The following is a 144,179-nucleotide window of genomic DNA, read 5'->3' on the forward strand; positions in this document are numbered from 1 at the left end:
GTTGTTGGAGGGGGAGAGGGGGGGTGGGGGGGTGGGGTTGAATGGGACCTCACATATATATTTTTAATGTAATATTATTACAAAGTCAATAAAAAATAAATAAATAAATTTCTTAAAAGCTATTTCTCCTCAGACTACAATAGGTAGTATTATCTTTATTTACATAGAAGAAAAACAGGGTAAGGAGAGTATAAAATTTGCCTGAGGTCACAGGGTTAATTAAAAAAAAGTTGCAGAAGAGATACTAGAATTTCCTAGATACTGCACCGAGGATCATAGTGTTCTAATGGTTATTTGCAATTCACTCAGGCGGTTAAAAAATATAGACAATGGGTAAATAGGTGATAGCAGTGATTAAAGATATCAGTAAATGGCCTGAATGGATGATGACATTTTCAAGGTTCTTATAATTGTCTCTTCTCAATAACTTCTAACTTACAGTTAGAATTTTTATTTTTCCTGAATTTTCTTTGTTTTTAATCTCGAAATACTTTCAAAGGTCTGAGAAGGGCATAACAAAAGCAATTCATCATGTTGGTCAGAAGAGACCCATAATTCCCTGAGGCAAAGCAGTGAACCTTTGGATTTCAAACAGCTTGGAATTTGAGTCCAAACATTCAGATTTCAAACATAAAACGAAAGGGAACTAATAATCTTTGGAAAATGCACTCTCAACCTTAATTTTATCTCACATTTTCTCAGCAAGAAAGATATGGTATAATAACATACATAAGAACAGATCTGCTCTCTCACCTGCCCTGGAACCAGGAGAACACAGTAGGATTGATTGACCAACTAAAGCAATATAATCCTTATGATGAAGGAAGAGAAGACTGTGTGTTTAGCAAAGGCCATCTCTAATGTGCATCTGGAAGCTGTGCCAGCTCTTTAATGGATACCTTGGCTGCATGAAAACAGCAGGAAACTATATTGCACTCCAGATGCTACCATTAAGATGGCTCCCTGCCACTAGTTCTGCTGATAAGTCAGTTGTACACTAGAGGCATGGGATATTTTTCAGGGAGCTCTGGCTTCCGCTAGCATAGCAAAATTTTAAAAGCTAATGCTCTGATTAAGAAAGAGCTGAGGCCCTGCTAAGAAAACATTTAGCTTGCTATATAAGTAACATATCTGTCTGCCTTCCAAGAAGTTTTCTTGTGTTTGGTTTGCAGCCAGCTCAACGACTGAGCAATTAAAGACCAGACTGTGTTTTCAGGGTCGAAAGAAGGAGAAAATACCTAGTATGCCCAATTGAAGACATATTTTATTGTAATTTCCTGACACATACACTCATTCAGTTACATAAGTATTCATCTAGGCACTTGAACACATCCTGAATATTTTTCATATTTTTTTCCTCTGTTTCTCTCTGAAGAATTTGGATGGTTTCCTCAGATTTACCTTCCTATTCACTAATACTCTCTTCAACTGTGATTATTCTGCTTCTAAACTTATTCACTGATTTTTTAAGTTTTAATTTTTTGTAATTTTAGAACTTCTGTTTGGTACCTTTTCAAATCTGTGTAGTCATTCTTCATAGTTTCTTATTAACAGAACATATTTTGAGATATTTCTAAAATACTGTTTGAGTGTAGAAAATATGTTTATCTGGGAGTCTATCTCCAATAATTCCATTATCCAAAGTCCCGGTGTGTCTATTTGGTCTGTTATATCTTGCAGTTTTTGCTTGTGGTGCCTTATTTCCCTGTGTGTTCGATTACTTTTGTATATGAGCTGATCAGTTTCCTTAGATTTTTAATTCTGGAAATTCTATGAAATCTGGGACAGAAGTGTGGTCTTCCAGTGAAGATTTACATTTACTTCTGTGAGTCTGCAAGCTCTCTAACTTATATTCTTAGTTTGAGGTTTTCCAGACTACAGACAGTGTTAAACTGGCCTGTAAACCTGCATGAGAGTCATTTTGTGGTTCCAAAATTTGAATTGCCATTTTTAAACCAAAGTCCTCTAAGCAATTTCAACATTTTAGAGTTATTTTATTAATCTCATTTTCAGCAAAGTGGGATATGTCTGGCTCATCCTTTCCCTGAAGGTATAACCCTTTGGGATTTCAGCTTTAAGAAAGGAAACTTCTTGCTTTGGCAGACCCTGGACTTAGGTCCCTAGTTTCCATATGCTATGAGACTACAAAAAAAGTTTAACTTCACTTTTTAAAGTGAATACTTTTAGAATAAATGTTAACTATAGTCTTCCGCAGATCTCTTTGGGTTCCTCCATTTACTAAATCTTTCCAAGAGGTCTCTGCCCACTTGCTGGTGTTTTATATAAGCTGAGAACTGAAAGCAGAAAAATGCAGAAAGTACATTTTATCCTGCTTTGTGAAAGAAGACTCCAGGATCTCTTAAAACTGCAGAAAAAAACAGAGAAACCCTGAGAGACTGAGAGAGAAGAGTAGCTCAGGAAAAGATGAGCCATTGTGCTTGATCATCTACAGCTAAACTCAGGGAGAAAGTGACCCTGGGAAGGAAGCAGAGAGACCCGAAGACCTGTAATTTTGCTTTGTCATGTGGCAGGAGTCAGATTACCCTCATTCACAATTCATTGAGACAGGATCTCTTATGCCTTGATTTGGACACTTTTGTGGCCTCAGAACAGTGAGCTTTTTCCCTAACCCCTATTGTAAAAGCCAACCCATTTCTGGTATTTTGCAAACTAAAACACTCTCTGGAAAAAAGGTTTAGACTTGTGAACAGTTCTTCTTATAATTTATGATTTTGCTAGGGTAGTATCTCTTTTTTCTTTTTCCCATGTAATATCCTCTTCGTTATATATGTTTCTTGGGATGGAAATCTATGAACCATTCACTAATTAAAAGCACACACAGACTATCTGTACTTTGGCAGGAATGTGAATTGGTTGTCATTCAACTCTTGTCAAATATATGGCTAAGATAATGGGTAACAGAGATAGACAGATGGACTGACTGACTCGCTAAGGACCAATCCAACCACCTACTGCTCTAGGTTTTATATGCTCTATATTAGTTTAGACCATTAGAAAGCAGCATATCTAGAATATATTAGTTTAATTGCTATACATATTACCCTAGTTTCTACAGAGCAATGTTTTAAGAAAGTTCTATAGAGAAAGTACAATAAAATATTGTACTTACAAATAAAATCTCAAATCCTTATGTGGCTGGAAAGTTCTGCATTATTGACACCTACCAAGCTTTCCTAATCTGTCTCGTGCCAGCTTTTCCCTAGTTCACAATGCTTCAGTCACACTGGACTTCTTTCAGTTCCCACACCTTCTGCTTGGAATATTCTTCCCTCTTCCTCTACTGAAAATCTACAGTTATTTTCTGGTGTTACCCTAAATATGTTTACCCCAGAGAGTATTTCCCTATCCCCAGATATAAAATATCTTTTCTGTTTGTCCCTTTTCTTTTTTTGAGGTCCAACACAGTCCTGCTGGGAAACTTATTGAAAATACATTGACTCTATAGAAAATATCATGCACATTCTTTTGTTTGGATTTCTTTTTGTCAAGATAGTGAACTGAGCTTGTTTTCATTACAAAGTAACACTGTTCCTAATGTGAATTTTTTCATTAAATTTATTTTATCTGGTATTATTATCACATCAGCTTTATTTTATCTGCTGTTTTCTTGATTTTTCTTTCTACTCTTTGACTTTTTTTTCCCTTTCATGTTAGAGAAGTTGTGGTTTTATAGAATAGTCATGCATAAAATACAGAATTCCCATATATCACCATACCAGCTTCCTGGAGTCATTCTATAAACCCTGGAGTCCACCTACCCACATACCCTTGCTCCCATGCTGAGACCTCCTCTCCCTTCCAATGGCCCTGGGATACTGCCGCCCTACCTCATCCAATTAAAAAGCAGCTTCTTATCCCAGCAAGCATGGTGATCTTTTTTTCTGTATTTTCCCACAGAGAGAAATTCAGTACTTTGGATTGGTGGTTGGGGGGAGGGGAAGCTATGCTGTATTCCCAGAGCTCATTAAATAGTGTCCCTTTAAAAAAAACTTACAACACTTTTTATATTTTTATACAAATTATAACATATTGTAGTTATATAAAACTGGTTATTTAATGAAGTGCTTCTCACACTGTAACATCACAAAGGCAGAGAATGTGTCTGTTTTATGAACCTGCTTCAGGAAATATTCAAATTCACAAATAACAGTGTAGATAAAATCTTCTAAGTTTCCTCTACTCTAAAGTGAAGATAATTAACTTCCACTTTTGCTAATAGAAGTTAAAAGAGAATAAAGGGTTTTATTTTATTGAAGAATAAACTTGAACTGATAACAGAGAAATGAGTTTCAAGAGTGAAGAGTATCAGTGGCCTGGTTTTAACATAAGGAACACCTCAAAGTGCTTAAGAACAGATGCTGGGAAAGAATATTCGTGAAGTGACAGGAGAAAAGAACATCACATTTCGTGGACAAGAGGAGTAGGGTGAGCATTCTAGAAACTGAAAGAACAAGTAAATGGGATGCAGAAAGTGAACATGAGATTTATGCAAGGTATTGCTGATTAAGTGGTTAAGTTGTTGATGAAAGCCTTATAGTTCAAAACAAAGATGTTAGTCTTTAGCCTAAGAACAAAGAGAAATTATTTAATGGTGCTATTCCCTTACCTAAAACAATTATCTGATTCTTTTGGTAACCATTATCTGATTCTTTTGGTAAATATTTGTACTTCTCTTTGTTTAGGTGTTCTTTGAATCCTTTCAGCATTGTTCTGTAGCTTTCTTTGTACAAGTACTTTACATACTTGGTTAGATTTAGTGATTGATAATTGATTCTTTTAGTTGCTATTGTTAATGAATTCTTTTGTTAATTTCCTCTTCAGATTGTTCATTAATAGTGGGTAGAAAACCTGTGTTGATCTTGTAGCCTGCTACTTTGCTGAATTTGTCTATTAGCTCTGGTAGCTTTGTTGTGGATTTTTCAAGATTTGCTATCTGTAAGAATGGGGTGGTAAAGAGAAGAAATGAAAGTGCCTTGCAAGGGAATTGCCCTAGGACATTCCCTTGCAGTTGCATCTGGCGAGAATTGATTACTTTCTACAGGTGGGTGTTGGATGGAAGACTCCTCAGGGCAGGGTGGAGATTGGGTGACTTTTTTCCTCAAGGCAGGCAGGAGGGCAGGACTCCTTGGGGAAGGCTGAAGTTTTGGTGATGCAAGCTTTACACTGAGTGGTACCCTCCTCAAGGCACATCATTACAGGGTTATTTGGCAACGTCTCAGCAGAATTAAGGGTTTCGTTGTCCTCCCTGCCATCATCACCAATCCATGCCTCCATCCTAATCCTCAGGTTTCTACTTCTTTCCAATCAATGCCCTCACTTTAACAGCAGAAACCCTGCAAGTTTGAGATTTTAGTTTCCATTGCAACTCTGCTACTCATACAATGATACTCTGGATTTGGTTTTCAGAGATATCAAATCTGTGTCTGCATGAAACAAGATTTTCTTTCAGAGCACACATAGAAACTTTCATATCATCCATGTGGAACTTTAGTTGCCAGTTTGAAGCCTTCAGTTCATTCCTTTCTTCTGTAACTATATCCAGCATATATCCTTGTAACTTAACTCCACAAAATTCTTTTAAGGTATTAAAAACACTCTCAACCTGGATCTTTGCCTCTTATAAGCATGGAAATAGTCATAAGCAGTGGTTATATTGTGTGTATCTCTATTGCCAGTTCATGTCATGGACTGCCAGTGGCCTTTTGATTATTGGAAAGAGAGTCATCAGTGTCCTTGAAACTAATCAAAATAGAGGACCAATTGCAAAATTCCCAGAACCAATTCAGAAATCCCATTTTTAAGATTGTTTCTCAAGAATCACTCCTGGTACCAAGCTGTTTTAGTCAAGCTTCTGTTGGGAAACAGAACCAACAGGAGATATGTGTAAATAGTATGAGATTTTATAAAATTATCTCACACAACCATAGGAATGCATGAGTCCAAATTCTGCAGGGCAGGCTACAAACCAGGGGTTCCAGTGAAGGCTCCTTGATGAGTTCCCAGGAGATGCTGTCTCTCTGAAGTAGAGATGGGAATTCTCTCTCTGAATACTGAAATCATCCCCTTTTAAGGCTTTCAGTTGATTGAATGAGACATCACTCAGTGTTGCCAGCAATCCTCTTAGTTGATTGTAGATGTAACCAACCATCTATGCAATCAACTCACTGATGATTAAAGTCTATGAAATGTCCTTGTATTACAATTAGCCCAGTGCTTGTTGGACCAGAAAACTGGGCTCCATTACCTGGCCAAGTTGACACATTAGCTTAACCATCACACTAGTATTCTTTTTGAGCATTTTGCATCTTTATTCATAAGACATATTGGTCTGTAGTATCTTTCCTTGCAGTATCTTCATCCAACTTTGGTCTGAAAGTAGTCCTGAATGAGTTAGGAAGTGTTTCCTCCTCTTTACTTCTTTGGAAGTGTTTTAGCAGAAATAGAGTTAAGTATTTTTGGAATGTTTGATAGAATTTGCCTGTGAGCCCGTCTGGTCCTTGGATTTTCTTTGTTGGGAGGTTTTTGTTTACTGATTCAATCTGTTTACTAACATGGCCTGTGCATGAATTCAAACTTATCTTATTCTATGTCCAAGTATGACTAGTTCCCAGAAAGCCAATTAAGTGATATAAGCGCTATAGGCTTTGGATATTCAGGGAGGATGCAGACTGCATGTGTGTTCGAGCTTACATCCAGATAGAATGTGGGGGATATATTAATTCAACCTTACCTGGAATGTGGGGAATATGTTAATTCAAAACCTTCTGGTACTCAGACAAACAATTAAAACTCTAAGAAACCAACAAAGAAAGTCCTTTTTGCGTAAAAGCACCATTTGACTCCCTGCTCCTATATCCTCTGTATAAAAGGGATGCAGAAATCCTATTCCAGGCTCAGTTTTTTTAGACAGAAGTCCACCAGGCCTGGCCAGCTGTTAATAAATCTTCTTTCTTAGAGATTTCTCGTGTCCTGGACTTCAATACTATGATCACCCTAATTCTCTCTGCTGTAACATATTAGCAATTGGTTTGTTGTTGAGATCTTCTATTTTTGCTTGAGTTAATGTAGGTAGTTTGTGTGTTTCTAAGAATATGTTCATTTTATCTTGGTTATCCAATTTATTGGCATACAGTTTTTCATAGTCTCCTCTTATAATCTTTTCTATTTCAGCATGATCATTAGAAATGTCCCCCTTTTCATTTCTGATTTTCATTATTTGTATCCTCTCTCTTTTTTCTTTGTCAGTCTAGTTAATGGTTTATCAGTTTTATTGATGTTCTCAAAGAACTTTAGGTTTTGTTGGTTCTTTCTGTTTTTAACTTGGTTCATTTATCTCTGCTCTAATCTTTTTTGTTTCCTTCCTTTTGCTTGCTTTGGGTTTAGTTTGCTTTTCTTTTTTCTAGTTCTCCCAGATGTGAGATTAGATATCTGATTTGATGCCTTCTTTTTTTAATTTAAGCATTTCGACCATAAATTTCCCTCTCAACACTGCCTTCAATGCATCTCATAAGATTTGGTATGTTGCATTTTCATTTTCATTCACCTCCAAATATTTTCTAATTTTACTTCTGATTTCCTCTTTAACCCCTTGGTTATTTAAGATTATATTTAGTTTCCACGTATTTGTGAATTTTTCATTTCTTCCTCACTAATTTCTAGATTCATTCTGTCATTGTCAGAGAATATACATTTTATGATTTCAATATTTTTTATTTTATCAAGACTTATTTTGTGGCCCAACATATGTTCTATCCTGGAAAATGATCCATGTGCACTCTAGAAAAATGTGTATTCTATTTTCATTGGTTTCAATGTTCTATTTGTGCCTGTTAGGTCTAGTTGGTTTTGTGTATTATTGAAGTCCTGTACTTCCTTATTGTTCTTCTGACTTGATGTACTATCCATTATTCAAAATGGTGTGTTAAAGCCACCTATTATTAATGTAGAAGTATCAATTTCTTCCTTCAAGTCTGTCAATATTTTCATCATATATTTTGGGACTTTTCTGTTAGTGTCTATATAGGTATAATTGCTACATCTTCCTGTTAAGTTGTCCCCTTTGACAATATATAATGACCATCTTTGTCCCTTATAAATGCTTTTGACTTAAAGTCTATATAATCTGTTATTTCCATAGCCAACCCAGTTATCTTTTGGTTACTACTTGCATGGTAAATATTTTCCATCCTTTCAACCAGTCACAAACTACTTGGATCTCTGACTTTAAAGTGAGTCTCTTGGGAAGCAGACTTTGCTCAATGGATAGAGTATCTGCCTACCACATGGGATGTTCAGGGTTCAAACCCAGGGCCTCCTGACCAGTGTGGTGAGCTGGCCCATGTGCAGTGCTGATGCTCACATGGAGTGCCATGCCACACAGGGGTGTCCCCTGTGGAGGGAAGCTCCATGCAGAAGGAGTGCACCCCTCAAGGAGAGCTGCCCCACATGAAATAAAGTCCACCCTGCCCAGGAGTGGCACCACACACATGGAGAGTTGATGCAGCAAAATGATACAACAACAAGAGACACAGATTCCAGGTGCCACTGACAAGAATACAAATGGACAGAAAAGAACACACAGCAAATGGACAGAGAGCAAACAACTGGGGTGGGGGGAAGGGGAGAGAAATAAATAAAAATAAATCTTTACAAAAAATAAATAAATAAAGTGAGTCTCTAGCAGGCAGCATAGAGTTGATAATTCTTTTCTTATCTGTTCTGCCAGTGTCTAAATTTTGACTGGAGAGTTTACCCTATTTGCATTTAAAGTAACTACTGATAATACAGGGATTTCTTGCCATTGTACTATTTAGCCTTTGTAAATCATATACTATTTTTGTCCCTCACTTCCATCGAAGCCTACTTTATATTTATTTGCTTTTTTTTTTTTTTTGGCATAGTACCATAATGAGTTGCCTTCTCATTTCTATCTGGATATTATTTTCATCTATTTTCCTTGTGGTAACCATGGGGTTAAAATTTAGCAGCCTAAGTATATAACAACCATATTTGGTTTGTGTGACAGTTTGAAGATCACTTATGAATCTCCAAAACTGAAAGACTATGTTTTGAACTAATCCCATTCCTTTGAGTATGAGACCCTTTGGACTGGTCTGTGTCAGTAAGGCAAGACTCAGCTTGGGTTTTCACCGTCTTGCTGTGTCTGATATAAACAGAGACACAGAGAAAAAGGGAGCTGCCATATCATTTTGATCCTGCCATTTGAGAGAGAAGACTGCCGGAAAACAGAAGCTCAAGAGAAGCCAAGACCCAGGCAGCAATGAGCCATATGCTTGGTAACTCACAACTGAACTTGGGAAGAAAGCACAGAAGCCAAGACTGATAGAGGAGGCCTGGAAAGAGACAAGCACTATGCCTGGTTGCCCACTGCTAAACTCTTGGAGACAGTAATTTCCAGAAGGGAAGGCAGAAATTGGTGGCCATCATCACCTCAGGGCAGGATCAACAGTAGCTGACATTGGTGAGAAAGCATCTCTAATGGTGCCTTGATATGGACATGTCATGGCCTCGGAACTATAAGCTTTTGCACTAAATAAAATCTGTGTTACCTTGATTGGTCACTTGCCCAGGTACTTCAACCTGTTAACTTCTTCTGGAGTTTTGAGGATAATTACTCTATCAATATTTGCTAGTAGTTCCAAGATTCTGTGGGGGATTGGTTCCTTATAACGTCTTACATTGCTATCTTTGTCTCTCCTTGAATACACTGAAATATTCGTGTGTGTGTTATGTGTATGTGTCTTGCCCTTTTTTTATTTTTTATTTTTATTTTTAGAGAAACTTTCAACTACTATATGTTACATAAAAATGTAGGGTATTCTATATACTCTACCCACACCTGATCCCAAACTTTCCCACATTAAAACATCCTTCATTAGTGTGATACATTTGTTACAATGGATGAACACATATTGAAACATTGCTAATAATGGTTGACTATAGTTTACATTATAGTTCACACTCTATCCTGCACAGTTTTGTAGCTTATGACAAAATACATAATGGTCTGTATCCACCATTGCAATATCATGCAGAATAATTCTGAAGTCCTAAATATCCCCCATATTATACCTTTTCTTCCCTTTCCCTACCCTCAGAACCTCTTGTGCCCATTACCTTTATATCAATGATAAAAGTTCTTCCATTGCTAGAATAATAATGTTTTAATAGAATAATAATAAGTTTATTTTAGTTCACTGTTCATTTTCTAATGTTGAGGATTTGGGGATGGTGATGCCCACTCTGTTTCTAATTGAGAGCAGGCTTATGTCCTACGTGGCAGATTGCTAAAACTAATCTTCTTGCACTTGCAGACACCCTCTGTTCCTTGGGATGGGCATTGTCCATTTCATGTCCTTTTTACTTGTCCTGGGTGAGTCCAATGAACTGGAGAGTAAGTGTTGCAACTCTGATGAGTTTTAGAGCTTAACTGGCATATGAACAGACCAAAGATTTAAGTCTATGGGACATATATTTAACAAGTATAGTGTTAATTATAGGTTTAAATAAAAGGGGCAGAAAAGCCATGTTTAAAGAAACTTTCAATGAGTCTAACTCTCTTATGCTGGTGAGCATAAATTCCACAGTAAGGCCCACTGAAAGAGTGCTGAATTCATGAGTTTGTTCTGCTCATAGAGTCTGCATGTCTTTAGAGCCTTCAGGAGTCCTGCTGTTTGAGGCACTGTTTACTGTGACAGTCAATGAGATCCTGCTGATATGTGCATAAGCATAACCTCTGGAATGACCTCCCAACTCACTTTTGAAATCTCTTAGCCATAAAAACTCATTTGTATTTAATAATTTCCCCCTTTTTCAATGTCTTTTTCCAAGCATTGCTACTTAGTGTTTGGCAATAATCCCTTGGTGCCAGGGAGGTTTATCCCTGGGAGCCATGTCCCATGTCAGGTACTGGAGGTAGTGCATTCGTAGGCTGAGTTGGCTTAGAACAATGCCACATTTGAGAAACAAGGAGGCTTTCAGGAGGTAACTCTTAGGCAACATATAATACTAGCTAAGTTTCCATTTCACACAAAAAAGTTCATAAGTACAATCATCAATATCAAGGGTCTGGCATAATGATCTGCCTTCCTTCACTAGGCACTGCCCTTGTACCCAGGAAATTCTAGCTGTTCTATTGAAGAATGTAGCAGGTATCCCAAGGATGGGAATTCAGTATTCTTTTGGCTATTGTGTGGGTATCCACCCACCAAGATCATGCCCCATGAACACTTTAACATATTCATATGACTTAGAGGCATGCCCCAGCTTGCACCCCTCCCCACACATTTCCCCTTCACTAACACCCCATAGCAGGGATCCTCCCCTGCCTTGTGAAAACAACATAATAGAGGATTTTGAGTGTGAATATGATATAGTCATAGTTTTCCTTTTAGAAGGTCACTTTAGGAACATCTTTTCCAATAGATGCTGCAACATCATGAACTCTGAATTAAATTCAGAAAATCATATCACCTTGGATATTAGTAATTCTAAACACAATTAGATTCTATCCTAACTCTGATTGATTTGTGTCTATCCAGTCTCATCTCATAAATTGCCTACATTTGTTCTCAAAGAAATCTCTCAGTCTTACTTGCAATTTTTCATACTAACATTAAAAACAAATTTTTTTGTGATTATGATATGATGTTCAATCAAAGTGAAAATGTGTATAATAGCACTGGCAGAAAACCAGAAGGAGCTTTATTCCAATATAAAGCTTCTGTGCTACCATTACGTATGCTGTTGTTATAAATTTCACATTAAAGGAGCTTCTCTTGTTTTATATATGATTGGATTTGAAGGTTACCTTGAAATGGAAAGTGTTTGAAAAACCAAATTTTACCCTTGAAAGTTAGAGAAAAGCTTGTAGTAAACTTTTTCACCTCTTTTCCTCTTCATATGGGAACCTATTTGAGGACATAGCTAATTTTTTAATTATTCCATGAAGCTTTTCATGGTCTCTTCAAATGAGAAAGTGGCCTCTTATTTTTGGTGGCATAGTATTCTAAACATGTCTCGTATAATCCTTTTCATGTTGATTGAAACTTCATTTACCTGTATGTATTTCCTGCTAACCGGGTATTCCTGGAAAGAATGGACCATTCTTATCCTTTTTTGTAATGACTCCAAAGTTTAACAGGTTGCACTCACATAATTGGAGCTCACTTGAAGCATCTTTAAGCAACAAAATAATCATACTGCTATTTAGTGTTTCCAGAGGATCTCCTCATGATGTAAAAGCTAAAAGGGCAATGCTCAGTTCTTGAAATAAGTTGTAGAAGAAAAAGTGTGCCTGCTTTCATCCTCATACATCCCCAGTTGTCCCTCACACTATTTCTTCTCTAGGGAAGGACAATACATTTATTTATACCAGTTGATACAGAAACAAAATGTTAGAAGTGGAAGAAACTATAGAAAATATGGCTCACTGGTCCCTGTCACTTAATGAATGAACTTCTCTGCCTGCACCACCATTAACAGTGGACCTATAACTGGATCAAATTTGTCTTTCAGTGGAGTGGAAATCTCCTTTTTGGACTTATTAAATATTGGTTTCACTATCGTCTGGTAAAAGCACTTTATTGCTCTTAGGAAGCCCCCCCCCACACACCCACTCTTAATGTCCTGGTTTTAGAGATGAGCAAAGAATTAAGGTCTGACCAAGCATATCTTACAGGCCCCTTCTTCAGTACTTGCTTCAGTGATGGGCACATAATCTAAGCCAAATCATGTAGATACACAATTCTGGAACACTTGCTCAGAATGTTGGGAGAAAGAGGATCTCTTTTGAACTGAGCTTGCTTTTGGGTAGGGGGTAAGCCAGAACTCCTTAAATCCACTTTGCGCCCAGAAGTGGAGAGTCCACTAAGGAATGGCCTTATTCAAGTCCTGCTTCTTATCAGAGCATTCTTCTGACTCACAGCAGAAATGCCTTTTTTCTCTCACTTTTTTCTATATTTAGATCTTTGTGCCTCTTTCATAATTAGCATTAGAAAAATACATGTATGAGTTTGTCTCACCGCCCCCACCCCCAATTAGAATATTAACCCAGGAAGGTAATAGCTGGGCCTATGTATTTACTACCTGCTACCCACTCTCCTGTTCCTACCACCATTGTTCCTCAGTATAAATTCATCACATCAAGTCATGCATGGCCAATGACCAAAAGATTACTGCAAACATTGAAGAGTAATTTAAAGTGATCTCCAGGTTTTTCAGATCTGATGACTTGGGTTTGATGAATGTGATAAAGTGCATTATCCATATAAAGAAGCCAACTCCCATCATAGCAATGGTGCTTAGCTGTATAAATCATATATGCTGTATAAAAATTATGGCCTATTTTTATAGAAATCTTATTTTTCCAATTAATAAATGCTCAAATGGTTTAACTATGCTAATTTAGTTTAAGAATAACATTTTAGTTTATGAAATTTTAGAACTTTACTAGATTAAAGAAAGCGAAACTGAATTTAGTAATCTCTGAGACTAGAAATCTAGTTGGAAATCTTAGGATTTCAAAACAAAAATCTTTGATCTGAATTTCTGTTGCATGTTTTTAGATGGGCAACCTCTTTCAGACCTACTTCCTTCTGTAGCACCCTTCCCTCAGGAACTTAAAATAATATAAAAATAAGTTTCAGCTTACTAAGTTGAGAACCCTGACCCCAAGGTTTGGCAAACTACACGGCTTCTGTTTCTTCTGAGGCATTTACAAGGGGGAAAAACATCAGCTTACTGAATTAGCCCTTCTAGCTAAAGTCTCCCTCACTTCTAAATAATGAATCCTAAATTGAAAAAAAAGGTAAATTGCAAACATCTTGTTACAACTTTTAAAAAGTTTCCAAATGTTTATTACAGTAAAAAGAAAAACATATACTGAAAGAGCTCAGGCTGGTTAAAGCAATTTGCAAGGCCATCACAGTTAATACTTCAGGGCTGTGAAGTACTCTTCTCATCAAATAGAATTTCTCTACAGTGATCCATAAGTTGCCCAGGTGATGGCAATGACAAAAGCCTTATTCACAAAACTTTAACTTAGAAATATAGTTTGAACAGAGTTTAGGAGAGCAGACATAGTCCAAGTTGGAAATTAAAAATTTGGAGATTTCAGAAACAAAAGATTACTTTGCATCACTAAATATTCCAATCTGAACTTAAAATTTGATCAGTGTTCACTTTTGGAGTAGACACTACTGACCTGAGTCTGGTTAGCAGTTGAAAACACTGTTTATGAAAATGGAAACTCTTATTAACAATATTTTTTTATTAAAATGTCTTTGCTATCTACAAATGAAATACTTTAATGCCTACCTTTACCTAAATGCGTGAGTGGCATATGTAGATTAAAAGCAAGAGTGGCTTGTACATTTTCATTTCCAGTTTTAAATGCAAGTTTCAATTATGCAATGACAGGTCACTGCTGAAGCTGTAAGGCCACTGCAGTATCAAACGGTCTTTCTATTCATAGAACATTTAATGAATAAAGGTGGATATAGAGAGGAGAGAAGCACCTACACAAATATTAAAACTGTAGAAGTTAGAATTACATAATAAAGGCTGGAGTTAATTGCTCCTGTGAGTGTTATTAAGACAACCTGGACTCACCATGCACCCTATACTCCTTAAGTCATATGTTAAAGGTCCCCCCAAGAAATGATTTAGTTTGCGAAATACCTTTTGGAACCATTAAACCATTGGAAATGAGTACAGTGAAGTCACAGGACTGAGAAGACAGAAACATCCTTTGGCAATCCCTAGTGTTTTCTGAAAAAACACTAATATGGACATAGGCTCCTGGGGGGAAATACATGCTGTGTTCAGCTAAGTTTGGAAAGCACCATATGCAAAGTAGCCCCCTAACCAACTCTGTTGCCTCTAGTCTTACATGCCTGCAAATCCTTCTTATGCCAAAGTAATATTTAAACTGTACACTTGATCTCTAACTCAAATTCTTTTTTTTTAAAGATTTATTTTATTTTATTTAATTCCTCCCCTCCCCTGGTTGTCTGTTCTCTGGGTCTATTTGCTGTGTCTTGTTTCTTTGTCCGCTTCTGTTGTCGTCAGCGGCACAGGAAGTGTGTGCGGCACCATTCCTGGGCAGGCTGCACTTTCTTTCGCACTGGGCGGCTCTCCTTATGGGGCGCACTCCTTGAGCGTGGGGTTCCCCTACGCGGGGGATACCCCTGCATGGCAGGGCACTCCTTGTGCACATCAGCACTGCGCATGGGCCAGCTCCACATGGGTCAAGGAGGCCCGGGGTTTGAACTGCGGACCTCCCATGTGGTAGACGGATGCCCTAACCACTGGGCCAAGTCCGTTTCCCTCAAATTCTTTATGTCGAATTCAATTTCCATAGAATTTTTAAAAATAAGTCTTTTATGGTTTCTGGAATTCATCATAACCGTGGACTCTTGATTTTCCCAGATTTTTTCACAGAAATACTATGTATCACCCAGTTTTTTGTGTTTTTTACTTTGCTGGCTCCAGCAAAATAGACTCTTCTGGCAGGTTCTGACTATACAAAAGTCTCTGAGCAAAGCAGTGCATTCAATGTACTTTTCAAGAGATACCACAGCAGCACAATCTATAATATCAGTACAGTGCCTAAAAGAACAAGATTACCTGCTTCTGATGTATGAAATAGGTTTTAATGTGAAAACAATATGCACATCCACTCTGAGGAAATGTGTTGGGTCTATTAAAGTTTAATAGCAAACACAATAAGAATTTTTGTACAATCATGCCCCTGACTTGCAATGTGACACTGAGAAAATCCTTTAACCTCTGTTAATGTTTTGTTATCTCTTACACTTAATTACCAGAACGGAAAAATGAGTATAATTTAAAGCACACTCTGACTAGAGAAAATACTGTGGGTAACTTAATGAGAGTACCATATTAGTATGATCAAGTTCATAAAAAATGGTCTGAATGAATGCTGTGATTATTCCCAGGATGGACATTATTGAATAATTCAGATTCTATATGGAAGGGGAACGCCAGTCATCCAGTCATTTGGGCTTTGACTGTGAGAAAATGTGACAGAGAGAACATACCTCATAATCTTTCACTTTTAGGCAATATTTGCCATTTGAGGACATCTACTCACAAATTATTTGTCCATGCTGTTATTTATCCCTCCTGGCATGACAATTCAGTGCTGTAATCTGCCTTTCTATTTATTTGTTCAGGTAGCATCCACTTATGTAACTTTTCAGGCTTAATAAAGTGACATAATATACAGCCTTAAGCAAATGCCTGCACCAGCCATCAATTCAGTGACTCAGGAGATGATGCAATTACATATGAAATAGAACTGTTGTTCAGCATTTTCCCCAGCAGCATTGCTTCTTGCCGGGTTCCCATATTTCCTGTTATGAAAAGGTTGAAAGCTTAAGTAATCGTGATAGGAGACACTTTGCACTGTGTACACTTAATCCCTCCTTGAGCATCCTAATCTTTTGAGAAATACATAAATGAACTGAAGACTCTGCAGGGTTTGTGCATTTTCATTTCAAGAATATTGCCTTTTTATTTTTCTTATTTTGCGTTGATATTCTGAAGCTGTAAAAAAAGAAGAGTACAAATAAAAGCAAGAGGAAATGAAGGTGTTACAATTGAGTAATGTTGTCCAGGAGCCTTAGATTTGAAAGCATATTGTTCATTTTACAGCAAAACACCAGTATTACTAGTGCTTTTAATGCTTTTAAATGATGCCAAATGTTTCCGTTGACTAACATATTCCTCCTGGAGTACCTGTAACTCTTTTGGGTCACTCAGATACTGCTTCCTAAATTACCATGGTAGGGAATTCAATTACTACTGTACTCTTCAGTGGCCTGAAAGAATAAATGGTCTTCCTAAAATATTTTTCTCCTTGGGAAGGCCTAAAGGGTTGAAGCTGGATAGGACCCTAGAGATTATCTGATCCAGTGTTCCATAAACATGTCTGATGATAAGATTCTCCAGGGTACTTGCTTAAACAAAATACATTTTCAGGCTCCTCCTCTGGAAACTGTTACATTAAGTTAGAGATGGATCCCAGGAATCTACATTTTCAACAAATATTCCAGATGACTCTTAAGATCAAGCAGATTTGGAAATCAGCAAAATTAGTTTGACTTTTTATTTTATAGATTTGGAAGCAGCTGTCCTGATAGATTAAGTGATTCACCTAAATTGTTTTAAGTGAACAAGTGAGGCATGTTTTTAAAATTGGAATCAATTCAGGAAAAAAAAATAGTTGATGTCCACCTTTATATATCCTGTTGTAGGGTATGGGAGAATGTATTTTCTTAGAACTTAAATTGCCTAGTGTAATGAATAGAACAATGTCATTTAGAAGGTTGTGGGATTGTGGGAGAAGTGATGAAAGACACCTTTGTGCCATATGCATTTAGTGCATTGAGGCAGGAATGTTTCATAGGATCAAAGCACAGGCTAGTCCTCCATAACAAATAATTATTCAGACCAAAATGTCAATAATGCCCAGGTTGAGAAACCCAAGTAGTGGATTTAATTGAGTCCCCCCATTTGGACACATTCTTTGTCATGGTCCACATTCTGTTGGGTGTGAACCCATTGTAAATACGATTTCTTCAGGATGTTACTTCAGTTAGTAAAGGTCTGAATCAGACTGGGCTTTAATTCAGATTACCAAAGTTCTTTATAAGCAGAGAGAGAGAGAAGCAATGGGAAGACAGAAGTCCAGAAGTCAATGGAACCCTGAGGAGAAAGGAAAAGTTATCACCATGGGTGTTGCCATATGACAGAAAAGCCAAAGAACCCTGAAGATTGCTGGCCAGCCAGAAGATACTGACCCCAGGAAGAAGCAAACCTTCAAGCTTCTGAAACCTTGAGTCAATAAATTCCCGTTGGTAAGCCAACCTATTGTATGGTACTTATTTTAGCAGCTAGGAAACTAAAACACCCAGTGTACAATAATCCCATACTGAGCAACATCTCCCTCTGAGACACTTAACTGTAATATCTGGGTTCATTTGAGAAGTAGCACACTGTTTTCCTATTGTCTTCTTGAAAGTAGTTCAAAGTTTTATATCTAAGCTAAGCAGGCCATTTATTATTAAGTGTTAGGCTAAATTTAGACCAGATTAAGTTGATTTTTTTTCTTAGGACCATAGAGTAAATCCTTTTAGAATCCCTCCTTCTTCTATTCAGACATTCCTATTCCTAGAGCACCTCAATTATGTGTCCTTTGATCTTTTTGTTTTCTGGTCCAGGTCATGCAAACTCTAATTCCCTAAGATCAGGTATAAGCTACAGTGTCAATATCTGTTGATTTCTAACAGAAATCAGGGCAGGATTTTTGGTCAAAAATCTTAACCTAGAGGCTAAGTGAATGGAATCTTAATTTACTTAGAAATTTATTTGCTAAATCTGATCTTACTTTCCTTATATTTCTCAATTCTATCTACATCTTTCCACCCCTACCAGTACACAATTCACATCTTTCATTAACTTTTGAAATAAAGACCTTACTAACATCTTAAACATTTTCCTCTTTTGCCATCTACTCACCCGTTGTACACCTACAAATCACCTTTGTAAAATTCATTTTCCCAGATTTTCCCCTACCACTCTTTTCTTGATTAAACCAATCAGTAGTTTCTCCTCAGCTACAGGAACATTTTCCAAACTAGGTTTTATATATAATCTTTTTCATGGGGAAACATATTATATCATATTACTGGCATCATCTTAAATTATTTCATTATAAAATCATTTATATAGATGTAAGGGTAAATCCAAGCTCACCCTCTTTATGTTAAAAGATTAATGCAACTTTACCAAAACATATTTTCACCTTGAAATGAGCCAATATATACAAAGAAAATTTCAAATTTACAGTATAATTATAATTAAAATGTCCTGAAATTACATAAATGCTTGCAATGACCACAGTTCTTTCATTTCCACACCCCTATGTTACATAGTAAGCTGTGGGATGACCTAATTCTTTTCTGTATTTTGTCCCTGACATGAGCATATTATTTAGATATAAAAGCTACCTTCATTCTTTTTGTATTAGCCCAGGACAAATAAAAGTTATATACCAATGCAAACCAAAATACAAAACAATGATAAACACAGACACCAGGAATTGATAAATTATACAATCTAGGACCTATATTATTTTTTTACATTTTTTTTTATATTATCATGAAAATATAATTACAGGAGTAAAATTTCTCATTGTTAACTCATAGACAAATGAGTTTTGTCTGTGAGTTTGAGAACAGTTTTCTAAACAATGAGAAATACTGATCTAGAATTGAGTTCAAATATCAAAGCAGGCATGTAAAGCCTCCCATACATTCTCCTTTCTTAATCTTTCCAGGCTCATCTGTGGGCATTTGCTTCTTCAGTACTCATTACCTAGTATTATTGAACTTACCAGATACTGCTACCCTGAACTATTTTAGGTCTCTATCTTACAGTTTTGCTACTTCTTCTACATCTTGCTTTTTTCCTATATTTTTTAATCATCCTTCAGGATATAGCTTAGCTATCACCTCTTGTAAAACCATTCCTACAACCCCAGGAAATATATCCCTTTCTTTTGGACTAGTCTATCTCCTCCCTTAGAATAAGGAATCTGTTTGTTACCCAATTTATGATAAACTTCTTAAAAATAGGTATTGTGCCCCTGGCACCTAGCACAGGCCCTGGCACACAATAGCTACTTTGTAAATATATAGTAAGTTAAAATGAACCATTTTCAATTAAAAGGCCATTTCTTGTTGCCACTCTTTTGTTTTGTTTTGTTTTGTTTTCAATACACAGCACTGAATATATCTAAGAAAGCATGGTATAGTTGAAAAATGTGCTGGATTTAGAATCAGAAGATTTGAGTTCACCTTATATCCTGTCACTTGTTTTTGGCTCCTTTTTCCTTTCGTGTAATATGATGATAAATAAACACCACCCCACACCATGTCTGCAGGTATGAAAAGCCCTGGCTTAATGTCTGGCACTTAACCATATAAATAGCAGTAAATGATAGTTTCCTTCCGACATTTTGGCTTTACTTGTTTTATGACCTTTAGTGATTTGAAATGATTATTGTTACCAGTAAAGCTTCCAATTTGTATGCTTCTTCATCACAGTTAGATTGAGGTCCTGTATTAGTCATTTTTCCTGGACTGAGCTTTAGCATTACTGTATAAAGTAGATGGCACAATCAATCTTTCCTTTTTGTCACCTAGGATACTTCACTTCTTTAACCATTTATATTTATTCTTTTATTTTGTTGCTACAGGCATGAGGGAACCTTTTCTTTGTTTTTTATTACCTGGAGAAATCTGTCTTATCCCATTTCTGTGTAGTCTATTTTCATCAGAAACCATCTACTTTGAGAAGTATTTTCTTTGCCTGCATTATATAACTGACTTTCCCTTTCTGTAACCTCTCATGTGGATATTAGAACCAATAGCTTCAGTTCTTTGGGTAGTAGGCAGTAGGACACAGTGGTAACACAACATTTATTCCAAAAGAAGTATGTCATGGGGTGTTCAGCAATATGGAAAAATCCTCTAATCATTAGGTTTCCAGTTCTTACATGTATTTTATAAACAGGTCAATATATTGTAGATCTCAGGGCAACTGACACAGAGTAGCTGATATCGATGGGGATAAAATGAACAAGATTTCTACTTGCTTATTGTAGGAAAGACTGTCAACTATAAACTACAGAAGTAGTTCCTAAAGGAAAATTCTTAGTAATGAACACATATTGGTACAAGAAAATTCAGACTAGATGGAAAGAAAAGCTTCACAGATTTGGGAATAGCCTGTGGATGAACTAAAGCCTCCAAGGGCTGCTATCAGTGCCACTAGAGACAAAGTATCTGAGTTTCAACTTAACATCATGAGGATGAGAATAATGAAATCAGTTTGTCATGAGTCGATGACCCACTAAAGATCCCTATCATCACAAATTATTTTCTGGTTATTTGAATTCCTAAGGACTGCAAGTAATGTGTGGCACAAGTGCTTTTGTATTAGATTAAGACTGCAACTTTCACACCCTGACCCATTTCACCTTCAGCCTACTCTGAATTCAATTCAAATAAAAATATTGCTGACTTTTTGGTGGAGAGAGTCATGACTAACAGGAAACAACTTGGAATATTCGGAACCTCAGTAGAAATGCAGTTCGTTCTGTTTACCCTGTTTGTCACAATCATGATGAGCACCACTTACTATCTGGTAGTAAATAAAGGGGAACCTCAGCGTTGTTGTTTTTCTAAGCTGGGAATTAGGTCTTCTGAGTTGGCAAATCTAAATAAACAGTTATAAGTTTATAAGTACTGACACCAGGCCCTTTTGTATCCATGCTGCCTCCATTTGGTCCAGTTAACATGTATAATGGCTAAAGATTTAGCACTGTTTAAGAGTTTGTATAAAAGAAGAAAAATTGGTGAAATTCTGCAATATCATTCCGCTTCTAGCCCTCTTAAGTGGCATTGCTGTTTTTAAAATAAAATGAATAAGGCTATTTAAAAATATACATCTGATTTCATGCTTTTTTGACTTATTCTTAATGTTTATTTCGCTTTCTTATGAGGACACCAGTATTTATTTATATTTCAGATTCATGCAGAAAAAAAATCCTTTCTAAATAAGTGCTTTGTATGTAAAGTTACATCCCTTGCTCTTATAAGCAGATAATGTCAATGGCATCATAAGTGCTATGAAAGAAGGGTCATAAAAAATGCGGTAGCTCAGATAAGAGGGGGCTTGCTTATCTGGCCTTGGGAACACAGGAATTACAGGTAGAAAATGGAGGAGAGAGAGGAATGAAGGAGAGGGGGGAGGTAAAGGTGGGGAGGGGAGGAAATGAATGCCATGTAATTCTGAGTGCAACCTGGAGTTTGCAATAGACATAAGACGGATCATTCAACAAGTGAGGCAAATTGGGAATGATTTTAATAACCACTTTAGTCATGCTGATGAATTTGGAGTCTATCCAGGGAGCAAGCTGTTCGATGTTTTTGGTAAGTAGAAAAGCTAAGACTTACTGCATATTTACTTCTTGTTGTTGTTATAGATTATCACATGTAATCCTAACATCACTCCTATGACGTGGGCATCATTATCTCAGTTTTGCCATTGAGGAAACTGAGGAAAAAGAACTTAAATAACTGTCCAAGTTCATATAGTTAATCAATGGTAGAGGTGAAATTCAAATCCAGACACTACAATATCAAGGCTCACATTTCTAACCACTACTCCAGGGGACAGTCTGGGCAAACCATTAAAAGAGAGAGGAACTAAATACAGATCAGATGTCATTGCCTATTTTTATTTTTCAGATCTCTTTGCAAGAAAATAAGCCAGCAGCTGCAATCAACTGCAGTCCTACCATGCCTTCAGGATGTTTCTCTTATCCAGAAATGGACTAAATAATCCCAAGATTTGAAGCCTTAAGCAAATTACATCAAAAACATTCACCAGATTTTTATGACACATATGGCAATGCTATACTAGCTTTTGGTGTTGCTGTATGGGTATTTACAACCATGCAGATTGGAATAGAATGGAACCTGTCTCCTGTTGGCAGTAACTCCAAAGAAATGGAGAGATCAGTAACCATCTAGCTGCTGTACCACTGTTCCAAATTGTTTCAAAACCAACTTGTTATCTAAGGACTCTGCTGGTCATTAAAATGTAAGATTTTTGGAGCAGGTATAGCTCAGTGGTTGAGTGTGCATATGTACAAGGTCCAGGTTCAACCCCCTATCTCCTAAAAAAGAAATATATATATATATATGATTATTAAATAAACAAGATATGCTTAAAACTTTCAAAAAAGAGGCATTGTAAATGATAATTATAGCTCCTGAAATCAAGGCAGATCACAGAAGATTTTGAATAACAAATGTTTGAAAGTAAGATTAAAAAAGCATGTATTCTTCTGGCTTAATTATTTGCTCTCTCTGTCCTTCACTCATATGTACCTTACAAATTACTTTAATTGGCTAACAAATCCTATTGAACCTATCTTTGAAATTATTCAGAATCTGACCATTTTTCACACCCTTCATCTTTCCCAACCTGGTCTGCACCACCCTACTTTCAGTGGGATTATCAGAAAATATTTCTAGCTGTTCTCCTTGCTTCTGCGCTTGCCTTTCCCCCAGGCCCCTCCACCTTCCACTGCCACACACTCAGTCTTTCTGCACTGCAGTCCAAGTGATCATTTTAAAACATTAGTCGAGATGGTCTCACCCTCATCTTCAAAGACCACTGTCTAACTAAAAATAATAAAAATTTAAACAACAACAACAATAACAACAAAGCCTCCCCATTTCATTCCAGAGTTAAAATCCTTAGAAAGTTGAACAGGCCCTCTAAATTCCACATGGATCACTTTCACTCCTGTATCAGGACTTTTCCATTTGTTCCTCTGCCTGTTTGCAATAACTTCCTTCAGATTCTGTGTGAATCACTCATACCTTTCAGGCTTTTATTCACATGTCACCTTTTCAGTGAAACCTTGTATCACGCTTTCTAAAACTGTACTCCTTATCCTGGCCTGACATTCTTTATCCTGCCTCCTTGCCTTATTTTTTCCATAACATATATTTGACTTATTTGTTTATTTATTGTCTGTACACCTATTTCCATAAAAGCATGTGATTTGGGGTGCTTTTTAAATCACAATATTCCTAGAATAAGGCCTGATATCGCAGGGCTTCAGTGATTATCTGTTGAATTAATGAATGACTTTAGGTCATTCAGTGTCCCTCTTAGTCTTAAAATAATGAATCATTTTACCCTTGTGGGCTTTAAATGATTATTAGAGGGTGTATTAGTTAGCTATTGCTATTTTACAAATTATCCCCAAACTCAATGGTTTAAAACAGCAAACATTTAGGATTTCACAGTTACTGTGGTTCAGGAATCCAAGCATGGCTTAAGTTAGTGCCACTAGATTAACATCTCACAGTTCTCCAGTCCACTTCCCCTCTATGTATCCACTTCTATTCTCATGCACATGGCTGTACTCTGCCCTCAGGTCGTTGCTTTCTGTTCAGCTGGAGACATCAGTTTCTTATCATATAGGCCTCTTCACAGGCCAGCTCACAATATGGTACCTGGCATCCCTCAGAGTGAGAGAGTGAATAAGAGGGGCCAAGATAGAAGCCACTTTTGTAACCTAATATTGCAGGTGACAGCCCATCACCTCCTATGTACTCTTTCTTTGTTCGAACTGAGTCATTAAATCAAGCCCATTCTTAAAGGGAAATTACACAGAGTCTAATTTTAGGGATTACCTGCCAAAGTTGGCAATGGGAGTTTCCTACTAATGGGTGACCAACTTCAGAGTAGATGCGCTGCTCTCAAGCTCAAATATACTATGTATTGATGTCAAAAGGGACATTGCATTCTTTTCCCCTCATCTCACAAGGAGAGTTCTACGGTTCTTTGAGGTTTTAGGGAATGCCCATTTTCAGTTTTACTGGTGTTGCTAAATTATTCTACAAATAATGGTGTTATTTGTAACACCATAAACAGTTTACAGTCTTACCAGCAATGTGTACAACTTCCTCTTGTTTGAAATCCAGACTACTCTTGGTGTTGTCAGACATTTTATTATTGGCTTCTGTGATGAATGTGAAATAGTAGCTCATGTTGTAAATTTTGTTTCACTGATTACTATTGAGGTTGAGCATCCTGTGTTAACTTTTTTATTTTTTCCTCTTGTGTGACTTATCTATTTGTGTCTTTTTGCCTTTTTTCTATTGAGTTTGTCTTACTCATTTGTAGTTCTTTGTAAATTCTGCATACTAATTGTATCAGTCAAGGTTTAATCAGAGAAGCTGAAATAGAATGAGTAGTGTAGAATATAGGATTATTTATGGGAATTATAACTAATGCAATTGGGGGGGGTGAAGAAGTCTTTAGAAGGCTGTTGCCTTCTAAACAGGTTCCCAGTAAAGGAGGAAAACTGTGTGAAATATGGGATAGCATACAAACCGGATACCAGGGGTAAAGAGGAAAAAATGAAATCATGAAGAGAAATAGGAATCTGTGGCTTTCACTTCCTCTTAACTATGGATAACATGATTTGGAATTCATGGAAATTTGGAAATTTGGTATTCTTCACTGTTGTGGCAGCTATGAACTCACCTAGTCTCAAAAAGCTGAAAGCTGAAGTAGGAAATTTGGTGGGGCTTTCAGTAGATACGGGCCCAGGTGCTGTAGCATGCCAACAAGACAAGTCACATGGCAAGCAACAATGTACACAAGTTGCCACAATGCCTGGTGCTCCACACCTACCTACCAACTGTAAAATGGTTGCTGCTTCATGTCTACCTTCTCTATCTTGTGAATTCTTCTCTTGTGTCAAACCCTAACCTAAAACTATAGAGAGAGGAACATTTTGTGGAAAGAAGTTCAAGCTTAAATCAATTGATACAGTACAAAGTCACCATAATCCACCCCTTGTCAACTTGACATGATTACATACCTCTTCCCACTAATCTTATATTTCAAACTAAGGCAGTAACACAAACATGCTTCTATCTAATATCACGCAACTTTCCCTCGTAAGACTGAAAACACACTAACTTCCCCAAAGAGGACACAAAGTCCCTTTACCTATGGCATTGTGGTACCCTAAAGCTTCAGTTTAATGTAACTGTTGCTGTGTTTCCTAGTGGAAGCATTCCTTCCTTGGGCACTAAGACTTCTAAGACCAGCAAAACTCAAAGTCATAGGAACAGGAAATGAGTATTATCTTTATCATATCACTAGGGATAACTGGAAGAAGGACCACTCTTATATCCATTCTTGATTCTCAGACCCATGAATCCTGGCCTTGGGAGAAGCAGCCCCATATATTGATTGTTTATTCAGATCATATCCAGCATCCTGGAAGATGTTACTTCATCTTTGCCAGGTGATGTTATTCTGCTGGTGCTGAAACTAACTCTCCCAAAGGCCACTATAACATTCTATCAGGCCATCCACTTCAGAGTAACAGAGTAGGGCCCATAAGCATCTTGGCCCACTTGTATGTGAAGTTTCCTATACATTAAATAATTTTTTTAGCATAATCTTGTATAATCAAGTCCATTTGTTGATGAAGTGCTGCTCTTCAGGCCCACGTTTATGGTTTTTGGCAACAGACAACACCCAGTTCATGATGAGTACCCCAGATTGCATGGTCAACCATTCTATTTCCATTATGGCCTAATAACAAATATGCCATTTCCCTCAAAAGAACAGTTGTCTGCAGAGGATGCTATAGCTGTTTTCCAAAATCTTAATAGTCTATGCTACAATTCTGGTATAGGTGTCTGCCAGAGACGTCATGTGATATCCCTGTCAGTCAAAGATACTCCAAGCACCATTGAACCATCTGGGTTATATGGCCCATGTAGCAGAACAGCTTTCATGACCTGGATTGTTGCAGAGCTGTCTCTTGTTTTAGACCTCACCCAAACCTAGCAGTGGCAGCCTTCAGGTTACTCAGATAGGTCAAAGTAGTATGCTAATATGAATTATTCATGCCTCCCAAATCCAAAGAGTCACTCAGCTTTGTGCCTTCTACTGGTAAGAAGGGCCAGATGAAGCAACTTGTTCTTCATTCTCAAATATTCATAGTGTTAACCATGTGTCATGCACTATTATGTGGGTGTTATTTGATAATCTCATTTATCACTCTAAGGCAGGTATATTTATTATTACCATCTCCATTTTACACCCTTTAAACTTTAGGTTAGAAGTGACATAAACTTTCCCAAACATAACTTTTAAACAGTAGAGTTAGGATACAAGCCCAGGTCTCTCTCATTTGGGAACTTATTATTTTACCTACAAGCTACACTATCTTCCAGTCTTTCTCCAGGTATGCAGGTTGGATGTTTTGGAGAAAGATTCAAATTGGAGCTAGAGAAGATAGTCATTATAGATTGTTAATGAAAAACCGTGGGAGCGAATAAGATCATTGAGAAAGTTTATTAACCAGGAAGTAGAGATAGGAGTGCTTGTGGCATGTAATGAGTATCATAAAATGAGAATTACTTTTCCCCTTACCTTTGCCCTGAGTATTTTCTGATGTGAAATGAGGAGTAACATCTATGTCTTTAGTTCTATATATCACTATGTATGTAAGTATGGTGTATGTATACTATGTATTTGTGTAGAAAGACAATGTATGTATGCATATACATGCTTAAAGTTATTATATTGAATATTTTTGGCCACTGATTTCTAACAATCAAGCTTAGATATTGAATATTTTACTGTCTTTAACAACATTTCTCACTGGAAATTATATTCAGACAATATGTAAAACATCAGATGCAAATCATTTTGTTGTTCTCCTTGTGTCTTTCAAGCATTTTAATCCTTTAACAACTCTAACCACAAATAGATATGTAAAAATTTTTATTATTCTCCATTTATTATTCCCGCTTACCCACAGCCCAGTTAATAACTATTAGAAATACCAGTTTTACTGACCCAAGAAAAAAATGGTATAGATATTGGTCTCAGATTTGAGAAATGGCTAAAATTATACATCTCTTTGTCAAGAGATTTTACCCAAGTCCTTAACTAATTTAACAGATGTACTGTGTGACGTCCCTAAAGATGTGATATAAGAAAAATGAATTGGAGATTGCACACTAGTTTTTGGTAACCATTGCTAAAGCATATTTCCACAATGAAATTCACCTCTTCTAATATAAGTTTCTGCTAATTTGAAAAACTGTTTAAATATATTGATAGTACCTCATTTGTTACAAGTACAGAGAACTGCATTGCTGCATGACACATCATAAAATCTTTCATGTTTTGTAGTAACAGCAGTTGCCTTTCCTGGGGGAGGGGGATGACATTAATTTGAACAGTATCATTTATTTTCCAATAACCTTTTACATTTAAAAAATCTGCAACTTCATTTTCTTCCCCTATCTGGAAACCATAGAAACCAATGTGAAATTATAGCTAAGAAGTTCGTCACTGGACTATCTCAAGCTGATCTCCATGGAAACATTTCACATTTTCCTGAAATGAAAGATCTTCCAATCAGACCCACAACCATAACTGATGGGTTTCTGACAAGTATAACAACAAGAAGAATGAAGTATCTGGATAGTTTATTAAATAATATATTTGGTAGAGTTTAATACTACTAATTCATACATAACATTTAAATGTTAAATATAATTCCTACTACAGAAATAAAGTAAAATACAGTTTTAAAAACAAAGTTTGCTATTACTCTTTAAATATTGGTCTTTCTATATTTGAGTTTTAAAGGAAGTTTCCTAAAATAGTTTGGACTTTGGATTCAGAAACACTGGATTCAGAGCCTAGCTTTACCCTTAGCTATCTGCTTCATCTCTCTAGTTTTCTTACTATAAAGTTGAGGCAGTTAATACCTACTTATATAAGTTGTTTGAAGACTCAATTAATTAGGGAAACTATCTAATACACTGTTAGTGTTTATCTTGTTAAATGAATTAGTGTGTCATATAAGTATTGATGATGATGATTTCAGCCTTTTATGCATGATTACTAAGGACTAGCTGTAGATGACAGAGAAGTACCAAGTGCCAGAGACTGAATATGAATGCCACATTCTCTAATATCGAGAGCTCAGACCATGATTTAACTTTGATAGTTAATTTGATAGTTAACTTTGATACCTAATTTTAAAAATCAAATAAATAAAGTCCAAAAATTCATTTTTACCGTGGTTGTTTGGAGCTTAGGTGACATAAATGGTTTGGGGAAAAAGCATCATATTGTAGGCCTGGACTCTAATATAAAATTCTAAGATAAAAATTATTTTCAAAATTTTCTTAAATTATAAGTAAAATTCAGCAGTTATTTTAATACGAAATTCTGCTACAAGGTATATAAAATGTATATGGTAATATACATTTGCCAAAACTTGTATATATATGCCAAATATAATTGTACAATGTACTCACACAACGTATGAGGACATGCTTATGTCATGAGAGGAAGGGGAAACCAAGAGAACACCACTCAGAAGCATAGACACTCATTAAACAGAATGATAGAATTTTCTGACCTGTATACATTTTTCTGTGTCTTTTTCTCTTATTTTCTTTCTCATTCAATATCTATGTATCAGCCTCTCATTCTTTTTCAGCTCTCTCTGTTTGCCTTTCCTCTGTCCCTTCTCTTTCTCTTTGACTCCAAGTCTACGTAGTTGAATCTGATATAGTTAAATGCATATATGGTGTTACTCCAGTATATTATCAAGGAAACTATACTAAAAATAAGCAGCTTTTAAACGTTTTCCACTGTAACACATGCTGAATGATGAATACATGACAAACTTCTATGGCTATATCCAGAATTTGAATTGAAAAATATGTAGGGAAATAAAGCTATAGAAACATATATTTTTGAGTATGTGAGCTAATAAGTCACAGGTATTCATGAAAGCATTTTAAACATATATAATTATATTAATTGTAGAATTTCCCAAACTTTCAATTTTTAAGGAAATAACTAAAAATTCATAATCTGCACAATGATTTATAATTAGCTTATGTATGTTAAATAACTTTATTTTTAAAAAATATTGTTTACCTCAGGTTTCTACATATATAAGATAGATTTGCAGTTATGTCACAATTTCAGTCACATCAGGCCCCATACCCTCTTCTCCCTCTAAAAGAAGCACATTCAAATGCTTTTATATATTAATATACAATAGCAATTAAACTTGAAGTCATTCTAATTTCTTTCTTTTTATCTATTTATTTACCTTGCCTACTGCATTAGTCCACCAAAAGGGTGGCAATACAATGTACCAGAAATTTGCTGGCTTTCATAAAGGGTATTTATTTGAGGTGAGAGCTTATAGATCCACGGCCGTGGAAAGTACAACTCAAGTTACCATAAGAGGTACTTTCTCACCAAAGTCAGGGGCTACATTTTGAAGCAAGACAGCAGGCAATCTCTGCCCAGGTGTCAGTCTTCCCTTCTGGGCTTCCTCTTCCTCTGAAGCTCCGTGAGCCCAGTTTCTTCCTGATCTCAGCTGTAGGCTCACATAGGGCTTATCTCTCAGGGCTTCCTAAATTAGTCTTTGCTCTTTTTAAGGTCAGCTGTAAGCTATCAGGTAAATGGTCCATCTTTCCCTGGGGCTCCTTTCTGCCACATGGCAGGATCAAAAATGACAGAGTTCTCTTCTTTGTGTTTTCTTATGTCTCTCTGTCCATGTGAGTGTCCTTTTATATCAGACCCACCAAGGGGGCAGGGACTCAACCTGAGTCATGCCTTACCGATATGGTCAAATCAAGAAAGCCTTAACTCAAAAAAAGTAACCCATCAAGAAACCTTAGTTGAATTTAATGCAATCAAAGGGTATCACACCTAGAGGAAGAGATCAGTTTACAAACATTATCTTTCTCTTTTTGGTGATACATAAAATAATCTCAAACTGTCACATCTACCAAATAATTTGCAAACTTGAGTTTTTAATTTTTACCACTGGAGTAAAAAGGGCACTCAAGATATACATTATTACTACATCAACTGATATTATAGGAACATTGGTTAGATTCAAAGACCACCCTGCTAAAGACTGTTTATCTCATAAGTCTCCTAAAGTGTAGTATCAAGAGAATTTTTACAGAGTTATGAGTAAGTAAGAATGACTTATTGACAACGGAATAAGACAAGATGTCTAACCCCACACCCATTTTAAAAATGGTATTCATAAGTTAATTTCTTATAAATAAGAAACTGCATACTTTCATATTAAGTGGGTGAAAAATTAATTTTTCTGTGTATTTCCAAAAATGTCATATCTAAAATGAATGTAATTTGAATGATGTACCTGATATTTTCCTAATGCAACAACATAGAGTGCATTTCATGTACCATGAAAATCATCCTATAAATTTTAAAAAATAATCATTTTACTTCATATTGATGGAACAAACAGCATTAAAATTTGCTGAACTAAAGAATCTTAACAAGAAAAAATAAAAAAGGGTTTTCTTTAATTGCTAAATATTATGTGGCTTCAAAGGATTCAATTCTTGAGTCATTAACCAAGAAATAAGAAAATTTAGGATGGTTGTTTCTGCAAATAAAACAAAAAGTCTATAAGAAACAATTTACAGCAAGTTTCCATGACAATTGTAAAAAGAAAACTGATATTGTTCAGAACTACTTTTTCTGATATATCAGGTAAAATTTTTAACCAAAATTATTCCCTTGATCTATACAAAGAGTATGGGTGTAGAAATCCTACACAATAGCATAGAGTACATATAGATAGACATATGTACACATAACTAATTGAAATGATACAAATACCATTATCTGGCCAAACTGAAATTAAAATAAAAATAATTTCAAAATCTTGAAACAGAAAGGTCTTTCTACTTGGAACTTAAAATAAACAAAAAACTACCAAACAATTATTGAGTCAAAGAGAAACACAGGTTGAAACACTGGACATTCTCGAAAGTAAAGGAACATGACAGGATGCCATGTCAGAATTTGTGGGATATATCTAAATTAGACATTAGAGGAAAATTTATAGACTAAATAACTATGGTAGAAAAATAAAAATAGATTAAACACCCAACTAATAAGGAGTAAAGAAAAGGAACTTGAGTAAGAAAAATAAAAACCAAAGAAATTAGAAAAAAAGTTGATCAACCCCAAAACTGAAATTTAACACATAAAAATCCATTTGGAAATAATCCAAAAGGGAATCCATTTATTTGAAATGATCAGCACAATAAACCCATCAGTCAACCATGTTAAAAATAAATCAAAGAACACAAATACAGAAAATTAAAAAGCATAAGATTTCAAAATTGAGGTAAAAACCTCTTACAGACTATTTTACACATCCTTATGCAAATATATTTGAAAGCCTAGATAAAATGAATAATTCCCTAGCAAAATACGTTTTGTCAAAATGAATTGATATGAAACAGTGCAAAGCCTCAACAGACAAACTAGTCTAGAACAATTAGAGAAAGTAAAGAGATCCCTAACAAAACAAAACATCCCAGAGGAAAATTTTCAAAATATTGGAAGAGAAAATTTCAAGGTTGTTTAAACTATTCTAGACTAGAGAAAAGAAAGAAAAATCCAAATTAAGGACACTGTATAATATTGATTATAAAACATGAGAAAGATTGTAACAAAATTAATTACATTCCAACCTTACTTATCGATATTGAAATATGATGACCATGTAGATTTATTCCAGGAATGGCAGGATGGTTAAATATTTACAGACACATTAATACTAGATCTACGAAAATAAAGCATATGTTCTTGTCCATAGATACAGAAAGATATGTTACAACATTTAAAATCTACTTTATTTAAACACACACATACACACACACACACACACACACCCCTTGACCCTAAAGTCAGCATTTTACCTAATAAGAAAGTACAAGAGGATTTCCCACTAAATTCACGAACAAGGCATATTTGTTCTCTATATCTATTACTATTTAAAATTTTTATGTCAGACATTAGCTTATACAACTGGTCAAGAAAAATACAATTAGAGAATTAAGACTTCAAAAGGAAGAGTTAATCTCTGTTTGCAGATGATAGGATTATATAGGTGGAAAACCAGAAGAATTGATGGAGAAATTGCAAACACTAAGAGAAGTCCATAAAGGTATCAGATTATAAAATCATAAAATAAATATTCAAAAATAAGATATAGTGGAGGCATTTCCATTTATAAAAGAAAAAAAAAGAATAAACGAACAGAATAATGATATGTAAACTTACTGCATTAGTCAGCCAAAAAGGGTGCTATTGCAAAGCACCTGAAATCTGTTGGTTTTTACACAGGGTATTTATTTGGGATAAGAGCTTACAGTCACAAGGCCCTAAAGAGTCCAACTCAAGGTACCATAAGATGTACTTTCTCACCCAAAGTCATTTGCCATGTGTTGAGGCAAGATGGCAGGTGATGTCTGTGAGGGTTCAGCTTTCCTTCTTACTCTTAAGGGTGTGTGGTCCCAGTTTCTTCTGATCTCAGCTGTAGACCAGCATAAGGCTCATCTCTCGGGGCTTCTCAGCTGCGCTGTTCTCTTCAGCTACACACTATCAGGCTCATCTTTTTTCCCAGAGCCTCTGCCATTTCTATGGAGCCGTTTCTCTTCCTGTTTATTCTTCTTCTCTCTGTATCTACTTCTGTGATCTTGATTGAGCTTCCGTTTATAAGGCCCACCAAGGAGGCAGGCATTCAACCTTCCATGCCCTAATGACGTGGTGGAATCAGGCTGAATCTTGATTTAATGAAGTAAACGCAAAGCCTTTGAATTTAACACTATCAAAGGGTATCACACCCAGAGAAAGAGACCATTTTACAAACATAATCAATATCTCTTTTTGGAATTCATAAATAATATCGAACTGCCACACTTACATTCAACAAATATATATTGAACCAATGGAAGCACATACTATGTTCTTTGATAGGAAGACTCAATGTCCTACAGAGTTCAAGCTTCCCTTAGTTGATTGATAATGTTAAAGCTTTGCAAGAAAAATGCTAACAAGTTATTTTTCTTTGGAGCTTGGCAAGTATATAAAAACTTCATTTGGAAGAGAAAACTACTTGGGACACATAAAAAGTGGAGAGGTGATCACTAACCCTGTAATATGTTAAAACATTTTCCAGAGTCTCTCTACATAAGACACTATGTTATTGTACAGGAATAGAAGACAGACCAGAAGAATAGAATAGAATAGAATAGAATAGAATAGAATAGAATAGAATAGAATAGAATAGAATAGGAATAGGAATAGAACGGAATAGACCTTATTGCATAAGGAAGGGTAACATATGATGAAGGCAGTATTTGAATGGGGGAAGGGGAGTAGATGGACATTTTACTAAGTGATATTGGGATAACTGGTTAACCAGAAGGAAAATAGTTAGAATTGGATCCACTTCTGACACAGTCTAAATTCCATCTGTTTCAGAAGTCTCAATTTTTAAAAAATAAATCACACAGTAAGAACAAAATATGAGAAAATTTTTTAATAACATGGGATTAGGGAAAGTTTCCTTATTATGATTCAAAATCCAGATGCAACAAAGAAAAAGATTGAAATATTTGACTATATTTTAAAAAAATAACTTGTATTTACAAAAAAAGGCAACATACAATTACGAAAATTAAAAAACACAAGTGACTGGAAAAGTGAAAGTTAGCAGTTATTCTTAGCTCTAATTCATAAATGCCTTCTGAAAATAGAGGGAAAAAATGATCAATAATCCATAGAAATGGGCAAAAGAGATATGAATAGACTATTCACAGAAAAAGATATGCAAACAGCTCTTAAATATATGAAAATATTCACAACTTTCTTATAGTAAGATATGTGTTAATTAAAAGTAAACTGAGCTATCATTTCTCACCAATGAGGTTGGCAAAAATCCTAAGGTTTGAAACATATGTTAGTGAGACTGAGGGAGAACAGTCCTGTCATACATTGCTGTTCGAAATGCAAAATGGTAAATCTCCCTAGAGGAGAATTTGGCAATATTCTGCATTTATCCTTTGACCCAGCAATCTTATTCTAGGATTCTATCTCAAAATTCACAGGCAGATATACTAAAAGGCATAGGTAGAATGCTATTCATCACAACACTTTTTTATAATAGCAAAAAAAAAAAAAAAAAAAAAGAAAACAGCCAATTATTAAACTCTTGTCTCTCAGCTTCAAAACCCATCCTTCTATAAATGACTGGTTTTACAAGCTGTGACCCTGCAAATCACATTTCTGTTTGCTAGCTGGCTTCTATTAATTTCTGCCTAAAGGGGGCACTTTCTCAGGCAGGAGGAGGTAGGGAGGAAAAGTAAAGGTTGCTCTCTTCCTTCTCGGCTTCCTGTTCCTATGAGTATTAAAACAGCAACATTCTTTTTCACCCTAACAGCAGGAATTTGTCCCCTGCTGATTTAAATGCTGTCTTTATCATAAATAATTTTTTTTCTGGAGCTTGACATATTGATTATACAATTCATTTGTAAGAACAATATCGAAGAATATTGGAACTTTTTAATCAGTAGTACTGGGCTAACCGGTTAAGTATAGGAAAGACAGATAAAATTGATTCCAAAATGCTGGCGCTATTAACAGGCTTAATTCCAAATTGTTCCAAAATTTAAATATTAAAAAGTGAATCACATAACAAGAAGAAAATGACAACACTTAGGTATCACACAGGCAGTAACTGCAGGAAATAACATTCATCTTAGGATCTGGGAAACAAAGGGAAAAAGTTTGAATTATTAGAACTTGCAAGCATAAAGGAGGGGTTCAACAGAGTTGGGACTCCGACTCAACCTCTATCTTGGAGGAGGGGACCTGCAGCGTTAGGATTCAGGCATCTGACCAGGAACAACCAGCTGGCTGGTGCTGGTATCTGCAATAGTATGATGGGGATCTATCTGTGACAATTAGAAAGACAGTAAACTGGAATCAACTGCTCCCCTCAGAGAATACTAGGAGATCACCTCATTATTTTGAAAATCAGAATTTACAAGAAAAGAATTGAGCATTCATCCTGCCTCTTCTATATGAATTCTAGATTAGGGAAAACAAATAACCAGTTAATAAGGGGAATTTTCTTTTCATATTGTTCTAGGTGATAAATGAAGAAAGACTGACAGAATTAGAACATCACCAGGCAATTATCACCTGATGAAATAATGGATCTCGACAATGGTAATTAGTGGCTACTAATATCACAAAAACGATATGACCAGACATTATATGCCACCTGATGGAAGTACAAACACCATCTATGAACTACTCTTGCCAAAAATTATCAAAGTTGAATCTAAATCTAACTACCAATTTATAAGGCATAGGAGGACAGGGGTATATATCGGGCTATACGATGGTGCTGCAATAAGCAAAGACTTGACTGTGGAAAACTCTTGGACAGATACTAAGATTCTACCACAAATAAATGGCAAAGAAAGAAAAAGAGGAGCAGGAAATCTATATATAAATTGATACTTAAGAGACATAAAAAAATAAATGCAATATATGAAACTTCTCTGGATTTTGTTCAAAGAAATGAAACAAATATGTGAGATAACAGAGAATTTGAACACTGGATGTGTGATGATGTTAAATAATTTTTTAGATGTTATGTTGATATTTTGGTTATGTTAACTATAAAATACTACTCGTTATTCAGAGATATATATTGAGACATTTATAAATAATACTCTGCCTAGAATTTGCTTCAAAATATTCCAGTGTGAGAAGTGGGGAAATTGGGAGGACTGCATAAATGAAACAAGAGTGACCATTTGTTGAAAATTGTTGAAGCTTAATGTTGGACTCAAGAGGGTTCATTTTCTTATTACCTCTATTTTTGCATTTATATCTTATATTTGAAATTTTTCACTCTAAAAATATATACAATAAATGCATTTATAGTATATATTATTGACATTGATAATGATTAATAATGAAAATGTGCTTTATATTGAGTATCATGATATTCTGGACCCCCTAAATGCACTTTAGATACATTTTTTTCTTTAATACTTCCTGATAACCATGTGATCTGTGTATTGTTACCCCAATTTTGTTTGATTTCAAATCACTTACTCTTTAAATGATATGACTTTCTGCCATTCCATCTCTCTGGTAGGTAGTAAAAGGTGATGTAATTTAAATTTAAATTTCCTCAGTGAATATTCTCTTTGAAATACTAATATTTAATAATTATAAAATAATAGTTAATGTTTATTATCTGTTAGACACTATTTTAAGGGCTTAGTGTGCATTTATTTAATACCCTCAATAACCCTATTGTTTTGAAATGCTCTTTAGATCCACAGGCAGGGACAGGTGACACCAGAGATGTACAAAAGAAGTTTATTAGTACTTACTGGTCTTAGAAAAGAGAGGAGTGTCAGGCCTCACAGAGTCACATGAGAATGCACTTAAGGAGCTTAGGCTCAACCAAGCAGAGCTAGAGAGAGCAAGAGGGGCACAGTGTACCATGGGGGTAGGCTTTTATAGTGTAATAGTGGTAGGACTGTAGCACCTGGTCAAGCAAAGGTAGGGATTGAGGCAGTTGTATTTGACTTCGACTTTTGCAGGAATGCAAACATAGGCAGGATGCAAAGAGAAAAGGGAGAAGCTATTTGTCTTGTACAGGCAGATGTCGCTGAGTGACTTAAGGATAGGGTCTAAGATGCTGAGGCATTGTGATAATGAAAAGTCTTTTATGTTATTGCCAACCTTAAAGATGCTGAGGGATGATGGTAGTGTTAAGAAGCCCCTTTAGTACTTTAATTCACTATGCCTATGGAGTAGAACTATTATTAGCTCATTTTTATAGATGGAGAAACTGAGGCTTGGGAAGATTAGAGAAATTGCTCAAGGTATATAACTTGTAAGTTGCTTTTAAGTGGCAGAGTTGGTATTTGATAGTCTTGTCAAGTGTCCGTGTGCTTAACTTTGCACTACTTCTTCGAATGAAGGGCAAAATAGAAAATATTAATTTATCATTTTGCCAGGCTTGGAAAGCTTGTATTAATTGTGCGTCATCTATCTATTCAGAATTTTTTAAAAATTTCTCCTATTTTCACTTTTTAAGATTTATTTGTATTTATCCCCCCCAACCCCCGGTCTTGTTTTGTGCTCTGTCTGCTTTCTGTGTCGATTCAATATGTGCTCTATGTGTCTGCTCATTTTCTCTTTAGGAGGCACTGGGAACTGAACATGGAACCTCTAGTGTTAGACATGAAGATTGCTATTTATTACTACTAGAAATAATACTGTATTGAGCAGTCTTATACACAAATTTTGGATCTATACTTTTGGTATTTTTAGATAGATTCCTAGGACAGAAATTACTAGTATAATCACTTTTAAACTTTTGTTATATATTGTCAAAATTAGTTTAGGAATAAAGTTATCAGCTTCAACCATTTGTACCTAACAGGTGCAGCATCATATGGAGTTCAGTATATGTGTTGTCACAGTTAACACTCTTTTTATCAAAGAATGCAAAATTGAGACCTAAAAACTGCCATGTCATTTTTATGCTAATTTTCATTCCCTTCATTATTAACAGTAGTGGATATTTTAATATTTGTTCACTATGTGTATGTGAATGTGTGAATATGCATGTATATATATTATCCATTATTTCCCTTCATCTGTTTTTACAACTGTCATGTTTCTATGTAGTAAAATACCAGTTATTTTGTCATTTCTGCTACAAATATTTTCTTACTTTATTGGTTACCTTTTAATTTTTTTCAGGATATTTTTGACAGGTGAATTTTCGATTTTGATGTAGTCATTTTAATCATTCATTTCCTTTGATCTTTTCGAATGAGCTTCTTTGCTTGGGTAGTCTTTTGGGACTCAATACCAGAGAAATATTCCCAGACTAGTGTATTAATTGATTTGATCTTGAGACATTGCTGTCTTCTTTATCCATTATGCTCTAGTCAACTTATTTCCCTTCATTTCCTTGAAGCTTTTTTGTCATTCGGATTTCCTCTATGAGAGTCATGTTGTAGGTGCTTACTCTCAAGGCAGTCCAAATCTGGATGAGCACAACTTGTTCAAGGCTGGTTTGTAGTCTGAATTGGTAGAGGAATCCTGGCTGCCTCAGAGCCTGGTCTCAGCAAGGCCTCTGGCACTGAGTTGAACAGCACTATTAGTCTAGTGGATGAGGAAATCAGTTTGTGAGTAGAGAACTATCTGTGTCTTAAAATATGAGCATGTGGCTATGATAAAGCTTGGGAAAGGAGTAGGAAATATAGAAAAGAAGTAAGTTTTCACTTTTCAACATCATCTTTAAAGCAGGATTTAATTTTTGTTGACACCGACTCTGTTAACAATGGCATAGGAGATAATTTAACAAAATGCTTGGAGAATTTCTTTAACATACACAGTTTATCTGAACCTCTGAAATCCTGAAATTTCTCTTCTATCTTTAAATCACATTGAGTACATATTTGACTGTAAAATTTGAATGATAACAACAAAGTAAAATATTCCTTTTATTTCTTCAGAGATGATTTTCCATTTCTGTTTATTTTTTTCAGAATTACAGTGAGGGTGAAAGTAAATGTGAATTTTGCATTCTAACTTTTGTTGGGAAATCTTGTCATTTTGAGATGGAACATTGTGAAACATGTTTTTATTGCTATTTTTAACATTATTTTAAATTTTTAAGTAATACAAGTACATGTTTTAAAAACTCAAACAGGGTAGAAAGGTTTAAAATAAAATAGCCCTCTCTGTCCCAGTTGCTTCTATCTTGTCTTTCTTTCACTAGAAATTCTCTATGGTTTTCTGATTATTTTCTGCTTTTAATTCTTCTTATATCTCAATAGCACAAACTTAAATTGATATTTCTTGATTAAACAATTTTAGCTATTATCTGTAAATGTCTTAGTAAGCAAGATGGGTATTTAACTATCCTATTATCAGAACACTTTCTTGTTTATAGGATGCAAGATATTTAAAAATATCTGGGTTAATTTATAATAATTATTATTATTCTCTCTAATTCCTTGATACCACTTTAGTAAATTTTTCATATTTTTTCATTCTGATCTTTTATATACCCCAGGTTTTTCTTCGATTTTGGCAATTCTTGATTATCCTTTCATATAATAATTGGCAATGGCTAGGCATATGGGTGTGGTTTGTCAGCTGGCATACTTCATTTTAGAGCAGGGGTTCTTAACAAGGGGTCCGTGAGCTTGAATTGAAACTCAAAAAAGCATTATTCTTGTGGGGACATGTTGGTGCATTTGTGATATGTTTATCAAATAAAACACAGTATAGTGTGGACTTAGTAAGGGGTCTGTGGTTTCCACCTGACTGGCAAAGGGATCTGTGGACCAAAAATTATGAAGAACCCTTGCTTTAGAGTGAGTGAACTGGTAACTGGCATTTTCCTGGAGAGTAAAATTTGAATAATTTTGCCTTGGAGGCAAATACCAGCTGTCCACAGAGATCCACTTGAGTTTCCTTAGAAAAAAGTCTTCTCCTTCACCTCCTTTCCCCATTCTTTGGTGCTTAGCACTTTATAGGGATAAGGATACATGGTATGGTAGATTGAAGGACCCCAAAACAGACATGTTAATCTCAATCCATATTCCTGTGGGTACAAATCCATTTGTAAATAGTATCTTTTGAAGATGCTACTATTTAAGGTGTCAAATTGAATCAGTATTACTGGAAGCCTTTCAAAGGTAGGAAATTAAGACTGTTAGTATTATAGAAACTAGAAATCTGAAGAAGCCAGAATTTGTAGAATCCAGAAAGCACAGAAAGCCACAGGAGAAGACCATTTGATGAACACAGAGATGCACAGCAAGGAACTCCAAGAATGGGGGAAATCCAACATCAGAAGACTACAGATTCTGCAAGAAAGCATGGCCTAATCTGGACCTTGCTAATGGATTTCTAGCCTTAAAAACTATGAAATAATAATGCTTATTTAAGTGAATCCATGGTGTGATATTTGTCATAGCAGCTCTGGCAAACTAAGACATATAGGGACTGTTTTCAGTCTCTTTTCTTTATTTAGCAAGAGGGGTTATATTTGTTAGGTCAGCTCCCTCTGCTGTGGTCTTCTTCCTTCTTGGATGGGTTTCCTGCTTTGTTGCTCCATCTTCATAAACCTTCTGTCTGCTGAAAGCCTTTTCTCACACTATTTATCATATTCATTTTTTTTAAAGATTTATTTTATATTTTTCTCCCCTTGCCCCCCCACCCAAGTTGTCTGTTCTCTGTGTCCATTTGCTGCATGTTCTTGCTTTTTCCTCTTCTGTTGTCAGAGGCACAGGAATCTGTGTTTCTTTTTGTTGTGTCATCTTGCTGCATCAACTCTCCATGTGTGCGGCACCATTTTTGGGCAGGCTGCGCTTTCTTTTGCGCTGGGCGGCTCTCCTTATGGGGCGCACTCCTTGCGCGTGGGGATCCCCTATGGGGGGACACCCCTGTGTGGCAGGGCACTCCTTGCGTGCATCAGCACTGCTCATGGGCCAGCTCCACATGAGTCAAGGGGGCCCGGGGCTTGAACCCCGGACCTCCCATGTGGTAGACGGATGCCCTAACCACTGGGCCAAGTCCGCTTCCCCATACTCATTTAAAATTTATATTTTTACTGTCCTTTGAAGGGGATCTTGAAGTAAGAAAAGAAAAAGAAAAAACACTTAAGTTTAGAATGCTGTTCTGAATTCAGAATCCATAAGAGTCTTTTAAAAATAAATTTTATTTTACTTTATGAACAAATATATGATCATTGCAGAAAATTTACATCCTTCATAAACATAATGAAGAAAGTAATCATCAACAATAGTGTTCTCATTGATGATAATGATGTATTGTTACATTTTTCTTCAAGGACATATGTCTTTTCTACTTCTATCCTTATACTGTTAGTATACTTGGGTATCCTACTCTGACCCTGATATTTTATGGCAAAGATTTGCCATGTCAACAATTTTAAAGGAAACATAATTCTCCATATTATGCATGACTGGGGCATAATATAATTTACTGTTCCCTCATGGTTTTGATTTAGGTGTTTTCTCCTTTATTACTATTATAAATAAAGCTGCATTGAGGATTCTTACCTAAATCTTAACCCACATCTCTGATTATTTCCTTTTTTCTTAGAGGTAAAAATTCTGGAACAAATTTTTAGAATATTAAAAGTTCACAATTAATGTCCCAAATTTCTTACAAAAATGTATAAATATACTCTTCCATCAATGGTATATGTAAGAGTGATACTACCAACAAAAACACTACAGAGCCTAATATTAACATTTTTAAAATTTCAGTTTTATAGATAGAATTTGCATTTAGTTTTTCTCTGTTTTTCTTTAGTCACTAGTGAAGTTGAAGCTTTTAATTTTTAATTGGCTATTTTTGTTTCTAATTTCATGTATTCTGATTGGGTTATTTGTTGCTTTTTTTGCAATAAGATTTAATGACTGCATTTTAGCATTTTGTAACAAACAAAATTTGCTCTCTACTGAATATATTTATAGATACCAATAGTTTTGTTTTGGAAATACTGCAGTGTATGGCTTGACTGGAATACCCAGCTTTTATTTAAGTTGTCTGTGAATATTAACGTCATCCATATATGGCTAAGCATGTTGCCAAAATTAAAAAATAAATTAATGAATTGCAAACACAATAGATTTATAAACAAAAGAAGCAGCAAAAATTGTAATGTTTGGATTCTTAGCACAGGAAAATCATCAGAAGGCAAATAGTGAAGAAGGCAAAGAATGCAGTCTGCTGGCAATGAAATCCAGTCCTTTGAGCCTATTCTCTGATTTGATAAGTGAAAAAGGCAAATCTAGAATTCTCCCTTTGTTTTAGTTTTTCTGTATCTCTGAAAATAATCATATCTACAACACCCCTTCATGGTGATTTTGTCAGGATTAATTAGCTGGTAATGTCAAAAATAGTCTAAACTATTCAGTGTAGAGTCGGACAAATATATACAGTTCTTCTCACATTATCACACAAAATGGAACGGTTATTAAATTCACATTCAAAGCTGATACACTTTCAAAAATTAGTGTCTCTTTAAATGGTAGATGGTGTGGTTGTTTCTATAGCAATATCTTCAAAGTGTTTTAAAATTATTCTCCTTTTGGCAAGAATTATCATTTTTTTCAAAAACTTTTATTTGTAAAAACAATATAAGGATCACATTGAAGATAACTTTTGGGATAAAATGGAAATGACTTAGTTGTTGGGCACAGCTTTTGTTAATTTACATTAAATTTTCTTGACTGTTAATGGATATATGTGTTTATTAGAGGTTATTGTGGACAGCTCAAAGTGGGTGGAGAGTTAGTGTTTTTTTTCAGTGAATGTGAAATAAGCATGCCAAAATTAAATCTAGAATAATAATAGTAAGATTAGGGGTATTTCATTTCAGTTGTCTATTCAGATTCTTTAAATTCATTATACGAATATTTTTGACACTGTACTAGTTCCATGCCATGGAATTTATCTATCTGTGACATTTATACCTTGTCTGTATTCTGTCTTGTGGGTGAGTTCTTCTCTTCTGTCCTTGAGTTCCTGACTATTGGGGAACGAACATTAGCTAGTCAGGCCTGTAAGAATAATTCTTACCCATGGGAACAGTAATAGCTCTAGAATCTTTTCAGGGGATTAATATGGCTATTGGTAAAAAGGGATTGTGATGGTAGAAAAGAGATTAGGTATAAGTAAACAGCAAATGTAGAGTTCCCACTGTGTTAAAACATGCATGTTGTCTGTTTAAGAATAGACAGCATCTTATTGATAACCAATGAAACCATGGAACCTGCCAAACCTGAAGCAAGAATAGCCTTATGTATTTTCTTAATAAAAGAGGTAAGATTTTCACTCTAGCATAAGTTAATTTCTGTTGGTTTTCTGTTTATTAAAGAATAGTATCCCGTTGCATTGTGTAGACACTGGATATATAGCTTCCATCTTCAAGTATCTCAAAATCTAGTATGTGAGCAAACAGAAAAACAAATCCTTGCCAGACAGTGTAAATAAGCATAGAAGGGGGGAATGAGGACAGCTAGATGGAGCAATCTGTTTAAAGCCATTGAGATAAGAGAGATACCATCATACATCATGATATATCAAGGAAAAAAATTTGGTGTCACCAGTAATGATGTATAGGAGAAAATGCAGGGAACTAAACTGAAAAGTTACACAGGGCCCTTGAATGTCAGAGTAACAAGTTCAGATTTTATCCGTAAATTAATTGGAGGTTGTTTATGCATTTAAGACAAAGCAGTGACATTAACTTGTTTGATATTTAGAAAAATCACTCTTCGAACCGTGAAGAATAGATTTGATGAGTGTGAATGGCAGAAATGAGACCAGTTACAGGACTACTGCAATCATCTAGTTTAAATCCACGAGAAAAATGAATGAAGACGTGGCAGAGAAGTAAAGGGATTCAAGTAGTATTTGGGAATTGGGGCTAATAGGACATGGTGAAGGAATGCGGGTGGGAGGTAAGGATGTAGGAAAGGTCTAGGAAGACAGACTCCCCACATTTCTAGATCATGTAGTCCGAGTCAAGTACAGACCAACATATCATAAACGTTTACATAAATAGTTATAAAGATAACAGCCTGTTACCTGAAACATATTCTATTCTCCTATATTCCAAATATAACTTCGTGTAGTGACACGTGTATAAATCTATGGTTTTTATATGACAATGTTGGCAAAATATCAGACAACTAAATTTAATTTTTATTGTATATGTCTGGGTGTTCTAATCAGAAAAGTTTGGTGACAATAAAGGCTTACAAGATTAAAAAAATAAAATGTAATTGTACTCGAAGTATATATAATTTAATATTTTTTCAATAAAGTCATACCTTTAAGTACATTTTAAATGTAAAAATATTTTTACTACTTTTATAAAAGATTTTATTTCAAAATAGTTCAAATTATATATCAAAATTAAAAGTTAAAACAAAAATTAAAATGATATCACAATTTTAAATACAATGTTAACATTCAATATCTATCTAGTTGCCAATGTAAAAAACTGATAGTTTCTTCTAGACATTTATATATACAAATTCAAGAGTAAGATGCATTGTTAATATTGCTAAATGATCTGTACTCTCTGTGAGCAGCTATTGGGAAAGTGATATTAATTTTTGAGTACTTTTTAAAATACAAATTGAAACACAGAGAGAACAAGAAAATGGATGCTTGGCACTAATGAGAAATTATATTCCATTATTTCAAGAATCCATTGTATGCACGCTATCTGAGGAAGCATTTGATAAGATCGTTATTTTGTCTTTTCTTTTTCCTAATCACTTCCACAGCTCAATTCATCATACTCCAAAGAAGGTCTTTCTCCTGAAGGCAATGGTGGCATAATCTTCATGCCTTCCTATCAATCAGACATAGTTCCATTTTGTTTCAAGAATATAGAGCAAGAGATGTCAGAATATAGAGCAAGCGATGTCATGCCTGAAGGGTGTTACTCAAGAAAGAAGCTATTAGAGGTACAGTATATCTTGTGCCAGGGCTGAGTGTCAAAACCACAGTGACAGAGGTGCCCGTACCTTCCTAAATAACATGCGTGTGTATGTGTGTGTGTGTGATATACAGGGCTCTCTAAAGTGTAGTATAGTGTAGAGGTTCCTCTTGTCTCAGTTCAAGAGTGTATTGACAACTCCAAATCCTGAAAATGTCCCCACACCATATCTCTTCTTCCCTCTCCCGACCATCAGCAGCCACCATGGCCACCCTCTCCACATCACTACTACAATTTCTTCCCTCTTACTAATCATAATAGTTCCCCAGCAGAACACCAGGAAGTCCATCTAATCCATACTCTATTCCTCCATCTTGTGGACCTGGGATGGCTATGCCCAGTCCCCCTCTACATCCTAGGTGGTGCTGCAGGAATGGATGCTGGATGTTGTGTGTCCTGTCGTGGCCCACTGGATGGACTGGGTGGACTGGGGGAGAGTGTGGACTACAATGTGGACCACTGTCCATGTGCTGCAGTGGTTCTCCAGAATGTATTCGCTGGGTACAGTGGCCATGCCAAAATGATGGAAGAGTATGTTGATGTGAGAGGGGTGGCATGGGTGGGGTGGGGGGTATATGGGGATCTCATATTTTTTGAATGTAACATTTAAAAGAAAAAAAAAAAAAAAAGACCATATAGCTAAATGGCAGAATAAAACCCTGTATTATTGGTAATTTTTAAAAAAAGAGTGTATTGAGAAAGACTGTGACTTTTTTACTTTAAGAGTTTAGGAAACAGGTGGGTAATTAACCAAGAGAAGGATTATAAAAGCAAGAAAAACAAATTTAGGAGAAAATTATAGGTTAAGTTTGGGACAAGTTAATTTTGGAATAATAGTAGGATATCCAAATTGAGATGGGTAGTTTATAGTTAGAAATAGAGGTCTGGGCCTCTTAGGACTGAGTTCACATTATAGGCTTAGTAGTCATCAGCCTGGTAGATTCTAGGGGAAGGGAAGATTTCAAGGTTCCACCGTTATGCACACTTCCTCATTTCTCTTAAAGGAGAAGGAGGGCTAATCTGTCTAATCAATATCAGATATTAATCAGGCGATATCTGCCAACGAGTGAAGTTAACCTGTGGGTTAAATGGCTAGCACCATTTGATATGGGTATATATTTAAATGACTGTATATGGATAGAAAATTTCTGGGAGAATATGTAAGGAACTACTGATACTTGTTGCCTTCTGGTTACTCGCAGGATAGAGTCATTCAACATAATTGACAAAGGATGAATTTCTTTAATATTTAAGATGTTTTTATAAATAAGAAAGATGCCAATAACACTTTTTAAAAGTGGCCAAAGTAAACCAGTAAACTTTTCACAGATAAAAAATTTAGTACGGTTGGCAAACATTATTACAAAATTCATATCAACAAAAATTCTATTCTTTACCTTTCAGAATAGCCAAATGGAAAAGTTTGGCTATGCAAAATATTAGTAGGTTTCATCATTGTTCATAATTTGGAATGCTTTATTTACAGGGATAATTGAACAGTCATCTTTGTTTTCTGTGATTCTTTTCTTTTTTTTTAGGGATGGTGATTTGCTGTAAATGCCTTTGATCTGCCATCTTTAGCAAGAAATTCTTGGCTTTCTCTTTGCTTACACCCCCATGCTAGTTACTTGTTCTGAACTTCTTTGCTCAACTCTGGTCCCCAAGAGGTTGCCCCTTAGGGACTGTATCCCCCAAACTCTTTTCTGGCTAGCTTCCAGTTATATTTCACCAAAGAGAGGCATGGAGATCTTCAGAGGAAAGCAGACAAATATTTCCTCCATGCTCCCTTGATACTATGGTCCTGTTTCTCTAGCAGTTGCTGAATCCTTGTACAATTAAAGCATCTACCTGTTGGACCTCCTCTATGACTCCAGTTCTCATTCTGCTCCAGTAACAATATTTCTTCCTCTTTCCTCTTAATAGCTTCCTCCTTTTGTGAGTCGCAGGGTGCTTTTCCCTATTTCCTTCATTTGTTACTTTAACCCTTCCAACACTCTGCAAGTAGTCTCTTCAATAAAAACTCTTCATTCAAAACTTAAGACAAGAATCACTCAAATCTGTAAAATAATAGTCACAGAGGTGAATAAAAAAAGTTTTCATAGAAGATAATATAGGAAAGAGTTTCAATTACTAAGCATTGAACAAAGTCTATAAGATGCAATGGCATTAATTAAACCTAGTGCTGAAAATTGGCATTCAATATTAGGGGACAATGGTGATTTGGTAGTCTTCAAAACTTTAAAAAAAAAATTTCTTTCCCCTTCACCCGCCCAGGTAGTCTGCTCTCTGTGCACATTCGCTGTGTGTGTGTGTGTGTGTGTGTTTCTGTGTCTACTTGTATTCTTGTCAGCAGCACTGGGAATCCGTGTTTCTTTTTTGTTGTGTCATCTTGCTGTGTCAGCTCTCCCTGTGTGGTGCTACTCCTGGGTAGGGTGTACTTTTTTTTCCACATAGGTGGCTCTCCTTACGGGATGCACTCCTTGCATGTAGGGCTTCCCTACGTGAGGGACACCCCTGCATGGAACGGCACTCCTTGTGCACATCAGCACTGAACGTGGGCCAGCTCACTCATGGGTCAGGATGCCCTGGGTTTGAACCCTGGACATCCCATATGGTAGGCAGATGCTCTATCCATTGAGTCAATTCTGCTTCCTTTCAAAGCTTTATTAAAATAAATATTTTGTTGTATTTATGTCATATAAATTGAACAATTGAGTCAACCCAATTGTGTGAATTCTGTTCAGTTCATTGTTTTTGTTTGGGAAAAATACAGTGTATTTTCGTGTCATTCTGTAATTAAGAACACAATTTAGGGGATGTGAAAGCAATAGAAGAGAGACTAGACTATTTTTCTTCAAGATTATTCCTTTTTTTTTCTTTTTAAGGGTTCTGAATTTCTGATTTATTAGACAGCAAAGAAGAAACGAGTTTAGAATATGTTACAAAAAGAGCTCCAGCTGCTCGTAAACAGCACCTAGGCTTGCTGGGGGTGGCAGGAACACACAACTCTTTAGACTACTGCACAAGAACAGACTCCTAATCCTAAACAAAACAAGCATTAAATGAACACTGATCAGTTTCTCATAAGAAAGAAAAACAGCTTAGCCCCTAAGGGATGTGTCACAGTCATTGTGGACAAGATTATCTTTAAGTTATTCAATCACCAACCTGAATCTTAAGAGAGAAGTCTTGTATAATCACTCCCTTTCTCTAAGTGAAACAGACCCTCCAAAATTTTAACACTTTCTACTGGAATTGAAGATCATTCAGTATCACCTCTCTTATTGTTAAATATTAATAACTACCTTCCTTAATTTTTAATAGAAAGATGTCAATAACTGAAAATCAAATGTCATTAGAGTTGATATATAAAATATAAATAACGAACTTAATGGAACTATCCAGTATAAAAGCCTGACCAAAAAAAAAAATAGTATTTGAAGGGAGTAATATGTATTTTGATATGTTCCTGAGAAAGAAGTTTTTGGATAACACCATAATTTGTTGAATTGCAGCTGAGTCATGCCCATTTGGCTACAGTTTTTAATATGAGATATGTTTGGAAAATGTAATATTTTCTGGAAAATCCAGGGCTGAAATGAAATTAAAATCCAGACCTTTACCCAGATCTTATGGAATGGAGACACAATCCTGGATTTTGCATTAATTTTCAGTCAAAAGTTAGAATAACTATAGACATCAAATTATATCAGACCTTTTCAAGCATTTTTAATTTCAATAAAAACCATTTCTATTTGATTTCTAAAATAAGTATTGACTTTTTATTAATAGGAAATAAAAACTATCATCAGACTTAGTTCTGTAGAAAATCTTTCATCTTCAGGAAAGAATCATTTTTCTATAATATTTAACTTGTGCACAGGATCAGAACATTGTTTATCACCACGCAAGACACAAATATCATGCCATTTTATGAAATACTTTGAAATCCACAGGTAGAATGAGAGATGTAAATGTTACTTGATTTAAATAGTACCAAGACAGTCAGGTACAAAACAGAACCATCTTTCATGAGAAAGTAAATGAAACTGAAGGAAACTTGTTTCAATGTTGAAAACAACTGGGCATGGCCAATGGTCTGGTAATTCTTCTTTGTCATAATGTGTCCACCTAATATATCTAGATTAGGTGTGACTGGCTCTTGTCAGGACAAGAAGTTTAACATTTTTGTAAGGATCAAAGATAAAAAATTTGGTGGAATTAGTTTACCTTGGCTACAGTCTGATTATTTCTCTGTCTAAGGACATGGAAAAGATGTTGCCACAGAATACAGGAGGTCTAGATGGGAGGGAACTTAAGAGCCTGCTCTGTGTTTGAGATATGGAAACTGAAACAGAGTAACTCTGAGACTCTCTCTGTCACATAATTTATTGTAACACAGAGAGAAACAAGCTGTGTTTTCTGACCTCATGTCAATGTTTCAATATCACAGGTGATATTGGTTCTGATGGTTTTGAAATATTTCAGAGAAATGTATGGTGTATTTTTCGTACTAGAGGCATCTCAAGAAAAAAATGAGACGTACTTTTTTCTCTTTGCCTCTTCCAAAGATAGCCAAGATTTTGTCTTTCTAAGATCTTTGGGAATGTATGGATGTGTGATAGTTGTTTCTCTTGTTTGGGGAACACTGTAAAATAAGTAACAATCCAGGGCATTATTGATAAGGACAGGTTCATCAGCAAATTTAGCTGAAGTTGTCCTAGAGCAGCCAGCACTATCCAGTAGAAAGATAATGTTAACCGTATATGGAATTTTAAATTATATACTCAACAAAAGAGTAAAAGAGGTGAAAATAATGTTCATATTTTTATGCAACCAAATATATCCAAATATGAACACTTCATCCTGTAACCAATATAAAAATTGCTAATGAGGTAATTTATATTCTTGTTTCCATATGAAGTCTTTAAAATGCAGTATTAGCTTTGCATTTAATTTTACACTAACATGGCCTTGCTGCATTTCATGTGTTCAATATCCTTGTGGAGTTAATGGCTACTGGATAGCAGAGATCTAGAGGATTAGAGAAGAGGGCAGGGTAACCTGATCTGGGCAAAAGATAAAATTCTCAGGCTGTGAGAATTGAGGGACAGCAAAGTTCTGATCCCTGCCTTCTTGTAAACTCTGCAATATGGCATGCATATTAAGGGATATGGCTGCAAAATACCTGTGGGAGCTGGTCTTTGGATATGATGGGTTTAGCAGCACTGGTGATGGTCCTTTATGAATAATACTGGGATTAAAGCTTAGAGGGGCATCTCTGTGGCCCACTGAGAGGAGGAGGACTCATCTAGGGTATATGAACCAATTTGGACAACTGTATATTCTAGGTCTTCTCCTATGTTCCTGGGACAAAGTAGGGATTGGAATACTTAAAAAAATCCCAAGAGGAAGAGAGGGAGCTTTCCAAATGCCTGGATAGCCTCTCATGCTACAGGTAGAGGTCTGGAAGTCAAGTTTAATTTTGTTTAATATATGACATTTACTTGCATTTGGTTATCTGGTAATAAATTAATACCTCTGGAATGAATTTTATTTCCAAAAAAGGTTTTGATTAAAGCTCCTAAATAGAGTTATGTACATAAACTCACTATCTCTACTCCAATAATCACCACTTGTGGCTCCACCTAATGTGGCCCACATCCTGCCTCTAATCTTCTGTTGAAATGATTCACACTAAGATAAGAAATAAGGAGGGCTACTTAAATGAAAGGAATGATCATCATCAGAAATTCATATGGCGACATTTTGTTAAACCATTATCATTTTCTTATATAACAAAATGAAGAAGCTGGTAGATTTAAAATAAAGTCTGAGTGCTATGTAATTTGATTTTTATATGGTGATAAAAACTTTACTAAGGAGTTACAGTGTGCTCAATATAACTATAAATCTGGGGAAAATAAGACTTAGACAAGATCAAGTATATCTAGGAGTTTTTATTTTATATGTTAACTCTGAATATTTACTGTCACCTTAAGCTCTTTGTGAATAAAGAGCTAAATTTAAAGGGCTAAGTTCCAAATCAGCCATTGTTTAGGAGGTGGACTGGATAAAATCATGTTTTCATTATGTAAATGTATAAACGTTCAGTAAATTTTTACACTGTCTGCCCCCAGAAGTCATCTTTGGAAAAGCAGACACACCCAAGAACTCTCTGCCTCACGCTAGTGTCCTGACCCCACTTGCAGTTCAAAACCCTCTGTGAAAATCAGGAAGAGTAATGGCACCAGTTAAGTGGCAATATGATGTAATGGAACGAAAAGAGGCTTTGGAATTAGAAAACTATGCACCTTGGAGAAAGTCAGTTTCCTCTTCTATGAAATGAGATAACATCTACCTAACATGAATGCTGTGAAGTACTCTTTAATATGTATAGCACTTGACATTTACTGTTCTTAATTAAGTTCACTTTGAGGCAATTAATGAGATTTTTAAGGACTAGGACCATGACATGTTTCTTTGTATACACCTGGTACAGGTAATAAATAGATGCTAAAGCAAACTGAAGACCTTTAAACTGGAACATTGTCTACTTTTACTTTTTGTGCACTTAAAAGCAGAAAGATAAATTCACTTTCTTTTTGAATGAATCATAGTATTTGCTTTATTAAAACAGGATAAGGTATTGAAAGACTCTTTTGACTTGTTTCCAACCCTTTCTTTCCATGCTACCTGGATGTGCAGGCAAAAACAATAAGATCCTGCCCATGACAGTTTTCAGCAGGGATTCATTGGTAGTTATTGTGCAGTTGTTGTAAAAACAGCTTAGTATTTTATGGCAGCTTAATCCACTTTGCCTTTCATCTGTGCATCTGTGAAAAAGTAGTGACAACATGGAAAATATTCTAAATCAAACATATGGAGTACTAGAGACAGCAGCCAAATCCTGTTCTTACCAAACTGTTATTGAGAGAAAGTAAAAATCCCAAGGCTGTTTCTGAGTACTACATGGTTGTACTGTACTCAGTCACACCTTCAAGTTGCTAATATTTAAAAAATACCCTCCAAAACAGACACAATAGTCATAAAAGCATTTTTTTCTGGTCTTGTAAAATGTTTAAAAAATAAAATAACTTTCTGTAAATCCATATATAATGAGCACACACACATAACATGTATATTTGAGAAGATATGAACACAAATTAAGGAGATCTGTGGATTTGAATTTAAAGAGGTTTACACTAAAAGTTTGAAATGAAAAGTTGATGACATGATGTAAACTCCTATTTATCACAGTATTTTTAAGGATTTGCTGCATACATACCCAGAATGGTGAAAAATAAAAATTAATTAATATTTTAATTTATTTATTATATGAGTTTCCTGACTGCTAAGACACATGTCATACAATGGGTTAGCTTAACAAGAGGAATTTCTGGTTCACAGTTTCAGAGGCTGGAAGCCTTTCTTCTTCCCAGGCCAGATAACTATCTGGCTAGCTAGCATCCTTGGGTTCTTATACTTTCCAGTCACATGGCAATGGGCATTCCTTTCTCTTCAGGGTTCCCACTGACTTCCGACTTCCTGCTTCTCTTTTTGGCTTTCTCTTATAAGTCCTCCAGTAATAGTAATATCACTCACTGAATCAGTTGGATGACAGCTTAATGAAAAATAACATCTTCTAAAGCTCCTGTTTACAGTGGCTTCACACCCACAGAAATGGGATTATGATTAAGAACATGTTGGGCTATTTTTTTCTTCCTGGGTTGCATAACTCAATCTAGCATATTTATATTGCTAGTAGATTTTTAACAAAGGAACATGTGGCTGTTAGAGATTCTTTTATGAGGCCCAAAAAGAGAAAGATTATGTTTTTAAATGAATCTATTCCTCTGGGTGTGACACCCTTTGATTTTGTTAAATTCATCTGAGGGTTCTTTGATTAGATTACTTGATAAAATCAATTTGGGGCTTTGGATTGGACTATGTCAGTGAACTGTGTCTCAGATTGAGTTTCTGCCTGCTTCCTGGGTCTGATATAAATGGAAACACAGAGATAGACTCACTCAGATGGACACAAGAAAAGGAAGACACCATGTTTGAACCTGCCATGTAAGAGAGAGGACTACAGGATTGATTGCGTCAGCACAAAACCCAAAAGGCTGGGCCCATGGAGCAGGTCAAGAGGAGACGGTGAGTTCAGAGGGGAAGGTTGAAACCTTGGCAGTGATCGGTAACCATCTTGCTTCACCACATGGCAACACACTGGGATCAACAGTAGCTGACTTTGGAGAGGAAGCATCTCTTTTTGTGCCTTGGTTTGGATTTATTGTGGTCTTGGAACTGTAAGCTTTTACCACCACCCCTCCCCCCCCCAAAAAAAAACTTCTTTATATTTCTGTTACTTTGCATTGACACTCCCTAGCAAAACTAAAACAGAAATTGGTACCAGGAGAGTGGGGTTGTGTTGTTTGCAATTACCAAAAATGCAGGAATAGTTTCATAAATGGTAAGGGGTATTTTTAAGAGGAATTTTGAGATGTTTGATAGAAAAGGTCTAGATGCTTTGAAGAAACTGCTGGTAGGAATATGGATGCTAAAGAGACTTTTTATGAAGCCTTAGAAGTAAATGATGAAAATATTTATAACAACTTGTTTTCAAAGTGCAACTAAAAGCAAGGAAAACTCTTCTTGATCACAGTCTTAAGTAAGCGTTAGTCAGAAACAGTGATATGAGAAAAAATTTTGATCTGACTGAAATTAGCTTGGGAAGGTTATTTGTTATTTTCTTGTAAACTTAAACTCAGTGCTGGATTCTATTTATAGCTGTTACTGTCATTATTGTTCCCAAATTCTGATGGTAACCATGATTTTCAGAATTACACAGTGGGAATATGAACAGTCATCAAGTAGTATGTGAAAAATAAACTTCTCATCTCTTGAGGCCTAAGACCTGTGTTCTGGCTCCATAAGAGCATAGAAACATAGATGAGATCCCCATGAAGGAGGAGATCCCCATGAGATCCCTATGAGGAGGGAATTCACAACCCTCCTCAGAGACCCTCACAAACAGGATCCTACATCAGGTCTAGTTTAGGGTCTAAAGAAGTTAGACTAGAAAACAAAGAAATTTGAGAGGACAAAGTTCCCTGGTAGAGACCCAAGTCCATTTATGCAGGCACTAAGCTGCTTTTGTTTTAACAAACCTGGGCTCTTGAAGTATTTTACCTTTGGACAATACTGTTAGGTACAGGTTGCTGCTTCTGAACAGAAGGACCTCAGTTAGTTGGCACTCTGTCAGAGCAAAGTTGTTCTCCTCAGAACTACAACTGTTTCCTGCTTTTGACTTTAGACATTATTGGGATTATGACAATTTCAGATTATTTTATGAATCCCCAAAATAGAAAGATTATGTTTGTAAACTAATCTATTCCTCTGGGTGCAATACTCTTAATTGCATTAAATTAAGTTGAGGGGACTTTGATTAGATTACTTGACAAGATTGCTTTAGGAATTTGGATCAGACTGTATTAATAAGGTGTGACTTAAATTAAATCTCCACCCCTTTCCTGGGTCTAATGTATGCAGGCAAACAGACTTAGGAAAAAGGAACCAGTGTATTTGTTTCTGCAATGTGAGAGACTGCACTGCACAAAACAGAAGCCTCCCAAGAGGCTCAAAGAGGTTGGACCCACAGAGCAGCACAAGAGGGAATGGTGAGTCTGAAGGGGAAGGCTGATACCTTGGCAGGGATGGGGAGCCATCTTGCTTTGTCACATGCCCAAGCTACAGAATTGGCAGTAGCTGACTTTGGTGAGAATGTACCTCTTGCGGTGCCCTGATGTGGACTTTTCACAGCCTTGAAACTGTAAGCTTTTACCCTAAATGAATCTTCTTTATAAAAGCCAACACATTTCTGATGCTTTACACTGACAGCCCTTTGGTAAACTAAAATAGAAGGAATCAAAACTGCTTATATATTTTGTCAATTGTAGTTTAAACAATACAAAATATAACTTTTTAGTGGTTGGTGATTGAGAGTAGTGAATCCAACTAAAGTTGGGAATGAAATTTTTTATTGAAATTTCATTAAGAAAATTTTTAAGGTATCATTAAAACAAGTGTTTTTCAACTGATCCTCAATATTGACCATAATAATAATTTGCAGTGGGCACATGCTTTTTCACCAAGTAGAATTTTTTTTCACATAACTATCCCTTTAAGAGTTAACCATTTAGTTAGACAAAGTGAATATTAAAGATCATAGATGACTTTCCATTCCTAGAAAAGCAAATTTCCTTTTTCTGTTATTTTACTTAACTAGCTCATGCATCTCTTTTTCCATAAGAAACAATAACTTCCTATAATTTAAGGCACACAATTCCTTAGTTATCTACACTTTTCTCATTCATTTGGAGAATAAAGTAGAAGAGAGAGAGTGAGAAGACAGGAAAGGTAAGGTGGGGTCAGATTTTTCAATTATCTTGTAGGCTGTCTGAAGGTTTCTGGTATTGTGTCTCTGAAAATGTATTGTGCTTCACAAACACATCTTATTTTGTTTTTGTTTTTTTTTTAATTTTAGGTGCAATGGCCTCATTCTATACATTCTATTAAAAGGGTTTTAGATGATACCTTGTAATCTGTCGGAGGAAGAATTTAGTAATACTGTTGCACTCCAGTACTTGGGAAAAAGTGAACTTTGTGGGGAGTCAATGTCACTTTGGGGCATGGAGATAATATGAGAAGATGTACTACAGAATGATCACTTTAGGAAATGATGGGTATTAGGAAATTGAAACTCAAAACTGGTAAACAAGTTAGAAGATGGATGCAAAAGGGCAAGAAAGAGTTGATGAGGTGCTAAGTCAGGACACTGCCAAAGAGAACTGGAAGTAAGAGGAAGATTCTTTGTCTCAACAAATATTTACTTAGTACATTCTATAAGACACTGTTCCAAGTATTGTGGATATAGGGAAAATAAAACAAAAAATAGTATCTTTACCGCTAGAGCAGTTATATTCTATTGGCGTGTGGCAGAAACTAAACATATTAATTAAATATTAATATAGGATATTAGTGTCACATGTTATTGGAGAAAAAATAATGAAGGGATCAGAGAATGCCCAGTAGAAGAAGAGGTTAAATAAAAGATGAATTGGGAACACTTGACTGAGAAATATTTAGATGGATTTGAAGGAGATGTGGGTTAAGACCATGCATTTATCTAGGGGAAGGCCATTGCCAGAAGAGGAAACTATCAGTGCAAATACTGAAGCATGGGATTGTACCTAGCATGTTCCAGGAACAGGAAAAAGGTTAGCATGACTTAAATGGAGGAAGCAATGAAGTGAATACTTGGGGATGAGGCCAGATGTACAATGAGATGCCAAATTATTTAGAACCTTGTAGTTTCATCTAAGAACTTTGGCTTGTACTCGGAGATGAAAAACAATTGGAAAGTTTTGAGCAGTGAAGAGACAATGTGTTTTGTGTTTGAAAAGAATCACTCTGAGTGCTGTGTTAATAGGCTGTGAAGGTAAATGGTAGAAAGAGATAGACCAATGAGATGACTATTGAAATAATTCATTTGTCAGATAGTGATGCTTTGGACCTGTATGGTAGCAGTGGGAGAAGTCAGTTTCTGGAAATATTCTGAAGATAGAAACAACAGGATTCCCTGACAATTTGATATAACATATGAGAGATAAAGATGGAGTGGCTATTAAGTGAGATGGCTTAAACTTCAGGTGAATAAAATAGGGGGAAGATTATTTGCAGTTCAAGTTTGGACATGGTTAAATTTAAAATGAGTATTAAAGCTTTCAAGTAGAGAATCTGAGTAGAAAGTTGGATATACAAGTCTAGAATTTAGGAAAGAGGTCAAGACATGAGATAGAAATTGACAGCTCTCAGCCTGTACATGAGGTCATCAAGAAAGTGCTGTTGACAATGAAGATGAACTCTTCCCTAAGGTGGAATGCTGGAGAATTCTGACATAATGAAAATGAGCAGAAACATATAAAAGAAATGGAGAGGAAGCAGTCAAAGCAGTAGGAGGAAACTAAGAATTTCTGGTGTCTTAGAAGGCAGCAGCAAAAGATGTTTCAAGATGAAAAGTGGAAACAATGAAGACAAATGCTGCTTTTTTTTGTCTTTAATTATTTTTTTAATGTTACATTCAAACAATATGAGGTCACCATATATCCCCCACCCCCCTCACCCCACTCCTCCCCCCATAACAACAACCTCCTCCATCATCATGAGGCATTCATTGCACTTGCTGAATACATCTCTGAGCACCCCTGCACCTCATGGTCAATGGTCCACATCATAGCCCACACTCTCCCATGGTCCACCCAGTGGCCATGGGAGGACATACAATGTCCGGTAACTGTCCCTGCAGCACCACCCAAGACAACTCCAAGTCCCCAAAACACCCCCACATCACATCTCTTCCTCCCACTCCCTACCCCCAGCAGCCACCGTGGCCACTTTCTCCACACCAATGCCACATTTTCTTCAATTACTAATCACAATAGTTCATGAATAGAATATCAGTAAGTCCACTCTAATCCATACTCTATTCCTCCATCCTGTGGACCTTAGAATGGCTGTGTCCACTACACATCTATATCAAGAGGGGGGGCCTGTGCACCTGAAATAAGAACAAGGCCTAGAGCTGCAGGGTGCCTAAGAGTTACCTCCTGAGAGCCTCCGAGTTGCTCAAATGTGGCCAGTCTCAAAACCAAATTCAACATGTAAATGTGTTGCCTTCCCCCCAGCATGGGACATGATTCCCAAGAATGAGCCTCCCTGGTGCAATGGGATTACTACCAAGTACCAGCTGATGATGTAACTAGAAAATGACCTTGAATAAAAGGAACAAATGTTGCTTTGAACTCAAGCAAGAAGTCTGAGAATGACCTTTGGATTAAACAATGTGGAGATCTTTGTTGACTTTGGGAAGAAGATATTTCATGGGGAAATGAGGGTGAAACCTGGCTGAATTATATTCAAGAGAAAATGGGACATAGAAATTGAGCATTGAAGAATTATGACTTAAAAAAGCTGTATTAGTCAGCAAAGGGGTACTGATGCAAAATATCAGAAATTGGTTGGTTTTTATAAATGGTATTTATTTGGGGTAGGAGCTTACAGTTACCAGGCTATAAAGCATAAGTTACTTCACTCACCAAAGTCTATTTCCACATGTTGGAGACCTCTGTGAGAGTTCAGGCTTCCTGGGTCCCTCTGGGCTCAGCTCCTGTTTTCTCCACAATGTCAGCTGTAGACTCTTGGGTGAACAGCTCTCTCTCTCTCTGCCTGGGGTTTCTGCCATGTCTCAGGAGCAGTCTGTATTCCTCTGTGTTCTCCTGCCTCAGGTCCTCTCTTCTTGGGGCTTGCTTCTCTTTCCTCTACATGCTGACTTCCTGGGGCTCCAGCTTAAGACTTCAGCATTAAACTCCAACATCAAAATGCCAACATCAGAAACCCTCAACTTTGTTCTTTACCATGTCTTTTAATTGTGAGTACCCACCCACCAAGGGGGGGAGGCACTGAATGCCCTAATGACATGGCCCAATCAAAACCCTTATCATAACTCAGTCATGCCAAGTACAGACCAGATTACAAACATAATCCAATATCTATTTTTGGAATTCATAACCATATTAAACTGCTATACTCCACCCTCAATTCCAAAAAGACATTACAATATTCAAAAACACCTTAAATCAGTAACAATGCAATTACTAAATCATATCAGAATCAATTTAAAGAAATATAGTTTGTCTTGGGGCAAAGTCCTATCTGCTACAGACCTCTTAAACTAACAAACAATTTATCTTTTTTCAATACACAAATGGACTGACAAAGGATAAATGTTTTCAATACAATAAGGAGAAATTGGGAGGGAAACATGAGTCATGGGTACTCTACAGTTCAGTAAACCTGCAGGTCATCCTCCATTCGATGTCTAAGAGTCATTCTTAAGATGATGGTTTCTTCTCCTTGGTGCCTTATGGGAACCCACCCTTTCCACCTGCTTGCCCAACAGTCATTTTCTTGGTTCCACACTCATCAAGCATCTGGGTGTCAACCAAGTTCCAGATCTCTCCCTCCAAGAGTGTTGGGATAATTGCCACAACTTACCCAATCTTTGGGTTAGAGTCTTAACCCCCCTAGTACAGTGATGTGAAGACAATATTCCCCCTCCTCTTTGGCATACAGGCTCAACCCTCTCAGAGCAACAAGTTGACCACTTGGTCTTCCCTAACCTTTGGCATGCAGGCTCAACCTTCTCAGAGTAACGAGTCGACCACCTGGCCTTCCCTAATCCATGGGGGATATGTTCACCCCTCTCAGACCTGTGGGGTGCTGACCTTAACTGCCCTAATCCTTGAGGAATGTGCTCCACCCTCACTGTATCCTGGGGTGGCAAAATTCTCCCTGAACATTGGGTGTGAACATCCACCCTCTTCAACTGCTAGAGCAAACCCACCCTCTCTGTACACATGGGTGGGGGTCCTCTCTTGGTCCATGGTGATGTCTTAATTCCAGATCTCAGCTTCTAGATGTCAGCTATTTCTCCTTTAATCTCTCCTTTCCATGTCCCTTTTAGTACAAGTTGACAGTGGTTTGTTCATAAAGTTCTCTCAAAAACCCTGTAGGTTTAGCATGCAAAAAACAGGGGTCCAAAACATCAGACAGTAAGACTTTTCACAAGTCTTTCCAAGATAACTGCATCTTCAATCCTGATTGACAAGTTCCAAGTTTAGTTAAGTCCTCCAATGGGGCACTTTCATCTGGGAGTTTGATTTCCAGAGGCTTGGAATTTCTGGAATTAGTTCCTGTTTTCTTTGTGCCTAACAGTTACATCCTCAGTATATCTCTCATGTCTAGCATTTTCCTATAAGCTGCAAGCAGAAGCCAAGCCACATTCTCCAGGTTTACTTTGGAAATTTCTTCAGCTAAATGCCCAGGCTCGCCATTTTCAAATTCTGCCTTCCATAAAACGCCAGGAGTTAATCGTGCTAAGTTCTCTGCAACTTTAAAACATGGATCTCCTTTCTGCCAGTTTCCAATAATAGTTTCATCATTTACTTCAAAGCATCAAAAAAAGTCTCTTAGCGTACATATTGCTAAGAACCATCTCTTCAAAGTGATCTAGATCTTTTCCATTAAGCATCTCTCAATTCCTCCAAAAAATTACCCTTTACCCATTTATAAAATCGTTCCAGCATTTCAGTAATTGCAAAAGCACTAGCCCACTCCTGGTACCAAATTCTGTATTAGTAAGCCAAAGAACTGCTAATGAAAAATACCAGAAATTGGTGGTTTTTATAAATGGTATTTATTTGGGGTAGGAGCTTCAGTTACCAGGCCATAAAGCATAAGTTACTTTGCTCACCAAAGTCTTTCCTATTTTCACATGTTGGAGAAAGATGGCAGCTGACATCTGTGAGGGTTCAAGCTTCCTGAGTTCCTCTGGACTCAGCTTCTTTGTTTTCTCCACATGGTCAGCTATAGACTATGAGGTTCTCTACAATTTACCTCTCTCCACAAGGTCAGCTCTAGACTCTCTGGTGAATGGCTCTCTCTGTCCCGGGTTTTCTGCCATATCTAAGGAGCCATTTCTATTCCTGTGTTCTTCTCCTAGCTCAGGTTCTCTCTTCCTGGGGCTTGCTTCTCTTTCTTCTGTGTGCTGATTTCTTGGGGCTCCAGATTAAGACTTCAGCATCAAACTCCAACATCAAAACTCCAAAATCAGAAACCCTCAACTCTGTCCTTTGCCATGTCTTTTAACTGTGAGTCCCCACCCACCAAAGGGTGGAACTCAACACCCTAGTGATGTGACCCAATCAAAGCCCTAATCATAACTTAATCATGCCCAGGTATAGACCAGATTACAAACATAATCCAATACCTATTTTTGTAATTCATAACCATATTGAACTACTACAGGAGCCAAGAGTAGAGCAAACAGAAAATCAATGGTTTTTTAAATTTTTATAAAATCACTGAGATTGTAGGTCAAACCACCACCCCAATATCTGGATGTACAGGTGAATCCAGGGAGTCACAGGTGAAACTTGCTTACCTTGAACAAAAGCTGCTGGAGCCATAAACAAGTTGTAATACTCAAATGGTAATTTGGAGAATTATGGAGGCTGCAATCCAGTTCCTGAAGGGCATGGGTCAGGGTGGCTGCAAGACCAAAGGACAAACTTGGCACATAATCAGACATGAGCTTTATTTATTGGGACGTACAAACAGGAGAGGGTCTTCGGCGGCAGCAGACTGAAGAATGAAAGTAGTTCTCTGCAAAGAGGAGATAAAATGAAGGGTAATATATAGGGTGTCAGAACAAAGGCATTTCATAAGGAGTTTTTGCTGTGGTCACATAAAGCACATAAATAGGTGGTGATGTTACTGTAGGAAGAAATTGTACAGCCTGGAGAAAATTGCCGTATATGATATCATCTGTACATTGTTCTCCCGTGATGAGGTTTGTTACATTTTAACTTGTGTCCTGGGGCATGCAGGTGGCTGTGTACTGTGGGTTGAGTTTTCCTTAGGGAGGGAGAAACAGGGTTTGGGATGCACTGGACCACGACAAGGTTGCAATCTTATGGAAACCCCCACATTTTCATTGGTATTATCTTCAGGAAACAAACTAGGTTATCAGATTGAAAAACCAAGAAATATTCCTTCCTAGTTCTGTCATGGGGAGAAGACATTGTGAACACACCAAAGCATGCTATATAACAAAGCCTCACTCTGCAGAGAAAAAGAATATGAAAACCTTATCCGTTTTGGAGTAAGGACATTTCTCCCATTCTATCTCCCTCTAGCTTTCCTGCAGCATCCAAGGGTGAGAGGGTATGTAAAAATGGTAAGGGGGAAGCAGACTTGGCCCAATGGATAGGGCGTCCACCTACCACATGGGAGGTCTGCGGTTTAAACCTGGGGCCTCCTTGACCCGTGTAGAGCTGGCCTATGCGCAGTGCTGATGCCCATAAGGAGTGCTGTGCCACTCAGGGGTGTCCCCTGCATAGGGGAGCCGCACGCTCAAGGAGTGCACCTTGTAAGGAGAGCCACCCAGGGCAAAAGAAAGTGCAGCCTACCCAGGAATGGCACCACACACACGGAGAGCTGACACGGCAAGATGATGCAACAAAAAGAAACACAGACTCCGGTGCAGCTGATAAGAATGGAAGTGGTCACAGGAAAACACACAGCGAATGGACACAGAGAGCAGACAACTGGGGGGGGGGGGGGGTAGGGAATAAATTTTTTAAAAATTAAAAAAAAAAAAGGAAGTGAATTTAAAAAAAAAGGTAAGAAACACTGCGAATGGCACACTCCAAAGGCAGAGGAATACTAAAAGACTGAGATTTAATCAGAAAATTACACAATGCTTCCCCTAAACAGTCCCACACCGTACAGGGTTTCAGTGTTATAACAATGAATTACAGCTCAACAGCTGCACAATGCCGACACTCTCTGAAGAGATTATTTAGGCAAGAAAAAACAGGCATTACAGGAATCTGAAGCTTCTTTTACCCATGACTAGAACAAACATTGAACACACCCCAATTCCTAGTCAAATTAATATGAAGGCCCATTCATCTCACTTCCTATTATCTAATACAACATGCTTTCAACAATAACAACCACCCAAAATTACAATGCATGCAAAAGACCAAACAGCAAAAATAAGAACAAAAACCGGTCTTAAGTGTCACTCTGCCTGGATCCTGGTTTCAGACCCTCGATAAGCTGGGAAATCATGGATATTGAAGCATATATTGAAAGAATTGGTTATAAAAACTCGAGAAAGAAATTGGATTTGGAAATATTAACTGACAGCCTTCAGTACCAGATCTGAGCCATTCCCTTTGAGAATCTTAACACCCATTGTAGAGAAGCCATGATGTAGGACTTAGAGGCCATTAATAACCAAGTTGTGAGGAAGAAGCGAAGTGTGTGGTGTCTTCAGGCCAATCATCTTTTGTACTTGGCTCTGATCACAAAGGATTTTGAGACCACAATTTTGGGAAGATATGTTTACAACACTCAAACTGGTAAATATAGCAGCAGAATAATATACCTCCTACTGCAGGTGATCACCAGTGGCAGAAACTATGTCGTGGATGTCAGGTTTGGCTGATCTTACCAGATGTGGCAACCTCTGGATCATATTTCTGAGAAAAATCAATGTCAGGTGCCTTGCATCTCCCACTTGAAACATGAGGGGGAATTTTGGTACCTGAATCAAATTTTATACCTAGAAAAAAAAAAATACCAAAAATCTACTCCTTTACTGTTGAGCCTTGAACAACTGAAGATTTGGAGTTGAGAGTACATTTTTTTCAGACGTCTGGAGCATCTGTGTTTACAAACAAATCCTTTTGTTGCTTGCAGACATCAGAAGGAATTCACTGTTCAGTGGGCTTCACCCTTACCTCTGAAAGTTTCAGTTAAAAGGAAAATAAGAATCTGGTAGAGTTTAAGATATTAAATGAGGAAGAAATAGAAGAGTTGCTGAGGAGTCTCATTAGTATTTATTTGGAGAGAAAGCTTGCCCCAAACATGGTGACTGAGTTTTGTTTTTACCATTTAGGGTAAGGAGCAAAAAATTGTCTTCAGTTTAGAAATAAACTCTCACATTTATGGCCAGTTGATTTTTCACCAGGTTGCCAAATCCACTCAATTGCAGAAGAATAGTCTCCTCAAACAAAGGTCGTGGGAAAATTGGATATCCATATACAAAAAAGTGAAGGAGGATCCCTATCTCATGCCATATTTTAAAATCGACTAAAAATGTATCAAAGACATAAATACAAGAATCAGGACTATGAAATTCCTAGAAGAAAAAGTAAGGAAGCATTTTCAGGATCTTGTGTTATGCAATGGTTTCTTAGACTCTATATTCAAAACTCAAGCAACAAAAGAAAAACTAGATAAATAGGACCTCGTCAAAATTAAAAACTTTTGTGCATCAAAGGACTTTATCATAAAAATGAAAAGACAACATCAATGGGAGAAAATGTTTGGAAACCACATATCTGATAAGAATTTAATATCCAGAATGTATAAATTCTACAACTCAACAATAAGAAGACAAACCAAGTAAAAATGGGCAAAAGACTTGAATGGACATTTTGCCAAAGAGGATACAAAAATGGCTAAAAAGCACATGAAAAGAAGTTCAACATCATTAGCTTTTAGGGAAATGCAAATAAAAGCACAGTGAGATACCATTTCACACCCACTAGAATGGCTACTAATAAAAAATTAGAATATTACAAGTGTTGGAAAGGATACAAAGAAATAGGAACACTCATTCATTGCAGGTGGGAATGTAAAATGGTGCAGCCACTTTTGAAGCTGCTTTGGCAGTTACTCATAAAGCTAACTATTGAATTCCTATATGACCCAGAAATCCCTCTACTTAGTATATACCCAAAAGAATTGGAAGCAGGGACTCAAACAGATATTTGTACACTGATGGTCACAGTGGCTTTATTCACAGTTGCCAAAAGATAGGACCAACCCAAGTGTCCAATCACTGTCGAATGGATAAACAAAATGTGTTATATACATACAATGGAATATCATTCAGCACTAAAAAGTAATGAACTCCTGATGCGTGCGACAACATGGATGAACCTTAAGAACATTATGCTTAGTGAAATAAGCCAGACACAAAAGGACAAATATTTTATGATCCAAATGATATGAAATATTAGAATACGCAAACTCATAGAATCTAGAATACAAGTTACCAGCGACTGGGTTGGGAGTAGGGATGGGAAGTTAATGTTTAATTTGTACAGAATTTCTATTTGAGTTGATTATAAAGTTTTGAAAATGGATGGTGGTGATCCATTACACAAGCATGTGAGTGTAATTAACAGCACTGAATTGTATGTGTGAATGTGGTTAAAAGGAGAAACTTTAGGATGTTTATAGTTTACTAGAATAAAAATTTAAAAATGAAACCTAGGACTGCAGAACACAGTGAACCCTGTTGTAAATGATAAATTATAGCTAATAGTAAAATTATAAAAATGTTCTTTCATTATAGCAAATGTACCACACTAATGCAAGGTATTAATAATAAGGTGGTATATGGGGAAAATACCCCTTAATTTAAACTGTGAACTATAGTTAGGAATACAATTATAATGGTCTTTTATCTATTATAACAAAGGTATCACACTAATGCAAAGTGTGAATTATTGGGGGTAGGAAGTGGGAATGTGAATGCTGTATTTTATAACATGATTTTTCTGTAAACCTACAATTTCTGTAATTAAAAATTAAGGAGCAGATGTGGCTCAAGCAGTTGAGTGCTGTCTCCCACATAGGAGGTCCTGGGTTTGGTTCCTGGTGCCTCCTAAAGAAGACAAACAAACAATCAACAGGTATTGCACAAAAACAACAAACAGACAATGAGAAAACAAAGAGCAGATATAGAGAAAAAACAATGATCTGACAATAAGCAGAAAACAATGAGCAAGACAATGAACAAAAACAAATGAGCAGGGAGCAAATGTGGCTCAAGCAGTTGAGTGCCTATATCCTACATCAGAGGTCCCAGGTTTGGTTCTCAATGCCTCCTAAAATTAAAAAAAAAAAAAGTCAAGTGAAAAAATAGTCTTAAGAAACAAAGCAATCATCAAAAATATACCAGATACGACAAAGATGATGGATATTAGGCCATAATTTTAAAATAACTATGATTAATATGATAAGGGTTCTCATGGCAAAAGTAGACATCATGTAAGAACACATAGGTATAACATAAACACAGATTTGGAAATGCTAGGAAACAATCAAAAAGAAATACTTCAAATTTTTAAAAAAGTGTAAGAGTACCTTTGATGGGTTTATCAATGGGCTGGATAAGACTGAGGAAAAAAATCAGTGAGCTTGAGGAATCATGAGAAATTTCCCAAAATGAAAGGCAAAGAGAATAAAGAATGGAAAAACAAACAGAACAGAACATCTGATAACTGTAAGGCCATTTAAAAATAAATAACAAATACATAATTAGAATATCAGAAAGAGAAGAAAAATACAGAACACAAGAAATATTTGAAGTAATAGTGACCAAAAAGTTTCCAAAATTAATGACAGACATCAAATCTAAGATCCAAGAAGCTTATAGAATACTGAGGACAAAATACCAATACAAACAAAAAATCACAAAAACTACAACTAAGTATATCATATTCAAAATATAGAAAACCAAAGAGAAATATCTCAAAAGAAGGCAAGAGGACGATTGGAAACAGCTTATCTGTACAAGAACAAGTTAAAGAATTACAACAGGCTGCTTGTCAGAAATTAAGCAAGCAAAAAGAGAGTAAAGTAAAATACTTAAAGTGTTGAAAGAATAAAGACCACTGTAATGTGTTGAATGCTTTCTCCCCTAAAAGAAATGTCCATGAGGAACATATGAATATAACCTTTTTTGAGATGAGGTCTCAAAAGGAAGAATCTGTTTTTGGGAACTGGGGGAAATACAGATATTCTTATAAGGTATCAGAAATCTTAGCCAGGGAGTGGATATGGCTCAAGTGGTTGTGCCTGCCTCCCACAGGGGAAGTCTAAGGTTCTGTTCTGGTGCCTCCTGAAAAAACAAAAACAAACAAGAAAAAAAAAAACAGAAAAAAAAACAAAACAAAACAAACCAGGGAAGCTGATGTGGCTCAGTGGTTGAGTGTAGGCTTCTCACATACGAGGTCCCAGGTTCACTTCCCTGTTCCAAGTACCTCAAAAAACAAAACAAAACAAAACAAAACAAACCACCAACAACAAAAAACATAGCCAAATTGTATTTGTATTCTGCTGTTGAGTACAAAGCAGAACTTGTAACTGACAAACTCAGATATTTGGCTGAGGATATTTCCAAGCAAAGTGTTGAAGGTGCAGGCTATTTTTTCCTTGCATCTTATAGTAAAATATGAGAGGAAATGTTGCATTGAGGAAGAACCTGTTAAACAAAATGGGATCAGCACTTCATGATTTGAGAGGTTCTCTGCCTATCCAGATTGCAAAGGATGCTGAAATTCACTCTTGGAAAAGACTGTTCTTGAAGACAGACATAAAGTTATGGCTGCACAACTTACACCGAAAAGATTAGGTACATGATTCATGAATCCACACAACTATCTCAGCAGAAACCAGAAATAAAGCTGGGGTTGTCCAGGAAGGATCTGTATATGATCCTCTTGTCTAATGACATGGATCCCCATGATATATATGGGTGATCCACAAATTTTCTTTCTTTCATTTAAAAAAAAAATTAGAGCAGTTGTAGGCTTACAGAAAAATCATGCAGAAATTACAAAATACATCACCACCCCACCCCCTTACACACTAACTTTTTTGACAAGGTTTTTTCAGGAGAAACACTCCCAGTTTGGACTGAAGAGACCAGAGATGGGTTGAAGTGGAAGAGGGCTGTCAAACACACAATTTTACAAACAGGAAGTGGGCTGATAGAGCAAATCAGTCACAAACATGCACTATCCTTTAAGAAAAGGGAAAAATGACTCAGATGCCAAGGCCAACAGAGCTACTGTGGACCCAGATGTTAGAACCAAGAGCCACAGCAGGTTAGTCCCAAGCCTTGGAACCTAATGGAATTTGCTCTGATGAATTTAGAACTTGCTATAGACTGGTGACAATATGTTCTCTCTTGGAATGGGACTGCCTCACCATTGCATTTTGGAAGGAGAAAACTTGTTTTCTATTTTCACAGGTTCACAGAAAGAAAATACTTTTGCCCTAGATTATTTAAAAGATGGAATTTGGAGCTTCAAAATTTTTTCTAATAAGACTAACTTTATTCAATACTGCAGTAAATGTTTTGATTATAAGTGTCTGGCAGTATAAAACATATAAAACAAATTTGTAGATTTCTAATATATTACTATAAAGTGCATGGCTACATTTAGCAAAGAAGAAAAGGACCGTTATGCTCTTCCTAGGAATAAAATGATGGTATTTCAAATGGCCATAATTGCAGAGGCACCACTTAATCTGGAAAGGTAAATAGGGTGTGAAAAGGGGGAGAGAAGGAGGGAGTGAGGAAAAACAAGAGGAAGAAAGAGGAAAAGGAAGAGGAAGATGAAGGGTAGGATAATGAAGAATTAGAAGGAGGGAATGGAGGTATGAAGGAGGGAAGGAAAGAAAGAAGGAAGGGAGGGAGCAAATGAAGAAGGAAGGAAGAGAAAAGGGAGAAACTTATTTTATGCTTTTCTAAGTCTAAACAAAATGCCAAGTTCTTAACGTTTATACTTCTGTAAGGATAGCACTAATGCCAAGTCTTTCTGTTAAAGGCTTGAAAATAAATCTATCAATTTCTTGCTATCTGAATGGTGACCCATATAACACTATTTTGTGTACAATCACTTTTGACTTTTTCACATCTGTTTGGGATTTGTTTTACCTGAATTTTTCCATTTTCACAAAAGAAAGGAGAATTTTTCAGATATTTATGAGATCTTTACAGAGACTTTTATCTTCTCACTTCCTAGGTAAATTCACCAAAACATAAACCCACATACAGACTTTTTCCCCAGATACCATCCTATTATTAACACCTGACATTGGTAAAGAAATGTGTTACAATCATTGATAGCACATTTTCATCACTGAAGTTTTATAGTCCATGGTTTAACTTGAGGTTTACTGTGTGCTGTAGTTCCATAAATTTTCTATATATGTCACCATATGTACATTCTAACATTTCCCCATTTTAATCACATTCACACACACATATGTATTTCAGTGCTTTTAATTATGTTCACAATGTTGTACTATGATCACCACAATCCAATACCAAGACATTTCCTTCATTCTAAATAGGAACCTTGTACATTTTAAGCCTGAACTTCCCATTCTCATGTGGGTTGAGCCCTGAGTCTTAGCAAAGTTGCAGCCAACACTCCAGGTCATTGGACTTGCCCAGGACAACTAACTAAATGATGATGGACAACCCACGTCCCATTTTTAGGGCATTGGAATTGTTCTGCATGATTTTGCAATGACAGATACAGGTCATTATACATTTTGTCAAAACCTATAAAATCATGCAGTGCAGAGTATAAACCATAATGTAAACTATACACCATGGTTAGCAGCAATGCTTCAATATTTGTTCATCAATTGTAACAAATGCACCACACTCACGTAAGATGTTATTAATAGAGGAAAATGTGAGAGGGTGAGAAGATGGGTATATGGAAATCCCCTATATTTCCTAAGTAAATTTTCTACAATATAAAACTTATTTGAAAATAAAGTTCAAGAAAACACTTTCCAATCCCTACTCTCACCTTACTCCCTGCTAATCTGTATTCTAGATTCTGACTCCATGAGTTTGCTTATTCTAAATATTTCATACAATATTTTTCCTTTTGGGTCTGACTTATTTCATTTGACAATTTCAGGGATCATCCATGTTGTCGCATGCATTAGAACTTCTTTCCTTTTTAAAGCTAAATGATATTCCAATGTATATATATATCACATTTTATTCATTCATCAGTTGATAAACACTTGGATTGGCAAATGTGAATAATGTTGCTATGAGCAACAGTGTGAAAATATCTATTCAAGTCTCTGCTTTCAATTATTTTGGGAATATACCTAGGAGTGTGATTTCTGGGTCATACGGAAATTCTTTACTTTGTGAGCAACTGTCAAACTGTCTTCCACAGTGGCTGCGGCATTTTACATTACCACCAATAGTGTATGGGAGTTCCTATTTCTCTGCATCTCTCCAGCATTTGTTTTCTGTTTTATTAGTAGCAAATTTCATAATGGGTGTGAAATGATATCGCATTGTGGTTTTGATTTTCATTTCCCTGATGGCTATTGATGTTGAGCATCTTTTCATGAGCTTTCTAGCCATTTGCATGTTGTCTTTGGAGAGATGGTTATTTAAGCTGTTTCTCCATTTTTTAATTGGATTGTTTGGTTTTTCATTAAAATTCTGGATATTAAATATTTACCAGATAAGTGGCTTACATGTGTTTTTCCAATTATATAGGTTGTTATTTTCTAAGGCACAAAAGTTTTAAAATTTTAATAGAGTCTCATTTATTTACTCTTTTTTTGTGGCTTGTACTTTGTCTAAGAAACCATTGCCTAATACAAGATCATCAAGATGTTTCCGTACATTTTCTTCCAGGAGACTGATCATCTTGGCTCATATTTATATTTTCATTTCATTTTGAGTTGATTTTTGTATATGGGGTGAGGTAAATTTCCTCCTTTTTTTGCAAATGGATATTCTGTTTTCCCAGCACCATTTGTTGAAGAGACTATTCTTTCCCAAATTAAGTGGTATTTGCTACCTGTAAAAAAATCAATTGGCCATAAATGTGAGAGTTGATTTCTGAGTTCTCAGTTCTATTCCATTGGTATATATGTCTGTCCTTGTGCCAATACCATGCTATTTTTATTACTATGGCTTTGTAATATATTTTAAGATAGGAAAGTGTTTATTGAGTCCTCCAACTTCATTCTTCTGTTTCAAGATGGTTTTAGGTATTTGGGGCCTCTTACCTTTCCATATAAATTTGATGATTGGCTTTTCCATTTTTGCAAAGAGAGTAATTGGAATTTTCTTTGTGATTTGATTGAATCTATAAATTGAAGTGGGTAGGATTAACATCTTAACAATATTTAGTCTCCCAATCCATGAACACAGACTGTCCTCCCATTTACTTAAGTGTTTTTTGATTCCTTTAGCATTGTTTTGTATTTAAGTCCTCTACATCCTTGGTTAGACTTATTCCTAGACATTTGATTCTTTTCATTGTTATTGCAAATGGAGTTTTGCCTTCATTTACCCTTCTCATGGCTCATTGCTAAGTATAAAGAAACACTACTGATTTTTGGATGCTGATCTTTTACCCTGCCATATTGCTGAATTCATTCATTAGCTTTAGGAGCTTTCTTTTGGATTTTTCAAGATTTTCTTTATATAGGATCTTGTCATCTGCAAATAGGGAATGTTTACTTTTTCTTTTCCAATTTGGATGGCTTTTATTTCCTTTTTTTTTTTTTGCCTGATTACTCTGTCTAAGAACTTCCAGCAAAATATTTAATAACAGTGGTGACGGTGGGAATTATTGTCTTGTTCCTGATCTTAGAAGGGAAATTTTTAGTCTTTCACAATTAAGTAGGATGTTAGTTGTGGGCTTTTCATATATGCCCTTTATCATGATGAGGAAGTTTTCTTCTATTCTTAGTATTGTAAATATTTTTATCAAGAAAGTGTGCTAGATTTTGTTAAATGCCTTTTCTGCATCAGTTGAAATGATCATGGGGTTCTTTCTTCATTATGTTAATATAGTGTATTAGGTTAATTAATTTTCTTATGTTAAACCAACTTTGCATATCCTGAATAAATCCCACTTGATCATGGTGTATAATTCTTTTAATGTACAGTTTGTTTTGGTTTGCTAGTGTTTTGCTGAGTATTTTTTTACTCTATATTCATAAACAGTTTTCTTTTTTTGTGGTAACTTTATCTGGCTTTGTCATGAGATGATGTTGGCCTTGTAGAATGAATGAGGGAGTGTTCTATCTTCTCTAATTTGGGGGAAGAGTCTATACAGAATTAGAGTTAAGTCTGCTTAGAATTGGGAAGAAAGCATCACCTTGATCATGTCTTGATTTGGACATTTTTTCTCATCCTCAAAATTGTAAGCTAATAATTTCCCATTGTTAAAAATTCAACCCATTTTCTGGTATCTGCTTTCAGCAGCCTAGCAAACCTAAACAGATTTTTATACCAGAAGAGTGGGGATTGCTATTGCAAATTACCAAAAATGTAGAAAAAAGCTTTATAAATGGGTGTTGGGTAATGGGTAGGGGCTGGAAGAATTGTTAGGCATTTCTTAGAAAAGACCTAGATTGCTCTGAAGAAACTGTTGGTAGAAATATGTATGCTAAAGGTACTTCTGATGAGTCCTTAGACAGAAGTGATGAATGTGTTCTAACAAACTGGATGAAAGGTGGCCGTCATTTAAAATGGCAGACAATTTGGCAATATAGAGTCCTTATGTCAGATGGAAGGCAAAATTTGAAAATGATGAGTTTGTATATTTAGCTTAAAATAAAATGGGATAGGATAGGATATGCTAATAAACAAACTCCTAGGCACAAAGAAACCCAATAATTGATGGTTTGAAAAATTCTGAGCTTCTGGAAAGTGAGTCCTCACAGAATAGTGCAACATGTGAGGGTTTTAACTGAACATGGAATCAGTCATCCATTTTAGTGCAAGTCAGGACTGGAAATTCAATCATCCAGAAAGGACCTGTAGAAAGTCCTATTGTCTGATTGTCTGGATCCCCATGTGACATGCAAAACCAAAAAGTGTTTTGTGAGATCTGTTTGGAGAGAACCACTGCTAGTCTGGACTAAAAGGGTCAGAAAAGGGACAGATTGAAGGAAAAGTGACTTCAAAGGCAAGACCATGGAATCTAAGATCGGACTGAAGACATCTGTTTGAACTCAAAGAGCAGGCTCACACGTGTGTGTGGAGAAGTATGCCCTGGCCCTTAGAGACAGCAGACAAACTGTCCCATTGCTCAGGAAGATGGTTACTACACCAGTTTCCTTGGATGCTTGGGGGATTGTGAATAGTCTGGCCACCACCAAAATGTTTGATGACAGTGGAACCTAAAGCCTGGTGGTCATTCCAAATATAAATGCTGTAAATATAAATATAAATATAAAATCAATTATATGGATTGAGATAGTAAAGCATAGTGTTTAAAGGCATTACACTGGAGCCAGACTGACTGGGTTCAAATCTTGGTTCTGCTATGTACTAGCTGTGAGATCTTGGGAAAGTTACTTATCCTCTTTGAAAAAAATCCTTTCCTCAGAGGAATGTTGTATGAATTAAAGTTTAAAAAATATATAGAATATTAAGTATTATTTAGATGTTTACTATTACTATAGTATATAGGAAATTATTATAATAATATTACTATTTAGTATTAACAGTGATCATAACACAGTGGGAGATTATTTTTACTCAGAAACATCAAAACTTTTTCTAAATTAAGAAATATATGGTACTAATGGGTTTAAATAATAGTATCTCTACATGAGAGGTAGCCCTTCTAAACTTGATTATACAGATTGTACTCATTCTCTTACCCTATTGTCCATATCTTCTCAGTCTTCATTTTCAGCTTACCCTGCTCTGGATAAATCAATGTAGGAGCATCTCAGGACTGGGTCTCTGGCCTCTTTATTCATCTGTCAACACACTACTTTCCCTAAGAGATTTCACCCAGTCCTGTGGATGAGATACGATCTATACTCCCAAGATGACTTCTCTCAGAAACTTGAGGACTCCTGCCTCTGTAAGCAGGTATTTATTTATTTACTATTTAATTTAAATGTATTATTACATTTTAAATAGTATATTTAATATGTATTTTATACTTTATGTGGCCAAAACAGAATTCTCAATTCCAACACATCTGCCTTCTTCCAAATTTGCTCCTTCTGTCTTCTAGTGCAGCAAACATCAATATTGATCCATTACTTAAGCTGCAAATAAAGGAGTTTACTTTGATTATTTATGTTCACTTGAAAAATCCAATTAGCAGGTCTAGGCCATAAGACCAATGCATATAAAAAATCTGATGACGAATCTCCATCCCTCCACCCTATCCTAGTGTAAAACCCTATTGGTTGTCAACTTAATCCTGCTGAAATCAGAACTTACCCATTTAGGACACTGATCTCCCTGCTTTCATTTTTGTCCCTCTATAATTTGTTCCCAACAATTGCCAAACCATCTAAAAGCTTTTCATCACATTTCAATCCAATCTTACTACTTGATTGGATGCTCTTACATCTCAGGCTTCATTTCATGCATTTTCCCATAGATAGATAATACTCCAAGGTTGCTAATTTTCTTTTCACCGCATGTCTAACTTGTTCATACTAATGGCCTCCTTGTCTTCTCCACAATCCTTGGTCTAGTTGCTAGCTTCTTATCATTCAGATCTCAACATAAATGTCACCCTAACCATCCCATCTAGAGAAGCTAGCCAGTTACTCTCTTTCACATTACTTGAGATTATTTTTATTGCTTTTTTCTTTATTACTAATCACTATATGATCTTATCTTATGTTTAACATTCTTTTAAATTAAAATTATTAACATGATTAATGAGTGTATTAGTCAGAGTTCTACAGGAGATACTTATAAAGAATCTACAGGAGATACTTGTAAAGAATATAAGATTCTCTCACATGACTATGGGGATACACAATTCCAGGTTCCTCAGGCAGGTTGCAAACCAGGGGCTCTGATGAATGTCCAATGAAGGTCCTTGATGAGTTTCCAGGAGACCTTGGCTGTACAAAGATGAGCTGGGAAATTCTCTCTGAATGCTGAAATCACTTTCCCTTTTAAGGCATTCAACTAATTGGACAAAACGTCACTCATTGCTGATGGCAATCCCTCTGGTTGATCATGGATATAATCAGCCATCTCTACAGTAAAGCACTGATAACTAAAGCCCATAAATGTCCTTGTGTTGCAGTTAACCCAGTGCTTGCTTGACCAAATAACTTGACACAATTACCTGGCTGAATTGACACTTTAGCCTAACCATCACAGTCCACCCCTTGTCAACTTGGAAACCATATATATTACCTTAAACCATACTTAGTCTCTATGTGAAAACAATAACAGACATGCATATATACAAATATCCACCTAACAATGTTCAAGTCTCCTGTGTACAAACAGAAACACATTAATATCCTACAGAATAGGATGCAAGTTCTTGGGTAATATTTACTCTTAAACTTAACATCCTTAAATATTATGATATGAAAACAATACAACTTGTCTTATGATGGAGAAAAGCTTGGGGAAGAAAACAAAGATTCATTTTGTGTATATATACAATCATATTCATAACAAAAAAAGGAGGAAAGATTCATGACTATTACAGTCTTCATTTCTGTAACTCGTCTTATGGCGCCGAAGTTCATATTTATCACTACCTTTTCCCAAGACACCCTAGAGGATCATCTGTATTCCAAGCAAACCCTTCTTTACTCCCATGGTGCAGATGCAGTCTTATTTTCCCTTGATAGTCAGGTTCAATCACCCCAGCCAGGACAGTAATTCCCTTTTTTGCCAGCTGATTCAGAGTTAAGAGGAGCCCAAAGTGGCCAGGTGACAATCTTAAATTCTAGTACAATGGAATCATTGTGTGTTCCCTGGTGGCAGCACTCTCCTTTTGGGACTAAAACCTATAGACCAGCAGAGCTTTAGGTTGCAGGTACAGAAAGGAAAAATTTCCCTAGTGTGTCACTAGGGGTAATAGTGAGTGGTGTCACTCCCATTTCCACCCTTGACTCCTGGACCCAAGAATCCTGGTTATGAGAAAAACAGCACCATAGAGTGGATGCTGATTTAGAGCATACACAGTCTCCTGGAGAACATTGCCCCAGCCCTGCAAGGTATTGCCACCTAGTTGGCACTATAATTGAGTCTTCAAAAGGCCATTCCACCATTCTATCTATCCAGCTTCTTCAAGATGATGGGGAACATGGTAAGACCAGTGAATTCAATGGGTATGTTCCCATTCCCACACATCTTTTGCTATGAAATGGGTTCCTTGATCAGAATCAATGCTGTGTAGGATGCCATGGCAGTAGATAAGACATTTGGTAAGTCCATGGATCATAGTTTTGGAAGAAGCGTCATGTGCAGGAAATGCAAACCCATATCCAGGGTATATATCTATTTCATTTAAAACAAATTGCTGCCCATTTCTTGGTGGAAATGGTCCAATGTAATAAACTTGTCACCAGGTAGCAGGTTAATCACCTTGGGGAATGGTGCCATAGCAGGGGCTGAGTGTGGGTCTCTGCTGCTGGCAGATTGGACACTCAGCAATGGCTATAACCAAGTCAGCTTTCTTTAGGGGAAGTCCATGTTGCTGGTCCCATGCACAACCTCCATTCCTACCTCCATGGCCATGTTATTCATGAATCCATTGGGCAATGATAGGAATGGCTGGGGAAAAATGCCAAACATTAGCCACAGAGTGGGTTATCTTATCCACTTGATTATTAAAATCTTCCTCCACTGAAGCCATTCTCTGGTGAGCATTCAAGAGGGACACAAATATTTTCCTGTTTTTTTGCCCATTCAGAAAAATCTATCGACTTACTTCTTCCTGAGATCTCTTTGTCACCAATATTCAAGTTCCTTCCAAGTCCCTGACTATCCAGGCAAACCATTAGCAACAGCCCACGAATCAGTGTACAAATGTACCTCTAACCATTTTTTCTTCCAAGAAAAATGAGCAACCAGGTGCACTTCTTGAAGTTCTGCCCACTTGGAGGATTTGCCCCCACCACTGTCCTTCAGGGATGTCCCAGAAAAAGGCAGTGGTGCTGCAGCTTTTCACTTTTGGGTGGTACCTGCATATTGTGCAGAACCATCTGTAAACCAGGCTCAAGTTTTCTCTTCCTCAGTCATCTGATTGTAAGGGACTCCCCAAGGGGCCAAACCTATGGGCTGGGAAAGAGAAGGTAACATGGCAGTGGTGTTGACCATGGGCATTAGGGCTACTTTCTCATGTAACTTACTGGTGCCTTCAGGACCTGCTTGAGTGCTATCTCATATATACCACTTTCACTTTATTATGGAGTGCTGCTGTGCACACCCAACTTTATGGTTTGGTGGGTCAGACAGTATCTAGCTCATGATAGGCAACTCAAGTCTCATGGTAATTGAATAGCCCATGGTTAAGCATTCAGTCTCTATTTAGGCCCAGTAGCAGTCCAAAAGCTGTTTCTCAAAAGGAGAGTCGTTATCTGCAGAGGATGGCAGGGATTTACTCCAAAACCCTAAGGATCTGTATTATGATTCTCCTATAGGGGCCTGCCAAAGCCTCCAGATAACAACTCAGTTTGCCACCAAATCTTCCAGTATCATTATCATTGGATCTGCTAGATCATATGGCCCAAGTAGTAGTGCAGCTTGCACAGCAGCCTGAACCTGTCCCAGAGCCTCTTTTTGTTCTGGTCCCTTTCAAAACAAGCAGCTTTTCTGGTCACTCAGTAAATGGGCCAGAGTAAGCCCCCCCAAATGAGGAATGTGTTGTCTCCAAAAATCTGAGAAGAGCAACTAAGTGTTGTGCTTCTTTTGTTAGAGGAAGAGCCAGATGCAACAGCTTATCCTTCACATTAGAAGGAATGTCTCAACATGTCTCCACACCACTGGACACCTAGAAATTTTACTGAGATGTAAGGCCCCTGTATTTTTGCTGGATTTATCTCCCATCCTTTCTCATGCAAATGCCTTACCAATAAGTCTAGAGTCTGTGCTACTTCTTGCTCATTAGGTCCTAACAACATGACATCATCTATATAATGGACTAGTGTAATGTCTTGTGGGAGGGGGTGATGATCAAGTTCCCTGTGGACAATATTATGACATAGGGCTGGAGAGTTGATATACCCCTGAGGCAGGACTGTGAAAGTATACTGCTGGCCTTGCCAATTGAAAGCAAACTGTTTCTGGTGGTCCTTACTAATGTCAATTGAGAAAAAACATCTGCCAGATCAACAGCTGCATACCAAGTGCCAGAGGATGTGTTGATTTGCTCAAGCAATGATACCACATCTAGGACAGCAGCTGCAATTGGAGTCACCACCTGGTTAAGTTTACGATAATCTGTCATCCTCTAAGATCCATTTGTTCTCTTCACAGGCCAAATAGGAGAGTTAAACTGCCTATACTTTACTTTTACCAGACTGAGATCCAGTCATCCCCATAATGTTGAAGCATTCTAATTTCATTACAGCCTTCCCTACAGTAATATCTGGAATAAAAAGAAGAGCAACCACAGAGTTCTTCTGGGAAGATGGAGTTAATCTTACAAATTTATTCCTAACAGTCTTCTGGACATTCCTGGGGTGGATGGGCAGGTCTTAAATGGTAAATCCATTCTAACATTCCACTATATACCAGGGCAAATAAGCCATCTCTACTTCAGACATGCTAGGCTGTCCATATTTCAGTCAGCCACTGGAACAAACTGTTAAGAGTCCTTTCTAACCCCATTGAGCTAGCATTGAATCCAGAATTTCTGCTTAGTGAGTCCATATCAATAAATTCAGCATGATCCAATTCTATATTCTTTCCACCATTATACCATACCCTTAGTATCCATTCCTACACATATTCCCTTGATTTCTGGCAATATAAATTGGAAAACTCATGCAGTTCTTTCAGAATATAGCATACTTCTTCACCTTTGGGGGCTGGTTGTGATTTTAGTCTAGTAATAGGTCTCCAAGAGAAGAGAGGTGGTAGGGGTGGGTAAGGAGAAGGATTAAAAATGTCTTGCAAGCTACTGACCTCAGGGCATTCCTTTGCATTTTCTTCTGGTGAGATAGGATTAATCTCTTCAGGCAGTGATTGGAAGGCAGATTCCCCAGGGCAGGATGGAGGTTGGGCAGTGCATGCTGGAGTTGGGCTGGTACCTGCCTCAGGGCTGGGAGGAGATCCAGACTCCCTGGGGCAGACCAGAGGACTCCCTGGGGCAGGCTGGAGGCTGGGTGATCCAAGATTGAAAAAGTGTGATCTCCACAGAGCAGGCCATCAAAGTTTATCTGGTAAAGTCCCAGCAGAATTTACAATGTCTCCACTAATATTATCGTTATGGCATATGTCTCCTTCTTAATCCTTGGGGTTCCACTCCTTTCCAATCAATGCCATCACTTTAACCACATATACCCTGAGGAGTTAAGGTTATAGTTTCCTTTGTAACTTGGCTACTCCTACAATGAGAGTCTGGGTTTAGGTCTTAGATAACTCAACCTAGGGAACAAAATTTTCTTTTAGAGCATACACAGAAACTTTCACATCATTCATGTGGCATTTAAGTTGCAAATTTGAAGACTTTAGCTCATCTCTTTTTTTGTAACTGTATCCAGAGTATCTAGGAGGAGCCAGCCAACATCAATATAACTTTTGACTCTGTTAAGGTGTTGAAAACACTGTTAAGGTCTTGAAAACACTCACCTAGATCCTTGTCTCTTATAAAGGTGAATATAGGGGAATTCAGTGATGATATTTTGCATATCTCCATTGCCAGTTCATGTCATGGACTGTTAGTAGCCTCCTCATTATTGGAAAGGGAGTCATTAGTACCCTTGGGTCCAGTTAGAGTACAGAGCCAATTGGAAAACTCCCAGAACCACCTCAGACAGCCCATGAGATTCTATTCCTCAAGAACCACTCCTTCTACCAAGCAGTATTATTCAGTGTTCTCTAGGGAACAGAATCTAAAAAAGATATCTGTAAATAGTATGAGATTTTATAAGATTCTCTCATGTGACCATGGGGTTGCACAAGTCTAGGTTCTGGAGGCAGTTTGCAAACCAGTGGCCCCAGTGAAGTGAAGGACTTGATGAGTTTCTGGGAGACCTTAGCTGTACAAAGACGAGCTGGGAAATTCTCTCTGAATGCTGAAATCACTTCCCCTTTTAAGGCATTAAACTAATTGGACAAAATGTCACTCTTTGATGATGACAATCTCTCTGGTTGATCATAGATTTAATCAGCCATCTATGCAGTAAACTCACTGATGGCTAAAGCCCATAAATGTCCCTGTATTACAAGTAGCCCATGATTGCTTGACCAAAACACTTGGCATAATTCCTTGGCTGCGTTGACAAATTAGACTAATCAACACAATGGGTGAATTTTCTTTTGAAAGTTGATACGGTTTGGTAAAAAGAATTAAATATTTGTGGCTTTCCCTGGAAATATTTTTTTAATTGCATGATAAAGGACAAATTTTTCCTTCCCTCTCCATTTATTGTCCACCTTTGTCTTCCAAATATTAGTGTACATAGTGTTGGAGTGGAAAGATCCTCAAAGACCTTAGTTCATCTTCTCATTTTTCAGAGGAGGTAACCGTGAAATATAACTTGTTCAGTGTCAAAAGCCCTCATTTTCATTCATGCTTTCTAAGTCTAGTCCAGAGCTTTTTGTACTATGTATCATTTAATCAATAAACATCTGGTAATTTCAGATTTTCTATATTGCTATTTAAACTGGAATATAAGTGGATATTATACATTATTTCAAAACTGAGCCTTTCTGATTTCCAAATCCACCCATCTGATTTCATGCTTTGCAGTTCATTGCTTCTTTAAATCTCCCATGGAGACTATTATTGCTGCATCATTCAGAATGCTGACTGCTGAAATGAAGGATTTCCATTATTCTGGAGTGTTTCAAAAATCATGGAGAAAATTCACTGAAGCTTAAACTTTTCAAGCATGCTCAAAAGGTGTCTCATGTGAAATCCAAGATACAATGAGTTAGAAATATGGAATTGTGGCTGAAAACTAAGATAATATGATTATAATGACTTCTCAAATAAGGTTAATGTAAAATAATGACAAATTATAATTTTCCAAAGACACTTTTAAATCTTGAATGAATGCTGAACTTTGAGTTGAATGTAATATTTCAAAGTCATATACCAGTAATTTAATTTTTAAGCTCTCATTTGTGGCATGCTTCTTTATTTATAAAGTCATGTATGGTTTATCAAAACATCTGCTCTATATTTCACTTTCCCCATTGACCTTTTATAGGCCATAGCAGTTTTATATTACTGATGAATTCCAAATAGAAATATTGGAATATTTCTATTTTTCCTCTGGGCTTATGAGATTATATTGGATTCTTGTGTCAATAGGGCATTGAATACCCACCCCTTGGTGGTTGGGGACTCTCAGATAAAAGGCATGGCAAAGGACAGAGTTGGAGGGTTTGTGATGTTGGAGTTTGATGCTGAGGCCTTACCTGGAGCCCCAGATGTAAGCTCACAGAGGACAGAGAAGCCAAACCCAGGAAAAGAGGTACCCTGAGCCTAGAAAGAAGCAAGCCCTGGAAAGGAAGGAAACTTGAACCCAGAAAGAAGCAAGACCTTGAAAGGGAGGAACCCAGGAATGCTGAGCCCTCACAGCCTCCCCAGCAATCTTGTTCTAACACATGAAAATAGACTTTGATGAAGGAAGTAACTTATGCCTATGGCCTGGTATCTGTAAACTCCTACCCCAAATAAATACCCTTTATGAAAACTAACCAATTTCTGGTATTTTGCACCAGCACCCCTTTGGCTAACTAATACATAGGTATACTGGATTTGTTATGTTATTACCAACAGAGAATTAAGTGAGATGACTGTAACACAAAGTTCTAAACATAACTGATATTTATTAAAAATTCATATAATCTGAACTATAGAATCATTATTTAAATTAAAGACTTAAGTAAGGTTGACTAGAATTCAATAAATATATTGTGTGTGTGTGTCAGGCACTCTGCTGGGAACTAATATAGAAATGAACAAAAGATGGCTCCTTAACAGCTCAAATTCTCCAATTAGTGCTGAAAAATTGCATCTGTACATTTGTTGTAAGCTGTTGGTTCTCTTGGTTCTCTTTTCCCTAGAGATACATGATGATAAGAAAACTTTCAATCCTCCTATGGAAATAATATGAAATAGGGAAGTAGAAGCATGGGTATTGCTGCAATTTATCTAATGATGTGTGAATAAGTGTTATCCAAAGCCAGCACTGTTGTGTATCATGCTATTACTTTCTTTTAAAATATTCTTTCACTTTGACAGAAGAGACTGTTTTCTAAGACCCTGGAAGGGAGACAAATTATTACAATACACTACACCAGTATGGTATTTGAGGCTCAAGTTGACATCACTCTGAGTTACTCAGAATATTTTGGGAATCAGGCAGATACCTGAACTATGCCCAAAGAGGCTCAAAATACTCCTATCATGGAACCAAAACCATTTTTAAACCATGCCTTCTCCTGGATAGACCTTTATTGAAACCATGCACATAAAAATATGTTGCCTTTTTTTATGATGTGAAAATAATCAATAAAGATAGTCACAGACATAAGTCAGGTACTCTACTCTTTGATAGAAAAACCACGGGCAGTCTGAGAAGTGCAATATGACTTTATACCACAAAAGTAGAGGCATAATTAGAGGGGCTAAGGTTTTCAAGAGCAATGATCAAAGGAGAGATAGAGCACATGAAAAGAGAGCACAAGGGCCATCACTAATAGATGTCCAGGAGACTAAATTTTTATGTAGCTGGAGCACAGAATTGCCAGGCTTAGGACAAGAGGCTTTGGATGAACATTTTAAAGAAAGAAAAAAAAATAGCAAAAATTAGAATTTAACATGAAAAAAAGACAAAGGAAGAACAATGACACTTTAGCAGTAAAGACATTGGGATAGAGCTTGGAACCAGTGGCTCCATTCCCTGGGACAAATGTTATGAGGTGACAAAAATGTATTGCAATTGGAGGATAATAACAGGGAAGAATGGAATTAAATTTCTAATTACAAAAATCATATGTTGATGCAAAGGTTTAGTCAACTGAAGTACAACATCTTGATTCACTCAGTACATAAACACATAGACAAGTTTTTAAATACTTTTGGGAGAAAAAAGCCATCATTTGGGCCTTAAAATTATAAAGGAGATTCTTGTGAGCAACCTTCAAGGTGTTTATTGTGAAAGAACAGCTAAATTTGAAATAAAGTATGTGAAAAAATGCAAGTTGCATTACAAGGTATGTGAAATTTCTCTTGTTTAAAACAAATGAGAGACAAGGGTTTTACAAAAAAATGTTAAATATATTTTAAGGTCCTATCATAATTGAGTAAAAAGAGAAGTTCATTAACTATTGTTTAATGACTATTGAAAAGAGAAAGATATAAGATTTCATTTTTTATTTAAAAAATACTAGACTGGCTTGATTTAAGAATAAGAAAAGTGATGCTTCTGTGAAAGACAACTTAATAAAAAAAGAATTTCAATTTAATGCTTAACCAAAGGACATAAGGTTACAAACAATAATATACTATTTGCTTGAATTTGCAATTTTTTATCTTCTGTATTAGGACTGTTCTATATGGGTGGAACTATGCAATATTGAGAGGGAAATAAGTGGGTCTAATATTTGCCCAGATAAATGTAATATTTGCTCCATGAGGAAAAATGTCAACATCAGCAGTTGATTGTCTTGATGCTTACTTTTGAATTCTGTAATACTTTCAGTGTATAGAATATCTTTTTTTTTTTCTGATAAAGGCAAGTATTTTTATTTGCATGATTTACTTCCCATCCATAAAAGTATGCAGTAGATAGTAGGCTATCTCTGAGACCAACAAGGCACAGAAGAAAAGGCAGTCAGATCTTGGACAATGTTGAAACACTTCTCAGAAGAGTCCTTGGTATCATCTCAGGCCTACAATGTAGGACCACAAATGTGTGACCACAGATCCAAGCAATGTAGGACAATTGTCATTGTTTCAAAAAGAGGTGATGCATTTCTGTAGTCTAGCACTGGCCCTAAATTCATGTTTTTGTTTATGTTTTATAACCTTTTTGAACAGCTTTGAGAACGAGACCAGTTCCTAATCCTGTTCAGTCTTACTCCAGAACTAGATTCTAATGTTACCCCATCTCTTGGACTTTGGCTATGAACTCCTGTTTCTTGTTCACCAATTATTACCTGTATTATTAGCTTTCTATGGGTACCAGAGTTTATTTTTGACCCAACTCTTCCGCTGGCAGAAGTCTTGTACCTCTTTAATTTATATTGCCACCCAAATGGATTTTCCCTCACAGAATTTCCTGCTTTTTGCTCATATTCAGCATTAATTCTTTAGGTTACATTTACTAAGACCTTATAAACAAATAGAACAGATCATATGGAAGGAGTTATAAATTCCAGACCCAACTATTTGAAATCTTTTCTCTTGGGAGCTGTGTGAATATGTAAAGGAGAAATCCAGTCCTACCTTTTAAGCTGGCTTAAATGTTCCCAGCCAAGGTGTGCTCAGGCACATTGATTCACATTGCTCTAAAAAGATATGATATCACATCACAAGCCTACCACTAATAGTGGAGGTTATACAAACCCACTGTGGTACATGGTGAAGACCAAGGAGCCATAAATGGAGTCCGTGTGCCATAATGGGATATTCTGGGGACTGGGAGACAGAAAGGCTGGGTCCTAGCTGGTCTCTGACCCAGCTTCTTGACCGGGGACTGGTCTGTATGGTCATGTAGGCTACCACTTCCTAAACTTTAAAATGCATGTAAATCATCCAGGATCTTCTGAAAATGCAGATTCTGATTCAGTAGGTTTGCAGGTCTATGATTCCTCATTTTTAACAGTTCCTGGGTGATACTGATGTGGCTAGTCTGTGGGCCACTCTTTGAAGAGCAAGGCTCTAAGTCGAGTTTGTAAAATGAAGGAAATCTCTAAGTGTGTTTACATTCTGTATTTTCACAAAGCTGACACTTCTGGAATAGAATCTTATCCGCTTGGCATTTCTGAAAAGATTTATTGTTCTGAAATACTCCAATGACTTTGTGAGGCACTAGAGGACACTGGGAATTTTCATCCAGATCTTAGGAAGGGGAGGCAATTTACTCATGGGTATGCAAAACCTCACTAAGATATTAATTTTCACACTTGTATGTTGTTGTTAAATTACCAAGAGATCTGAAATGCAACATGAGCAAAAGGCACAAAAACATATTGAGGTATTCAGGTTTCTTTCTTCCCAGGTGGTATTCTTTAGATTTCTGATTGTCAATTATTTTAAGTTCCATTTACATATATTATAAAAATATATTCTGGTATAGCTGAGATGATGCAATTGGATGCTTTCTTACTAAATCAGATAGACACAGAAGTATGTTGCCAAATGGAAGGGAAAATGAATTATTGTAAAAAGGTTATTGATCAGAAGTGAATGGTTTGAAGGCTGTCATTCCTGATTTTATAACAGGATGGACTCATTTTGAGCATATATCCCTGGTATAATGGCAGCAAAGTTGAAAATGGAGATGGAGGGCAAGAAGCCAGAGAAGACAGAAATTAGTCACTAAATTTTTATACAGTACAAAAAGAAAGAAGAATCTGGGATAATATAAGCTGGTCTCCAAGTACAGGGGTGAGTTGTCAAGCTTCCCGAACTAAGGGGCAGGAGAGGCTGATGATGAAGCAAGACATAGGAAAATGAGAGCACACTGGACAGATTTTTGTTTTAAGACCTAAAAGATCTTAAAGCATGCTACCATAAGTCCTTAGGAGGCAAAACTTGGATTCTAGTATTTGACTAGATATTTCTCAAAAGAACAAAACTTAACACTAATGAAATGAGTAACAAAAAGTCCAAGGAATTAATAAGAAGAGAACCAATCAGTAAAGTGACAACATGATTTATACCACTATCAAAAATTAAAAGAAGTTATAGTGCTGAATATTTGTTGTTCTGTACATAATTTTCATGCTCCTTCTCCACCAACCGGCTGAATGCAGAAAACATGATTTAGTAGATGTCAGCACCATAAGATGGAGCCTGAGTCTTTGAATCATTGTGTGGAAGGTAACATACTGGCAACAAGTAGAGGACTGCTATACAATTGAGGAATACTTTTATACTGTTAAGCCACTGGAATTATAGTACTAGAGTATACCAACAAATATAGAAATTCATAACGGAAGTAGGGTGCTACTGTAAGAAAAAAAACACTAAACACTAAAATGTATCTCATTGTGACCTTGGTTTAGAAGTCTGGCTATGGATTGTAAACATAGAAGTCTGAGAAACTAGGGAACTCTGTTTATTATGGCAAAATGGCAAAACACAAAACCCATGATAACTTGCAAGGTAGTGCCTACTAAGCCTGTAACTCTCAGGAAAATTATTGAAAAGTGCCAGAATATTGGTTTATGTTGGTTGCTTCTTGCTGCTTATAACAAGTACTATAAAAAAAGGATAATTGACTAGCTTTCAGACAGAAATGAAAGGGCAGTGATTTTCACATGATTGCAAAAGCTGATCAATTTCTTCTGGAGTTCAAATAATAGGAAATAATCATGAAAAGGCTTTGAAGGCAAAGTACTCATTACAACTTCAGAGGTAAACAAAGTGACTTAGCCAAAGGGACAAAAGATAAAGGGAATTGTCCTTTAATCTAAGCCAATTGTTTTGCCTGGCCTCAAGGTAACCAATGAGATGTGTGGGGAGATGTGGGGAACCATGGGGGCTGTATATAAGGAAAAATACTAGGTGTTATTTCTGACCCATTGAACTGACTGAAAGCAAATAGACTATAAGTCTTCTAAGTTTTGAGGAAACTGTTTTGTTAAGGAAACTGTGAGCCTGGCTAACTTGTGACTGAATGAACTCTTAACCCATATTTCCAATTTACCACAGTAGCAAGCAGCCTGAATAAAATAAGCAATCTCCCATCCTCTAAAGAGGGAAAAGCTCTCCTATACTCTTTCAGTGTTCAGAACCAAGAGCTATAGTATATAATAGCCAAGGGTGTTTCCTCCAGCTAACCAAACCCATATCTAAGTCAAAAAGCAGAGCAAGGTTTTCACAATGCCTGCCCAGAACGATTCTTCATTGTAATAAACAGTGACTGCTGTGTTTCCCACTTTTCTTTTGTTGAGTCAGGGTTTTCATTTGGGCATTTGCTGTCCCTGCTCCATCACTATATATTAGATTGTTTGTCTTACTTTCTGTGTTGCTAAACTAAGGAATCACATCAGAACCTAAAGAATAGGATTGCTCTTACCTAAAGATCCTCTACTTTGAGCAGAGTTCAGTAACCAGTCAGTGCTTTGGGTTATCTCCCTTTAAGAGGGGAAGTGGGAAGAGTGGGATGAGCGGGGTGGGGGGTATATGAGGACCTCATATTTTTTTAATGTAACATTTAAAAAAAATAAAGAAAGGAAAAAAAAGAGGGGAATGTATGTGTTCTAAAACTAGAAAGGAAAATGCAGGTGGATATTTGGTGTCAAGAACTATAAACTGTAGCAAAGACTGTTAACAGTTTACCAAATCCATTTCTTCTTCCTGGGCACACAGTGCAAGTGCATTTCTCAAGTCTTGCTCGAAGTTAAATATACCTATGTGACTGAATATAGCCAGTACATTCCTTAAATGTAAAATGAGGATAATAATAGTGCCTCTATTAAAGAGTTGAACTGAATATTGTCACCCTCAAACATATGTCTTCCATATGTTTTATTATTCATTTTGGTTATTATCTAGAGATCAATTACGCTAATTTTTTTTGCCTGATTTTATTCACTGCTGTATCCCCAAAGCTTAAAACAGGGTCTCAGACACAATAAGTGGGTGAAAAATATTTGCAAATTCATGAGGCATGTACCACACCTATCAAGGTGCCTAGAACATAGTATATGTTTACTAAATATTATCTTTTATTACTATTGAAAGCATATTAATAATATCAATTATAAAAAGCTGCTCAGACCCTGAAATTTCAATTTTCTAACTTTTATTTTCTGTTTTCCTAGAATAACAATCATTTATTGTTATCCTTTGTATCATAAATGTCCTGTCTTGTAAATTATTATTTGTTTATTTATTTACCATGTGTATTTGTTTCCTAGGTCTGCCATAACAAATTATCACAAAGTATGTGGCTTAAAAAAACAGAAACTTATTCTCTCACAGTTCTAGGGGCTAGAAACCTGAAATCAAGGCATTGATAAATCTTTAAGGGAGGATCCTTTTTGGTCTCTAGTTGTCTTCACTCTGTGTTGGTATCCAAATTTCTCCCTTCTTATAAGGACATCAGGCAGTGAAATAGGGCCCATTGTAATCTGGTCTGACCTCATCTTAACTTGATTACACATGCAAAGACCCTATTTCCAAATAAAGCCATATTCACAGATACTGGGAGTTAGGACTGGAACATGTATTTTGGAGGACACAGCCAGCAAAAGAGAGGCAAGATGTAAATAAGAAAATAATTAATGTATAAAAATACTGTTCTTCATGGTTTATCTTTTATTGAAATATACTAGTTAGTCTAGTTAGTAACAACAGTTGACAATTATGTTTATTTAATAAAAGCATACTCTTTTAAAAAATTATGAGTGAGAATACTTAGTTCTTAATTAATTATGCCTATGACCTGAACTATTAACTTTTGATGGTTATTATTATGTTTTTAAAAGGTATACATTTTAGAGCAGCATTAAAGAAATATGGTTTATATACAGAAGAATTTCTTAATCTTGTTACTATTATTTTGAGATGGATAATTCAGATTTGGAATTTTGCCTGTTTTAGTTTGCTAAAAGCTACCAGTGCAGAATACCAGAAATTGGTTGACTTCTATAATGGGAATTTATTAGGGTAAATAGTACCAAGGTTGTGAAAATGTCCAAATCAAGGCATCATCAGAGATGCTATCTCACCAAAGGTCGCCTGCTCTGCTGATCTTGGACTTTTACCACGTTGCAAGGTAAGATGGCAACTGGTCTGTGCCTTCCCCTCCAGACTCACTTTCTCTCTGAACTCAGCTGTGGGCAATGAGGCACATGGCTCATCACTCCCCAGGCTATGTCTCTTCAGCTTTGGGCTGCTTTGCTGATCCTAGCCTCCCACCTCTCTCTCTCAGACTCTCAGGGTGTTTCTGTCTTTCTGGAGTTGTGGTGTGTCCTGGATTCCTCTCTCACATGGCACGGTAATATGGCAGCTCCTCTTCTCTGTCTGCATGTTTTTCCCATTTATAAGGGCTCCAACAAGAGGGTCAAGACACACCCTGGGTCACACCTCACTGAAGCGCTCCAATCTAAGGCCCTCCATTGAATCTCTTCCAAGCAAAGAGTCCCACACCCACAGGAATCGATTAGCTCTAAGAACATCATCTTTTTTGGGGATTCACAAAAGCTTCAAACTGTCATACTGCCCTAGCATTGCAGGATGGGTACCAGCATCCTTAGCCTTTCCATTTTAGATACCAGTAACGCATTCCTTCCCTCATTGTGAAAACTAAAATTGTTTCCAGGCATTGTCAAGTGTCCCTGGGGAGCAAAATGGTCCGTGGTTGAGAACCACGTATCTACATTATTCATCCATACGTACATCAAGTAATTAATTCAACAGTTATTTATTGAGCACATACTCTGTGACTGTCCCTGTCCAGACACTAGGAATATGGCAATTCACAAAACAAAAAAGATTCTAACCTAACAGAGCTTATCTTATGAAAGGGAAGGTAAAGAATAAACAAAGAAACAAAATGATCCATAATATAATGTCAGATAGTGAGAGCTTACATGAAGAAAATAAATTGGGTATGGGTTAATGAGTAAGTGGGTGCTATTTAGATGGAGTGAGCAGGAAAGACCTCTCTAAGGGACTGAAATTTGCAAAGAGACCAGGATGAATTGAATGAACTATCCTAATGCCTGGGAAAAATCTTGTTTCAGGCAGCAGAACCCACGAAGGCAAAAGTCCCGAGGTAGGTGTGTGTTTGTGTTCAAAGAACACCAGGAGGCTAGTGTGTTTGGAATATGAAATATGGAAAATGAAATTGGAGAGGTAAGGAGGGATCAAATCATATAAGATCCTATTGGCCCTTACAAAGTCACTCACTTATAGTTGACTGTTATGGGAAATGATTGTAGGCCTACCAGCAAGGAAGTACATAATTTGACCAGCCTTTTAAAAGGTTTGCAATGGGTACTGAGAGAACACACTGTCGAAGGGGAAAGAGTGAAAGCTGGGGAGCAGTTAGGAGATCAAGAATGACTATGTCTTGATGGAGCGAAGTAATTATGGAGTTGGATATTTTTGAAGATAGAGTAAGTGGGATTTGTTGTAATGAGTTTGTTGTGTGAGAGAAAGAGGAGATTTTGGTCTCCATAATGAAGGAAATGGTGATACCATTTGCTGATTTTTATGGTTAAGTTTACATATCAATTTGGCTAGGTTATGGCCCCTCCTATTATAGTCAAACACTGGCCTAGATGTTGTTGAGAAGGTATTTTCAGAATGTGATCACCATCTTCCATCAGCTGCTTTTAGGTAAAAGAGATTATTCTCAATAATGTGGGTGGGCATCATCCTATCAGTGGAGTCCTTAAGAGCAAAGAACTGGGGGTTTCAGAAAAAATCTGGAATGTGTATCATCTGTGCCTCTGAGTTTCAAGCTTGCTGTCCTTCTGTATGAATTTCAGACTCAAGATTTCAACATCAAATCTTACTGAAATTTCCAGCCTACTGCACAGATTTCAATTTGCCAGACACCCAACCACATGATAAATACATAAATTAAAAAGTAAACAAAAGAAATAAATATTTATACACACACATTCTGTTGGAACTCTTTCCCTGGAGAAGACTGACTTGACACTTATATAAGGGATAGAACTGGGGATAGAACAGATTTGAGGTGTGAAATCTGCAATTAAGTTTGATGCACAATAAGTTTTCAGATACCCATAAAATATCTAAATAGAGATGGTGAAATTTAATGACCATTTGTGTGTGTGCATGTATAACATATATAATTTCAGATATATATAAATGTTATAGTTATGTATTTATAGTATATTTATATAAAATATTTAATATAAAAACATATAAAATCTGTAAAAACCACTGGCGGTTCAAGGAATAGTAGGAGTTGGTGTTATAAATATTGGAGTCCTAAGTATATTGGTGGTATGTAAAGCCACCGGGATGGATTAGATCAACTCATGACAGTATATCCTGATTTTGGATTCACAACAATAAATGAAAATAAGTACATCATCATTTCAGACCTGGAAAATCTAACAGATAAAACTACAGTGGTACCTTGGTACTAGTCCGGGAGGCATGACAAGTACCAAAAACAATGAGTACCAAATAAAATTTTTCCATAAGGAATAATGTAAATAAATTTAATGCATTCCTAAACCAAAGACAATGCAAGCTTTTAAGGTAATATGTAAAAAGATAGGGCTGTATATCGTTACTTTATATGAGAAATAAAACTAAAAATTAATAAATACTTAGATTAAATAAAATAAAAGCTTTACTCTACCTGTACTGAGAAGAGCCCATGGTCTAATGGAATGGTGGGAGGAGAGTGGTAAGAAGGAAAGGTTACATGGAATGTTGCTTGGAAGGAGAGTCCTTCTCCAACAGAACATTGGGCACTTGTACTTCAGGTGTTCTTTCTCTTTTCTGCCTTTTTCAATTTGCACCACTGGCTCTGACACATTCTTTATCACTTTCACTAAAAACTTACCCAATGAGGACCACTTCTGTCTTCTTCTTGGAATCCCTCTTAAGTGTGAAATTGTTTGATCATTCAATAAAGTCACATTTCTCCTTGTCAGAGCTTTGTTTGGATGGTACTTCTCCACAAATTTTGAACTTCTGCCTATTTTGCACACATTTCTTTTATCAAGGAACTGGAGACATTATCCATTATCTTCTCACCTACAGAAATCTCTTCAGCCACCTCTTGTTGCTGCTCCTTCTGTAGTTCCTGCAGCATCTCAGTGCTGAGCTCTTCATAATGTTCCTCCACTAACTCCTCAACATCAGCAGCATCGACCTCCAGACCCATGGATTCGCCAAAAGATACAATATCCTGTACAGCTGTACCCTCTGTACTTGCAGACGTGGGGTCAGCCTCAAACCCTTCGAAGTCTTTCTGGTCACAAATTCTTTTACGCCAAATTCATGCTGGTCCTCTCTTTAAAATTATCAAACCAGCCGTGACTGCCCTTTAAAACACCAACAATCTCATCACTTGTTTCCATTTTGTTTTTCAGAAGATTGGCATGCAACACTTTCATTTTTTCACAGATCATGACTTCGGATACACTGTTAACCTGCTAACTGCTTCTCATTTACTCAAATTAGTAATAGCTTTTCAACTTCCTTGAGTGTTTGTAAACACTGCTTTGTTACTGCTTTAACTCCTTTTGTAACATCAGCATTTTTAAGGCCTTTTTATCCTTAAAGATGGTGGAGACCATTGTTCTAGGCATAGTGTATTCCCTAGCAAGACCAGTAATGCAAATACCACTCTCACATTTACCTATTATTTCTCTTTTTTGCTCAATAGTGGTGCGAAGTAATTTTCTTTACTGCTCAGTGCCATCACTGCCCATTTTCTTAGGACCCATGATGAGAAAGAACATGTGAAAATTCACAAAATGACCACAGAAGCTAAGAAAAGATCACAATGGGATGTGCACAGGGCAAGAGCTACTGTGTGACTAATTCATGACCCTGCGTTTCTGCTGGAAAGGGTAGTGAGTCACAAGGCAACTTATACCGGCGAGTTCTGGTCTGCCTGTTGAGTACCAAACAAATGAGTACCAGGACAAAATTTTCAGTCAAAATTCATTGAGTACCAAATTCAATGAGTTTCAAAGCAGTCGAGTACCAATGTATGACTGTATTAAAAACATAACACCAATATAATAGGGAATAAAGGAAAGCAAAACCCTATGTGATGAATTTCTTGGTAATGAGTTAAAAAAAAACCAACACTTTACTTGGGTGCTCTGTAGATTATTGGCATCTATTGATTTAATTTTCTACTTTTTGAAAGGCAGAACCAAAATACGAGGTGATATTTTTGTCTCTTCTTCAGGGAGACAAGATCTTAGTTTTCACCCTCTGAAGCAAAAGATAAATCAACTTATTTCTTTATTTTTAATTAACCTTACCCAAGTTACTGTCTTTTTAAGTTATTTCATCATTTTGGCAGAATGCTAGACAACAGTATATAACAGTATTCTTATAAAGGTAATTCACAGAGCAATATGGATTCCAGCTGGTCTGTGTGGGTTAGCACAGTAATGGGTCAATGATAAACCCCAACTACTATCCTTAAAAGTGTATCACTAGCATAAACATTAATGGGTCCTTTGGAGCCATTGCTATTTGTGCTATTATTGCCAAACTAAGGAAAACTTTCTGAGACTATAGTACCACTGAGTTTGAGGTACATCTGAATGCCCATACTTAATCTATTCTTCCAGATCTAGAATTTCTACATACAGAAATTACAAAAGTGTGAAAGCTCAGTGCATAAATGTGAAATACATTTTTTGAATTATCTAATATATATATAGAACACAGTAAGATCATTTATTGCAGATCTTGACTTTGAAAGACTGAGAGATGAATTTTTGAAGGCCTGGGAAGCGAGGAGGAGAAAGTCAGAGGCTTATGGTTGACAAGGCTTCCTACAAAGCTATTCACTAGCAGAAATGGGAGCAGATAGTTGAGCCAAGAAGGTGATTTACCAGAAGTATACTACTCTGTAATAAAACCATGTGTAAATCAAACAAAAATTAGGGGAGTAAGCCAAGTAAAGAACTCATGGGATATTGTCATGGAGGGTTAAAGCAAAAGGTATAATTAAAGACAATACAAGGGGTTATATAAAATAAAAGAGAAATATTTTTATAATTGAAAGAACTCAGGAAAAGAAAGCTTAGGGCTATACATTCCACTGAATAGAGAAATCCAATTTTTAAGTAAACAAATATTGAGTTATCCTCACATGAATGTGTGTGTATGTGGGTACATGCACTATATGCACACACATATATGCGCACCATTCTTTACTAACAGATAAGAGTTTAAAACATACTGTCCCTCTCTGTACTTAGCTAAGCAGAGGGATATTTTAACCTTAGTGTAGTTGTGGATGAAAAGTGCTCAAATGATTTATTTGTGTACACACACACATATCTGTGTTGTAATTATTATAGCATTGCCAGGGGACTCACAGACACAGTTAAGTGTCATCCTCTGGCTTCTATTACCCCCATCTCCTTTTCTATTATGTGCCTTTCCACATCCTGGGGGAGATAAATGAAAAGGTCTAGACAGATCTTCAACCCAGAGACCAAAACAAGCAGCCTCAGATACTTATAAGAAGAGAAATTCTCTGTGACAGGACCCCCTCCCCCTGAAGTGGGTAAAAACCACACTCAAACAGTATGGATTTGTCTCTACTCTCTGGTGTGAAATGGGGCATGTGTAGCAGTCATCTATAAAGCCTGACCTGGAGAAGTTATTGGCCACCCCAGGATTTTGGCCATGATGGGACTTCTTCCCCTGGTCTTTTAGACTCTTTGTACTGTGTAAGTGACAGATAGTATTTGCCCTTTATGGACTCTTTATACTGTGCAAGTAAAAAAGGAATTATGTACTGAAAGTGTCTGTTGTGCCCTGAACCTGTGTTCCCATGATACACCATTATATGAACTTGTTCAACAACCATCATCCTTATAATTTGCTCTTACTCTGGTCAACAGGTGCCATAACAATTATTATTATCTTAGTTAACTCATAATGCCTCCCTTCCATAGGCACAAATAGAATGTGAATGCAAATAGAGAAGATCAAAGCCAGTTCAGAATTCAATTCAGGAACACTGAGTTTTTGCTAAAGTTTTCCTTTTGTACATGATGTAGGATTTCCATTAGAAAGAGGTAGACACCAATTGCTGCAGAAGTGGAACATAGATCTTGTAGACAGAAATGTACTCACAGGAGGACTATCAAGAGAAGTGTTATATGCCAATTGATATCATCCCCATTATCATTGTGTAAAAAATGTTCTTTGCTGGTCAGGATGAATCTATCTTCCCCAATTCTAATACTGTATGTGAACTCACATTTTTAGTATTTTTAAAAATCATTTGTGGTGCATATCCCGATATCACACACAGTGTATGTGCAATGTATATGAATTAAATAAATTTTTTAAAATAGAGCTTTTTATAGACTCAGAGTACAAAACCAATTCAAAGCAATTTGATAGTCATATAATAAAAAGACATAGGTTAATTCACTCAACAACTTCTCAGTGAGCACCAACTATGTGCCATGTACTTTTCTAGGAACCAGAGATACTTCAATAAATAAAACAAAAAAATGCCCTCCATTACAGAGCTTACATTCTGAACAGAATAGACAATAAATAAGTCTTATTTTAAGTTAGAAGGAAATAGGTGATATGGAAAATAATAGAGCTACCTAATGGGAATCAGAGAGATTGGCAGGTTTTCCCTCAATACATTCATAGTAATACTTGTAAAAGAACAGTTGCCTTGTACAGCATATGTACATCTCTGACCAATTGCTGCACTTTCTAATAGTAATTCTCAAGCTTAACAGCATATTAGAATTGGCTGTGAGTTTTTTTCTCATCAATTTTTATTTAACTTAACTAAGTATAAAGTCTAATTAGTTTTGATAAAAGTGTGTAGTCATATAAATACCACTGCATTCAAAATACAGAGCATTTTATCACTCCAAAAGTTCCCTTATGTACCTTGATGGTCAATATCCTTTCTTCCCATCTGTCCCTGGCAGCCACTGATCTGTCCCTATAGTTCTACCTTTCCAGAATGTAATATAAATCAACTCACACATAATTTTCTAGCATTTTGTGTCTGGCTCTTTTCATTTAGCATAATGCATTTGACATTTATCCATGTTGCTGCATGCATTTGTAATTTGTTTCTTTTCATTACTGAGTAGTAATCCATTGCATTGATGTACCATAATATTTTTATCCATTCTCCAATTGAAGCATAATATTCTTATTGCCTCCAATATGCCTATTATTTCCTGTATTTTTTGCTGTTATTAATAAATCTTCCATAAATATTTCATACAGGTCTTTTTGGACTTTTTGGAGACATATATTTTTATTTCCACTTGAGTAAATATCTCAAAGTAGGCTGCTGGGTTTTGTGGTAAGTATAATATTATAAAATAACAACAAAGTATTTTCCAAAGTGGGTATACCCTTTTATATTTTCATCATCAGTGAATGATATTTCTGGTTGTTCCATATCTTTGTCAACACTTGCCCTGTCATAAGTTTTACAAATTTTGGCCATTCTAATACGTGAATCTCAATTTTACTGTTTTGTTTCTTGTTAAAGGATCAATTTCTTGTTTTGTTTTGTTTTTGCATGTGTTTCATAATCTTTGATTGAATTACTGACATTGTGTGTAGAAAAACTGTAGAGCCTGAAGTAAATATCATTTATGACAGAAAATGGGATTTTTACTTGTGTTAGGCCATTAGTCTTTGAACATAGTTAGTAGTTGAGATAATTGTTTTGTTTTGTTTGTTTTTGTTACTAAAATTTCTTTCAGGGATCCACAGATTTTGAAGTCTTCCAGTGGTTGGTTAATGTTACTTTGTGTATAACGTAGGGCAGGGCAGGGAGTGTAGAGTGTTTTTTTCTCAGTTGTCCTGCTTCTCCTTTATCACCTCTCATCTTTCAGCTACCAGGCCCTAAATGCCTGTGGCCAGAGATTGTCTCTTCCTGCTCTTACCTCTCTTATCACTGTTCTCCCTTTAGCACTACATTCATTTATTTATTGTAAATCTGGAAAATAGCACAATAATCCAGCTATATAATTAACATGTTAAAAAGTCAATGTTAAACAGTACTTTCAGTTGTGATTCAATGCAGTGCTAGTGGTGGGCTGTAGTTTTTCTCAGTTCTGCTCTAACCACAGTCTCATGAAATCCTGTGCACATGAGTCTCAGAAGTGGGGCTTGCTCAGATTTCCTGTTTCTCCTCCCTTGGCAGCCAAACTCTAACTTATGTTGGGAGAAGACCTTGGGAAGCACTTTTGTTTTTATGTAAATTTATTTCCCTGGGATTGATTTCCTTAGGACTTAAGTATTCAAAGTTCCTTGCCTAGCAAATTCAGGGCATCTCTGAAAGCAGAGCTTTCAGAAGACTCAGTCATACATGGACCAATCAGTTTTTTTTTTTTAAATAAATCAATGTTATTGATACATACTAATAAAGCATAAATCCACCCAGCAAGTACAATCAATGGTATTCGGTATAATCACATAGATGTGCATTCATTACTTCAATCATTTTTAGAGTATTTTCATTATTCCAGTAATAATAACAAATGAAAAACAAATAAACAAAATTCATCACCTCTCAATCTCTCTCTGATTCCCCTGATGTATATAGCTGCTATTCTTTTTTCTTTGCTCTAGTTTATTTATATTTACATTTTGTAAAAACTGTCTAAAATATGCCAAAATACCCATATTCATATTTTACATGAGTTTCATTATGTTATACAGTTTCACGTTATACTTTTTAGCTTTCTTTCTAGTAATATACATGACCTTAGACTTTCCTTTTGAACCCCTGACATAACCATATAATAGCTCTGCTAGTCACAAACACCATGATGTGCTCTCACCATTTCCATTCATTTCCAAAGATTTACAAACAACCTTTTAACAAACTCTGGACAGATTAACCATCAGGTTTCCATTCTCTACCCTCACTGTATTTTCTGGTGAGCTATATTCTCATTATTAATTCCATGAGTTACATAATATATTTAGTTCGTAATAGCTCAATCATAGAATATTTACCCATTTGTGTCTGGCTTGCCTCACTCAACATAATGTCCTCCAGGTTCATTCATGTTTTCATATGCTTCATGACTTCTTTTCTTCTTAAAACTGCATAATATTCCATCATGTGTATGCACCACAACTTTTTTATCCATTCATTATTTTATGGGCACCTGGGTTGCTTCCAATTTTTGGCTATCATGAATAACACTACTATGAACTTTGGTGTGCAGATGTCTATACATGTCACTGCTCTCAGTTCTTCTAACATGGCAAGTCTATATTCAACTGCCTTAGGAACTGCCATGTAGTCCTCCTCAGTGGCTGTGCCATTCTAAATTTCTACCAACAGTGAATAAGCATTCCTATCTCCCACATCTTCTCCAACATTTACAGTTTTCTGACTTTTTGATAGTGGACCATCTAATAGGTGTGAAATGATATCTCATGGTAGTTTTCATTTGTATTTCCCTAATCACTAGATATGTTGAACATTTTTTATTATGTTTCTTCACCATTTGTATATTTTCTTTGACTAATTGTCTTTTCAAGTCTTGCCCGTTTTGTAATTGGATGGTTTATCTTATTATTGTTGAGTTGTTTGATATCTTTATATATCATGGATATTAAACCCTTATTGGATATGTCATTGTCAAATATATTCTCTCATTCAATCGGCTGCTTTTCAACTTTTTGACAAAGTCCTTTGAGGTACAAAAGTGCTTATTTTTGAAGCAGTCCCGTTTATGTATTTTTTCTTTTGTTGCTTGTGCTTTGAAGGTAAGTTTTAGAAACTACTGCTTACCACAAGATGTTGAAGATGATTTCCTACATTTTCTTCTAGGAGTTTTATAGTTGTCATTTTTATATTTAGGTCCTTGATCCATTTTGAGTTATGAGGTGTGAGACAGAGATCTACTTTCTTTCTTTTGGATATGGCTATTCAGTTCTTCTATTACCATTTGTGGAATAGACTGTTCTCATCCAGCTGGGAGGGCTTGACAGCATTGTCAGAAATCAAGACTGTAGACGTGAGGGTCAATCGATGAGTCCTCAGTTTGGTTCCCTTTGTCAATCTGTCTGTCCTTACATCAGTATCATGCTATATTTACCATTGTATCTGAGTAAATATGCCTTTAAGTTAGGAAGTGAGAGTCCTTCAACTTCATCCTTCCTTTTTCAGATATTTTTGTCTATTTGGGGCCTTTTAACCTTCCAAATAAATTTTATAATTGGCTTTCCATTTCTGCAAAAAAGACTGTTGGGACTTTCATTGGGATTGTATTGAATCTGTAAATCAGTTTGGGTAGAATTTACATCTTAATGATATTTAGTCTTCCAATCCAAGAACACTGAATGTCCTTTTATTTATTTAAGTCTTCTTCATTTCCTTTCAGCAAAGTTTGATAGTTTTCTGAGCACAGGTCCTTTGCTCCCTTGTTAAGTTTATTCCTCAATATTTGATTTTTTTAGTCGCTATTATAAATGGAATTTTTTTCTGATTTTCTCCTCAGATTGCACATCAGTGCTGTAGAGAAACACTATTGATTTTTGCAGATTAAATTGTATGCCACCACTTTGCTGAAATTGTCTATTAGTTTGTGGATTTTGCAGTTTTTTCTAGATATGGGATCATATCATCAGCAAATAGTACAAGCTGTACTTCTTCCTTTTCCATTTGGGTGCCTTTTATTCCTTTATCTAGCCTCATTGCTTTAGCAAGAACTCCCAGCACAATATTGAATAATAATGGTGACAGTGGGCATCTTTGTCTTTTTGCTAATCTCAGTGGGAAAGCTTTCAGTCTTTCTCTGTTGAGTACAATGCTAGTTGTAGTTTTTTCACATATGCACTTTACCATATTGAGAAAGCTTCCTTCTATTCCTATCTTTTGCCTTGTTTTTACAAAGATCATGTGCTTTATTTTTGTCAAATGCCTTTTCTGAATCACTGGAGAGTATCATGTGATTTTTCTTCATTTTATCAGTGTGCTTTGTTATACTAATTGATTTTCTTGTGTTGAACCACCATGCATACTTTGGATAAAAACCATTCAATTGTGGTATGTAATTCTTCTAATGTTATTTTGGATTTGTTTTGCATGCATTTTGTTGAGGATTTCTGCATCTATATTCATTAGTGATATTGGTCTGCAATTTTCTTTTTTCATAGTATCTTTTTTATTTTTATTTTTATCTCTTTATTTTTTTAAAATGTTGCATTAAAAAATATAAGAGGTTCCCATATACCCCACAACCCCCTCACATCACTCTTCCCACATCAACAACCTCTTTCACCATCATGGGACATTCATTGTGTTTGGTTAACACATTTTGAAGCACTGCCGCACCACATGGATAATGGTTTACACTGTAGTTTACACTCTCCCCAGTCCACCCAGTGGGCCATGGCAGGACATACAATGTCTAGCATCTGTCCCTGCAGTACCACCCAGGACAATTCCAAGTCCTGAAAATGCCCTCACATCATATCTCTTCTTCCCTCTCCCTACCCTCAGCAGCTACCGTGGCCACATTCTCCACATCGATGCCACAATTTCTTCCATTACTAATTGCAATACCTCCATAGTACAATATCAGTAAGTCCACTCTAATCCAGACTCTATTCCTCCATCCTTTGGACTCTGGGATGGTTATGTCCATGCTACCTCTTTATCAAGAGAGGGCTTAGATTCCACATAGATGGTGGGTGCAATTCTTCTACTTGCAATTGTAGGCACTCTTGACTCCCTGGTGTGGTGGTTGACCTTCTTAACTTCCCTGTTTGCTGACCAGGGTAAATCCAATAAACCCAAGGGTAGGAGTTACAAGTCTGCTGAGGCTCAAGGCCTGACTGTCACATGGACAGTCCAGAGATTCAGGTCTCCTGAGTATACACCAACTCCAGCACCAGCCACAGGTCCAGTAAAAGTGACAGAAGAGGCATGTTTAGAAAAGTCACATCTGAATCCAACTCCATCACTCTCAGGAACACAAACTCCAGAGAAGGCCAACTGATATGGCATTGAACTCCAGAGCCATCTGCCATGTCCATAGAATATATGGGTCTCTATAGCCCTCAAGAGAACCAGTATCTGGGCTTGTATCTACTTTGGCTGTGTCTGGGACCCTGCTGAGACGTGCATAAGCATGACCCCTCAGATGACCTCCTGACTCTTTTTTGAAGACTCATAGCGATATAAACAAATTTGTCCTTTCCATTCCCCCTGTTTATTCAAGGTCAGAAAACAGCTTTTAACATCTGATATTATATGTAGGCTGAGATATTCTGCTGGTCTCAGTTGACACTTTTATTCAAGGTCTTTTTCTAGTTACATCATCAGCTGGTGCTTGGTAGTAATCCCTCAGCACCAGTGAGGTTCCTCCCTGGGAGACATGTCCCATGCTGGGGGAAGGTAATGCAATTACATGCTAAGTTTGGCTTAGAGAGTGGCCACATTTGAGTAACATGGAGGCTCTTGGAGGTAACTCTTAGGCACTCTGCTGCTCTAGGCCTAGTTCATATTTTAGTTGCACGGGCTCATAAGCATAGTCATCAATATCAAGGCTCATTGTTGGACCATCCTTCTTTATTGGTCTTTGCTATTGCACTTGGGGAATTGTTGCTATTCCATTGGGGAATGTGATAGAGCTCCCCTGGTTAAAAACTCTGTACTCCCTCAGTTGTCATTTTTAACTTTAACCACTATGAAAATATCCAAACATTTTTATGTACACTGTATACATGCCCTGAAGAACTCCCTCCCAACCACATGTCCCCCATCAATAATACCCCACACCAGTGTTCCTCCTGTGCCATAGCTGAACCTCTCTGTGGTCCAAAACTTCTTCAAAAATGAAGCCTAATATATTGCCAGTTTCCATTAATTGTAAAATGAAATATAGTGATGGGTTTAAAGGTTAAATATAGAATACATAAAAATTTAGAAAAATTAAATAAAGTGAAAATAAATTGGGGCATCAAAAAATGGAAAAATGAAAAAGCTTTGTTTTTGACATTTTGCCTTTCATAACTGCAATAGGTGTTGCCCTGTATGCACAGTGGCAAGGCAATTTCTTTCATTTCTTCCTCAGTGTCTGCATCCTTTTTTTTTCCCCCTAATTATTAGTTTTGTCTTTGAAAAAGTTTTAGATCATAGTAATTCACATATATAATATAGGGTACTCCCACATATCCAAAATCAACCCCTTTATCCCTTTCCCAGCAATGATATTTTAACATGTTCATGTTATATTTGCTACAGCTGATGCACAAATATTGAAACACAGCTTTCAACCAATGTTCCATTTTGGTTTACATTATGATTTATATTTTAAACTATACAATTTTCTAAATTTTTAGTTATCTTATGTTTTACATTATGGTTTACATTTTACCTATAGACTTTTATACATTTTTGGTGTAATTTAACATAGCCTATATCCATCATTGCATGATCTTGTGGAACACTTCAATTGCCCCACAGTTACCCTGATTCCATTTATTTGATAACACTCTTCCCCTCCTCACAGCTCCCACAGTGACAATCAATCTTCATTACTTGAAGGACCATATTCACAGATACTTGCAACAATGCTGAGAGCTGGACATATTCGACTACTTTAATCCACTGGGGGCCACCAATTCTCTCAAGAGACACAATTCCCTCTCTTTGAGAACATCAGTCCTCCCCAGGATATGGGTACAACTTCACACTCATTGTATGGTTTCCACCCAATGATATAACCCACTATGACAAAATGAGCACTCACACACTCCCTGGAAGCCTGCCCTGTGTCAGATGTCCCCCCTTAAGCATCTTAAACAAGTAAACTTCCTTATTATATTTTCTAACGAGTTTTCTCATCATTGTAGTTTCAACCACATACCTGACAACCTCCTATGTCCAAATGTTTCCCAAACCTCCCTAATTTCCTGGGTCATCTGACCCATCTTCCCATCCCTAGCCCCCCTCAAGCCCTCAAAGCTCCACCCAAAGGTATCCCTATGCCCCAAGTTTATCCCTTCCCCATACAAATACTTAACTCCAGCTGATCATAGATTTTACCCATATAGGTGTTCAGCTCACAACCTTCCTCTCCCCCCTGGCTTCATAGAATGAGATTGGCAGCATTTTTTTCTCTTCAATTTTTTGGTAGAGCTTGAGCAAGATTGGTATTAGATTATCTTGGAATGAATGGTATAATTCACCTGTGAAGCCATCTGGTTCCAGGCTTTTCCTTTTTGGGAGGTTTTTGTTGACTCTTTCAATTTCTTCACTGTGATTGGTTTGCTGATATCCTCTATTTCTTCTAGGGTCAGTGTAGATGATTATTGTATTTCTAGGAATTTGTCCATCTTGTCTACATTGTCTAGGTTTTTGGCATACATTTGTTCATAATATCCATTATGATCTTCCTTCTTCTTGTGGGATCATTGGTAATGTCCCCCCCTCATTTCTGATTTTATATATATATGTATATTCTCTCTTTTCTTTGACAGTTTAGCTAAAGTTTTGTCAATTTGGTCCATCTTCTCAAAGAACCAAATTTTGGTTTCATCAATTCTCTCTAATTTTTTTATTTAGCTTATTTCTGCTCTGATCTTTACTGTCTCTTTTTTTCAGTCTGGTTTGGAATTAGTTTGTTGTTCTTTTTCTACTTCCTCCACCTGCTCAGTCAGATCTTCAATTTTAGCTCTTTCTTCTCCCCTCACCCCCAATGACTCCCCGGTCTGTTTACTCATTGTTATTGCTAGTTTTTTGTGCTTGCCATCTGTTCATTGTTTCTTATTTTCTGCCCATTGTATCTTTAGGAAGCACTGAGAACCAAACTCAGAGACTCCCATGTGAGAGGTGGGCACTCAACAGCTTTAGTCACATCTACCCTCTGCTCATTTTTTGTTTTTGCTCATTGTTTTGCTTTGGTGTTTGCTCTTTTTTTCTCATTGTCTGCTTTTTGTTGTTGTTTTTTTCTCCTTATTTGCTCATTGTTTTTTCTCATTGTCTGTTCATTGTTTTTACTTGATGACTTCTCATTGTCTGTTCATTGTTTATCTTCTTTAGGATGCACCAAGAACTGAACCAGGACCTCACATGTGAGAGGTGAGTACTCAACTGTTTGAGCCACAACCATTCCATCTTTCTTCTTTTTAAAATGTAAACATTGAGTGCTATAAATTTCCCTTTCAGCACTGCTTTTGCAGTGTCCCATAGGTTTTGATATGTTGTGTTCTCACTTTCATTTGTCTGAAGATATTTGCTGAGTTCTCTTGCAATATCTTCTACCCACTGATTATTTAAGATCATATTGTTTAATATTCATATATTTATGAATTTTCCCTTTTTTGCTTGATCCAGCTTCATTCCATTATGATCAGGGGAAGTGTTTTATATAATTTCAATCTTATTTAATTTGTTGTGTCTTTTCTTGTGACCCAACATATGATCTTTCCTGGAGAAGCATCCATGAGTACTTGAAAAGAATGCATATCCGGCTGTTTTGGATGCAATGCACCATAGATGTCTTTTAGGTTTAGTTCATTTATATTATAAGTTCTCTATTTCTAGCCAATACTGAGTGTGGCATATTGAAGTCTCCAACCATTATTATATACTTATCTCTTCCCTCAGTTTTGCCAGAGTGTGCCTTATGTATTGTGGGGCCTCCAGGTCAGGTGCGTAAATAATATAGATATTTCTTCTTGGTGAATTTTCCCTTTTATTAATATATAATGACATTCTTCATCTCTTATAGCAATTTTGCAGTTAAAATCTATTTTGGCCAATATTAGTGTCACTATTTGATTTGCATGGAATACCTTTTTCCAATCTTTCATTTTGAACCTGGTTGTGTCCTATGTCTGAGGTGAATCTCTTGCATACAATATATAGATGGCTTTTTTTTTTTTTTTTTTTGCCCAGTCTATCAACCTATAGCTTTTGATTGGGGAGTTCAAGCCATTAACATTCAATGTTATTACTGTAAAGGCATTACTTACTTCATCCATTTTGTCCTTTGGTTTTCCATTGTCACATCTCATTTTTGTGTATTTTTTTTTTTTTGGCTCTCTAATTTACCCTTCCTAATAATCTTCATTTCTACATTCTCCTCCAAGTCTGTCACCCTTGTTTTTTTTTTTTTCCTTTCAGGCTGCCACACTACCTTTAGTAGAATTATCTCTTGTAATTCTGATCTTTGGTACATATTCTATCAGTTTTTGTTTGTCTGTGAAGAATTTGAACACACCCTTGTTTTTGAAGGATAGTTTTGCTGGATACAGAATTCTTAGCTGGCAATTTTTTTTCCCTTCAGTACCTTAAATACTTCATAATCACTTTCTTCTAGCCTCCATGGTTTCTGCTGAGAGGTTAGATCTTAATATTATAAAGGTTCCTTTATATGTGATGTTTTGGTTTTCTTTGCTGCTTTCAGAATCCCCTCTTTATCTCTGATATTTGTCAATTTGAATGATATGTCTCAGGGTATGTCTATTTGGATTTATTCCCTTTGGCATGCAATGTCCATTTTGGATATTGATATTTATGTCTTTCATAAGGTTTGGGAAGTTTTTGGTCATCATTATTTCCTGAAATATTCTTTCTGCTTCTTTTCCATTCTATTCTCCTTCTGAATCATTGATAATGCAAATGTTTGTATGTTTCACATTATCATTCGATTCCCTGAGACTTTATTCCATTTTTTCCCATTCTCTCCTCTTTCTGCTCTCTTGTCTTTCCAGTTCAGATGTTCGGGTTTCAAAATCACTAATTCAGTCTTTGAGCAATTCAAATTTGCTCTTATGTTCCTGTAATGTGTTTTCATCTCACCCATGTGTCTTTCATTCCCATAAGTTTTGTTAATTTTCTTTGAAGCTTTTCAAATTGTTCTTTATACTAACCCATTGTCTTCTTAATCCACTTTAACTCTTTAGTCATAGTTTCTTTCAATTCTTTGAATTAATTTAGTATATTTGTGTGATTATCATTGATTAGTTGTATTAATTCCTGTATCTCTTCAGGATATTCAGTTTCTTCTTTTGGCTGGACCATCTCTTCCTGTTATGTAGTATGACTTGTAATTTTTTGCTGATGTCTAGGCATCTGAATATGTTGGTGAATTTACTCTGATGGCCAATTTCTCTCTCTTACTTAGTGATTCTGCCCCCCCCCCCAGCATTTCTTTGATATTTAGTTTAACTTACTGTAAGTCTTTAAAATTTCCCAGTTTAAGTTATCAAAATCAGGCCTGGGACTTACTCATGGAGCACAGATTTTCTCCAAGGAGTTTGGGTTAAGCAAGTCCCAAAAGCAGATTTTCTCCATGCAATTTCCAGACTGACCAGCAGATGTCACTTGTTGGCACACCTTTCCATAGAGGTGTTTCTTTCAAATTCCACTTTCTGTGTTTTACTCTGGCCAGAACTGAGATTGAAAGTAGGCTCTGTTGACTGAATTCCCTGAAGAGACTCTCCCCTTCATTTTCCCTTGTAACAACCAACAGTGAAGAAGATGTCTGTTCTCTTAGTTGCAATGACCCATGAGTTTTACCCTAGCTTAATATTTTGGGGGTGAGGGAGGAGAACACTTTCCAGCTGCTGCAGGGGTTTGGTAACTCATGTTTGTTGTTTTGGGTTCTTAATCTCTCTGTCCCTCACACTCCTGAGAGTGTTGTAGCACTGGTCTGGTGTGCTGACTGCCAAAGCAGCCACTCAGATTGATTTTGGCCCTTCATTGTTTTTGTGAGGTGGTTGAACCCTGTCTGCCTACTTCTATGCTGTCTTCCTGCAACTCCTGTCCATCAGATTTTGTTTTGTTTTAATTTTTAAATTTTTACTTAATGTCCTTTTTAAAAAAGAGATACATAGATCACAAAAATGTTACATTAAAAAATATAAGTAGTTCCCTTATACCTCAAAACCCACCCACCCCCACTCCTCCCATATCAACAACCTCTTTCATCATTGTGGCAAATTCATTGCATTTGGTGAATACATTTTGGAGCACTGCTACACCACATGGATTATAGTTTACATTGTAGTTTTCACTCTCCCACAGTCCATTCAGTGGATTATGGCAGGATATGTAATGTCCTGCATATGTCTCTGCAATATCATTCAGGACAACTCCAAGTCCTGAAATACCCCCACATCACACTTGTTCTTCCCTCTCCCTGCCCTCAGGAACTCCCATGACCACTGTCTGCATATCAATGATAAAATTTCTTCCATTGCTAGAGTCACAACAGTTCTATAGTAGAATACCAGTAAGTCCACTCTAATCCATATTTTATTCCTCCATCCTGTGGACCCTGGGATGGTGATGTCCACTCCATTTCTAAATCAAGAGGGGTCTTAGATCCCACATGGCTGATGGATGTGATTCTCCTGCTTGCAGTTGTAGACACTCTTGGTTCCCGGGTGTGGAAGTTGACCATCTTCACCTCCCTGTTAGCTGACCTGGGTTAGTCAAACAAACTGGAGAGAAGGTGTTGCAACTCTGCTGTGGCTCAGAGCACAGCTGGCACATAGATAGTCCAGAGATTCAAGTCTCCCAAGTATACACCAAACACAGCACCAATCACAGGTTCAGTAAAAGTGACCAAAGAGGCCTGTGTAGAAAGATCATATCTGAGCCCAACTCCATCACACTCAGAGCACAAATTTCAAAGTAGGGCCCACTGGCAAGGCACTGAACTCCAGAGCCATCTGCCATGACCATAGAACCAGTGCGTTTGTGTAGCCCTCAGGAGCACCAGTACCTGGGGTTGTATCTACTTCGTCTGTCTCTGGGATCCTGCTGAGATGTGTGTAAGCGTGTCTCCTCTGACCATCTCCAACTCATTTTGAAGTCTCTTAGCAATATAAAGTCATTTGCCTTAGCCATATCCCCCTTTCATTCAAGGTCTTTTTCTTGTTGTTGCAGCACCAAATTGTGCTCCGTAGTAATCCCTCAGCACCAGAGAGGCTCATTCCCTGTGCTCATGCCGCATTTTGGGGGAAGGTGATTCATTTACATGCTAAGTTTAGCTTAGAGAGTAGCCACATTTAAGCAACACGAAGACTCTCAAGAGGTTACTCTTAGGCACCTTGCAGCTCTAGACCTAGTTGAAATTTCAAGCACACAGGCTCATAAGCATAGTCATCAGTATTAAGGACCCATCATTAGACCATCCTTCACTGGTCTTTGTCCTTGCACTTGGGGGATTGTTGCAGTTCCATTGGAGAATGTGACAGAGCTCCCTCAGCTAGAAACTCAGCACTCCCTCAGTTGCCATGCGTAACTCTACCTACTATGACAATACCCAATGAACATCCAAACATTTTTATATACCCTATATACATGTCCTGGAGAACACCCTCCCAACCATGTGTCCCCCATCAATGACACACCACACAAATGCTCCTCCCCTGGCTTAGTTAAACCCCTCGATGACCCAAAACTTCTTCAAAAATGAAGACTAATATATTGTCAAATTCAGTTAGTAGGAAAATGAAATAGTAATGATAGGTTTAACCATCAGATATAGAATACATACTAATTTAGAAAACTAAAAGTATAAAATAAATTGGAGTATTAAAAAATGAAAAATAACATGAAACTTGTTTTTGACATTTTGCCTCTCATCACTATGATAAGTGTTGCTCTATATGTAGTGTCAAGGCAATCTCTTCCATTCCTTCCTCAGTGTCCAAATCCCTTTTTTTTTTTTTTAATTTTGTCTTAAAAAGTTTTAGATCACAGTAAAGTCACATATACAATATAGGGGACTCCCATTACCCAACATCAAACCCTTTTCACTCTTCACCAGCAATAGCCTTTCTACACATGGATGTTATATTTGCTACAGCTGATGTACAGATATTGAAACATAGCTACTAACCATGGTTCCATTTTGGTTTACATAATGGTTTATATTTTAGACTGTACACTTTTCTAAACTTTAGTTACATTATGGTCTACATTATGGTTTACATTTTGGGCTATACACTTTTACATACTTTTGGTGAAATTTAACATGGTCTATATTCATCATTACACTATCTTGTGGAACACTTCCAATGCCCTTCAGTTACCCTCTCTTCCATCTAGTCTGTTTATCTCTCCTCCTTCCCTAGGAGCCCACAGTAACAACCAAGCTTCACTGCTTGAAGTATCAGATTCATAGATATTTGTAACAATGCTGGGGGCTTGACACACTAGACTCTCCTTCCCAATTGGAAGCTACCAATGCTCTCGAGAGACTCCCTTCCCTCTGTTTGAGAACACCAGGCCTCCCCAGGATGAGGGTACAATACCTTCCTGCTCATTGTATGAGTCTCCACCCAATGATATAACATACTATGACAAGATGAGCACTCACACACTACCTAGAAGCCTGACCCAGGTACATCCTTTGCCAGATGCCCCCATCAAATATCTTAAACAAGTAACCCTTCCTTATTATATTTTCTAAAGAGTTTTCTCAACATCATAGATTCAACCATGTACCTGACAATCTCCCATGTTCACTTGCTCCCCCAAAACCTCCCCCCAGTTCCTAGAACATCTGATCCATCCTCCCAACCTTAGCCCCACTCAAGCTTGCAAAGCCCAACCCAATAGTATCCCTTTGCCCCCATCTTATCCCTTCCCTGCATAACTACTTACCTCCAATTTATCATATATTTCACCCATGTAGGCATCAGTTCACAACCTTCCTCTCCCCGCTAATTTCCTGTAAGCCTATCATCCAGTTCCTAGCTCTCTGAGACAGCTTGATTTGCCTAATTCATATCAGAGAGGTCATGTAGTATTTGTCCTTTGATGCCTGGCTTACTTCACTCATCATAAGGTCCTCAAGATTTGTTCCTGTTATCCCATGTGCTAGTACTAGTACTGTATTCCTTCTTACAGCAGAGTAGTATTCTATTGTTTTTATCTAAAACATTTTATTTATCCGTTCATCTATTGATGGGCATTTGGGTTGATTCCAACTTTTGGCAATAGTGAATAATGCCGCTATGAACATGGTGTGCATATATCAATTTGTGTCCTTATTTTCAGTTCTTCTGGTCATATACCTAGCAGTGGAATTGCTGGATCATATGGCAACTTTATAGTTAGATTTTTGAAGCCATGAAACTGTCCTCCAGAATGGCTGGACCCTTCTGAATTCCCACCAGCAATGGATGAAGTTTCCCATTTTTCCACATCCTCTCCAACACTTGTAGTCTTGTGTTTTTTTAATAGACGCTGGTCTAATGGGTATAAGATGGTACCTCATTGTAGTTTTGATTTGCATTTCTCTAATAGCTAGTTATGTTGAGCATATTTTCATGGGCTTTTATAGCCATTTGTGTTTCTTCTTTGGAGAAGTGTCTGTTCAAATCTCTTGCCCACTTTTTAAATGGATTGTTTGTCCTTTTATTTTTGAGATATAGGATTTCTTTATATATGCTGGATATTAGGCTCTTATCAAATATATGGTTGCCAAATATTAGTCATTTTATATCTGGTTCCTGCCTCAGTGTTCGAGCAAGTACTTCTAACACCATGTTAGATAAAATGGGTAATAGTGGTCATTCTTGTCTTCTTCTTGATCTTAGAGGGAAAGATTTTAGGATTTCACCATTGTGGATGATGTTAGCTGTGGGTTTTTCATATATATCCTATATAATATTCAGAATGTTTCCTTCTATTCCTATATTTTGCAGTGTTTTTATCAAGAAAGGGTGCTGCATTTTGTCAAATGTTTTTTCTGCATCTGTAGATATGATCATGTAATTTTTTTCCTTTGATCTGTTTATGTGGTGTATTACATTGATTGATTTTCTTATGTTGAACCATCGTTGCATACCAGGTATGAAAAACACTTGGTCATGGTGTATAATTCATTTGAGGTGTTGTTTAATATGATTAGCAGGTATTTTGTTGAGGATTTTAGCATCTAGTTTCATTAGATGGATTGGTCTGTAATTTTCCTTTCTTGTGGTGTCTTTGTTTGGCTTTGGTGTTAGGGTCATGTTGGCATCATAGAATGGCTTAGGCAATGTTCATTCTATTGCAATTTTTTGAAAGAGTTTAAGCAAGATTGGTTTTAGTTCTTTCTGGAATATTTGGTAGAATTCACCTGTGATGCCATCTTGCCCAGGGATCTTCTTAGTTGGGAGGATTTTGATGAATGATTCTGTATCTTTACCTGTGATTGGTTTATTGAGATACTCAATTTCTTCTTTCATCAGTTTTGACTGCTTATGTGTTTCTAGGAATTTGTCCATTTCTTCTAAATTGTCCTTGTTAGTATATACTTTTTCAAAGAATCCTCTTATGATAGTCTTTGTTTCTGTGGGGTCAGTGGTGATATCCCCTTTTTCAATTCTTGTTTTGTGTATTTACATCTTCTCTCTTTTTTTCTTTGTTAGTCTAGCTAAGGATTTGTCAATTTTATTTATCTTCTCAAAGAATCAGCTTTTTTTGAGTTTCTTTTTTTCTAGTGCTTTCTTATTTTCTATTTAATTTAGTTCTGTACTGATCTTTGTTCTTTCTTTCTTCTTCCTTTGGGATTAGTTTGTTGTTGTTGTTGTTGTTTAATAATTCCTCCAAGTGTGCAGTTGGGTCTTCAATTTTAGCTCTTTCTTCTTTTTAATGTATGAATTTATGGTTATGAGTTTCCCTCTCAGTACAGTTTTTGCTGCATCCCAGAAGTTTTGATATGTTGTGTTGTCATTTTCAGTGGTTTCAGGGTAGTTACTGATTCCTTTTGAGATTTCTTCCTTGATCCACTGTCTGTCTAAGAGTTTGTTGCTTGGCTGCCATATCCTTTTGCCTAATCTGTTCTCCGGCCATTCCATATTTCCAGCTTCATTCCACAGTGGTCAGAAAAGTTCTTTTGTATGACTTGAATCTTTCTAAATTCACTGAGACTTTCCCTGTGAACTATCATGTGGTCTATCTTGGAGAATGATTCATGTGCACTTAGAAAGTATGTATATCCTGGTGTATTTTGTTGAAATGTTCTGTATATCTCTATTAGGTCCAGTTCCCCTAATATATTGCTCAAAGTCTTTGTTTCTTTATTGATTCTCTGTTGAGGTGTTTTGTCTAATGGTGATAATGGTGCATTAAAGTTCCCCACTATAATTGTAGAGGCATCTATTCCTTCAGTTTTTCCAGTTTTTGCCTCATGTATTTGGAGGCAACCGGTAGGAGCACACATGTTTATAATTGTTCTTTCTTTTCAAAATATTACCACTTTTGCTAATATGTAGTGTCCTTTTTTGTCTCTAACAATAGTTTTGCACTTAAAGTATATTTGTCCAATATTAATATAGCTACTCCTGCACTGTTTTAGTTATTGCTTGCTTATAAGATTGTTTTTCAGCCATTCACTTTCAAACTCCTTGAATCCCTGGGTCTAAGATGGGTTTCTTGTAGACAGCAAATAAATGGGTCATATTTCCTTATCCATTTTGCCAACCTGTGTCTCTTGACATGTGAGTTTAATCTATTGACATTAAGTATTATTAGTCTCAAGGAATTACTTCCATTAGCCATATTTTCTTTGGATTTGTGTATGTCATATGTTGTTTTTATTTCTCTTTTTGTCTTTTTAGTTGTTGTTACATTCTCTTCCAACACTTTCTCTCCTGCTTTTTCTTTCCTCCTGCAGAACTCCCTTTAGTATTTCTTGAATGGCAGGTTTCTTATTGTATCCTCTCTTAGTTTCTGTTTATCTGTGAATATTTTGAACTCTCTATAATTTTTGAATTCTAACTTTGCTGGATAGAATATTATTGGCTGGTAATTTTTTTTCTTTTAGTACCTTGACTATGTCATACCACTGCCTTCTTGTCTCCATGGTTTCAGATGAGAAATCAGCACTTAATCTTATTGAGCTTCCCTTGTATGGGATGGTTCCTTTTCTCTTGCTGCCTTCAGAATTTTCTCTTTGTCTTGAGCATTGGCTAATTTGACAAGTATATGTCTTGGGGTAGGCCTGTTGGTATTTATGATATTTGGGGTGTGCTACACTTCCTGGAAATGAACATTCATCCCCCTCAAGATGTTTGGGAAATTTTCAGCCATTATTTCCTCCAACACCTCTTCTGTCTCCTTTCCCTTCTCTTCTCCTAGGATGCCTATAATGAGTATGTTTGTGCACTTTGTGTTGTCTTTCAGAACCCTGAGACTGCTGGATTTTTTCTATCTTTTTATTGGTCAATTCTCCTATCTGTTTGATTTCAGATGTACTGTCTTCCACATCAAAAATTCTTTCCTCTGCTTCTTCAAGTCTACTGTTATTTGCTAAGAGTGAATTTTTGATTTCTTGGATTGTGCCATTCATCACCATCATATCTGTTATCTTTTTGCACATTTTTATAATTTCTTCTGTATGCTCACCAAGTGTTTTCTTAATATCCTTAATCTCTTCCTTCATTTCATTAAGTTGGCCCATGATATTTGTTTGGGGGGCTTTGAATGGTTATTTGATGTTCTGCTCTGCTTCCTGGTTTTTAGTTTGTTCATTGGATTGGGCCATGTCTTCCTGATTATTGGAATGGTTTGTAATTTTTTATTGCTGTCTGGTCATCATTTTATCTTGATGGGTTTGTTCAGTTGATTAGATTCTATGTGTAGTCTTGGGATTTATTTAGGTGCTGTTTATGTGTGAGTGTTAAGTCTTTTCTTTGACACTTTGTTCTTATTCTATTTCCTTGTTGTTGTCTAAGTTCCCTTGAAGGTAAAACATTAGGGCCAGGGAAAGTAAAAGAGGTAAGAAAAGAAAAAGTGATATAGTAATATTGATAGTAGTGTCAGCAGAAAAACCATGCAATACCTAAAAGAGTGAATATTAAACTCATGTAAGCTGTGTAGAGTTATAACAATAAAAAAAGTGGAGTACCTACAATGAGATGGAAAACTAAATAAGGAGAAGAATATAGTATGAATTAAAAGGCCAGTGTGATCAGGAGAGAGGGAAGGATAAAAGAAAGGCCAATTACATAAAGAGTGAATAAAAGATAGAAAACAGAATAGAGGTGTTAGAAATAAAAAGCCAGAAAAATTGGGGATAAACAAAGAGAGGTGGAATGTGAGAGCAACAACAGAAGATGAAAGATAGAAAGATGTAAAGGAAAGGGAATAGTGTTGGTAGCCAAAATCAGTACACACAGAAAAGAGGAAATTAGGATGAGGAAGCACAGCAAACAGGAAACACTGCCTGCAGCACCTAATAGAGAACAAGAAAATAAATGGAGGTGGGGAATAAAGAGGAAGTAAAGACAAAAAAAAAAACCCAACAAACTAACAAACAAAAAACCAGACAAACCCTCAAGCAAGGAGTCCTCTTTGCAATTGAATAAACTGTTTAGGTCTCTGTCCTTCCCCCTTTCTCCCTTCCTCACTTCTCTCTCTCCCAGTGCAGCAGAAAGACTGTGTGAGAGTTCCCTTCTGAGATTCAAATACCACCGTGGTGAACCACCTCACCACAGAAAATAATGACTCTCAGTCTTTTTGAGAGCTAGCACCCACACCTTGCCAGAGATCCTAAATATGCTATAGGAAGCCTACCAAACATGTCCTACTGTCCCCCTCCCTTAGGTGTGTTGCACAGGACTAATTAATTGCCTGACTTCACCTTCTTCCAGACCAATTTTCCCTATCCCAGGGTATTTTGGTAAATCAGACTGCCTCAGCAGACTCATTTCTGCTTTCTTCCTAGCCTCTTCCCAAGCCAACTGGCATGCTTCTCCAACCTCAAAAAAGGGGGGAAGAGACAATTTACCCACATGCTTCAGGCCCCTCTTCACTCCTCACTAGAACCTTCCACTCTTGAAGTTCATCCCAGACTGGTGGGCTAGGGGAATGGCAGGGTTCAGGGAGAACTGGGTTCAGGGAATGCAGGTTTAGGGAGTGTGAGTTCAGGGAACGTGTGTTTGGGGAATGCAGGTGTGATGGTTAGACTATTATGTCTACTCAGCCAGGTAACTGTGCTCAATTGTTTGGTCAAGCAAGCACTGGGCTGACTGTAATACAAGAGCATTTATGGACTTTAGTCACCACTGACTTTATTGCAGTGGTAAAGCATAGATAGCTGGTTACAATTACATCAATCAGGAAGATTACCATCAGTAATGAGTGATGCTTAACCCAATCAGCTGAATTCCTTAAAAGGGGAAATGATTCCAGCATTTAGAGAGAATTTCCCAGCTTGTCCTTGGACAGCCAACATCTCCCAGAACTCATGAAGAACTTTCATTTGACTTTCCTTGGAGTCCTTGTTGCAACCTGCCTGTGGAATCTGGACTTGTGCTTCCCACAGCTGTGTAAGATATTCTTATAAATCACATATTATTGACAGATATCTCTTGTTGATTCTGTTTCCCTAGAGAACCCTGACTAATACAGCTTGATACCGGGAGTGGTTCTTTAGGAACAGAGTCTTAATCATGGGGTGTCTGAGGAGGTTCTGGAAGTTTTGCAGTAGGCTATCTACTCTAATTGGACTCAAGGGTACTGACAACTCCCTTTTCAATAATGAAGAGGTTGCTAACAGTTCATATCGCGAGTTGAAAATCAAGATATGGAAAATAGCATCACTAGATTTCCCTACTTCTTAGCTTATAAGAAGCAAGGATCTGGGTGAGAGTGTTCTCAACACCTTAACAGAGTTTTGTGGAGTCAAATAGTATAATGATGTTGGCTGACTCCTCCTAGAAACTCTGGATACTGTTATAAAAGAAAGAGATGAGGTAAAGTCTTCAAATTTGAAACTTAAACACAGCATAAGTGATGCAAAAGTTTCTATGTGGACTCTGAAAGAAAATCTTTTCTCCTGTAGCCACAGACTCTAAATATCTAAGAACGAAACTCAGACTCTCATTGTAAGAGGAGCAGAGTTACAAAGGAAACTAAAATCTCAACCCCACAGGGTTTCTGCAGTTAAAATGAAGGCATTGATTGGAAAAGAGTGAAATCCAGAGAATAGAGATGGAGATATATGGGATAATGATGATACCGATGGAGATATTGGAACTTTGAATTCTGCTGAGACTTTACAAGGTAAGCCTTCAATGGCTTGCCCTGTCCAGACTACACCTTGCCAACCTTCTCTCATCCAGCCTCCAGCCTGCCTCGGGGAGTCTGAAACAACTTCCAGCCCTGAGGTAGGTACCAGCTAAACTGAAGCCTGCCCTATCCACCCTCCAGCCTACCCCAAGGAGTCTGTACCTCTTGCCAGCCCTGAGGCATGTACTAGTCAAATTCCAACATACACCACCTAGTCTCCAGTCTGCCCTGAGGAAAATGCCTTCCAACTCCTGCCTGAAGAGATTAATCCTGTCTCAACAGGAGAAAATACAAGGGACTGCCCCAGGTCAGTAGCTTGCAAGACATTTCTAATCCTTCTCCTTCCCTCCCCCACCACCTCTCTTGTCTTTGAGACCTATTACTAGACTAAAATCACAAGCCCCCAAATGTGAAATATAAAGTGTGACCCATGAGGAAATAAAGTATACTGAGAAAGAACTGCATGAGTTTTCCAATGTATATAGACAGAATCAGGGGAGTATGTATGGGAATGGATACTAAAGGTACAGAATAATGGTGGAAGGAATATAAAATTACATCAAGCTGAATTTATTGATATGGACCCACTAAGCAGAAATTCTGGATTCAACGCTGTAGCTTGTGGGTTAGGGAGGCTCTAACAGTTTGTTTGGGTGACTTATTGAAACATGGCCAAAAAATGGCCTAATGAGTCTGAGGTTGAGATGCCTGATTTGCCCTGGTACACGTAGAAGATGAATTCAAAAGCTTAAGGAGATTGGAATGTTAGAATGGATTTACCATTTGAGAGTTGCCTACCCACCCCAGGAATGTCCAGAGGAATAAATTTGTAAGACTAACTCCATCTTCCCTGAAGAGCTCTGAGGTTGCTCTTCTCTGTAGTCCAAATATTACTCTAGGGAGGGCTGTGACAGAATTAGAATCCTTAAACATTATGGGGGGATTGGATGTTGGTCTTGTAAAAGTCAAGTATTGGCAGTTAATCACCAAAGTTAAGGTGAACATGGCTATTGCAATGAAAGGCAGATTCAAAAAAGTGCTCAAAATAGTCTGAGTTGCATAGAGTTATGGCATTGGCTAATACATGATGGGGTATACAAAAGTGAAATAGACTGGCAGTCTACTAAATTTTTTCTGGATCTATATAAACAGAAGAGTTCTAGGTCGAGTGAACAAAATCCTAACTCAAATTACAGATGCAGAGAATTGTGATCCCTTAATCAGTTCCCAGACCTGAGCCCATTTACAGACCCAGAGCCCCTTGAATGAGGAGGAGGCCAGGACTCCTTGGGGAAGGAACCTATTAAACTGCCAAAAATTTAAACTGTTAATCTTCCTCCCACCTTTCCCAAGGTGCTCTATGGCCTTTTACCAGAGTAATTGTGCATTGAGGAAAGGAAATAATCAGACATTTCAGGGATTATTAGACACTGGCCCAGAAGTGAAATTAATTTCAGGAGACCCAAAACTTCACTGTGGTCCACTAGTCCAAGTAGGGTCTTACAGAGGTTAGGTGATTAATGGAATTTTAGCTCAGGTCCATCTCACAGTTGGTAGAGTGGCTGGACCCATTCTATGGTTATATACATATATTCTGGATATGTATTTGCATTTCCTGCACACAATGCTTCTTCCAAAACTACCATCTGTGGACCTACTGAATGTCTTATCTACCACCATGGCATTCCACGCAACATTGCTTCCAATCAAGGAACCCATTTTATAGTGAATGATGTGTGGAAATGGACACATACCCTTGGAATTCACTGGTCTTACCATGTTTCCCATTACCCTGAAGCAGTTGGATTGATAGAATGGTGGAATGGCCTTTTGAAGACTCAATTACAGTGCCAACTAGGTGGCAATACCCTCCAGGGCTGGGGCAGTGTTCTCCAGGAGGCTGTGTATGGTCTAAATCAGCATCCACTCTATGGTACTGTTTCTCCCATAACCAGGATACATGGGTCCAGGAATCAAGTAGTGGAAATGGGAGTGTTACCACTCATTATTACCTCTAATGACCCAGTAGGAAAATTTTTCATCCTGTCCCTGCAACTTCATACTCTGTTGGTCTACAGGTTTTAGTCCCCAAAGGAGGAGTACTGTCACCAGGGAATACAACAATGATTCCATTAAACTGGAAGTTAAACTTCCACCTGGCCACTTTGGGCTCCTCTTACCTCTGAATCAACAGGCAAAGAAGGAAATTACTCTACTGACAGGGGTGATTGATCCATACAATTAAGGGGAAATAGGACTGCATGTACATCATGGGGATAAAGAAGAGTTTGCCTGGGATACAGGAGATCCTCTAGGGCCTCTCCTAGTACATGGCAGTACTAGGTACTTGCAACAACCCAATCCAAGCAGGATTAACAATGGCCCAGAATCTTCAGGAATGAAAGTTTGGGTCACCCCACCAGGTCATATAAAGTGCTTGCTGAGGGTAATGGAAACATGGAATAGGTAGTGGAAAAAGGTAGTGATAAATATGAATTTCAACCATGTGACAAGTACAGAAATGAGGACTATAATGGTCACAAATCTTTCTTCCTTGTTTCATGATGATGATGATTCTAAACATACACACAACAAATTTGTCTTCTTCCCCAAACTTTCCCTTATCATAACAAGATGTACCAGCTTCATATCATAATATTTTAGGATGTCAAGTTTGAGAGTGAATATTACCCAAGAACTTGTACCCTATTCTGTATGGAATTAATGCATTTCTGATTGTACACAGGAGAACATTGTTAGGTGGAAACATACACACACACACACACACACACATATATATGCATGTCTGTTATTGTTTTTACTTAGAGACTAAGTATGGTTTAAGGTAATATGTATCATTGTATCATTGCTGGGTTCACAAGAGGTGGATTGTGATTGTTAGACTATTGTGCCAACTAGGCCGGGTAATTGTGTCCAATTTTTTGGTCAAGGCAGCACAGTGCTAACTGTAATACAAGGGCATTTTGTTTTTTGTTTTTTGTTTTTTGTTTAATTTTTTATTCATTTTTTTAAAAAATATTACATTCAAAAAATATGAAGTCCCATTCAACCCCACCGCCCCACCCCCCACTCCATCCACAGCAACACTCTCTCCCATCATCATGACACATCCATTGCACCTGGTAAGTACATCTCTGGGCATCGCTGCACCCCATAGTCAATGGTCCACATCATAGCCCACACTCTCCCACGTTCCATCCAGTGGGCCCTGGGGGGATCTACAATGTCCCTATAGTTGTCCATGAAGCACCACCCAGGACAACTCCAAGTCCCGAAAACGCCTCCCCATCTCATCTCTTCCTCCCATTCCCCACACCCAGCAGCCACCATGGCCACCCTTCCCACACCAATGCCACATTTTCTCTGTGGACATTGGGTTGGTTGTGTCCATTGCATATCTATGTCAGGTGGGGGCTTAGATTCCACATGGATACTGGATGTGATCCACCTGCTTTCAGTTGTAGGCATTCTAGGCTCCATGGGGTGGTGGTTGACCTTCTTCAACTCCATGTTAGCTGAGTGGGGTAAGTCCAATAAATCAGAGTGTAGGAGCTGAAGTCTGTTGAGGCTCTGGGCCTGGTTATCATATTGTCAGCCCAGAGATTCAAATCCCCTAAATATATCTTAAATCCCAGCACCAACTACAATTCCAGTAAAGTAGCATGAAATTCTTGTGAAAAGAGATCCCATCTGAGTCCAGTTCCATCATGCAGAAACATCAGCTCCAAAGAAGGGCCATCTGACATGGCAATGAACCCCATCTGCCATGACCATAGAACCCGTGGGTCTCTTTAGCCCTCAAAAGAACCAATACCTGGGGTTGTATCTACTTTATCTGTCTCTGAGACTCTGCTCAGGTGTGCATAAGGGCAATCCTTCTGACAACCTCCAGACACTTTTTTAGAGACTCATAGCCATATAAACTCATTTCTCCTTTCCATTTCCCCCTTACATTAGGTCAAACAGCATTTTTAACTCCTGTTATTATATGTAGACAGGGATATGCTCCTGGTCCGCATTGAACCCTTAATTCAAGGTCATTTTCTAGTTGCATCTTCAGCTGGTATTTGGTAGTGATCCCTTGGTGCAGGGAGGCTCATCCCCGGGTGTCATGTCCCACACTGGGGGAAATGCACTGCATTTACATGCTGAGTTTGGCTTCAAGACTGGCCACATTTGAGTAACATGAAGGCTGTCAGGAGGAAACTCCCAGGCACAATGCTGCTCTAGGCCTTGTTCTTATTGCAGGCATATAGGCTCACAAGCATAGTCATTAGTATCAGGAGCCCACTGTTGGACCCTCATTCCTTCCTCATTCTTACCATTGCACCTGGGGGACTGCCGCTGCTCCCCTAGGGACCATGACAGAGCACCACCAGCCAGGAACCCAGTACCCCCCCCAGCTGTTGTTTTTAATTGTTTCCACTGTGGGTATATCTAAACATTACCATGCACCCTGGACATATGCCCTGTATAACTCCCTGTCAACCATATAGAGCCTGTCAATAACATCCCATACCAGTATTCCTCCACCGCCACTGTTGAACCACTCTGTGATCCAAAACTTCCTGTAAAGTGAATCCCAATATAATGTCAGGTTCCCTTACTAGTAAAATGGAAGATAGCGATGAATTTAAAGGTTAGATCTAGAGTACATATTGATTTGGAAAAATTCTACATCCTATCTTTTTCTTTTCTTTTTTCCTAATTATTCAGCTTCTCTTCACAAGAGCCTTAGATCACAGTAATTCATATATACAATATACAGTACTCCCACACATCCACCATAAAACCTTTTCCCTTCCACAGCGATAATGTTTTAACTTATTCCTATCATATTTACTGAAACTGATGTACAGACTCTGAAACAATAGCTTTCAAACAAGGTGACATCTGTGCTTACAATGTGGTCCATACTTTAGGATATACAGTTTTCTAAATTTTTTAGTTATTCCATGTTTTACATTATGGTTTACATTATTAGTCTGTTGTCCCCTATATGTTTTTGGTGTAATATTACATGTTTTATATCCATCCTTGTGTACTCTCGTGAAACTCCTCTCTGGCCCCCACATTTACCTTGGTTCCATCCATTCAACATCCATTTTCCCCTCCCCTTGGGGCCCACAGTGACAGCCAATTTCCATTTCCTGATGTGGTCACCCCTCGGGCTGAAGTGTGGTTTGCTGGCCTGGCGGGGGAGCAGCCGGGGCAGGCCAAGCCGCTGCCCCCATAATAGGGTGGCTGGTCGGACTCACCGCCACCCCTGAAGGGAGCTCGGCATGGGCGCAGAGTGCCCTCGGGTCTCCCCTTCTCGGCAGCCATGCTTCCGTGGCCGCCCCTCCTCCCGGATGGCGCCACACGATGCCTGTGGGGCGGCACCCTTCTTCTTTCTCCCTGCACAGGCGCAGGGCGGAAAATTCCAGTCTGCCCTTTTCCCCTCCCCCGACAGCAGCAACAGCCAGGCGTGGGCAGGAAACTCAAGTCTGCCCTCCACCCCAGCAACAGCAGCCACCAATCCCTAAACCCTGCCCCTTCCCCCAGCAACAGCGACAGCCAATCCCTAACCACCACCCCTCCCCCATCCAGTACCGCCCACTGACCTTTCGCCGGCAACCAATCAGAACAGGGCATGGCTTCGACCAATCAGCCTTCCCCAGCCCCCATAAAACTGTTGCCTCTCCCTCAATAAAGTGGACTTGCGTGTTTACCTTGTCTCCGCGGTAGTTTTTCTGCCGTGCGCCCTCCAGTCCTGAGAGCCCCTGACAAGGGCCTGGCCTCCCTTGTCCCCAGTTCGTCGCCTGCTTCTCCGGGCGACCCCTTCGTCGCCGGCTTTGCCGGGCGACCCCGTCAGCCGAACCGCGCAACCCCTGTGAGACCGACCCCTCGTCTGCTGCCGGACCGACCCCTCATCCCAAACGGGACCGATCCCTCGTCCCAAGCGGGACCGACCCCTCGTCCTGAGCTGGACCGATCCCTCGTCCACAGCCAGACCCCACCTTTACCGACTGAGCAAGCCGCCGCAGCTGGCGCCCAACGTGGGGCCAGGTAACTCCACCACAGCCTCACTCCATAACCTGGCAGCCCCCCCCTCCTCTCTTCTCACAAGCGCCTGCATGTCTGAAGTAACCCTACCACAGCCCTACACCCTCCTCTCTTCTCACCCCTATCTTTTCGCTCTGCATTGCTGCTCCTGAACCTTGGTGACCTCATATGATCCATGGCGGTCTGGGAGAATCGCTGGATGGCTTTCTCCTTCCATGTCGGGGGTTTATACCGACCCGCTATGATTAAGAGGCGCCAATAAAACTCTCAGGAGCGCGTGCCTGAGCTCCTAGACCCCTGCCTTCACCTCTGCCTCCTCCCCTCCACGCTTGCTCCCCTTTGCCTTGCTCCACTGCTCGTCGTTCCGCCCTCCCCTCGTCGGGGCCTTCTCTTGGCCCGCGACCACCGTCGAAGTCCCATCGGCTCCGACCCCTCGTCTCACCGTGCACCTCGGCTCCCATCGCCGTGCTCTCAAGGTAAGGGCCCCTTTTCTTATCAGTTCCAAAAGGCCATTAGCAATGGGTAACATCCTATCTGCTAAGCAAGCCCCGCAAGTTCGGGCCCTCGCCGGTCTCCTAGACACTCACCGGTGTAAGATCGCTTTGAAACAGCCCCAAGTCTTCTGTAACAGCGGCCCCCCATGCCGCCATCGCTCTCAAACAGCTCCAGCCCCGCTAAACGGCCCGCAACCCGCTTTCCCCAGCCCGCGGCCTGCTTTCTAGCATCCAATAACATTTCTACTTTTGCCTCCCCATACTTCTGCGGAGCTTCCTCCTGTCTCAACCTCACTCCTCTTCTCAGCCATCCAAAGCGTCCTTTCTCGTCCCCCGCCCCCCTCCTTTTTTTGCTTGAACCCCCACTGCGTTGCAGATTGGGCTGCCCCATGTCGGCCCGTCCCGTTAACATCGGCCTCTCTCACGCCCGTGGAGACTTTGGCCTTCTTGTTATCCTCGCCTACGTCTCCACCACTCCCGACGCTGCCGCCACCACTGTCGCTGGTGCCCTGACGTGACTTGTCCTCACTGCTGCGATCCTCCAGACCATCACACCGTCTGCCTTTACTGCTCTTCGCCGCCAAGAAGAGATCAACTACCTGTAACGCGCTGTCATTCGGGACTTCTAACAAGAATTGGACATTGGCCACCCTTGCTTGCAACGGCAAGATACCGCCCCCCAAACTGTACACTTATATCCCCGGCATACTCACCTCCCTCTTCAGCCCCGCTTCCCTCATTGCTTGCTGCCTCTTGGGCCTCGGCTACTTGCTACTGCTGCCATCCTGGCCTTTATTTGAAAAGAAGGGGGAAATGCGGTCACCCCTCGGGCTGAAGTGTGGTTTGCTGGCCTGGCGGGGGAGCAGCCGCGGCAGGCCAAGCTGCTGCCCCCATAATAGGGTGGCTGGTCGGACTCACCGCCACCCCTGAAGGGAGCTCGGCATGGGCGCAGAGTGCCCTCGGGTCTCCCCTTCTCGGCAGCCATGCTTCCGCGGCCGCCCCTCCTCCCGGATGGCGCCACACCTTCTTTCTCCCTGCGCAGGCGCAGGGCGGAAAAATCCAGTCTGCCCTTTTCCCTCCCCCCGACAGCAGCAACAGCCAGGCGTGGGTGGAAAAATCCAGTCTGCCCTTTTCCCCTCCCCTGACAGCAGCAACAGCCAGGCATGGGTGGAAAAATCCAGTCTGCCCTTTTCCCTCCCCCCGACAGCAGCAACAGCCAGGCGTGGGCGGGAAACTCAAGTCTGCCCTCTACCCCAGCAACAGCAGCCACCAATCACTAAACCCTGCCACTTCCCCCAGCAACAGCGACAGCCAATCCCTAACCACCACCCCTTCCCCATCCAGTACCGCCCACTGACCTTTCTCTGGCAACCAATCAGAACAGGGCATGGCTTCGACCAATCAGCCTTCCCCAGCCCCTATAAAACTGTTGCCTCTCCCTCAATAAAGTGGACTTGCGTGTTTACCTTGTCTCCGCGGTAGTTTTTCTGCCGTGTGCCCTCCAGTCCTGAGAGCCCCTGACAAGGGTCTGGCCTCCCTTGTCCCCAGTTTGTCACCTGCTTCTCCAGGCGACCCCCTCGTCGCCGGCTTCGCCGGGCGACCCCGTCAGCCGAACCGTGCAACCCCTTGTGAGACCGATCCCTCGTCTGCTGCCGGACCGACCCCTCGTCCCAAACGGGACCAATCCCTCGTCCCAAGAGGGACCGACCCCTCGTCCAGAGCTGTACTGACCCCTTGTCTGCAGCCAGACCCCACCTCTACCGACCGAGCAAGCCGCCACACCTGAGGAGTCATGTCCAGAGATACTTGCAACAGTGTTCAGGGCCTTACTTGCTCAACTGCCCTAATGCCCTGGGAGCCACCCTTTCTCTCAAGAGATACAGTTCTCTCTATTTGATGGCATTAATCCTCCCTAGGATGTGGGTCCACCCCAACTCTCACTTCTTGGGTCTGTACCCAATGGTACAACCCACCCTGGCAAAATGAGCATTCAGACATTCCCCAGGAGTCCATCCTGCATCAGACCATCCCCTCCGAGCATCCTAAACAGGTAACCCTCCTAATTATATTTTGATACGATTTTCTAAGCATTTTACTCTCAACCAACACCTGACACTCTCCTATGTTCGTATGTTGCCCCTCCCTCCCCCCAATTTTGTGGGCAATATTACCCATCCGCCCATCCCCAGCCCCCCTCAAACCTGCAAAGCCCCACCCAAAAGGCAACCCCTTGCCCCCATTTTATCTCTTCTTTGTGCTCATACTTACCGCCAGCTCATCATAGAATCCACCCCTGCAGACGTCGGCTCACATCCTTCCTCCACCCCCCGATTTCCTGTAAACCTATTTTCCAGTCTCTAGCTCTCTGAGGCAGCTTGCTTATTTCATATCATTGAGGTCATGTAGTATTTGTCCTTCAATGCCTGGGTTGCTTCACTCAACATAAGGTTCTCAAGATTCATCCACGTTATCACGTGTGTTTGTACTGTATTTGCTCTTACAGCCGAGTAGTATTCCATTGTGTGTATATACCACATTTTATTGATCCACTCGTCTGTTGATGGGCATTTGGGTTGATTCCAACTTTTGGCGATAGTGAACAATGCTGCTATGAACACTGGTGTACATATAACGGTTTGTGTCCTTGTTTTCAGTTCTGCTGGGTATATACCAAGCAGTGGTATGGCTGGGTCAAATGGCAAATCTATGGTTAGTTTTTTGAGAAACCGCCAAACTGTCCTCCAGAATGGTTGGATCCTTCTGCATTCCCACCAGCAGTGGATGAGTGTTCCCCTTTCTTCACATCCTCTCCAGCATTTATATTCTACTGTTTTTTTTCATAGCTCTCAATGTTATGGGAGCAAGATGGTATCTCATTGTAGTTTTAATTTGCGTTTCCCTGATAGCTAGAGATTTGGAGCATTTTTTCATGTGGTTTTTAGCCATTTGTATTTCTTCTTTGGAGAAGTGTCTCTTTAATTCTTTTTCCCATTTTTTAAATGGGTTGTTTATCTTTTTATTTTCAAGATATAGGAGTTCTTTATATATGCAAGTTATAAGTCTCTTATCAGATATATGGTTGCCAAATATTTTCTCCCATTGTGTGGGTTCTCTTTTTACTTTCTTGACAAATTCCTTTGAGGTACAGAAGGCTTTAATTTTGAGGAAGTCTCATTTATCTATTTGTTCTTTTGCTGCTCGTGCTTTTGGTGTGATATTCATGAAGACATTTCCTATTACAAGGTCCTGTAGATGTTTCCCTACACTGCTTTCCAAGATCTTTATGGTCTTGGCACTTATATTTAGGTCTTTGATCCATCTTGAGTTGATCTTTGTATAAGGTGTGAGATGGTAATCCTCTTTCATTCTTCTACATATGGATATCCAGTTCTCCAGGCACCATTTGTTGAATAGGCCATTCTCTCCCAGTTGAGAGTGTTTGGTGGCTTTATCGAATATTATATGGCTACATATAGGTTCTATATCAGAACTTTTGATTTGATTCCATTGGTCTGTGTGTCTCTCCTTATGCCAATACCATGCTGTTTTCACTACTGTAGCTTTGTAGTATGTTTTGAAGTCAGGAAGTGTGATTCCTCCAATTTCGTTTTTCTTTTTCAATATGTCTTTGGCTATTCGGGGCCTCTTTCCTTTCCAAATAAATTTCATAGTTAGTTTTTCTAGTTCCTTAAAGAAGGCTGTGTTGATTTTTATTGGGATTGCATTGAATGTGTAGATCAGTTTTGTTAGGATAGACATCTTAATAATATTCAGTCTTCCTATCCATGAACAAGGAATATTCTTCCATTTATTTAGGTCTTCTTTGATTTCCTTGAACAGTCTTGTATAGTTCTCAGTGTATAAATTTTTTACCTCTTTAGTTAAATTTATTCCTAAGTATTTGATTGTTTTATTTACTATTGTGAATGGTATTTGTTTCTTGATTTCCTCCTGATCTTGCTCATTATTGGTGTACAGAAATGCTACTGATTTTTGCGCATTGATCTTATAACCTGCGACTTTACTAAACTCATTTATGAGTTCTAGAAGCTTTGCTGTAGATCTCTCAGGGTTTTCTATGTATAAGATCATGTCATCTGCAAATAATGAAATTTTGACTTCTTCCTTTCCAATTTGAATGCCTTTTATATCTGGTTCTTGCCTCAGTGCTTGAGCAAGTACTTCTAAGACAATGTTAAATAGGAGCAGAGACAATGGGCATCCTTGTCTTGTTCCTGAGTTTAGAGGGAAGGATTCTAGGATTTCTCCATTGTAAACAATGTTGGCTGTAGGTTTTTCATATATACTCTTTATCATGTTCAAAAAATTTCCTTGTATTCCGATCTTTTGGAGTGTTTTTATCAAGAAAGGGTGCTGTATTTTGTCAAATGCTTTTTCTGCATCTATAGATATAATCATGTGATTTTTTTCCTTCAATCTGTTTATAAGGTGTATAACATTGATTGATTTTCTTATGTTGAACCATCCTTGCATACCTGGAATAAATCCCACTTGGTTGTGGTGTATAATTCATTTAATGTGTTGTTGAATACGATTAGCAAGTATTTTGTTAAGTATTTTTTGTCTAGGTTCATTAGAGAAATTGGTCTGTAATTTTCCTTTCTTGTGGTGTCTTTGTTTGGCTTTGGTACTAGGGTAATGTTGGCATCATAGAATGAGTTAGGCAATGTTCCTTCTGGTTCGATTTTTTGGAAGAGTTTCAGCAGGATTGGTGTTAGTTCTTTCCGGAATGTTTTGTAGAATTCACCTGTTAAGCTGTCTGGCCCTGGGCTCTTCTTAGTTGGGAGATTTTTAATGACTGATTCTATCTCTTTGCTTGTGATTGGTTTGTTAAGATCATCAATTTCTTCTTTCATCAATATGGGCTGCTTATGTGTTTCTAGGAATTTGTCCATTTCCTCTAAATTGTCATTTTTGTTGGAATATAGTTTTTCAAGGTATCCTCTTATGATAGACTTTATTTCTGTGGGGTCAGTGGTGATATCGCCTTTCTCATTTCTTATTTTGTGTATTTGCATGTTCTCTCTTTTTTTCTTTGTTAGTCTCGCTAAAGGTTTGTCAATTTTGTTGATCTTCTAAAAAAACCAGCTCTTGGTCTTGTTTATCTTTTCAAGTGCTTTCTTATTTTCTATTTCATTTCGTTCTGCTCTTGTCTTTGTTATTTCATTCCTTCTTCTTCCTTTTGGGTTACTTTGTTGTTGTTTTTCTAATTCCTTCAAATGTGCAGTTCTTCAATTTTTGCTCTTTCTTCTTTTTTGATATATGAATTTATGGCTATAAATTTCCCTCTCAGTACTGCTTACTGCATCCCATAAATTTTGGTATGTTGTGTTATCATTATCATTTGCTTCAAGGTAGTCATTGATTTCTTTTGCGATTTCCTCTTTGACCCACTGTTTTTCTAAGAGTGTGCTGTTTAATTTCCAAATCGTGGTGTGAAATCTGGGCCTCTGTCCCTTGCAAATTTCCAGCTTCACTCCACTGTGGTCAGAGATATTGTTTTGTATGATTTTGATCTTTCTGAATTCATTGAGCCTATCTTTGTGGCCTAGCATATGGTCTATCTTGGAGAATGATCCATATGCGCATGAGAAAAATGTATATCCTGCTGTGTTTGGGTGTAATGATCTATATATGTTTATTAGATCCAGCTCCTGTAATATACTGTTCAAATGTTTTGTTTCTTTAGTGATTCTCTTTTGAGATGTTCTGTCCAGAGTTGATAGTGTTGTATTAAAATCCCCCACTATAATTGTAGATGCATCTATTCTTTCACTTAGTTTTTCCAGCATTTGCCTCACATATTTAGAGGTTCCCTTGTTAGGAGCATAAATATTTATGATTGTTCAATTTTCTTGACAGATTGTCTCTTTCACTAAAATGTAGTATCCTTCTTTGTCTCTCACAATTGTTTCTCATTTAAAGTCTATTTTGTCTGATATTAATATAGCTACTCCTGCCATTTTTTGGTTATTGTTTGCTTGTATGATTGTTTTCCAGCCATTCACTTTCAACCTCCATGAGTCTCTGGGTCTAAGATGTGTCTCTTGTAGACAGCATATAGATGGGTCATATTTCCTTATCCAATGTCCCAGTCTGAATCTTTTGATAGGTGAGGTTAATCCATTGTCATTCAGTATTATTACTTTCAAGGAATTATCTGTGTTAGCCATATTTTGATTGGATTTGTGTTTGTCATATTTTGTTTGTATTTTTTTCCTTCTATTTTTGTCTTTTTCGTTGCTCTTACACTCTCCTCCAATTCTGCCTGTCCTGTTTTTTCCTTTCTTCCTGCAGAACTCCCTTTAGAATTTCTTGAAGGGGAGATTTCTTGTTGGTGTACTCTTTCAGTTTCTGTTTATCTGTGAATATTTTGAACTCTCCATCATTTTTGAATGCTAGTTTAGCTGGATAGAGTATTCTTGGTTGGAAATTTTTTTCCTTTAGTTCCTTGACTATATCATACCACTGCCTTCTTGTCTCCATGGTTTCAGACGAGAAATCAGCACTTAATCTTATGGAGCTTCTCTTGTATGTGATGGTTTTCCTTTCTCTTGCTGCTTTTAGAATTTTTTCTTTGTCTTGAGCATTGGATAATTTGACAAGTATATGTCTTGGGGTGGGCCTGTTGGGGTTTATGACCAGTGGAGTGCACTGTACTTCTTGGATATGTACATCTGACTCTTTCAGTAGATTTGGGAAATTTTCAGCCATTATTTCCTGCAACACTCCTTCTGATCCCTTTCCCTTCTCTTCTCCTTCTGGAATGTCTATAATACGTATGTTTTAGCATTTTGCATTATCATTTAGGTTTCTAAGTCCTAGCTGGATTTTTTCTATCTTTTATCGACCACTTCTACTATCTGTTTGATTTCCGATGTACTGTCTTCCACATCACTAATTCTCTGCTCTGCCTCTTCTAGTCTGCTGATATTTGCTGCAAGTGTATTTTTGATTTCTTGAACTGTGGTGTTCATTCCCATCATATCTGTTATCTTTTTGCATATGTCTGCAATTTCCCCTCCAAGTGTTTTCTTCATGTTGTTAACCTCTTCCTTTACTTCATCAAATTTGTCAGTGATAAATGTTCTGAGATCTTTCATTGCTTGGGCGAAGTTCTGCTCCCCTTCCTGATTTTTAGTTTGTTCATTGGATTCAGCCATGTTTTCCTGATTATTGGTTTGGTTTGTAGATTTTTGTTGCTGTCTGGTCATCATTTTACCTTGACGGGTTTAATCAGTTCCTTAGCTTCTTTGTCTAGTCTTGGAGATTAATTAGCTGTTGTTTTTGCGTGTTATATCTTCTCTTTGTCACTTTGTTCTTCTTATTCTAATTTCTTATTGCTGGTTAAGTTCACTTTAAAGGAAAGTATTAGTACTGGGGAAAGGCAATTGTGTAAGCAAGGAAAAAGTGTAAAGTAGTATTGGTGATATGTTTTAATAAAGCAATAATATGAGATCTGGGAGGATGGAGGTTAGATTCATGTAAATTGTGTAGAGTTATAGCAGTAGGCAGAGTACCTATAATGAGGTAGATGACTGAATATGGGAGGAATATGGTATGAACTAAAAAGCTATTGTTTTCGTGAGAGAGGGAAAGAGAAAAGAAAGGTAATAGTTTCAAGAGCGGATAACAGACAGAAAACAAAACAAAGGTATTAGAAATTAAGAGTTAGACACTTTGTGGATCAAAGAAAGGGAGGTGGAATATAGGAGAGACAGAAGATGATGGAGGATATCAAGATGTAGGGGAAAGGGGTTAGTGTAGATAGCCAAAATCTATTCACACAGAAATGAGGCAGTGGAGGATGAGGAAACCCAGCAAATGTGAGGTGTTCCCTGCAGCACCTATTGTATAGTTAAGATAAAATAGAAGAAGAAGAAGATGGGGGACAAGAGAGAGAGAAAGAAAATAAAAAGAGAGAAGAAAGGAAGAAAGAAAAAGGGGGTGGTAAAGGGTGGGGAACAGATAGGGAAAAGAAAAAAAAGATATACACTGACCACCACAGCCACAATACCAATAAAAAAAAAAAACCTAAATAACTGAAAAAAAAAAAAAGACTTTGGGGGATACACTGGGAGAAAACACTAGGGGATAATGCAATGTTAGCAATCAAAACATTAAAAAATAAAATAAAAAATAAAAATAGAATAAAAATAAAAACAAAACAAAACAAAAAAGAAAAAACGCAAATGTTGAGGGCTAGGACATTCACGGACCTCAGATGGACCTCAAGGTGTGATGGATTCAGGGATGGAAAGTCTGAGATATTGAGGACTCAAGAGGTGTGAGTCTCTGGGGTGTGGGCCACCAGGGTTTAGGGGACTCAGACCTGGCAACTTCAAGTATGGTTAACAGGAAGCCTGGGAGCACGACAGTGCATCACAGCCTTCAGGGATCCCCACAGCTGGGTGCCAGCCCTATGGGTGAGGTCACATCCACAAACTCTATCCTGTGTTCTGTACCCCACAACTACTCACTCACTGGTGTCTATTCTGTGTATATATCACCAATTGACTTCAGGACCCCTCCCACCCTGTGATCCCCTGGAACGGCCTCCTAGGGGCGCCTCTAGGCTGCAGCCAATTTAATGACGCAAATCAATAGCTAGTTCCAGGGGAGGGGGGCTCCAGCCAGAAATGCTAATAACAGAGTCCAAACCCGAAATTCCTATGCTTCACAAAATATTCCCCTAATCAGCTTCCAAACGTCTCCCACCCTGCCAGACCCTGGTGGCGTCTCTATATTGCTATCACTTTAAGTCCACTGTAGATCAGCAGCCGAGTTTTGGGGGGGGGGCGTGGCTCTAGGCGGAAGTGCTATTGTTTGTGTCCGCAATCAAAAATTCCCCCCGCTTTGCCATAAAACTCCCGTTTGTCTCCCCAAATTGGTCTGCAAGTGCCTCCTGTCCTATTAACCCCCCAATAGGCCGCTCAGGGCTTATGAATTCCCCAGTACTGCAGAGCCTCCAAAAAAAAAAAAAACCGCCACAGCAGTGCCCCATGCTGAAGCAGTGCCCGATGCTGCGGCTCCGCCCACCCAAGGAGGGAACTTCCCGCGCTCAGCCAGGCCCTCCGTGTATACTTTATAAATGCATTCTCTCTGCTACCCTCCTACCAAATCGATGTCCAGATACCTCCTGACCTGCAAAAATCCTGAAACAGCCTGGTCCCGAAGAGCCCCCAACACTGCCCAGCTGCCTCTTTGCAGGATATATTATCAGATAAGTTCACTCAGCCACCATCTTGCCCCGCCTCCTACAAGGGCATTTTGGACTTTACTGCAGTGGTAAATCATAGATAGCTGGTTATAATTACATCAATCTGGGAGATCGCCATTAGCAATGAGTGACATTTAATCCAATCAGTTGAATGCCTTAAAAGGGGAAGTGATTACAGCATTGAGAATTTCCCAGCTCATCCTTGGATGTCCAGAACTCATCAAGAACCTTCATTGGACTTTCATTGGAGCCCCTGGTTGCAGCCTGCCTGTGGAAACTGGACTTGTGCATCTCCATGGCTGTGTGAGGGACTCATAAAATCACATACTATTGACAGATATCTCTTGTTGATTCTGTTTTCCTAGAGAATCCTGAGTAATATAGTGGGGTATGGAGAATGCGGGGTTCAGGGAACGCAGGGTTCAGGGATTGCGGGTCTGGGGAACAAGGGGATTGGGAACACCACCTTGCAACCAGCAGTGTTCAGGGAATGCTGCAGCTATCAGCTCTAGGGGAAGGGTTTAACCTTTCCACAGGTTCTGGCACAAGTGCTAGAAACCCCCAGTTTTACCTTGATCAAGCACTCCTTTTATTGCACTCTCTCCAGATTGATGTCCAGAAACCTCTTGCTTTGTGGGTTCCCAAAACAGCTCACTCGGGCAGGATTCTGTCCCTACTCAACCAGTTTTTTGCAGGAGATGATGAGGGTGCACTCACTCGGATGCCATCTTGTCCCACACTGTCCATCAGTTATTATTCAGACTGATCTACAGACCAGAAATAAGATCTAGAAATCATCATACCATAGTTCTTGACCCTGTATTCAAAACATGACAAAATGTTCATACGTTTAGTTTGTAGTTGCCATCATTTGCATGCCACTTAGTTTATGGGCATATTTCTGTAGGACAAACCTGACACTTATCCAAAGGTTGTGTCCCAGGAGACATCGTTTCCCCTGGGGAAGAGACATTGCTAGATTGGGAGTGTGGTGATGTATGTACCCCAGGAAATCATGTTCTTAAAGTTAAGCCATTCCTGTGGGTGTGAACACATTGTAAGCAGAATTTTTGATAAGGTTACTTCAGTTAAAGTGTGACCCACTGCAATAAGGATGGGTCTAAATTCTATGACTTGAGTTCTTTATAAGCAAAGTGAAATTCAGACAGAGAGAAAACCACAGGAAGGTAGAAGTTGAAGGTTAATGGAACCCAGAAGAGAAGGGAGAGGTCATGCCAATTGACAGAGGAACCTAGGATCAAAGACAATTGGCAGCCAGCCACAGAATGCCAGTCTTTGAGAAGAGGCACCATCTTGATATTGTCTCAATTTGGTCTCCTTAGCCTGAAAACCATGAGCTAATAAATTCCTGTTGTTTAAGCCAAGAGTTTGCACGGCATTTGCTTGAGCAGCCAAGGAAAGCTAGAACAGGGAGTGATCAGCAAAAGGGCTTTGGGAGCAGAAAAAGTTTCATCTTCCTTCAATTCTCTTCTTCTTCTTGAGTTCCTATATTATCTCCTACTACATTCCCACTTGTTAGAGTTTGCTTGCACTAAACTTTATTCAAGGTAAAGATTTTACCTATAATACCCCAAAACATATGCATATCTGATTGCCCTCCATCTGGCATTACTACCTAAAGGAAAATAATTACCTATCATAACAAGGCTGTATGCCATTTTCTGACTGATTTCAAATTGCTAAGCTTAGATAATATAATGTATCTTTTACAGAGAATCTTACTGAAGTCTACAAGAAATAATCAGCACACTCTAATAGTTGACATTTTTCTGCCAAGACCCTTATGCTCTGGCATTCATAGACATGCAGCCTGAATCTTATCATATAATAGCATATTAAACAAAAAATTTGCTATCACTTAAGAAAGGCTTATCAAGTTTTAGTCAGGAAAATGAGGCTCCATATCAACTAAATTTATAATCAACTAAACTTATGATATTTCTTTGTCTATCTCTTTCAATACATCACTCTTGGTACCAATTGTTATAATAGTCAGGTCCCAAATGTCAGCTTCAACAGAATCACGGAGTAGGGAGGGTTCATTCTAAAAAGAAAGAGATTCAGTGCAGATGAAAGAGTAAAAACTTACCAGAATTGTCTTCTAGTAATTATGTTAGATTTCTATTTCATTTTAAATTCACTAAATAGTGTAATGTAAAGTTAATAATGACAAAACATCTAAAAATCTTCAAAATTTTGATGGCTTAGAGATTCTCTCCCAATCTAGGAGGTTAAATGACTTTTTGGTTTGTTACCACATACCTTTAACAGTTGAATGGGTGAGGATGACATCATTAATGCAGTAGAGTCATGGCTCTTAAACTTTAGCATGCATTAAAATCACCTGGATAGCTTTCTAAAATACAGTTTGCTGGGCCCCAGAGTTTCTGATTCAGTAGGTCTGAAGTTGGACCAAAGGATTTTCATTTGTTACAAGTTCCCAGGGACTACACTCTGAGAACCAGTCAGTGGAAGGACTTTTTCTCACTGAGCCTCAGAATCACTTAACACACAGCTCTAGGCAAGTGATCAGAATCAGCACAAACTGGAACATTTACAACTTTAATATAAAACAATACCCCTATGTACTGGGAATATTAGGAAATAGTCCCAATATTTTAGGGGAAACTTCTACTGATTTTTGCTAACATCAGTGCCTAGGATTCTGAAAATCTGTACTGGTCATGCTCTGGAACCTCCAGGTCTACCAGAAGTTGCTATTGGAATGAAAGATCAGCACCTAAGATTTTACTAAGTTCCATTTTAATTATGCATCTCTTCCCATACTTCTTTCCTGTCTTTGTCATTAAGTAATCAGTGTTGAAGATTGAAACATAGCAAAATTTTAATAGAGCAACAGAATCTATCATTTAAGCTGTAAGCACCATTTGCATCTAACTTAAGGTACTTAATACAAAATATGACCTAAGTAGAATCAATCTTAGTAAAATGTCACTGAAAATATTTTAAAGCATTAAAAGACTATAGTTTTGGATTCTGTGCTTTATATCTAGGCATGAATTTGAAATACGGCTTCCAGTTCTTTAACTCATAAACTAACAAGAACAGAAAATGCAAGAAATAGAGACGTTTCTTATCTTTCCTAATATATTTTTCACTAAAGGAGAAAGTAAGTGCGATGGACATGGAAGTTACAAATTTAGACCATAAATAAGAATAAAGGATAATCATGTGAAGAAAAATAATCTAGCAGTTACACTGTGAGGCACAGAATTAGATACAGAAATAGACCAAAGGACAGTTTCAGTCAGCCAATTAGAAATGTCTTTTAAAGATGCCCTTTCTTTTGAAACCCAAAACATCCTACACCTAGGCAATAAAATGATAGCTCTGTTCAACCAGAGTATCTTCAAAAGAACCAGATTACGCTAAAACCTTTTTTTTTTTAATACAGAAAGAATTTAGTACTATAAGAGTAATAAAGAAGAAGAAGAATCATGGTGTTGATTTAATGCCGAATGCGAAGAGTCTGAGTAACTTCATAGTTAAATGTTCTTGGTGGTTTTTAGATGATACTCATAGTTATCCCAGGGTGAAGTACACTATCCTTAGATATCCCTTAGCTGCTTATCTGATTAGTCCAATGATCCTGGTAAGGTAGTTCTTGGAGACACTTGTCAAAATTAATCTCGAAAGCACTTGACCTAACACCCTCAGAAACTGATAAAATGTAGAATGTGTTTTGGCTGTTATGTATGAATAAATAAAAAAGATATCCAGCATAGATGTCTTAGTCTAAGGGAGTTCCAGAATTTTTGCCTTACCTACTGAGGATTTATAGTTAAATTACAGGTATTTTGATTACAAAGATTGTTGGTTCAAAATTCCCTATATTAATGGTTACACCCATAAGAAGATATTTGCCGATCTATACCTTAGACAATTTAATGAGATTGACATGCATACACCTTTTTTTGATGTGTATTGTAGTAATAAACAGAAACTGCGAACTAAATTTAAGGAGATTTAAGTCAGGTGAATGATGTGATTTAAGGCATTCAACTGGAATTATCAGTTCAGCCTTCTGACATATCACCTTTTAACCATTTTTAGAGCAGCTACTGAAGATTATAATGTCAAATTCAACAAATTCTTATCTCCATGGCAACACTTGCACATGCTAAAGGCATGGTTATGAAATGTCTTAGTTTTATATTCTGGAGTCAGAGCTTAATCAGTTCTCTATCCTTTTAGGAATAGGAAAACTTTAAGAAGCAAAAAGTGAACCAGTACGTAATGACAGTTGCAATCTTTCACTTTCATTTTCCTGAAGGCTAAATAATAAAGACCTTTCCTGGATGAGATATTGGGGTTTCAAGCAAAGTTTATCTCATTTGCTAGTTCCAGTAAAATGTTGCCACACTTTCATAATATAATAGGATAGAACTCTTAGAAAATGTCAAAGGAATTTTTCCTTCTCCAGTTCAGTTAATTTGTGCCAATTCCACCAATGTACAGCAGATCTCAAAATTTCTAATAGACTTACTTAGAAATTATATTGGACAGAATATATATATTCATAAACTGATATACTCTATTCAATTCTAATCTTTATTTTATTTATCATATGTATTTGCAACTTTTCCCAATTGTGCAGTTTTCCAATTAAGGCAGGATCACGAAATATTCCAAAGAGTAAATAAGAGGTCACCATGACATTTTTCCATCTTAGTATACCATTCATTATTCAGGAATAACAATAATGCAGATATCAGCCCACCCTGGATTTATGTCTGTGAGATACTATAAGTCAATTATTTTTTTCATGGTTAGCAGACAAAATGTGATATTTCTACCATATCACACACCATACCAATCACAAAAGTCGGAAGTAAAATCTTTTTGGTAAGTTTTTAAGAGTTATGATTTTGGAGGAACCATAAAAAGTTGCTTAAACTTTCATTTTATACAAATATACGTATTATGTTCAAACTTGATAGTAAGTTTTATATGCAACTACTATATTTGAATAAAGAATACGTTTTAACTGAAGATATAATCAGAGTCATGGAGGAGCCATGGCTTTCTAATAAACTATAGGTGCCAAGCATTGGCTTTCTGAGAACAAGCATAGATATATAGCAATATTCAATTTTAGGCTAGAGCTGTAACATGTGAATCCCTTCCCCCTTCCTCCTATGACTAGAGATCACATTTTGTTTTTATCAGTAATCTCACTGAACATCATTCAAGAATTTAATACTGATAAGACTTTGAAAAATGGTGTCAAAGAGGCAGGATGAGTCCCCTCTTTGGAAATCAACTATAAAAGTGTACAAAATGGTAAAAAAAAAATCATTTCAGGGCATTGGAAATCAACCAAGAGCCTATATAAACTGGAAAGTGTTTCTTAAAACCACTGCAAATGCTTCAAGGAACAACAGTTAGAGACAGTGGCAACAAGAGAGGGTTTCTCTTTTCCCTCTCTCCCCACAATACATGCCTAGCTCTGTCTGGAAGAACTGCAATTACCTCTAAAACAGAAGGCTTTCCTGGCAGAAATGGAAAAACTGGATTCCAGGATGGAAGGTCAAAACCCCTTATAGTGGCAGACTTGGCTTGGAATTGACAGAGAAAACCTGTGGTTATGTTAACCTAAGGTTGGGTTCTGGTTCCTTGTAAGCAGGCCAGTAATTTATTGAGGATATCCTGGAAGAGATGATGTAACTTCTCCACACATCACTGGCTGACTGCTAAATCTTGCATTTGTTAAGGAGATCCTTGAAAGTCAGACAAAATATGAAATCCAAGGGAGATGGGCTGAAACTTTGAATGCATGTCAACTCACATTCAGCTCTATTGGCAGAGGGTGGAAGTCTCAAGGGGTTTGGGGTGTTTGAACATAACATCTGCCAAATCATTGACCAAGCACTAAACGAGGAGCAAAGCTGAAAATTGAAACTAAGAATGTAAAACTGCATCACCTAGATATATACCACAGGTAAAGAAATAAATTCTGCTGTAAGTGAAGTTATTTAAAAATTACAACAGCCATTAGAAAAACTAAGCAAAACCCAGTATTTGGTATGGTATATTCTCAAAAATGTTTGCTTTTCTATCAAAAACTACTATACATGCAAAGACCAGAGAAGTATTTAGATATATTTCATTTCTGTTAATACAATACACATTATTGTGCAATCACCACCACCATCCATTATCAAAGCTTTCCATCATTCCAGATAGGACCCCTGTACATTTTAAGTCTTAACTTCCCATTTCCTATCCCTACCTAGTCCCCTGGTAAACTATATTATAGATTCTGACTCTGTAAGTTTGATTTTTTATAATCATTTCAAATCTGTTATATAATATTTGTCCTTTTATGTCTAGCTTATTGCATTCAACATGATGCCTTAAAGGTTCAGCCATGTTGTCATATGTATCAGGATTTCATTCCTTTTTACAGCTAAATAATATTCAATCACATGTGCATATCACATTTTATTTTATCATTCATCAGTTGATGGACACTTGGGTTGCTTCTGTCTTTTGGCGATTGTGAATAATGCTGCTATAAACAGCAGTGTGAAAATATCTGTTCAAGTCTCTGCTTTCAATTCTTTTGGGAACATTGTATTCTTCAACTTCATTCTTCTTTTTTCAGGATGGCTTTAGCTATTCAGGGCCTCTTATCTTTTCATGTGAACATGTGTATAGAAATATATGTTAAAGTTCCTGATTTCAATTCTTCTAGTAGTGGAATTACGGGGTCATATGATAGTTCTATATTTAGCTTTCTGCAGAAGCACCAAACTGTCTTCCATAGCAGCTGCATCATTTTAGTGTTCCTTTTTCTCCATGTCCTCTCTGACACTTGCTATTTTCCATTTTTTTAATAGCAGCCATTTTAATGGTTGTGACATGGTATTACATTGTGGTTTTGATTTGCATTTACATGACGGCTAATGGTGTTGAGCATCTTTTCATGTGCTTTCTGATCATTTGTTTTAGATTTATTTAGCTATTTATCCCCCTCCCCCCCAGTTGTCTGCTTTCTGTGTCCATTTGCTATGTGTTCTTCTGTGACTGCTTCTATCCTTATCAGTGGCACCGGGAATCTGTGTTTCTTTTTGTTGCGTCATCTTGCTGTGTCAGGTCTCCATGCGTGCAGCACCATTCTTGGGCAGGCTTCACTTTCCTTCGCGCTCGGTTGCTCTCCTTACAGGCACACTCTTTGCGAGTGGGGCTCCCCTACGCAGGCGACACCCCTGCATGGCACCGCACTGTTTGCACAGCATCAGCACTGGTCATGGGCCAGCTCCACACTGGTCAAGGAGGCCTGGGGTTTGAACCCGGGACCTCCCATGTGGTAGGTGGATGCCCTATCCATTGGGCAAGTCCACTTCTTCTGATCATTTGTATATCATCTCTAGAGAAATATCTGTTCAAGTCTTTTGCTCATTTTATAATTGGATTGTTTGTCTTTTTGTCGTTAAATTGAAGAAATTCTTCACATATTTTGGATATTGATCATTTATTGGATATATTGTTTCCAAATATTTTCTCCCATTGAGTAGTTCATTATTTTGCTGTCATGATAAAGAACTTTGAGGAACAAAAGATTTTAATTTGGATAAGGTCACCTTTATCTATTTATTCTTTTGCTGCCTGTGCTTTAGGTGTAAAGTTTAAGAAACCAGTGCCTAACAAATGTCCTGAAGATGCTTCCCTACTTCGAGGAGTTTGATAGTTATAGCTATAGCTATATAGTTATAGCTATAGTTATAGCTCCTTTATTAATGTCTAATCAATTCTGAGTTGATTTTTGTATATGATGTGAGGTAGGTTTCATCCTTTTTTGTTTTTGATATTTTGGAAATGCCAATCCAGCTTTTCAAACACCAAGTAAGTGTTCTTTACCCCCTTGTCAAAATTCAGTTGGTCATAACATGAGGTTTGATTTCTGAGCTCTCACTTCTATCCTCTTGTTCTATATATCTGTCCTTCTGTCAATACCATGCTGTTTTGATTGCTGTGAATTTGTAAATCTTTTAGGACTGGGAGATGTGAGTCTTCCAACTTCATTCTTTTTTTCAAGATATTTTAGCTATTTAGGACCCCTTACCCTTCCATATAAATTTGATGTTTGGCTTTTCTATTTCTTCAAAGAAGGTTGTTGGAAATTTGATTTGGATTAATTGTATCTATCCCTTGTTTTGGTTAGCATTGTTATTTTAACAATATTTAATCTTCCAATCCATGAACATACATGTCTTTCCACTTATTTAGTTCCTAATATCTTTTAACAATGTTTTGCAATTTTCCGTATACAAATCCTTTACATTCTTTGTTAGATTTGTTTCTAAATCTTTGATTATTTTTCTTCCTATTGTGAATGGAATATTTTTCTTTATTCTTCATTGATTGTATATGAAAACACTACTGATTTTCAGGTGTTGATCTTGTACCCCACCACTTTACTGAATTTATTTATAAGATCCAGGAACTTTGTTGTGGCTTATTCAGAATTTTCTTTCTATAGGAGCATATCACCTGTAAATTGGGAAAATTGTACTTCTCCTTTTCCAATCTGGATGCCTTTTATTTATTTTTCTTGCCTAATTATTCTGGAAAAATCTTCCAGTACAATGCAGAACAACAGTGGTGATAGTGGGTACCCTTGTCTTGTCCTTGATCATAGAGGAAAGCTTTCAGTCAGAGTGTTGTGTTAAAGCCTACTACTATTTATGTAGATCATCAAATTTCTCCCCTCAAATCTGTCATGATTTGCTTCATATATTTTGTGGTTGTGCTGTTAGGTACAAATACAATCATAGTTGCTATATTTTCCATTTGAACTGACCCCTTTTTCAGTATATAGTGACCATTTTTGTCCCTTGTAACTATTTTCTTCTTAAAGTCTATTTTATCCAATATTAGTCAGCTACCCTGGCTCTCTTTTAGTTACTAATGGCATGTTATATTTGTTTTCATCCTTTCGCCCTTAATCTACTTGTATCTTTTAACTTAAGGTGAGTCTCTTGCAGCCAGCATATAGTTGGGTCATAATTTTTAAATCTAATCTGATAATCTCTTTTTGACTTTTTACTGTAGACCTTGATCCATTTTCATTTAAAGTCCCTAATAATAATATGGGATCTTCTCCTGCCACTTTGGTATTTAGCTTTTGTAAGTCTTATACCTTTTATGTCCTTTACTTCTCTCAATGCCTATTTTTATATTTATTTCCTTTTTTGTGTTGTATCATATTAAGTGCCTTTTTATTTCTATCTAGATATATTTTCCATCTATTTTCCCTATGGTTAATGTGGAGTTAATATTTGGCACCCAAAATCCAAAATATGATAAGAATAATTTTTTATGCCAATTTAACTTCAATTGCATGCCCAGATATTTTTCTATATTCCTTTGCCCACCCTCCCAGTTTTTTGTACTTGTTACTACTTATATCTTTGTACATTCAATGTCTAAAACACAGATATATCATTATTTTGTATGAATTATTATTTTAACACCTGTAAGAAGTAAGAAATGGGGTTATTTAACAAACAATGCAATAATATCATGCAGGCATTTAAAATTAACCAAATGGTTACTATTACCATGCCTTTATTTCTTCATGCTGCTTTGAACTGCTGTCTATTCTTCTTTCCTTTCAGTCTAAAGAATTCCCTTCATTGTTTATAGGGGAGATCTAGTGGTGATGAACTGCCTCAGTTTTTATCTGAGAATGTCTTAATCTCTCCCTGTTTTTTGAAAGAGAGTCTCACCACATATAAAATTATTTGCTGACAGTTGTTTTCTTTTAGCACTTTAAGTATTTCAAGCTACTACCTTCTTGCCTCCATAATTTCTGATGAGAAATCAGCACTCAGTGTACTTGCGATTCCTTTATATGTAACATGTTGCTTTTCTCTTAAGAGCTTTCAGAATTCTCTCCTTTTCCTTTGCATTTAATAATATAATCAATACATAATGAAGTGTATTTTTCATTATATTTATCTTGTAAAGCATTTTCTGAACTTCTTGGATTTGTATGTTCAAGTCTTTTGCTAAGTTTGGGAAATTCTCTGGCATTACTTCTTTGACTATTTCTTCTGCCTCTTTCTCTCTTCCCTTTCTGAGGCTCCCACAATGCATATATTGGTGTCCTAGATGGTGTTTTATAGCTGTTTCAGGTAATTTTCACTTTTATCATTTGTTTTTTTTTTCCTTTCGGCTTCTCAGCCTTGGCTTCTCAGCCTTACTCATTTCAAGTATCTTGTCTTCAAGTTCACTGATTCTTTCTTCTGCCATCTCCAGTCTGCATTTGAAATGCTTTTGGCATTTTTCATTTCAGTTACTGTGGTCATCAACTTTAGTAGTTTAGTTTAATTCCTTTTAAAAAATTTTATTGCTTTACATAGACTTTCATATTGCTCATTAATTGTTTTCCTGATACTTTTACCTCTTTCTTTGTATTTTCCTTCATTGTCTTGAAAATTTTTAATATAATTTTTTAAATGTTTTGTTTGGTATGTCCACATCATCATCTTCTTTGTTGTTTGTTTCTTTATTTTTGTTCTTTTTCTTTGGATGGGCCATCATTTCCTCTTACTTTATTTTTGTTTTTGTCATTTTTTTGTCTTGTACTTCTTTGTTGCATACTGTACATTGTACATTTTAATATTTATTTCCTGAAAGGCCTGGTTTTGGATTTTTTTTGTTACCAGTTGGTGATAAAACAGAGATTTTCTTAAGCTTCAGCCCTCCTAAATCAGGAATATCTGCCCAAGATGAATGTAGTGTGCAGAGCTTTCCCTGTCTTTTTTGGCCTGTGTCTTACCTGAGCTTTTGCTTATCAGTTGTTTTGGAGTTTCCCTGGAGAAAGACATCCTTCTCCTAGGTGTTTAAAGCTGATGTACCTTTGTCCTAGACTGTCCATCTCTACAGATTATTACACTTTTTCATTGTCTCAAATTCCTTTGGCCTGGAGAGCAAATTTGAGGAGAATTTTACCCTGGAAAGTACTTTTTTAAGTTAGTATTTCCCAGCCAAGAAAAGGCCAGGGACCCACAAAGGGGGCACAGACTGCCCCAAACTACCTAGGGGGATTCAAGAAAGGCACCACAGACTTCTCCAACTGTTCCCCAGAGCTGAGTTTTCCTGCCTGAGCAGCAAATGAAGCCCTTCAACTAAGTGTCCCCACAACCCTGAGGAAATGCTGCATCTTTAAATCTCTACCATTTCCACTCCTGTTCAGGGAGATTTGGAGTAATGACTGCCACTTCCTTTGTCTGGAGTGGGTTGAAACAATATCTGCCCTCAGAACCAGACCCCCAGTCATCCAAATTTGTGAATCAAAAGCTGTAATCAGAGTCAACAGCAAGATGGCGGTGGAGTAAGGAGCTCCCAGAGTCAGCTCCTGCTACAGGGCAGTTAGTAAACACCCAGAGCTCTCTGGAACTAGCTGAAGCACCTGTATGGGGGTTTCAGGAGGCCAGAAGTGTATCCTGCAACATCCTTGAAGGAATGGAAGAAGGAGGCTGCCCATCTTCAGATAAGACTCATAAGTAGAGTGCTCTATGCCCTGGAGGCTGGTGCCCATCCTCCACCGGAGACAAAAGCCTCCTCAGGAGCTGTTCTTGGCTGGAATTGAAACCTCCACTTCCCAAGATGGGGGAGGAAGAGACAGCTGGGCACCATCTTCAGCTAATGATGAGTAAAATTCAGAGGGCTAAAGTATAATACTGAGAAGACCTAAAGTTTGAGCCTGTCCAAGTCAGAAAGAGGCTGGGAGCTACCATCTTAACTCTGCACCTGGTACAAAGTAGAGTGGGGCTGACTGCAAATCCCAGTGCTGGTGGGGACTGGCTTCTTTCCATCCAGGTCAGAGTGCAGGTCTAGGCTAAGATCCAGGGCCACCTCCGACAGGGAGGAAGCTGCAGGGACCTGCGGCAGCCACTCTGGGAAATTGCTAGCCAAGCCGTGGATGCCCATGATTGTCCTACTCTGGTGGTGCAAGCCACCCCAGGAGCTGTTCTGTGACCAGAATTGGAAGCTCCATTTCCCAAAAACAGGGGAGGAGGAAATGGTTGACTGCTGATTTCAGCTACTGATTGGTAGACTCAGATGGCTAAGGAATAACCCTAGGTATAGCTGGGATGTGAATTTGTCCTTATTGGAAAAAGGCCGGTAACTGCCATTTTGAATCCACCCTCAGCCTGAGGGGAAGCCAGCCTGACCAAATATCACAGTGATGGCAGGAATCAGTTTCTCTCACTGGATCAGGCTGCAGCCCTAGCCTAGGCTTTGGTCCCACCTCTGGCAGGGAGGAAGTGGGTTAGTCTATCGAAGTAACTGAGGGTGACTTTGACTGGTGCAAACTGAATAATTAAAAGTCTACTAAGGCAACTGTGATCCTCTTGGACCTGCACTGCATAGATTGCTGCCCATACCTGCAGCTCCATCTATGCCCCAGCCAGGGAAGAAAGGGCCATGAAGCTTTATCAGTCTCTTTGGGCAAATACAGTCTAGGCCTGCTCAACTTGGATTATTCCACACAACTGTGACTCTGTACCTACCTGTGGTAAAGGAGAAAGTTGGGAGAGACTTCATCAGTCCCTGGGGCAATGAGGGCAGCTTGAGCCTCCACAGTTTATATCACCAATTACATCCCTGGCTCCTACTGCACAACCAGCAAGGGAGAAAGGGCAGGAAGCCCTAAACTAAAGAGAAAAACTGCACCCAGAATAAATACTCTAGTAAGCCAGATGCAAAGACACCAACCAAGAAGCAGGATGCTATGGCCTAGTTAAAAGGGAAAAGATAAGCCTCCAGATGA

At 37.6% G+C, this 144,179-nt stretch overlaps 1 pseudogene; it reads left to right on the top strand.

The window, feature by feature from the left end:
• Nucleotides 1–62,921: 62,921 nt before the first annotated feature.
• Nucleotides 62,922–63,760, top strand: LOC101425503 (arylamine N-acetyltransferase 1-like; annotated as a pseudogene).
• Nucleotides 63,761–144,179: the final 80,419 nt, after the last annotated feature.

This window comes from Dasypus novemcinctus, chromosome 1, assembly GCF_030445035.2.
Source record: "Dasypus novemcinctus isolate mDasNov1 chromosome 1, mDasNov1.1.hap2, whole genome shotgun sequence".
Taxonomy (NCBI): Eukaryota; Metazoa; Chordata; class Mammalia; order Cingulata; family Dasypodidae; genus Dasypus; species Dasypus novemcinctus.